Source organism: Ascaphus truei, chromosome 4, assembly GCF_040206685.1.
Source record: "Ascaphus truei isolate aAscTru1 chromosome 4, aAscTru1.hap1, whole genome shotgun sequence".
Taxonomy (NCBI): Eukaryota; Metazoa; Chordata; class Amphibia; order Anura; family Ascaphidae; genus Ascaphus; species Ascaphus truei.
In genome coordinates, this window is record NC_134486.1 from 97,800,621 (window position 1) to 97,944,799 (window position 144,179).

The following is a 144,179-nucleotide window of genomic DNA, read 5'->3' on the forward strand; positions in this document are numbered from 1 at the left end:
ACTTCATTCAATTTTCTGCATCAAAAAATAACAATCTTTGCTCTTAAAAGCATGAGAAATGTTATTGTTGGTCCAAAAAAAGGTATAAAAACCTGGGAAATATACCCCATCCTTGTAACGTACAATGCACCATTATAAATGTGCTTTCATGTTCTACAAATAGCATTGGGCTATGCTTCCTAAAATCTGTATTTTATGGTATAATGCATTATTAAGCATATTGAAAAAGGCAACATTATAGTAAGGCAATAGAATATGCTAGATAAACAAGCTATGCAGGAAGCCCCAGCCATAAACATTATCACTGTAGCCTGCACAGAAGGCTATGAGCCATGCAGTACTTTTTTGCCTACAGTCTCATAATTTTCAAAGCTATTGGCAACCTGGGATATTTTCTTCCTTATCACTGTGGCTCAGCTAACTTCACTAAAACTAATCAGAGCTGGAATCATTCATTCAAGGATTGCATGATCATGTTTTTCTTTAGCAGTGACAGCTGCCTGAGTCACATTAGCAATGCAGATGAGTCAGCCTAATAGGTTAATGCAGAACACGCGAAAATTAGGTTTAATCCCCAGTGAAATAATCTAACATTTTCACATTTCTTGATGTTGGGATAGAGACATTGCTGGTGACTCAATTAGGTATAATGTAGATCAAAGCAAATTTACCTTCTGGCTGAACCTTTTCGGTGGTTTAGATAGGAGAATAGAAAGGTGCCTGATTAAATGTGAATAGCTGATGGTAAAAATAGTCTCAGAAGCATGTGTGTATTGTGAAATGCAAACACTGCTAATATTTCAATGACAGCGATATTATTCTTTGAATCATTTTAGCATTCTTCACATAAAAGTAAAAAATAAATATGTAAGCATACTACTTTGTGATTTTATATCTATACTGTACATATATTTATAGTTACATTTAACACAGGTAGAACTCGACAGACGTGTCTTTTTTCAGCTTCATCTACTATGTAAGTATGTGTGTGTATGTACGTGTATAAATATATATATAATATAAAAAAAAATATATATATTATTTAAAATATATATATATATTTATATATATATATAATATAAATATTATAATATAAATGAGGAAGGTCCCACGAGGACCGAAACGTTGGTCATGTTTGTGCTATGTTTATTTTTTAATACAATTTTTCTTACTTACTTTTGAGTGCTGTCTTGTGTCTGCTCCTGCTGGAGTGGATTACTTTTCTCTTACTATTGGTATAGGACATGCACCGCTAAATATTTATGGTATTGGGAGTGCCGGCTGCCCCATTTTGTTTTTTAATATATATATATATATATATATATATATATATATATATATATATATATATATATATATATACATATGTATATATATACATATGTATATATGTATATATGCAATGTTCTGACTGGAAATACTCAAAGAGACGTATGGAAACCGTCTGGGTGCACAGCTGACGTAAGATCATAGGAAGCAGGAAGAGCCTGCACTCCAGAGGTCTTTTTCAAAATGCGATCGGCATTTTATTGTGAGATCACCGTTTCAGTTCTTATTTGGACCTTTCGTCAAGATATATATTTATACACATACACAGAAGTAAAACGACTCACTGTCTCCGGGACCGCGGCCGAAAAATCAAAAAGCTGCGGCTTCCGAGACAGTGCCTGCCTCCGCGGGGGGTCAATGCTTTCCGTTCGGACCCTCCATAGGGATAATCCTGTGGCGCTGATTCAAACAGATTGCACCCAGTGGGAGAAACAGTAAGGCTGGCTACAACTGTATATCTATATATCTTTACCATCACGTTTTAAGTTATGGTGGGTGACAACCAACTTCACACTGATGATACCCATTAAGGTTGAAACATGTATGTGAATGGTTTCTCTGGCTTTGCATCTGATTCCCATGCTGTGCTTTAAAGCTGTGTTAACAGCGAGCATTAGCTTATATGGGCTCCATGTAACAATGGTTTTTCAGACAAAAGGTGACACATTGTGTGCTCATTTGCATGTCATTTCCCAGAATCTCTTCCTGCAGTGGAAGCACTGTATGCTGGGGATAATGGTGATAGGCACTTTTTTGTATATAGGAGTGCCTCTCCCTTTTTCTTTTGTTTTGTGCATGCCCTGTTTATGTTATGATATATATATATATATATATATATATATATATATATATTTAGATTATAAGCTCCTCGGAGCAGGGACTCCTCTTCCTAAATGTTATGTTTGTCTTTAGCACTTATTCCCATGATGTGTTATTTCTATTATATTATTTGTTATTTATATGATTACCACGTGTATTACTACGGTGAAGCGCTATGTACATTAATGGCGCTATACAAATAAAGACATACAATACAATATATATATAGTGTGTATGTGTGTGTTTTTGTGTATATGTAATATTAGTATCTGCATTGCTATTATTATTGTGTTAGAGCAAAGGAAAACAAACCTTTAGCGACCGATAGGAACGCCTGCGTTTCCCTGCAATGTGTTGGGACCCTCCCCCACTGTAGGGACAAAAATTGCCCATGTTATTATTTGCTTGCGTTTTAAGATGCGAAAAATAAAGAATATTGCAACAGTGCCTATGCAATTAATTGAATTCTCAGTGAATAACAAATCAAACATCCATCTCCATCAGTCACAAAGGGACGTGAGCAAAATCGCATGCCCTCAGTTGCCAATTTTTTATTTATTTTTCTCCCCTGTTCTGACATCTTAATTCTAAATCCTTGTGTGTGGTCAAATCAGTTTACTATAGACAACCAATCAAGCAATTATTCCCAAATTATATTTGCCCAACTCACATTGATTGGTTATTCTTTTCTTGTTGGGTAAGCTCATTAATTCTGAGCAGCTTGCTTACTATGCCTTCCACATCAGTTTCTTTCAGAGCCTATCTACCCACAGCAGCCTGCTGATGTTTCAAGATGCCATGCAGAAAAAGGGGCCCAGTGATCTATTGCATTGTCTCTCCCAGCAATTACAATTCACATTGCTGATTAACTTTGATGTGAAAACTAATGAGATAAGGCGTGTTATCAAGGCCGACCCGATCGTCATCTCATTTATACAGCCTTTGCCATCAGCGAATGACAACAAGTAATGAAGACATATCTGACAGCGGGACGAGTCTACTGCAAAATGCAGTGTCTTGTCAGCGAGTGCTCTCCTTCCCAGTCATCACTCTGTGTGAAACATGGCAAAATTAGCTTAATAATGAAAAACACTTCATCCCAATGAACAAATGTTTACATTAAAATAACTACATGATGAATGGATGTTAAAAGATTTGATGCCTTGTTGAGTCTAAACAGTGCACTCATTGCTAAAAAAAAAAAAAAAATATGGGTCTAATTCTGCAGTCCTTGAAATCACCTGTGTGTGGTTGGTACATTTCATAAGATGCCGTCTCTTTGTGTTAGGAATTTGGCTGCGGCAAAGATATGCGCTGCTTCAATAAAATGACAGCATGCATAAAGTAGGCTGATAATTGCTGAATGAAAAGCTACAGGCAAAGCTATTATAAGGTAACCAGGTTTTTTAGTTTATTTTTATTTTAATGTGTTTTTCAGCTGTTTGTTTAAAAAAAAAAAGTCAAAATGCTAAAACTATACTGGAATATATAGAAACATATTTCTAAAGTTACCGAAAAGGTCATTTATTTCCCCCGGGTACAAAACTGGGGCAGAAAAACAGCACCAGGTTAATGAACGAAAACATTCCCATTGAAAACAATTGGATTTTTTCCGTTGATAAATCTGGTGTGGTGTTTTTTCATCCAGTGTTCCCAGGTTTTGCAGCAGGAAGACTGATACGTGACGTCCTAAGTATCCCAGTTTATTCAGGAGGGTTCTGGTTTGCACAGGCCTGCAGAAAAATACAATGAGGGCACGATTAACTGCAGACAGCATACATGTCTTGTAAATACAAATAAACAATAAAGCTATTGTTTCTTTGCAATAAAGTATTGCAGGGTGTGTTTTAGACCCTTTCTCTATCTTCAGTATATCGTTGACTAAGTTAAACCTGCCCCAGTTGAGCCTTCCAGAAATGTGATAGCTTTAATTACATTAAATATATTACAACCTACTCTAAATTTAAAAAATAAATAAATGAAGTAAACTTGGGTCATGTTCTAGCCTTAGAGTTAAAGAAATCTATTGTTTCTTGTATACATTTTTCAGGGTTCTGCTGGATTTGAGATGGTTCGATTTTTCATCCTGAAATCCTAAATGAAAGCAAATATGCCCTCTTTTTAGATCACCAAGCCAAGTAGCAGTCCGTAAAATGGATTTCAATATCCTATCTTGACATGTAAATCAAATGTGCCTCATATGTGTTAACATTTATTTTAATTATTGCTATCACCAAATCTGCAACAAACACGCCATTTTGGTCATCGGTATATAATTCAAAAGCTGATCATGCGCATGGGTCATGTGAAAATGCCATAAAATGGTGTAAATGCCGACATTTCTGCAACTTTGTTGACTTTTCCCAAACGCAGTTTACTTATGGTTTTCCTGCCAAATTCACATATTCCTACCAAAATTTCAACCAAAACCAACATACCTTAATGAAAAACCGTAAGCCCCAAAACAGGTTTGAGGCAAACCTAAAACATCAGGACCAGTTCCCATCTCTATCCAAAATGCTTCCATTTTTAGTTCACTTTATTTTCTACTAAGAACACTTTCTATATATTTCGATATTCGGCACCGTAACCCATGGTATTATAAAATAGTTTGACAAAATGATTATTTTTATTTCCTTTTTCTTCAAATATAAAGTTACTAGGTTAAAGATGTGTCTAAATTGGCATATTTCTACAGATTTCATATAGAAAGCAAAAATTAGGTTTTTAGTGTCCGGGATGTACACCATGCCAACATCAAAGCTTCATTGCAACACGTTGTATAACAGAACATGCTCAAAAGCTACATAACCTGAGGTGGATAATAGTATGTTCTATGTAAAACTCGAAATAATTCTATGTTATTGACAAACAAAAGAAATAACTCAACGCTCAACCTATTACAATGAAAAAGTATGCACTAGGGTGCAATGGGTAATGAACATACATAGCACCACAAGTTAACTCAAGGTTAACACGAAGAAACCCATATATCTGAACTCAAAGAAATTAAACAGCTGTAGTAGCCTGGGATGTCAATTGTCCCACTAGGTGGAGTATAATTACTCCTGCATAATGACACACTAGAGTGAGTAAAAGCTCACAAAACCAAAATAAAGAAATGTTATTAATGTAACCTCGACAACTTAAAATGAATACATAACAAACAATTGAATAAAATCCCCTAGGGGGTGGTTCATGAGAAACCCAGACTGGGAAATACCAAATATGAAGTCACCTGTTAGATAGTACTCTATTAATACACCAGATAATATAGTATAATGTCACTGGTTAGTACTATCAAATAGGATACAGATAGAATAATCAATGGCTAAACATATGTGACTCACATCAATCCCAGTCAGGAAGACGCAGAACGCAGTGTGTGTTAAGAGCTCAATATGCATATGACCTGTATAAGTTTAAGGTGAGTAAACACACTAGATATGATACATAATATAATTGTCATAAACCAATCATCAGCTTTATATACATGATATATTAACACAGTAATGCCCAGTGAGGCTGTTGATGCTGAATGTGAAGTAACCGCACAGTTAATCACCCATATAGTAGCTGGGATGATGATACTTCATACAATGTTGAGCATATGGGCTGAGGTTAGCATCAATGAAATAACATCACATTGCCCCATTCAATATCTGCATGAGCATATGAGCTGAGGTTAGCATCTATAAAATAATATCACATTGACACATTCAGTCTCTACATGAGCATATCTGTAGTAGATTACTACAGTCTGGGTGTGGAGACCCTGTGTATGTGTTGCAGCAGGCTAAATGAAACAGCCTTTGATGTCCCAGTGTGGATACTACATTACCAGCCTCCTGTACACACAACCCGCATCGCACGAACCACCTCCCTCAGAGACGCCACGTATGTTATTGACAATCATTTCTCATCAATTGTATGAGAATGATTATATACTGTATTAGGCCCACTGAATCCCAGCACTCCCCCATAGCACTTCCTCATAAGTCCCTCACCAAAATCCCAAATAACGTCATAGGTGGGAACCAACGACATGGATGAAGAGAGACCATATAATGTATTAGCACGTTTCTAATACATCAAACATCCATTACAGCTAATCATATCCATGTGTCTATATTAATAATGTTAGCCACAGGCCTATTGGTTTACTGGGCACTGACACAACATAAGGTTTCCTCAAGGCCACGTCATCAAACTAAAGGGATTGTTTCTACCTCCCCAATGATAAATCAGTGCATAAATAACCATATTTGTATTCTCAACTAGATCTGGGAAGGACACATGGAAAACGTGCCCTATTCCAAGCCAGTCAGCAAAGATCCAGCAGTAACCCAGCCCAGCTGTACAACGTTGTCTAATAACAGCAAATTCATATTTGCCCAATAAACTTCAGCAGAGTCTCAGAATTGGCGCTCCCACTTCAGAGATGATTACTTGGCCACTTTAACTCTCTTTTTTTTGCACGCCCTTTAAACACATAAATACTTCAAATTAATTGGTGTCCCATGTCCAGTGCCCAATGTTCTAGGGACATTGGGAGTTATCAACATAACTTTTAACTTGAACAAAAGTGCACCCTTTCTTTTGTCACAGAAGATATTAACAATTTAATTGTCATATTTAAAATCCACCAATAATTTCTTTTACTATGGTAAGTGCTCATTAAATTCATTTTTTAAAGGCACTTGGGTGTGGAATATATTATTTACTTGGCAAATTGAGCACAAACAACTATGGGATAACCTTTTTCTTATTGCATATTTGGCTTAAACCTGTTTCTACCTTTTTCTATTTTGACATCTTATTTCTATAAACACAGCGGCTCATGATCAAATGTGAAAACATGGCTCAAATGCAAACAAATAATAATAGGGCAGCCTAGTGCCCCTGGCTATGTGTTTCCCAGCCCTGGCATGTAAGTGCTGGTAATTGCAGGCAGTATCAGGGTTAAATCCCTTTCACATGGCTAGGATGTGAGGCCGTTAGCACACTGGCAAGATTGTTGCTATAGCCAGATGCAGGCTGGATGGCAGTTGGGAGCATCATGCCTGGGGGGGGGGGGGGGGAGTGTAAGGGATCACATGTAGTATGTGTGACACCGAGACCTCATCTAATACCTGCCCAGTTTGGAGCAGGGTCACTAACCCCTCCCCAGGTATATAAGAGGCTCCTAACCCAAATTTCGAGGAGAGCGATTCCAAGATGTAGCCTGCTCCCCAGTGAGTGAGGCGGGTTCTGCCTTACCCCATCAGGGGGTAAGGGGGTGGCGATTAGCCGCAAGGGCCTCAAGCCCTTGGGGGGCCTGGTCAGGGAATGACGGTGATGCAAGATGCAAGGGAAGATATAATATGATGGTCGTGTACGAAGTACCTCTCTGGCAAGATATGGAGTTGGGCCCTGGCCTGCCAAATAAACAGTGAACGGTTCTATGTCTCTGTGTCCATTACTGGAAAAAGGGGTTCCTGCAGGGATATTATCTGCTTCCGGCAGCTACCCCACAGGATGGAGGCGCTGCACCAAAGAAGTACCGATATGTCACGTTGTTATTCCCACTAACATCACAGAGATTTAGGCTTTCTGGACTACAGCAGGTGAGCTACACAGCACCAGACTACACTTAACATAAAGGGGGGAAGGGTGTTACAATAGCAAACTGCTTGACATATTCACATAGTCTTTCCATAGGGTATCAATGCAGGGGCTGGCTGGTAAATTTTAGCCCAGGGGGCAAGGCCAACCAACTGACCCAAGAATCAGCCTGCCCACACACTTGACACAGACACATACACACCAGATACACACACCGTATATGCACCATACAATAAATATACATATCCAAACACACAATAAACGTGCTCACCAGATACACGATGAAGGGCTGCACGTGCGAAACGCGTTGTGTTTTGCTGCCTCGTTAGGGGTCTTTTGTATGGCCTAATATAGTCTAATATATTTTTGAGTGAGCCCCCTCTGGATCTTTTTTCGCTTTGTGGACAGTGCTCCGTTTTTCTCTCTACTTATCTCACCAGATACAGTACACACAACATATTCACCCAAAGTGCCACTGAGATTGCAAGATTTTGGTGGAGGGATTTATTTTCCTATAAGCAGTGTTTACATGTAATGCACTTACAGTATTATACTTCCCTATATTCGTGTTTGTTGGGTACAGTACTGTACACTGTATATATATATACATTTTGCTGACATTTTCCCAACTAAAAGTCTGTATTATTTATAATTTACTAAAGTTTTTCCAGTCATAATTTAAGACCACATTTTGTGTATATATACAGTGTACAGTACTTTACACAACAAACAAACGAATATAGGGAAGTATAATACTATATGTGCATTACATGTAAACACTGCTTATAGGAAAAGAAATCCCTCACCCGAAATCTTGCAATCTCAATGGCACATTGGGAGAATATGTTGGGAATTGAAAGTGTTCCACGGACTTTGAGACAGGGTAATAGAGACCTTATTTTTACTAAAAAGAGAACAACATTGTATCTATACCTTTCACTTTCCTTAGATAAAATATGCTATCTGCTTTTCTGACAATAGAATATGTATTTTGTATCTTTTTAGATGTTATTATCCCCCTATATTTGGTTTGTTTTTATGTGCTATTTGTGTTTATATGTACTTGGTGCTGTTTATTTGATGGTACAAGTATTATTAATGTATTACACGATCGGAGGTTAATCTGTATTGTCTAAAGTTTATCGGACACAGGTCTTGCACAAGTAGTCTTATTGGCTTATGGAGCTATAATACGCACATGGGTGACCTCTAACGTGACCTCTAAGGTCAAAAAATAACAGTATAGAATTTTGAAATATGCATATAACATTGGGGTGAGGGGGAATTGAGGGATACAAAGCGAAAAAGGGAGGGTGGTGAGGGGAGGTAAGGGGGAGGGTTGATAGGGACATGGCACAACAGTTACATGGTTACAATTTATTCAGTTCAATACTTGTTTATTTTCCAATAGTATTATCCAATACAACACTATTTTACTCGGTTCCTCCAAAACAGCATCACAAAACCATCGGGGCTGCTACACTCATTACAACACACAGAAACCCGATAACCATCCGGGGGCTGCCAGCCACAAATCAACATAGTCTAGAGTTCCAGGTCTTGTCCTACAAACCCTTGTTCTGCCATTCTGTCTAGCCAAGGTCCCCAAATATTTCTACATTTGTCCATGGAGTCTGTTAAATATGCTATAATTCTTTTGTAGCAAAGTGTTAGCCAGATGCTGTTGATTATTTTGGTTACATTTGGCATATGACCCTTCCAGGAGGCAGCTATAGCGCATCTAGTTTCTCACAGAATATGTAGAATGAGTTTACACTCAGAATATGGTATGTTTACTGGGGGCTCATTTAGCAGGGCTGTCCATGGACTGGTTGTATTGTTATATTTAAAACTCTATTGAAAAGGCCAGCGATCTCTGACCAGAGGCAAGCTTTCAATGGGCAGTTCCACTAGATATGCACCATGGTTCCTCTCTGACCACAGCCCCAAAAACAATCTGGGAGATGTTCCCATAATTTCTGTGTAATCTGTCTGGGGTCAAATACCAGCGGTATAACACTTTATACGTGTTTTCTTTTATATTAGTATTTATAGATATAGAGGAAGTCGCTTCCCATATATCCTCCCAAGTGGAGGGGTCCTGGGGTTCCCCCAAATCCTCAACCCACGGTCTGATATAAACTTTATCCTGGTCTAGTAGAGGTGGGATAATTGCTTGACAGAATATGGTTATCTGGCCTTTTGCAAATGGGTTTGAGAGACAGATCTCCCCAAATTTATTTCTGTGGATGGACACATTTTTATTTGCTTGTTGCATGACAACATGTCTCAACTGCATATACCTGAATCGTTCTGAGTTGGGCATCAGATGTTTCTCCTGCATCTTGGTGAGGGTCATAACCTTATCTTTCGCCAGAAAATCTCCAACTCTACTCAGACCCTGTTCTATCCACCAATAATGACTCAGAGAATCACGCCTGGCCCAAACATTGGATTATTAAATAGAGGTAACATCATGGAGTTGGAGGTTTGTCAAATTAAATTTGAAACTTATTGTGTTCCACACCTGTAAAGAGTGTATGGTTGTAGGAAGGACGGTATCACCCACTACTCTATGAGCCTTGGGTATCCACAGGAGAGATCCCAACTGCACCAACCCGGAACAAGAGTCCTCTATATCTACCGATCTCATTTTGATTTACAATTAATAAAAGTTTCAATTTTGCTTTTTGCATGGATAATACTCTGTGCAATAATGCCTCGCAGTGCCACCACCATGGAGTGAGCCGGGACAGTTGTTCCAGGACCGGCGGTATCGGGAGGCACAGCCAGCTGGCACTGGAAGTTCGACCCAGCCAGAGGTCGGGCCCAACGTCCGCAACTGGCTGCCGGGCCCAACATCCGTGTCCAGATGCCGAGCCCCAGCTCCCTCCCCTCTGCAGCGGGCGACTCTCTCCTTCCCCGCAGCGGACCCGGCCTCCGGTGTAAGCCGTGCCTCCGTGCGTGAGAAGTTGGGCTCAACTTCCGAATCGACGCTGCACCGGAATCCTCCCTCCTTAAGGTAAGGGGGATGCGTGTGTTTGTGTTATTGTGTTTCTGTGTGTCTTATGGGGGAGTTATTGTGTTATAGGGGTTTTTTGTGTTATGGGGAGGATTATTATGTATATGTGAGGAGGGGCGATAGAGAGAGAGAGGAGGGGGGATTGAGAGGGAGCGAGAGGTGGCGACGAGACAGAGGGAGAGAGAGGTTGAGGCGAGAGAGGTGGGGGCGGGAGGAGGGGGGGCAGTACAAACTCTAGTCCTGGGCCCCAGGAAAGCTGTCTGTGACCCTGATGCCCCAATCAGAACTATCACAGTTTAAAGAAACCCAATTAATATCAGTTGGCAGCTACAGGCAGAAACATTCTGATTAACTGTTACAGTACATCCAATCTATGCCGGGTCACTAGTTTAGTGATGTGCTCCTTGCCACTAAGACAATGTTGACAGGAAGCAACAGACTGAAGCCCCTTAGGCCGCGTTTATAGTGCCGGCGAAGGCGACGGCAACGCGACCAATGACGTCATCCGTCGCCACTGGCGAAAGTTAAACTTTAGTTTTAAGCGACGTCGCTGGCGACAAGGCCAGTGACGTCACCAAGGAGGAGGGCAGCGCTCTGTGATTGGTTTAGAGAATCACATGTGGCGACTGTCTGTAAAAAAATCAAATTTAACACGCTTCAAAATTTTTGGTCACTCCGTCGTTCCGTAGCTCCGTCGCTCCATCAATCCGTCGTTCTGTCGATCCGTCGATCCGTCGCCCTTACTATAAGCGCATGCGACGGATTCAATTGATTTTTTTTGGAGCGACATCGCGTTGCCGTCGCCATCGCTAAGCACTATAAGTGCAGCCTTAGTTTGCCCTGCACCTAAGAGAGAAATCTGATTGCTAACCTTTGACCTGCAATATGATTGAAGGTCTCTAAATATGATTGTCCCTCTAAATATTTTTTGTTTTACATTTTAGAGCTACCACCACTTCAGGTTTGATCCGAAGTCTCTGGGTTTAAGCATGCCATCTTCGGGCTCCGGGTTTCATTATGATTTCTCTGGGCAGGGCCGCCAACAGTTGGTATTGGACCTCCATATCCTGGGCCCCACCAGTCTGCACTGCGTTGAGTAGTGACTCATGAAGCTGCAGTCTCGGTTTAGGCCACCGCTAAGTGTCCCGAACAGTTGCATACATTTGTATTCATGCAACCGTCTCTCTTTTCGTGTTGTTAGATTACCTTTGAGTATGGCCACCTTCAGATCGTTCATCTTATGGCCAGAGTCAGAGAAATGTTCGCTGACAGGACTGTCTCTTGTTCTGCGTGTGATGCTGTGGCGATGCAGATTAATTCTCTTGTTTAGCACCTGTCCCATCTCAGCTATGTAGTAGCAGCCCCATGAGCATGTCATGCACATGATGTGGTACACGACATTGCTGGAGGAACAGGTGAACCTTCCTCTGGTTTTGTAGACCAAATTCCTGTGTGGTATTTGTATTGTAGAAGATAGTAGGTGTAGATGAAGCACAGCCGAGGAAATCCTTCTTCGGGTATCCAGAGAGGGAAAAAAGGCCAGGCCACTCCAAAGCTGACAAAGGGGGTAATTTATTGCAAGCTAAACATACAGTGAAAAAAGGACTGGATGAACGCACCTATGCGTTTCGTACACAGAGTACTTTATCAAGGTGACAAGGTAAAACAAATGCTGCCTATTTATACTTACCTGAATTGTCCATCGTGCTATCGGGTGTGACATCATCAACCAGCGTCTGCATAGAGTCGCGGTGACGCAACGTGCATAGCCATAGGCTGGTCAAGTCAGGTGGTGTGTCTACTCTCACAAGAGCTGTCCGTTGTACCATAAAAATGACGTCATCAGCGTGCATCCAGAGACGTTGTCGCGCTGACGTCACGTTCATTCCTATGGGCCAGGCAGGTCAGGTGATAAACAATTTTTTTCTTCAACAAACTTTATTCAAAACGCATCAATATAAACACAGTACTTAGTTAAAAAAACACAATACATAATTAAGAAAACAAAACAAATAACTTGTTGCTTAGATCGCAGCATCCCTGAGATACTGTGCTGTGTTAGAGATCTGAAGAAATAATAATAATAAATGCAATAGTTGATAACAATATAATTAATCATATCATCTGCACAAGAACCATATAATTATAAATATCTGAGTCTGAACTACAACACAGTATATCAGTATATCATATCCCCTGAGGAAGTGTGCGCAAGCGCACGAAACGCGTAGGGTTTTTTCTTATACTGTTTGGACGATCTGAGGAGAGGAAGGTCAAGTGCTGAGTGCTGTGCTCTTGGAGCAGAAAGAGGAAAGATCTCCGCCCGATATCCCCGTCGAAAGTCCCGCCTACCTGTGACGATACATCCGGTGACGTCACTACCGGTTTCGGAGAGCACGGGACACAGAGGAGCACGCCGGTGACGTCACTTCCGGTTCCGGGAACCGCGGGACACGGAGGAACACGCCAGTGGATCACATTTCCAGCTTGTGGAGGACAGACCTCATCTTCCTGCGTGGCGCTTACTGCCTTTACCCATCTGCCGTCCTGTGAGTAGCGCTTCAGCTTTACTCCACCGGATCGGCATATCCTGAGTTTATCGCCCAGACATTTTATATTTTATAGTTGTATTAAACTAACTTTTTATTTTCAACTTTGCTTCTGTGTGTGTTTTGTTAGTCTTGTTTGTGTTGTTTTGTAAGTCATTGTGAGTCTATGTCCACATGAATTATCATTAGCTGTGTTGCACTAAATTCTGTTTTTTTCTTTTCATGTTCCACTCCATACGAATTAAGCTCCATCTGGTCACCCGAGACTGAGAAATTGCTAATCATCATTCTGGAACTTGAATCATTCCAATTGGAATTCCAGGACTTTCACCTAATTTTACTTATTAGGCGCCAGTATTTCTTTCTGTTTTTTCCATTTCTCTGATTGTACTATCAGTATTCCACCAGGCTGCCCAGCACCCCATAAGGGCTCACCCTCATATAGGGTCAATTGATTGTTATCACCAGATCATTAGCGCTAATTCTACATCACCTTTTTTTCCATTTGTATTGTGCCCGCTGTGTGGAGCATTGCGCAGGTTTTGCATCTTGCATCCTGGCATGGTCTTTTCCCGCATTCAGTTGTACTGTTGAACACATTACTCCTCACCATCATTTTCTTGAGATTATGAGGTTGTCTGTATGATAATAAATGTGTTTCAGGGAAGACACGTTGCAGTCTTGTATCTTCCTGGAGAATGGGTTGTAGTTCCCTGGTGATCTTGTGTACGGCTTCTAGGTGTGGGTTATATGTGACCACCAAAGGTACCTTGTCGCTTCTCTCTTCCAGTCTGTCTTCATGGAGATCACTTCTTGGTATTCTGGTGGCTTTGTGGATTTGCTGGCCTACAATTCTGTGGTTATATCCATGGTTTATGAAATACGATCTCAAGGATGTAATCTGCTGTCCTCTGTCTGCTGTGTCAGAGCATATCCGTTGTATCATATGGCTTGACTGTAGATGGTTGCATGCTTAGTGTGGGGTGGAAGCTGTTGTCCCTCAAATAACTGGCTCTGTCTGCAGGTTTGCAGTTGGTTGTTTTGTATAGTACTGGTGATGTCTAGGAAATATACTTCATCCGAAGAATGGGTGAGTTTGAGGTTGATGGTCGGGTGGAACTTATTGAAGTTCTTATGGAACTGTATGAGGTCCTGTTCACCAGAGGTCCAAATCAGGAGGATGTCATCGATGTACCGAAGGTATGTAATGGGTTTCAAGTGACAGGTCAAATGAAAACAAAGAAAAGACGCATGTTCTCCATACTGCCGTATAAACATGATTTAAGAAATTGGTTTAAATGCGTGGTATGATATGCACTCACAAAGGAAGGTAAGTTAAAAGCACTGAGAAAATAATACTCTGGTCACCACAACGGAGCAGTCATCTGGGACATCTTTGACTGTAACGCTGGGTGTAAAGATGAAAAGGGGCAGGTAAAGCTGGATACCAGGATTGTAGAAGGTAATGTTCAGGAGCAGTATCAATCACCAGCCTGCCAATGCAATCGAGTACAGCAAACAAACGGACTAGTGTTGCAGCAGGTAACAACAGCAAATGCCAGTATTCATAGTATTAACCGCTTTCTCTGCACCTCTTCACTTGCTCCGATATTCTGCAGGTGATGTCACGAGTGCACCTTACGCATTTCGTCATGGGAATGCGACTTCATCAGAGGCAGAGCTGTCGTTGTAGAGGAAGCCATTGTGGGACAAAGAAGCTGCAAACACGAGCCTATGGCTGAGAGAATTTTGGTCACGGTGTCAGGAAGGTCTCTCCCCACACAACACATATCACCCACGGCAAAGAATTAAAAAAAGGGGGGCACATGGGACAACAAGACAGATGAAGTGGAGGAGGCGGGTTCACATGGGGCATAGAGATAAAAGCGGAAATGGGAATAGAAAGAGGTCTACGGTTCTCCCATGTCTTTAGCCTTCCATGCCTGCTTACCCCATTCCCTCTCCCCACAGAAAAAATGGGCCATTACATTTTGAAGCAGGCTTCTAAAAATGTTAATCCTAACGCAAAGCATGGTTATTGTGGTTACGTGCATTCTCTGACAAATCTGGTGCTGCGTTTTGCTCTTGTTTTGCTTCAGTTTTGATCATGTAAATAGAGGTAGTAGGTAAATGCAGAGCATACAGGACACCTACAAGCTCATATTGAACCCCCAAAATAACCACAACATATATATAAGCATATGTGTCACAGAGGAGTGCTACTGAGCCTGGCAATATATATTTAAAATCAGAGACAGAACATGAAACACAGTTAGAGCTCAGTGCACATCCAGTGAAATGTATACATGGTACAGTGCCTAAATATATATGTATATATATCTATTAAATAAAATGGTCTTTTAGTTTAACATTTTGGCCAAAGTGTTGTAAGCCCTTGAGCCACTACACGGCAGACCACATCTCAAGGGTACTTAACACTAATATAAATTCTTAATAACCTGTGCATTACCAGGAAGTATGATTTATAATAAATCTGTCAAAATTAGTTGCATAGTTCTAAGTCTGATTGAAGCCAGGAAAAGCACTCTGTATTAGATTTGTCACAATCAAACTGCAAGCAAGCAAGTTCCCCTGAGAGTGGGAGATGCAATGGAGTGAGCTTTTAACCATTTAAATGTGGGAGGGGGTGAGCTTCAATTAGGTAGGAGGAGCCACCCTCCAATCAGCTAGGACCAGCTGAACAAGAATTGTAAAACATACAGGACACCTACAAGCTCATATTGAACCCCCAAATCACCACAACATATATATAAGCATATAAGTGTCACAGAGGAGTGCTACTGAGCATGGCAATATATATTCAAATGCAGAGCACAGCCTAAAGTAGATAAAAACAGGAAATCCAGTGCAACTCAAAAATATGTATCAATTTATTTCAAGCTCAACAGCATAGAGACAAGATGAAACACACCTACGCGTTTCGTGCGTGAGCCTTGATAAAGTGCTTCATCTTGTCAAAAGTGTTTCATCTTGTCTCTTTGCTGTTGAGCTTGAAATAAATTGATACATATTTTTGAGTTGCCCTGGGTTTCCTGTTTTTAGCTACTTTTGGCTGTGCTCTGCATTTACTTACTACCTCTGGATTTCCTGCATTACGGACTGCACGCCCTGGATTATCTGGACTGTCCTGTAACTCATCTGACAGGTAATGAGCTATAGTTCCCTATACTACCTTGTTACACAAGTTAATATCTTATCTATATACCGGATTGGGAATAAAATAGTGTGCCCTTGTTAGGATTGCCCGTCGGCCCCACCCCGTGATGCACCCTGTGATGGGATGGGTGGCGTGCGCTGCACTACCAGGCTGGGGGACACTGCACGTCTCATGCTTAGGCCCCGCCCCGTGATGTTACCCGTGATGAAGAGGCTGACGTGCGCCACTCTACCGGGCTGGGGGACACCGCACTGATCTCGCTCAGGCGTCGCCCCCATGACGTCACGGGTGAGGCGCACCACACACAAGCTATGCGCGCTACCATGGGCACCAGAGGGGTTAACTCAATTAGAAATTATTCCACACCTGCACTCCTCCCCGCCCCTGCCTTCCAGTGGACTGAATATGTCTGGGGGCGGTTCTCGTTCATTAATCTGCAGCTGTGTGATCTCCTATCATTGGCTGCCTGTCCTTTAAATACTCAGCCAGCCCTGCTGCAAACTTTCTGAGCATAAACTCTGTTCATGTACTTGTGCTTGCCTCCAGTATCCTGCTGCCCTGCCTTTGCCTTGTCTTGCATCTTGTATTTTTGACCTCAGCTTGTACCCGACTCTTGCCTTCTCTGACCCCTTGACTCCTGGACCCTGGCACCGCGTAATGACTATCCGATTTCTCCAATCCTATATCACGGCGAGTATTACGAGCAATCTGCCCTTCCCTACCCTGACCCAGCTACACGACTACCACTCTGCACTGCGGACGAGCTTGCACGGTTGTAGGTCAGTGGCTATCAACATCCCCACCTCAGCCCTGCGGTCCTGTCTAGTTTGTGGTGAGCACTCGTTACCGCCCTATGTTGTGGTTGTCAGGTGGACACCACAAGACACATATCTATCTCTGGTTACATTATATACGGAATTTGTCACGCTGGACATTCATTACAGCATCCGGACACTTATGGACATTTATATTCAGATACTTTATTGATAGAGTCACATGTGATTGCTGAGCACCCTCTCCTACACAAAATCACTTGACCATGTATAAATCATGAATTTCAAATATATGGTAATTTCATTGTCTTTGAAGCAGATGAACCTGGTTGGAATGCTCGTGTTAGAGCAAAAAAGAAGTTCTTCTGCAGGAACTTATTGGAACTTACTGCAGGAACTTATTGGAACATACTGCTGGAACTTACTGCAGGAACTTATTGGAACATACTGCTGGAACTTACTGCAGGAACTTATTGGAACTTACTGCAGGAACTTATTGGAACTTACTGCAGGAACTTATTGGAACTTACTGCAGGAACTTATTGGAACTTACTGCAGGAAATTATTGGAACTTACTGCAGGAACTTATTGCACCTGCAATATTCCGTATGCAGCTGCTGCTGCGCACTCAGTCAGCGCTATATAGGAAAACATTCCTACTATTATTTTGCAAGGCAAACTCTTAAAGTACACTTAATCGACCTAGACATATACAAGCTATAACCAAAAAAAAGTCCGGATATATGATAGGGAATTTTGAAATACCTCAAAAGCATAAATAAGTTACACTAAGGCTGGGTCCATGGTGACCGATGCGCCCCCGTCCGTACGCGTGACGTCACCCGCTTTTAAGCTCCGGTGATTTGTGGCCAGGGTAACGCTACGGGGAGGCGTGTCGGGGGGCGTGGCTGTTACGTCACGGAGCTGGTTCGCCCTCATTGGGTGAACCGCTCACATGACCTGGTCGTCGCGCCGTGGAATCAAATTGAACTGATTCCTTGTACACTGCTCGTCCCCTGGCGCTGTCGCATGCATAGTCTATGGCTGCGATCATTGCCTTAAAGCTTTGTCATCGCGCCGCGTACGCACGCCTCCGCACCGTCTCCCTGACCATGGCCGCCGCCTAAGGCAGCATGTTGCATGAAAGTAGTAGTGAATACAGGGAAAATCCTCCCAGCAGAGGCACTGAGGGCAAAGACTGTAAACAAATTCTTAGCAGTAAACATGTGTCCTAAAAGCAGAATGTTTCATATACAATAATTACATTACCTTTTGATTTAGCGTTTAAAGTAAATAATATTTAGACATCTGAAACATACTCAAGACAAATGAGAAGCCTCTAGATGCTTTTGTATGAGATGCTTAAGAGCTCTACAAACTTGAAAGCGCAACCTCAATTAGGCCCATCTTCATCTGGGAAAAGAAATAGCAAGTGAAAGCTGAATATATTAGATAATGCAGGAGAGCATTCTCTTACTGAAAGAAGAATTATAGATAACAAACCGAAAGCTGGCCTAAGAGTTCCTTGCTGCTAATTTTATTTGAAAATGTTTAACTAACTGCGAATAGATATCCATATTTAACAAAGACACAATTAACGCCAGCCCTTTCCCGTTCTCCTGCTCAGAAGACATCAGAACGAGCAGCGCAAGTACAACAAGATTTATTTTTTTAGAGGAACTAATTTAAGGACAAAGGGTTGACCTCTGGCATTTCATTAAATAAACCAGCCGCATAAGAAGAAGCCTGACAGTATTCATCCTAGCGCAATTCACTAAGCCAATTTTCGAATGCAAATCAGAATCTGCAGATGTTGAGGCTGATATTTTAAATATATATGTATATCATTTGTTCAGTCTGACAACATCAGGCATTTGAAATTTTAATGGAATAAGAAAATCAAACACATTTTTGTTGGATTCCTTTTTAAGCAGATGCTGAATGAAATCTCTCAATGGAGTAGTCCGCGGGTGAACTGTTTTCTCCCTTTCCTTCAAGTGTTTAAAACTATTATTTTCTGTTTTTTAATCCATCTTATATATTCATTGCAAGGCTTTAAAAAAAAAAAAAAAAAAAAAAAAGACGCAGTTCAATTAAGATAATAAGCTTGAAAATATATATAAAAGCCAAGCGAAGATTGAAAAGCAATCTGTACGTAAAATGCCATATATATTAGGGATGTACCAGGTCTACCATAAATGGTCACAATACAATAAGTCTCACAAATAAGCACCTAGGTATAATGCAAAGCTACGACTGACCATAGAACTAAACTGAGGGGAACCGAAGGAAGCCACAAGTGAACAGGCAGGTTACCGTTTGCAGGCACTGGTGTTTAGTCCGGACTGCACCCGCATAGGGTGACGTCTCCACTGCCCGAGCTCCTCTGCTTCCCTACTCCAGCCAGTGAGTAAGCGCTTCAGGTGTCCTCTCGTGACCTCAACGTGTTTCGGAGCAGCGTCCTTCATCAGGAGTTCGCGTTAGAGGTCACCCACGCGCGAATTATAGCTCCAGCAGCCAATAAGACTACTCATGCGTGACCTGGTGTCCAATAAGCTTTAGACAGATGTGGTTTTTAGAAAGGCTCAAAATTTAAAGGGCATATGGCCCCCAGTCAAGTTGCCACAATAAAAAAGGCACTTAGTGACATTAGGACCCGATTGGGTATTGTTGGCAACTATAAATGCGGAAAATGCAAGGCATGCAATCATGTGAATATTGATAAGCAGGTAGTGTCTTCGGTAATAAATAAAACATATAAGGTTCAAATTTGTATTCACTGTTTGACTACCCATGTAGTGTATTTACTACAATGGCAATGTAATTTACAGTATATCGGAAAAAGGGCATTTAAACTAAGAATGTTGGAACACTTAAGGAATGTTAGAATATTCCTAAGATTCTAGAAAAGGGATAGCCACTAACTCCCTTATTAAAACATTTCAAAGAAGTGCATAATTGTGATCCCAGTTCCATTAGATTTCTGGGAATTTAAAGTGTTCCACGGACTTTGAGACAGGGTAATAGAGACCTTTTTATACTAAAAAGAGAACAACATTGGATCTATACCGTTGATTCAAAGTACCCTAAAGGTTTCAACTAATTAATAGAATTAACACCTTTCCTTAGATAAAATATGCTTTCTGCTTTCTGCCAATAGAATATGTACTTTATATCTTTTTAGATGTTATTATCCCCCTATTTTAGGTTTGTTTTTATGTGCTATTTGTGTTTATATGTACTTGGTGCTGTTTATTTGATGGTACAAGTATTTTTTAATGTTTTACACGATCGGAGATTAATCTGTATTGTCTAAAGCTAATTGAACACCAGGAGTCGCATAAGTTGTCTTATTGGCTGCTGGAGCTATAATACGCGCGTGGGTGACCTCTAACGTGACTCCTGATGAAGGATGCTGCTCTGAAACGTGTTGAGGTTACGAGAAGATACCTGACGCGCTTAGTCACTGGCTGGAGCAGGGAAGCAGAGGAGCTCGGGCAGAGGAGACATCGCCGTATGCGGGTGCAATCCGGACTAAACACCAGTGCCTGCAAACGGTAACCTGCCCGTTCACTTATGGCTTCCTTCGGTTCCCCTCAGTGTAGTTCTATGGTCATTCGTAGCTTTGCATTATACCTAAGTGCTTATTTGTGAGACCGATTGTATTGTGACCATTTATGTCTGTGCATATGTACTTTTTTGAGCTGTAGAGGGGATTTATGAAAGTTTTTCACATTCTTTAAAAAATAAAAATAAATAAAGATAATGGCACACTGTATGCATGTATGTATATCTTTATTTAGATAGCGCCATTAATGTACATAGCTCTACACAGCAGTTATACACGTGACAATCATATAAATAACAAGTAATACCAATAATACATAAAGGGAAGAAGTGCCTCAGACATAAAAGTAACATTGAGGAAAAGGAGTCCCTGCCCTGAAGAGCTTATAGTCTAATTGGTAGTTAGGAGAAACGTACAGAGACAGTAAGTGGGCAAGGGGCCAAGGTTTATCTATGAGGTGTATAGTATCAGCCACGGAGCTACTCATATGCTTCGTTAAGGAGTTGTATTTCAAGATGAGTTTTAAAGGTGGATAGAGAGGGTGCTAGTCGGGTATTGAGGGGAAGGGCATTCCAGAGGTGTGGGGCAGTCAGTGAGAAAGGTTTGAGGCGGGAGAGGGCTTTGGACACATATATCTGTATATGTTAGATACATTGTAAAAGTCACAGAAAAGTATGTAAAATGAAAAATAGGATCTAAGCTCTGCTTCACTTGTCCTATTTTTTATTTTCCTAAGGACATAAAGGATTTGAGAAGATCGAGTGTCTATATTATTAGTAAACTGCTCAGATTAACAAATGACATGGTAAAATATTGAAAAATAATAATTGCATCTATATGTTAGTAATGTGCCATTTAAGGTCTTATGTCCTTTTCTTAAAAAAAAAAAAAATGACACAGATAAAGCATAGAATATAAGTGGCTATTTATAATACCTATTAACTTGCTCTAAATTATGATGCAAAATTAAAAACTGCATGTTACATGGACATGCATATTAAACAATTAAACAATTCTCTTGGCTGGTGTGGGATAATAAATCTTAAATTAATTCATCATGTTAAGTGGACACTTAAGCAAACACAAAAAAGAATTATATTATTTTAGAGATGGAGTGGGGTGGTAATGTAAAAAGATGGAAAGGCATTCTTGCCTGTGTGTGTGTGTTTGTGATTTGTATTTGTGTGTAGGCACTGCAAGAGATCTACGGAAATTGTTGTGGCTGCAATGACAAGTGAAATACCAGGAAACTAGCCTATACTAAGAAATCAATAGGTGCCTCTTTACATTAGTGTTTAAAGATAGTGTTCTCGCAAACAATACATAGCTTTAGGAATACCAAACGTGCTTTATAGCATTTTCATTCTAGCTGGGTGCCCTGAAAGCAACATAAACAAACAGGCCCTGCAGATGTCTGCCGGACAAAATAAATGACTTCCGGACGTGTGGAAAATAACAGAATGCATTCATGCAAAAGTGAAGGGGCCATTGTTTTCCCCTATACTGCACTGTTTCTTAAAAGCTACCAGTGTACAACCAAACCATTCTGCCTTGACACTAAGAAGCTAAAAAGGGAGAGGGGCACAAATCAATTTCTTATTTCCATATGTCACAGAAAAACAATTCTACCCAATGTATTTCAGTATTCAGCATTCAGTGTACAAAATGTTCTGAATCCCCAATGCTGGGGTGATATACATATATATAGTGGCAAGAAAAGGTTTGTGAACCCCAATGCTAATGACAGAAAATGCCGTAGTTTTTCCATGGTAACATTCTTGAATCAAACCTGTCTTTTCTTAAATATCTAACAGGGTTTATATTAACCAATTCCATGTCTTTTGAAACAAATTTATGTTGGAAATTATACAAACAATGAGTAATTAAGAGTCGAGGTATGTGCAAACGTAAGTGAAATTCTGGTTTTATCAGCGAAATTAAAGGTCAAAATTAGAATCAGGTGTTTAAATAAATAGGTAGATCTTCAGGGGTGAGTTTGGGAGGCCCCACCCTATATAAAGATCAGAAACTTTGTGAGCTTGGTCTTCACCATACAGATGTGTGGAAACACGTCATGCCACAATCAAAAGAAATCTCTAAGGACCTCAGAAAAGCAGTTATTGAAGCTCATCAAGCAAGAATATTCCACTGGCGCAAAGAAAAAACTTGATTTTTATTTTTCCTGTGCCAATGGTTTATGCTTGCTTTTTGTACTTTCTTCTTTTTGGGTGAGTGACATACTGGGGGCTGCAGGGAAAGTTTAGAGTGTTCACAGTTTCTATTATTCAACTGTTGATTTAGGTTCAGCAGTTCTATTTTATATATTTTATATTTATGCATATCAGTATAGAAAGGGTTACAAAACCATGTCTAAGGATTTGGGGCTCCACCAATCCACTGTCAGACAAATGGAGAAAGTTCAAGACCACAGTCACTCCAACCAGGAGTGGTAATCTTACCAAAATCTCCCCAGGAACAAACTGACAAATTATCCAAAGAACCCCAGAGTAACATCTAAGGATCCGCAGGCCACTCTCGTCTTGGCTAACGTGTGTTCATGACTCAACTATCAGAAAAAATCTGAACAGGAATGGTGTTCATGGAATGTCAGGCCATCAGTCCATGAGCTGAAGTGAAAGTGGATCATGCAGCAAGACAATGATCAGACACTTAAAAGCAGATCTACAAAAGAATGGCTGCAGAAAAAGAAATTCCCCAATTTAGAATGGCCTAGTCAAACCCCATAAAAAGTTGTGACAGAACCTGAAGTGAGCTGTCCATGCAAGGAAGCTATCAAATATCACTGAGTTGAAGCAGTTCTGTTTGAAGGAATGGACCAAAATTTCTCAAAACCGATATGACAGACTGACCAGCAGTTACAGGAATTGCTAAGTTGAAGTCATTGCCGCTCAACGGGGTGCCACCAGGTACTGAATCTAAAGGTTCACATACTTTTAATTTCTGGATAAATAAATGGAAAATATCATGTTTTTGTGTAATTTGTTTGATCAGGTTATCTTTATCTATTATTAGGAATTAGATTAAGATCTAATAACATTTTAGGTTTGAAATATGTAAAATATGTGAGGGGTTCATAAACGTTTTCTCACCACTGTATACAAAAAAACATCATCAGCCCTTGTTAATCCACTGAAGGATATAAGTAGTATGGTTGCAAGCCTCTTCTCCACATTGCTTGACCAATTTTAATAATTTCATTCTCCATCTTAGTTTTGGTCATCATTCTGGTCTTTTGATACTCCTTGGAATACAATTCAGTACCACCTTTATCCAACATTCGTAATCTCTTCTTGCAATTTGTCCAGCTCACTGCCAAATTATAATTTCTTGCCTGTTGTGATCATGTCACAGACTTTTGTTCACTTCCAAACTCATTCATTATTTTTCCTGTCTCTGGGTAATACTCAGCATACATTTCCATATACTTTTTTGAGTTGTCTGAAGCTTTTGAAATATCTTCATATTTTGGGTCCAAATTTCACAACCATACGTGCACCTGACAAATACCCTGGTCAAACACTTTCCTCTTAAGAAGGCACAGTAAAAAGTTCCCTTGAAATATGTATTCAAAATTTGCAAATGCGCTCCATCCCATCTTCATTCTCCTATTGATTTAATTAGAAAGGTTCCCATGCATTGATACTTTCTGGCCAAGTTAGACATAGTTTTCAACTATTCCTAGTTCTGTTCCATTTTTCCCGAAGTTTGTAGACTTGATATATTTGTTGGACATTACTTTGGTCTTGCTGAGATTCATATGGAGGCCCACCTTCTTACTTTCTTCAGCAAGTTCTCTGATGTGTTGCTGGAGGTCTTCTGGACTTGTAGTGAAAAAAAACCAATGCCATCTGCAAACCGTAGATGACTGAAGTATTCACTGTTGATTTTTGATTCCTTTTGTTTCCCAATTCTTCTAGTATTGTTGTGGAAAGCTTTCGTGACATTGTCTCCCTGCCGCACTCCCTTGCTGATCTTTATCTCGCTAATATCTTCATGTACTGTAGTCCAACTGTTTTATGTAGGATTTTTGTAAATGAATTGTATTCATTACTTCAGCAAAATACTTCTTGTACGACTTGGATTTCGGCCATTGTGTTGTATCCACTGCAAAATACGACTTGTTCTCTAGGCTTAACAAATTCCAAAGTCTGCTGCAGCCGATTTTTTATTTATTTATTTTTAATTATAAAAATGTTTTACCAGGAAGTAATACATTGAGAGTTACCTCTCATTTTCAAGTATGTCCTGGGCAAGTGAGTATCTTCATAAAAATGATGTAAGTGATTGGAAGTAGACGGATTAGTATTCTGTAGTTCTTACATTTTTAGCCATTCTGGGCCAAAACTAGTACAGCAATGTTACACCATATTTATTAAACTAGAAAACCCCTTGATAAATCTGTAGCTGTATTTGTTGGATCTGTGTTACAGAAGGGAGACTCCAATAGATAAACCCCTTTAACTTCCACAATTTAACATCTATATTTCTTTGACACTGAAAGCTCTTACATGATTAGAGAGTATGTGATTAGGTTAAATAAAAACATAAATAAAGGGCATTTTCTCATGTTCTAAGTCACATAGTCTACCAAGAAAGGTAAATTGTGATAAATATTTTGTTTTCAAGTATGTCATGTGTTCCATTATATAGACAATATAAAATACACACTGCACTTAGCAGTAGGAATAGGAATTGCTAAGGAAACCGAAAAAAAAAAAATTATCCAAGATTGCTGATTTTGGAACACATTTTAATTTGGGTCATAGTTCATGGCTCTTTACATAACACATTAGTAAATTGTCTTTAAATCCCTGTAATAATACAGTTATAGGACCTTCTATTATCTATATGTCAAAACTGTAATTATCAATAATATTTTATGGCATTGTGTCATGTAGCAGTTAAAGGGCACACAAAACTCTTCAGGGAATACACACAATAGAAGAAGCAGGGAGAAAACGCGAAAAGCATTTAATTCATTCAAGCACAGGGAGTTACTGTCCCTGGGAGTTTACCAGCCACATTTTATAGCTGCGCTACCAATTGGCTTTTGTGTGACATTTCTTACCTTCTAGGGGATTAACATAAAACTGCATTGCTACGTAAAGAGGAATGAACTCCATGAACTTGCTGCCTTTTTTCAGTGATATTAACTATGATCGTTTGTCACCAAAATGAGTTTCCTGACATTCCCCTCCATGACAGCCACAGTGGAATGCATTTATTCACAACTTTGCACTAAAGTAAAAATGGCATTTTATGATGTTGTATTACACTATTCTCAGAGAAGCCAATGCTACATTTATTTCATCACGCTACCATTTTTTGCTTAATTGAGCGTCATTGGATTGAACATAGCATTTTTGTACTGATAACCAATGTGTTAACCTTTGTAAGTGTTGTCTTGAGAATTGAACGATCTCTTCACAACTCACTGTACTGTTATACAATTACAGAAAGGTCTCTGGCTCAACATCGTTAAATGTAATATTCTTGTTCCAGTGCAATGTTATAATTGAGAAAGTGGAATATTTTGCAAGCAAGAATTGAAATATGTTACACCACATGTATTCTAATGTAGGTCTCGCTTTATGTTAAAGGGAATGGTTGTATGTGAAGTTCCTCTTGCATTTTTATTTTTTTAAAGATTTAGGGCCTCATGCAGAGAGCAGCGCTATTTAGAAATGGAGAGGGGGAAAATTTTTAGCTTTTTTGGAGAGTTTTTTTCTCCATATGCAGAAAGGGCAGAAAACTGCATTTACAAGCCTTTCTGCATATGGAGAGTTTCAACCAGCGCTATAAGCGCTGTTGAAACTACTGGGGAAAAATTCGCGTTTTTTTTTTTCCCCCTCCACCGGCCGCGGAGCGCCAGCTGCTTGGTGAAGAGGAAAAATGTTGAAAATCGCACCATTTTTTTGGCGCGAACAGCCACTAGATGGCGTTCGCGGCTCTCTGCATACGGCAGAAAAAAAAACTGGAGAGATTAGAAACTCTCCAGCCGCGCGGCGAATTTCAAGCAACAAAAAAAAAATGGCGCTTTTTTTTAAACTTGCCTTTTCCGCCGGTTTAAAGCTCCGTTTTCGCCGGCAAATGGCGAGATTCCTTTTTGCGCTGCTCTCTGCATGAGGCCCTTAATCACCAAACTACAGGGAATAAAGTGTGCTGTCTGTTAAAATAGTTTTTTCTCCAATCAGTAGTTTTTTTTAAACTGTGTCATTTATTCCTAAAGAAAACCAAGCCTAAAACCTAAATTAACATAACAGCAAACTATTCTCACTTAGTAGAGCTCAAAGAATCTTATCAGAGGCAAATAAGACAAGGCAGTTTTCTGATGACTCAATGATGTAGTCTGCATGGAAAACAGCTCTGTGCTGCATGGTGGCGTGGAGTACGTGGGAATAAACAGCAGGAGTTGCCATGTGAACAATACACAGCAGGTTTTGGGGCCTGCTTGTATACAAATTAAAAAAAACATCAAAAACAGTAAGGAAAACAAAAATAAATATGAGGTTTGTAATTTGCTATTATGGGCCCTGTATTTCAATATAGACCATATTAAGGGGAACTGCACCTGTTAATGGTCACATCATCAAAATTATCTCCCACTTAAAAATACACAAATATGTCCCAGATCATATATTTGTCAAAATCATTTTTTTTCGACGTGATCAAATATTGAACATAAAATAAAAACATCACACAACAACATTGTTGAGTTGGGTATTTAATTAAAAAAATTGTATAACGAAGATTTTGCTTGCAGGATCCCTGCATTGTGTGTGTGTGTGTGTGTGTGTATATATGTGTGTGTGTGTGTGTGTGTGTGTGTGTGTGTGTGTGTGTGTGTGTGTGTGTGTGTGTGTGTGTGTGTGTGTGTGTGTGTGTGTGTGTGTGTGTGTATATATACATACATACATACACACTTATTTTGAGATATATATATTTAACAAAAAGCCTTAACTCCTCTACTATACAGTATACCACCTCTGTGAGCTTAGTGCATTTGCAGCTGCTGACTTTAAGGGCTCCCAGAAAGCTGCATGATGGTTCATATCAGGCGGAAATAACCTAACATTTCTTAAGGCAGCTAACTGGTAATAATTGTGAGTTGGACGTGTGCTAGGCTTCCAGCTACTATGCAGCCGCACCAAGCAGTGCAGCCGTCCCTAACTGCTTCTTTAAACCCATGTCACACTTATCTGACAACTGCTCCTCAGTGCTTGTTTGAGCTGTCCCTCCCAATTAGTGGGTTATATTAGTAACTGTGTAAAGATGAGCAAACAGTACATTCATTAGCCCTCTGAGCTGCTGTCACTACCCTATACCCCCTACGGGCCAATCAGTCTTACAAAATCCCTGCAGTACAGCTTGGCTGTAACGTGCACACACACAAAATCTACACCGATGTTGATAAAAAGCCCAAATTAATGACAAGCTATTTGAAGAATTTACTTGAAATTATTGTGCTCTGTCATACAGAATTGATTATGTTATGTGTGATCAAATGGTTGCAATCAATACAATAATGCAAAGAGCAACATAAAGGCATGTCCTGAAGCAAATTTATCTCATTCACTTGCTTGGGGAGGGGGGAAATGGCACATCATTTAGACGCTAGGTACTGCTAATGTTTTCAGAGCGAGACCTAATGACGAGTTCTGGGAAGCCTGTGCGTTCATCCATCTCCCTGGTGAATTGTAGGTTGCTGCATTCTCCAATCACTATTTCAGCAGTGGTGAAGACGTGTAGGTCCCCAATGGCATGACCTCCAATAGTCTTCCCATCCTTGTCAGACAGAGATATGTGCAGGTGAGCATCTTCATTCAATGTCCCCACCAAGGAAACAATTTCAAAATTCTCATTTAGATAGATAATCTGAAAAAAAAAAAGTAGAATAAATAACACTGATGAAACGATGCAGCAAACCCTTGCGGGTACAAGACTCCTCAATCTTAACTCTTTAAGTGTTGCAGAAGTCTGCTAAGAAGTAACACTATGATCAGGATATTTCATAGTGAGTAGTAAATTGTTTATTGTTAAAAAGTGCAAGAAGTTATAATTTTCCAAAAGCCCCGATATGAATATTTCTTTAAAGTATTTTTATTTGATCTTTTTACTGTAAATTCGTTCCTAGACTTGATTATTACTGAGGTATAGTTTATTCTATGTACAGCTTTTATGCACAAAACACTGAGACTTCAAAACAATACTACATAATGATATGTGTATATTATATAGTACTGACAATATAAGCAGTGCTGTTCATGTTCATGCAGGGACAATGCATCTCTTCCCTATCGTCTAATGTTGATGCTTGAGGTACTGGTGGATAAAGTGATTTGCCCAGGATCACAAAGAGAGATAATACAAGGATTTGGATCGGGTTCCCCTCTAAAGACAGCAAAATTACCACAGAGCAACTCCTTCAAACATAAAGTTACATAGTAGATGAGGTTGAAAAAAAGACATATGTCCATCAAGTTCAAACTAGGTTAAATTTAGACGATGGAGATACTCATCCTATATTTGTGTTTACAGTATATTGATCCAGAGAAAGGTACAAGAAAAACATTATCCAATGATGTCTCATAAGGGAAAAATAAATGTATACCTGACTCCAATAATGGCAATCAGATTTCTAACTTTCCTTTCTAAAAATATGTCCAACATTTTTCTTAAAGATATCTATTATATCTGCCATTACAGTCTCCATGGGTAAGGAATTCCACGTTTTAACTTTCTTATGTTGCAAGTGAAATCTCCTTTCCTCCAATCTTAAGGGATGACCCTGTGATGTCTGTACTGTGCTTAGGATGAATACTTTAGTTCTCTTTAAAGTCCCTTGTATTGACCCTGAATATAGTTGTACTGTACAAACGTATCAAATCTCTCTTATATGCATTTTTTCTAATATAAACTAATCTAATTTAGCTAGCCTTTCCTCATAAGTCAGACCTCCTCCTTCTCTTTATTCATTTGGTTGCTCTTCTCTGCACATTTTCCAGTTCCATAATGTCTTTTTTTTATGGAGTGGTGCCCAAAAGGGTACTCGATATTGAAGGTGTGGTTTTAGTAATGATTTAAACAGTGGCAAAATGATGCTGTCTTCCCTTCTTCTCCCATTTTATGCAAGATAATATCCTATTAGCCTTTGAAGCTACTGCCTGACATTGAGCACATTGCAGAACTTGCTGTCTACAAGCACTCCTAAATCCTTCTCCATCAAGGATTTGTCTAATGTTGTCTCATTTAGTTTGTATCTAGCCTATTTATTATTCCAAAATGCACAAGCTTCCATTTACTGTATCTATATTAAACCTCACCTGCCATTTACCTGCCCAAGTTTTCAGATTATCCAAGTCCTTTTGTAGAGAAATTACATCCGGTCCATTTTTTGTTTAACTACCTTACATAATTTTTAGTCATCAGCCAAGATGGAGTGTTTGCACTCTATGCCAACCTCAAGGTCATTAATAAACAAGTTAAAAAGCAGTAGCCCTAGTAAAAAAAAAAACTTTATGTACTCCTCTTACAACTTTAGACCAACCTGAAAAGGTTTAATTTATGACAACTTTCTGCTGTTTAACCTTCAACCAGTTTTCAATCCAGGAGCAAATATTTTCACTCAGACTATGTTCCTTTACTTTGTACACTAACTTCTTGTGTGACACCATATCAAAAACCTTTGCCAAATCTAAGTAGGCGACATCAACTGCATTGCACTGGTCTAAATTCCTAGTTACCTCCTCAAAGAAACTAACAAGGCTAGTTTGGCATGTATCCCTCATAAATTCATGCTGATCATTACTAATAATGTTGTTATCCATTAGGTATTGCTGAATATTATCCCATCCTAACCTTCAAGTAGCTTCCCCACTATTGATGTCAGGCTTACAGGTTTGCAATTCCCTGGTAGTGATCTAGCTCCCTTTTGAAATATACAATAGGCACCACGTCTGCTTTATGCAATTATCTGCAATCTTGTGGTAGTAATCCAGTTGAAATTAAGTAATTGAAAAATAAATATAACGGTCTGACTATTACAGAACTTAGCTCCTTAAGAACCCATGGGTGCATGCCAAAAGGGGCAGGATACATTTATGAAGCTACCTTTGCACATTTTCCTCTGTTAACCAAATGTTAGTTAATGTTGAGATTTTGACTTCCTCTTGTTGCAATAATGTTGCATCCTCATACTCATTTTTGAACTATACATTAAATTAAATTACACACCATTTACACTTAAAGGGCATTAATGCAGCCACGTCAAGGGTGTAATCTTCCTGCTGCTCATAGGTATGTAAGCCCATGAAGCAGGGGAGAAAATAAAAATGTTATTACCCAATTATTGATGAGTTACCGAGCCACAGGGAGATACAGTGATTTGTTCATAATCAAACAGAGTGTCAGTAGCAGTGGGCGTTATATATTCAGCCAACAGTTTATTACTCAGTGTACTATTATCTAATAAACATAATGTTCTACTGACTATAAACACATAACTATATATCTACATTTATATAATATTATATTAGATATTATATTATATATAATTGCGCCTCAGCTTAAACTGGGCGTATAATAATAATTTCAAAAGAAATCTTATTTTTTTGTACAATTATCTAGTTGAATAAAAAAAACCACAGTAATGATCTGAAAAACACAAAAAAAACGCCCACTTTTGTACATAAATGTGATTATTGTGCCTTTTGGTATCAGAATTCTATTTGACACGCTGAACTTGACAGAAGAATCTTTCCTTGTTTTTGTTTTATGTGCCTGTTAATGTATGCTGTGCCGAGAGAGGTATTTCCTATGTGACATAAGAAAGATCCTACGTATTTTACAAATTCAGCATCGGCAATGTGCTTAATTAAAGATTATATCAAATTAAAGATGACAGGATATCTTCAGGGGAAATGCATTTCATTCTCTGCATTTGCTGTGACAGACAGAAAGAACAGATTTTAGGAACAGCTTGTAGTTTGGTACCTAAGCCTTATAATTACATAATTAGGAACAGTACACTTCTCTTGAAACACTCCATGGCCATCCTTCTACATCTATGCATGACTTCCACTGAGCCAGTACATCAGCATCCCTGTCAGGTACCTCATTGGTATTCAAAGCGTTGAAATTAGCCAGTCTAAGTGTTGCTTTGTTGACACTGCCCACACAAGTGATAACAAACGGAGCTTTTAGCTTCTTCTCCTGCACAAATTTAAACAATGATGTGACTATTTCTTCTCCGGGTCCCAAACGCAGGGCGTAAACCGAAAGCGAACTCGGTCCTCCCTGAGTGAAAAAAAAAAAAGAAAGATAATCGTGGCTACTGTCAACATATATTTAATAGATCAGTTCACTATCTGCACATCATCTGAGTTAATTAGGTTTTACTACATTGGTATATTTGCGAGCACAGTTCCATTCGGAAACAAACCCTGTTGTACCCGACACAGTTTTGAACACTTCCTTTTACTTCTATCCTGAAGCTTCAGGATACTGATGTGACACGTAGACACAATATACCACACATATTCCATCATTTGTAATGGTAATGTTCACAGTAAATATTACAACACATAATGACACTGGTGACAGAAGGGGGAGCAAGCAGGGGGATTAGTAATAAATAAAACCACAAACCGAGATTGCTGCCGCCACACATACAATAACTGCTGGATTTCAACTATGTTCTGTTAAATATGTCGAGGCTTGGAAAGGGTGGAGTCGGAATTTAACACAATACAGTGAATGACGGGCGAAGGGATTTAGAAGATTTACTTATAATGCATATTAAAGGAAACCTTGCATTGAATTTTGGTGCACAGAGGTTACTGTTGGGTTAAAAAAAAAAACAATGCTGCATGTTGAATTTCTACGCAGCTAACAAGTGCAGAATAATTCAATGCAGAAGTAAAAGTTCTACGTGCCAATGAACATTCTCATATTACAACTTTAGGGGAAGAAAACACGGTAATAATGATATTGTATGCATCCCAGCATTCCCAAAGGCAATAGTTTTCCCCTATGGGGTTTATGTGAATCCCATTACCGTTATCATTACTATAATAATGTAGGAGCAAGCACACATTGGCTTTTCTCGCTCTCGGAATGAATGAGGTGCATTACAAAAATGACGTAATGACATTGTACTTGAGCGTTCCCAATTACAAGAAGAAATATCATGTGTGCCATATCAACTATTACAAACCAGTGACATCACAGTATGTTTCCATTCTATGTCACACGATCTGATAGAACCAGGAATGGCCAACTCCAGTCCTTCAGGGCCATCAAAAAGTCAGGATATCCCTGCTTCAGCACAGGCGGTGCAGTCATAATGACTGAGCCATGGATTGAGCCACCCGTGCTGAAGCGGGGATATCCCCAATACCTGGTGGCCCTTGAGTACTGGGGTTGGCGACTCCTGTGCTTCTAGGAAATTTTCACCTCATTTAGTAATTAGTTATACAAATTAACAAGGATCAATATATTCTTTTTATGAAAGGCTACAGAGGCTTCCTAATGCATATCTAATTTTTCTATTTACTCTGTATTTTCTCACGAACCCAAACTTGAGGATCTCAAAACACATTAAGTAGGAGAGGCGACAGAGTAGCAGTGTCAGTTGACTAGTGTCCTAGTAAGTCAAGGTTTATCTGGTGTAGTAGATAAACCTTTTCGGTGACAGTACAAGGAGCTTTCAAAAGAACTATTCATCCAAAGGGAAGTACAAAGGACTGTTGTCTAAATTTAGTATAGGTTGAACTTGATGGACACATATCTTTTTTCAACCTCGTCTATTATGTAAGTGTGGTATGAATGGGCAGTCTGGCAGGTTCTCCTATTTATACAGAAGCAGTTCAACACAAGCCTTGGAATTAATATACGTTCCAGTTGAGTGCCATCTATGCTGGTTTACCAACTAGGATACCACACCCAGTACCCTCCCTACAATCACGATTACATCCCAGACCTCACACAGGATTTACCATCATTATTTCATTACTATGACTGTATACGGTTCTTAGCACCACGCATTATACTCCCATTTCTAAAAACAGACTTGTTTTTGATTTCTTTGCTTGGGTATACCACTGCTGGTTCTCAGGGCCAATTTCAAAAAGACAAAAGTATTTCCATTTGTTTGTATTTTTCGGTCTATGGTTTCCCCTGCAATTTTGATATTTCTATCACTTATGCTAAGGTATCAAATTTAAAATCAGCTCTCCTACCTTTTTGTCTCCTTGTTTATGTCTATTTCTTTTGTTCATACCTATGCTTCGCTTTAAAGACACATTTCTTCTTTACTGGTTTTCTTGGGAAGTTTGGGTTCCCTTTGTCTGAAGCCATGGCTCCCACTTTGAAAACAGTCTTGAGCAATAAATGTGAACACAGTACCACTGATTCTTCAGAGTTTCTCAAGGCAAAGAGAAATAAAAAGAAGAGTGGCTGTTCAATTATAGTGGAAACTGCAGAAGGAATTAAGGATGACCCTTTAACCTCTGGAAAGCCTGCATTAGAAGGGAACAGAGATATGCTGCAGCCTAAGGCAACTCACAGAATTGTTCCAGGGGTAGTGGAAAAGAAAAATTATGCCTTTAACCAAGGTAAAGATGCCTTAACTCAGGCACTTCAATCTGCATGGAATGAGATTGATTGCCTCTATGGACAACTTGATAAAGAGCAAGAGGCCAAGGCTGCACTACAAAAGTGTCTGTCCACAGCAATTGCTAAGTGTGTACTCCAGGAGAAAGAAAAGGATCAGTAGGAGAGTGACAGGGTGATCTTGTCAAGTAAGCTGGTGAAGGCATTTGCTGATTCTGCCCAGGACCAAAGTTTCATTGATCAAGTTGGCACAGTGCTGGAAACCTCTCATAAGGAAGCTCACAGACTTAGTACAGAGCTGGAAGCCTCTAAGGAGAGGAGGTGCCACTTCAACAAAGAACTACGTTCAATGAGAGAGATCTTCGAAGGGTTAAATAGTGGTTTTAAAACTGTAACCCAAGAGTGCAAGAATCTCTATGTCCGAGTCAGTGAAGGAGATAAAAGTCTCCATGAATTAGAAGAGAAGAAACAATTGGCCCAGGAAAATTTAGACGTATAGGCAGCACTGCAGAATGCAGAGAGATTGCTGCAAGATTATGTTTCACTGGAGCAGCACACACAAGTAGAGAACATGCTGCAGAGCCAGCTGCAAGAACTGTGTGCGAGTCTGCAGGACACAAAGGAGAGACAGGTGAATGCTGAGGAGAAGCAGCGAGTTCTGCAGGAAGAAAGTATCCAGACTGCTAGCGAAGTAAAAATGCTGCAGGAACATTTAAGTACCAGTGTGTCCCCAGAGAGCAGCATGAGGAGCTGAAGGCCACACTGAGCATAACCAGAGCCTTGCTGGAGGAGGAGCTTAGAGCCCAGGTAACTCTGTACGAGAGGGAGCACGAAGTGGTCCAGAAACTGAAGCAAGAGCTAGAGGAGCACAGACACTGTTCCATCCCCAACAGTCAGTACACCCAGGAGAAAGAAACCTGGAATAGGCAAGCCGCTGGGACCCTAGTGAACGAATTGGCAGAGCTCCAAAACATAATGAAGATGTGTGGAAGCAAGCTCAGAGCGAGCACAGTGAAGAGATGGGGCCCTGAGAAGAGAATTGCAGGATGCATTCAAGAAATAGGGGTCTCTCGCTGAGGAGTGGAACTTGCAGCAAAGCCTAGAAGTGGAAGAGCTAAAGCTGGCAGCTGATCACACATCCCAGCAACTCACCGCTCTGCAGGTGAAGATCGCTGAGCTCAAGATACAGCTCGCCAAAAAGGAAGAAAGAGAGGAGGTATCCGTCCGTCAAGTGGCCGGCCTGACACTGCGCTATATGGCCATACTGGCTGATGCCTGCAAATTGCTGGAAAATACATCCAATGAGAGGGCCCGGATGCAGCTGGAGTTGGACAAGGTACGGGATGAGCATTGGGATGAGCACCGGCAGCTGCAGGTCAGAAATAAAGAAAAGGAAACAGATTTAAGCCTTGCTCTGAGTCAGCTGGGAGATGTGGAATCGGGCCCCTTATATACCCTCTGCGCCAATATCTGGGCAGGCCTAACTAACATCAAGGCCTCACACCATAGTCAACCACTCCCTCCCCTCCCCCCAGTTACATATGTGACTCTAACTGCCACTAGGCCTGCACCTGCATATTGCAACTTAGTGTCTCTCTTAGTCGACAGCTCACATGCAGGCCATATGTAAGAGGGTTTAACCCTAGCACTGCTGGAAGATACTAAACAGACAGCACCTAGGGCAAGGGATTGTAATAGCCAGGGGCTATACTGCTGCGGCACAGTTTATTCGAGCATTTGCCCGTTCTGTGCCGCAGCAGTAGCCTGGCGCGCGCCCGAGTGTGACGGGCGCACGCCGAAGCAGCGGAAGAGCGCCCTCCGATCGGGGCGCTCTCCCTACCGCTGCCGGGTCCGCCGGGTCCCCCGGAACCCCCTGCCGCTGTCCCGCGATCGCGGGACACCAGGGCTCCCTCGGGGAGCCCCTGGACACGCGTGCAGCGGGCGCACGCTCCCGATGACGCGTGACCGCGCGTCTATGACGCGCGGCACGCCGAGGGGCGGCCACTAGCAAGCCGGGAGATTTCCCGGCTTGCGGTACCGACCACACTTCAATAAAGTGTGTCGGTAGTGTATGGCTACAGTAGTTAAATAACTTTTTAGGATTTATCTTTCAATTGCAATCCTTTGTGCATGAACCAAGGTGCCACGGTCTCTACCATGTGGGCTACTTGATCTTCCTGTTCCATCCCATCCATGGGCACACTGTCCATTAATTTCATTGTGGAGCTTCCCCCTCCAGGGGCATGACCGTAATCCTATTCGTGGTTGACTGATTCTCTGTTGATAGTGGAGAGAGAGAAGCCCTAAGTGATGCACACTACTCTACTGACTGATTCTCCAAGCAGACAAATTTCATTATTCTGAAAAAGCTTATTTCTGCTCCAGAGCTAGCGGATATTTGAATCAGGGAGGTATTCTGTCTGCATGGCTTACTTACGCAGATGGGGGCTCTAAATTCATCGAGAGTTTCTGGAAGGCTTTTTGTCATTATTTGGTGATTGATCTCCATTTTTCCTTCGCCTACCACCCGCAGTCCATGTGCCAGATGGAGAAAACCAATCAAACGGTGGAGCAGTTCCTCCAGTGCTATGTCTCTCAGTAGCAAGACGATTGGGTGGACCTCCGGCCTCTGGCAGAATTTGCCATGAACACCCTGTCCCAAAAGTCCCTGAAATGCTCTCCCTTTTTCGTGGCACTAGGTTATAACCCGACTACCTTTCCCCGTGACTCCTCGGCAGTAGGTATCCCTGCAGCTGATATCAGGGCTGGCGACCTGCAGGATCTCTTTTAGTGCATACAGACAACTCTTCGCATGGCGGCGGAGACACAGAAGAGAAGCGCAGATAAACATAGAAGGCCTTCACCCGAATACCAAGTCGGCGATAAGGTCTGGCTCTCCACACGTAATATCCATCTATGTCAGCTCTCCACGAAATTGGGACCTCGCTTTATCGGTCCTTACAGGATTTCCCGGAGGGTGAATGAAGAGGCCCTCCAACTGGAACTTCCCCCATCGCTGAAGATTCCCTCCACCTTCCATGTCTCCTTGTTTAAACCAGCCACATGGAACAATTTTTCCAGGACTCTACCGCCTCCCGCACCAATTTCCGTGGATGGCACACCAGAGTATGTCATCCAGAAGATCATGGACTCCCATATCTCTAGAGGATCACTCCAGTACCTGGTCGACTGGAAGTGGTACGGCCCTTAAGAGAGGCGTTTGTCAGGATCGTGGCTGAACCCCGCCCCCTGGACGCATCACACACCAACACCAGGGACTCGCGCACACGCTGCAGTAATAGGCAGATTTGGCAATCTCGCGTCCGTGACGTTACCACGGCAAACAAATCCGTTGGCGACGCAGTCGCCACACGTTGCGCTCCCCCTGCATGTGCACGCTGTGTGGCAGGTAATGTCAGGACTGAAATCAGCTGTCTCTCACCTGATGCCCATTTAGCTTCCCCAAATTGCCTCTCAGCTTACGTGTGGTGTCATTGATCCTGCTGCCTTCCTATTGTTCTTGTTCCTTTTTATTCCCAGTCAGCCCTCTATTGTTGATGAGCATAAACTATTGTTTATGTACCGTGCTTGCTGCATTATGAGTAAAAGAGCGTGCTTCGGTTTTGTGTGTTTTGTTAATTTATTTTCAGCTGTCTCAGCTGTTGGAGGTTAGTGGCTCCTCCTTCCCAGGTTTAAAGCCCGCCCCTCCCCACTTCCCAGGTGAGTAGGTCCTTTCATTCTACTGGATACAGATCCAATGGTGGTCTTTCTCCCTCCTAATAGAGGTAAATGAGAATTTTAATCCTAAGAGATATATTAGTATTTTATCTGGTGTTAGGACTTGCGAACAGGTGTTTGCCTTGTCGTGGCTCGCAAGCTTACAACGCTTTGGCCAAACTAAATGACCCTTTTTCAAGAGAATATATAAGTATTTTATTGTGTATTTTTGTCATATTGGATGTAGCTTTGGGCTTCTCTGTCATTTGTTGTATACATATGCCACGCTCAATAGCTCTCCTTTATGACACATATATACATATATATTTTGTGGGGGCTCAGGGAGGGGTTCCCAAAAAGAGCTTGCTGGGGTTTTGTGTGTTTTGTGCATTCTGAGTATTGCTTGTTGCTGTGCCTTGCCTGATCTTTGTTGTGATCCCTGCTCGTACCTGGACTTCTCTCTTCTGTATCCCTGGACCTCGGCTAGCTTCTGGACTCCCGCTCTCTCATCTCCTAGACCATGGCTATGGATTATGACTACCCTTCTCTCTCCAACCCTGGACTACGGCAAGTACCACGACCAACCCAAATTCTTTGACCCTGACCCGGCTACGCGACCCTGACTCTGCAATCCGGACCTGGCCCTGTGGTTGTAGGGCGGCAGTTATACACATCCCCACCTCAGCCCCGCGGTCTAGTCCAGTTTGGGGTGAGCACATGTTACAGAGTTGAGTCAAGCATCCGACGTCCATGCCCCTGCCTTGGTCTAGAACTTCCATCAGGCTTTTCCTGCCAAACCTGCCCCTAGGGGTGTGGCGTGTGGCTCTAATAGGGGGGATACTATAAGCCAGGGGTTAGCAATAAGGGGGGGGTGAGATTTTTTTGGATGGGTGCCGTGGTTACAGAGGCCCCGTGCTCTTCCCCAGGCATTTAAATGCTGGGGGACCACGCGAGCCCTCTGTAACTCACTTACCATGATTCAGCCAGCTTCGAGGGCGGCGTGTCGCCATGGCAACACGGCACCAAAAGACACCGGGGGACATTTGATGTCAGCACACAGGTAAGGGGGGGGCGTGAGCACTGGGGGAGAGCAGTCTTGGGGGTGCAGCACCAGAAGTTTGCAAACCCCTGCTATAGGGATCTCCAACATGAATGCCCCCTGACTTTGCTGCTTCTACAAACATGGCTGCAGATGCAGGAAGTCAATCAGTGAGCTGGATTTCTCCCACCTTCTTTCTCACTTTATGTTATGCCGGTGCTGCCCGCAGACCAGACCCGTCTCTTGTACTGAGGTTGGACTTATGTATGCACGCACCCGCAGCAAAAGGAGCGTGTCCGGAGTGTGGTATTCTGGTGTTGCCAGGCCAGGTGGATATAACTTGAGTTATACTTGCCGGTACCGGATATAGAAGAGACGTGGTAGTTGTCGTTAGCCAAGGTCAGGGAGTGGAGAGGTCTGGATAGTCGAGATGCAAGCTGTGATCGAGGAACGTGAGAGACCGCGTCGTCAGGAGGGAGCCGGGGTCGAGAGCCAGAAAGAACAGTGCGCCAAGCCGCGTCGTAACATGAGTAGCAGAGAGAAGAGGAAACCAGAGTAGACATCCACAAGTGCAGACTATGTCGAGCAATGTGAAAGAGGTAAGACAGGTACTATATAATTTGGCTGACCAATAGGGAGCGGAGGCAGGCCTGGAGAAGCACGAGGAGCTGTCCTGGATTGGTTCCTATTATAGGCAGCCAGGTGGGCAGCTTTAGGGTTACGTTGTGGCCAGCGCGTGGGTTGGGGGCGTGGTTTCGCTGCTAGTGCAGTGAATAAATTAGCCTCGCCCGGCGCGCGCTCTATAATGTCGGAGAGCGCGCGCGCGGGACTAATGGAAGCCACCAGAGTGCTGGATGCCCACGGGGCGGTGATGGTCCGTCTGGGATGATGGGGGCGCCCCACATAGTGGGAGTCGGGTGTGAAAGGTGAGGGTGACGTCTCACGGCAGCGGGGGCATTCAGAGGTAAGGAGGGGTCGCGCTGTGAGCGCCACGAGCCCCGAATCCTTACACTTTATAAGGTTTCCATTCCCCTCTCTCCTTGCCTGTGCAATATACTCCCTACCTTGTCGCCTTTTGGACGCCCTGGTACTGTTTCACCTGTCTCAGACCCCTGCCTGCAGCCATACTTCTCTGCCTCTCTCCTGCCCTGAACCCGGAACTATTCTACTGATTCAGGATTTAGATCTCAGGTACGGGTTGATCTACACTCTCCACCTCTACCTAGTGGGTCTGTCTCCTGGACAGTACAAAGCAATGCACACAAATATACCACCCTCCCTCTCATACCTCCATTTCTTCCCCTCCCTCTTTTACACCCCCACCTCTCCCCACCTTCTCTTACACCCAACCTCTCCCCCTCCCTCTCTTACTCCCCCACGTCTCAAACTCCCTCCTCTCATACTCTCTCTTCACATGTATTTCTCTCTCCCCCTCTCTCACTATCCCCTCCCTTTCTTACACCCCCATGTCTCTCACTCCTCCCTCTCATCCATTTCTCCCCCCCCCCCCTGTATTTCTCTCGCCCTTCACTCTCCCCTCACTCAATAACCCCCCTTCCCCGCCTCACACTCAATAACCCCACCAATACACATACAATAATCCCACCTCCCCAATACACATACAATAACCCTCCAACATACACATTACCTTGGCGGGAGGCATCCAGTGCTGCACCGAGTCGTGGGTGAATGTGGAAATTTGGCCCAACTTCCAGATGGGCCCAACTTCTGCTGCACATGGGGTGTGTCTTCCAGTTAAGGCCGGGCTGCAGCTGGGGACTGGCAGCCAACAAAGGCCCATCACCAGCTTGCTGGGCCCCCTATAGCCACAAGGCCCAGGACAGTTGTCCCAGCTCTCCCCTTGTCGGCGGCCTTGGCCTCTTCCATTTCATTTCCTCCCCTAGCTGTTTATTTAGCCACATATATTTAATATTTATTTTCCAGAGGTATCTAACAATGTTTTAAAGACTGCCCATTTTTCGTCAATATTTTTTCCGGCAAAATTGTCATCCCAATTTATTTCTTGCAGATTATTCCTCACTTTTAATAAAATCTGCCTTTTAAAAATGTCAAGTCTTTGTTGAACCCAAATAATATAGTTTTTGATCATTTATTTCAAATGTTATGATCACTGTTTCCCAAATGTTCCCCCAAGTTGAATATTTGTTATTACTCCTACATTGTTTGATATTACCAAATCCAGTAATGCCCCATCCCTGGTGGGTTCCTCTATAATTTAGGTCGTATAATGGTCTTTTAGCACACCATTTTCCTTTAGCTGTAATGCTAATCACATTTCTCCAGTCTATGAAAAAGGGTAACCAAAACTCTGTGCCATAAATGCATTTTTTTTTTTTACAAAGTTGTGTTACTTTTTTTCTTACGTAACATATTAGTTATAAATATCAGATCACTTTTTTTTTTTTAGATACTAACTATCCGTGATTTACATCTGGAGAAAATGGGCCTTTAAAAACAACAGTGTCCTAATCCAGCGGTAAAAGATTGAAATCCATTCCACAAGATGAAGAATAAAGAAAACATTAAAAAAAAAAAAAAAAACAGGCAACTGTGGAAGAGCAAGCTGCATCTAACAGATAACTATAATATCTTGTTAGAAATGGCAGCCAGGGAAACAAGTAGGTTAGTACATAATTACACATGCGATTAGAATCAATATGAATCTATAAGAACAGTAAGAAAAAAACATTATGCAGATAAGCTAAGCTTTTTAGCATTATGTTCTACAACTATAATACTAATACTGCTGACTGCTCCCAGCCCCGCTTGTGAGCTGTCCCACTGAGCAACTGTGAGTATTGACTCATCTTTCCCCTACTGTGACTTTGTGTTTTACCATCTTAATTTCTCCGGATGCTGCTACTTTTGTTTCTCTGCAGAACCCAGTGTTGCTCTTCAGTTGCTACCCTTTGTGCAGAAAACTCAAACTTGACAGAGACAGGGAAGGCTGTGGTGAGGTCCTTGTTGTCCAGTGTCCACTGCCTACCATGCAGCTGCCTGCAACTGAGACATATTTATGGAGGTTTTCATCATTATTCTAATGTTTTAAAGCGTCAGTGTCCATTTGAGCTGAAGCTACCACTTGACTGTGTGACAGGTTTAGCCAGTCCAGTTTTTATGTCTCTTTTGAAACTTGAATAAAAGGGAAACCACAGTATGTCTAGGATGCTTTGAGGAAGAAGTAAAAAAAAAAAAAAGCAGGACTAAAACAAGCTATCCCTCTTTCAGGGGTTTAGTTGACAATCCTATTTAGACAGAACATGTAGCGCCCCTTCAATGTCATGTTGCTTTGTATTGAAGGTTTAAGGCCATGGCATAAAAAAATGGTATAAGGCCCTTTAATTTGTGTATAATTATATATACAGTAGCCCTATACAGACTAAGGCTCATATTTACTAAGTGATGCTATGTCATAAGCCCCGTGCTGAAAGACACATTATAGCCATTTTCTTGAATGGGCCAGAAAGTGTCCTCCGGCTCTGGAAAGTGTCTTATGGCATAGCACTGCTTAGTAATATAGCCCAACATGTTTTGTAGCACAAGGTATACTTTGTCCTGTTGGATTTTACTTTCCACCTATCCAATATTCCAAAGCCTCTACCAGTTTCATTATGTTTCCATACTCACTTACTTCCTAGTATCTGATGGCAGTCATGTACTCGTCTAAATAGTGCCTGGATCCTGAGCCATATCAAGAAGTTTCCCTAGATTATCTTTTTCCAAGTCATTTTAGCTACAAGTTGACGGCTGTCAGTTTAGCCCCCAGTTTAAGAGTCTCTTTCTGTTCATGAAGAGTTTGACATTTTCCTTCATATGTATTCCCCACCAAATTTGTATCAGACTTGTATTATTATCGCCTTTCACGCGTGGCCCACAAATCCCACTGGCTTCTGGAAACACTGTTTAGGACAAATTAACTTCTGGAAAACAAGCCTTTTTGGGCATTTAGCATCAGACCAAGTATTACGAGTTGGAAACTGGTACATCAAGATTTTGTCAAGGACTATAGTTATAAGGAAATGGGTAATTGGCTGGGAAAAGAAGCCATTTGAATTGTTAGGACAGGCTATCATCCTATTAAACTTGAATATACCAATGTTTTTTAGATAGAGTGCACCTATCAAATAATTATTATTGGAAGGGGGTTTTAGATCTCACATCAAATGTTAATCTCTGAATGAGTTGATTTTGTGTGCGCCTATGGGACAAATCGATGGAAACGAGATGGGACAGAAAAGATTTATTGAATTGCATTTTAATTTTTATGGCATGGGAAATAGGCCCACACTTGGAATCACAATAAAGAAAAAGGTAGAGGGGCAGGAAGTGGAGACAATAAACCTGCCTGGCTGAGATCAGAGATCGGCATTGTAATACTGTATATGATACACAGAGAACAGGAATTCCCTATGTGGTGAGAGCACTCATGGCAATGGAGGAGAACTAATGATAAAGTATGGGCTAGTGGGACCTCAGTAGGAACTAGTGAGAAAACAATGGTATGGTTGTAACATTAAAATAATATCTTTATTAAAGAGTCTTGTCTCCAATACTGTATATATGCAGTGGTTGGGGAGAAGGCCACAGCTGCCCCCGAAATCCGAAGCTTTAGCTCTATAATTATTTGCTGGATGTAATCATGCATTTTCCCACACTCATTCCTCCTGTTATTCACACTTAGAAACATACTTTTGTGAATGCATGAAGCCTTGTAAATTGTTGCTCTTCTTTATGCCACATAGGGGATATTTACTAAATTCTGTAAACTGCTAAACTGGGGCAAAAGAGGGTAAAATAGTTGTAGTAGGTTTATTTGCAGAGCAAAATACTATGTAAGTGAGCATAAAGCCAATGGGGTTACTGCAGATATTGTCCGTAAATCTGCAATTTGAGGTCATTCGAGAATTTGGGAGCTTATTCAATACCTGCCAAATCCTCTGATCAATCAATTTACAACTAAAATTTCCCATTGGAGTAAATGGAGATATTTGTCCGAAAACGTCCAATTCGACGAAAATGGCTTAATGGTCCTTAGATCCTATGTTTGGTACCATAATTAAGGTGGTAAGGGCAGCAGCGGATATCAAGATCCGCCGCCCAAAGGCCCTTACATGTGGCAGCCACCTCCTTGCCACCCTCCTCTTTACGAATCGCAGCGTCACCAACGTGACGTCACACGGCGTCACGTTGCCATGGTACCATGACGTCATTTGACGCCGTGTCACATCACATTGGCGATGTCCATGGCATCATTTCACGCTGCAATTCGGAAGAAGATGGAGGGCGGCAGCAAGGAGGCGACCGCCGCATGTAAGTGCCTTCCGATCAGGCCCGATAAGCCTCAGAGCGCGGCAAATGTATATGGGGCGGACCTTTTTGCCGCCCAAAAATTCTGCTGGCTGGGCCTAATGGAAGATCCGCCACTGGGTAAGGGGAACTGTTATCTTCTATCTGCATTCACAGGCTTAACTTAAATCAACAATACAACATTTTGCTCATGTTCTCCCAGTGGAGATCTGCAAGATTCATTTCATGGAAAAGTTCAGTTGATTATTGTAAATCTGTATTTATTGTTTCAGAATTTTTTAAGAATGCAAACCGAAAATATGTCATAAGAAGTTATGTATTTAAGCACTGAATAAACACGCTATCAAAGTCTCTTAGATACAAAACTAAGGACAAACTCCACCATATTATATACCAAAGACCCCACTTGTCTCAATGGGATTCATCTTCTTTGATAAGTGTTGTGCATGTGTTTTTGCCCCCGTTTTACAGTAGAGAGACTTGGATAAATAGACACCTAAGTGTTTCACATGTCTAAACACATTACCTAGTCATTAAAATACAATGCAATTATGTTCTACTTAGTATGCCCATAGGTTTTTCCAACTCCTGAGGGTCCCCTTAAAAGAACATTTTTCATGACATGAGGTTGGTAAGGTGGATCAAATATGTATAAAAGTAATTAGTATGTTTATAAGGAAATGATGGGAAAGGTTGTAGGTTTGTCACGGAGGGGCTGATAAACACTTTTAAGAGGACAGCATATACTAATGTTTGCAGGCAATTAATAATGTTACCAGAATATTGTGTGTGTGTTGGGGGGCAAACATTTTTTCTCTGTTTGATCTACCTTTCCGATAGATAGATAGATAGATAGATAGATAGATAGATAGATAGATAGATAGATAGATAGATAGATAGAATACAAATCATAATAAACACAAGTGTATTGGTAGTACATGTATTAGTTTAATTATTCCTGTAGCCCTGAATGACATGTGCTCCCTCTTATACAAAGATGATTTGCATAAGACACAAAAGGTATGGAAGGTTTTGAGCTAAGCTCTCCTATGAAGAATGTAGGTAAACATAAATTAAATGGGTTTTCAGTAGGACCTGGATTCTTTGTCTGATCTGGGGTATGCACTTAGGGTGTGTGTGTGTGTGTGTGTGTGTGTGTGTGTGTGTGTGTGTGTGTGTGTGTGTGTGTGTGTGTGTGTGTGTGTGTGTGTGTGTGTGTGTGTGTGTGTGTGTGTGTGTGTGTGTGTGTGTGTGTGTGTGTGTGTGTGTCCCAATCTGCCCATGTAAATATTGAGCAAAAATGTGTTGACATGTTTTAAAATGCTCCCATTTTATAGTTGTTAGCCAAAGGGAACTCCCTGTTTCCTACTCTCCTACATTGCAAGCTAAGACAGAGGTGCATAGTCAAAAAAAAACAGTTAAGTTTGATCATTCCTGATTGTTAAACACAAAACAGTTGATGTTTTCCGGAGTTATTAACATAAGATCTCCTACAAATCTTGCAATATTTGTTCTTTAAAAGAAAATCTTATTGTTCTGGACTTCCTAAACATTAAACTACCGGTAATGTAAACTCTCTCTATCGTATCTCATTTTTTCGCAGCTTCACATTTACTCATTTCTTGTTTTCCATTTTTATTTTCCTTGTGCACCCTAAATTTACCACCAATTAATTTATACGGTATCTATTCATCTAGCAAAGAGATCAAAGCTCATTTAATTGCAGGGGAATAGCTAATTTTGAGATGAGAGTTAATTGACATGTTTTTCTTTTAATATTGATAATTATGTTGCAGAGACATTTAACAATATAATTGAGAATTACTGGGTAATTGGTTTGTATGTCCAATGATATTGGATTTAATCAGTCCCCAACATTTCTATCCGCCTGTTCGCCATTGTCAACCAAGACCTTTTGCCTGGAAAGGCCCCTGTGCTATCATGCTGAAACAGAGTTTGCAGAGTCGTATAGCTGGTAGTTTCTCAGGAAGCCCTGGCAGAGCAGGCAGGCAATACCCAGCATGCTTTGTGTTACTCATTGCACAGCATCATGGGCACGACTTTCACAACCAAGTTAGACTGCTGGTAGTGGAAAGGCAGAATGTACAAAACCTTCAGCAAGCAACGTACTGTATCTCAAGGCAAGGTAGTGGTTTGAATAGGTTAAATAGGGAAACATGTAGACAGAGGCCGGGAATGGATTCACTAAGCTCCAATAATGGGTATCACAACTCTAACCTGCTGTAACTAATGGTGGGCACTTTCACTGATGTGCTGGTTTGCTTTGGGTTTTTAAAAAAAATGGTGTTTTGATTTTACTGAAACTCAATTGGTTTTGTTTTGGGGTTTTTTTTCCCCTTACATATTGAAAATAAAACTCAAAATAAGCAAGGAAAACAATTACAATTTTTGTAACATTTTCAAATGCCAAAATTTTGGGATGAAGTTTGCAGTTTTTTTTAATTTACAAACTCAAAAGTTTGTTCTTTTGTGTTATCATTTTTTCATAAACGTAACAATCTGAAGATAAGCCACTTGGCTTAAATTTAAGTTTGTGCATTGTTATTGATTTGGATGGTAGTTAATGCAGTATTGAGCTCTGGTACCTCTTATAGGAGCTCAGTGAATCTCCCCTAAAGAGAATTAATAGAACTGAGAAGTGAAAGTGTGTGTGGGTGAGAGGAATAGAGAAATTAAAGCATTTAAGGACCAAAGACATTATCATATTCAATTGCGCACACAATATAATTTTTTATTTAGATATTTTTAGTCTATCAGGATTTCTGGCAAAGTATGCCGATAATAATTTTTTGTTGACTAGTGCCACTGGACCTGAAATCTAATGCCCTGATGGTTTTGTTATCATTGGATATTGGATGTTAAAGCCTTTACTGGAGTCTTGTGAATATGGACTATAAATTGCTATTTATTACGCAGATTTGTGCCACACTATTATAATGCCATGAAACCAGTCAATAATGTAATGCTACTGTTGCAGTAAGGCTGCTAAGATACGTGGATTGTCTGAGTATAGGCTTTTATTTGGCCTTAAGACATGGAACACATATAACTTACTTGCAGCATAAACCAAAGCAAAACGTTCCAAACAGTGCCCTGTTTCCAAGGCTTTTTCTACCCTCATAGAGCTCCGGGGAGTTCAAGTCCAGCATGGTCTTACAGAGTTCCAGGGTGGATACATCCCTGGATCGGAGAAAGACCAGGCTGCTGTGAGATCCAGGCTTTTAACCCTTCCTAATGAGCCAGCTGAGTCCTGGCTAATAACTTCAGCCTGCTCTCAGGCTGAGATTAAACAGATCCCCGCTGGACTCAGCAGCTATACATATTTTCCCTGCATAGCTATTAGACAGGGAATCTACCCTTTTACAGTTACCTTCATCAATAAGTGTAATATATTTAATAGCAAATTATTTCCACTACTTTTTAAATAAAGATATCAACAGGTCAGACATAGCAGTTTAAAGGGCCAATCCCACCTAGCATGACAGTGAAATATAGACAGTGATATGCTTTATAAGTTCAATAATGCTGTTAGACTCCTGTCTTTAAAAATCAAATAATTATAAGTATTTAAAAAAAAAAACGTTTGAATTTCCATGGCAAACAAATGCTTTTGGGGGGAGTTACCGTGTTTATTATATTTATTTTGGTGATAAGATTGTTTGTCCTCAAAGCAACTAGAAATCATTCTTTACTTTGCTCTTTCTTTGTAATTACAGTGCCATCATTAGTCAAACAGGTACACCTAACTAGCTGCTATGCTTCAATTTAGTAGACCAAGAGAAAAGCAAAACATATGCATTTTCATATGATACAAATAGGTAGTAACCGTTGTTTAAAAAATATATCGTTTTTGACTCGCTGTATGGGATTGCCATTTTAAAGAACAAAATAAGATGCAGAATAGAACAATGAATATACCTCAATGTAACGTGTCAATGGTCACCTCCCATATTGTCACATATAGCCACATTCCCATATTACCTAGTGACGCAAGTGTTACTACAGAACAATAAAGCTAATGCAAATAGAAACAGAGGCCAAGGTTTCCCATAACATATTGCAACGCCGAACAGTAAACAAAAGGCTGATTTTATTGGAAGGAGACTCTAGGAGACTAGAAAATTATATCTTACTTTTTTTTATAACTACTTTGCTTTGGTCCTTGCTCGTGTTTTTTTTGTTTTTTTTCTGTGATGTTATCGCTTGAACCATGGTCTGCTTTGTGTTCAATTTGAGTAAGTTGTCAGCAAACGGGCTGTCCTGGAACAGGATTGTTTATTTCTCTGTATTGTTCCTGCTCTCAGGCTGCCAGCCCTCCCCAGCTAAAGTTACATGTTTTTCCCTGCTCTGAAGCAGCCAGAGCTGTGTATATATTGCAACATAGTTGTTACAAGAAATCCCCTTTAACACAGCCCCTACTCAGTTGCCCTGGCAACCTGCCAATACTCACAGTTGAGATTGGTTTAGTCCTCTCCCCCTGCTTTATCTGCATATTGTTATGCCCCTTTGTGTGTTCCTGTTTGACAGGAAAGTGTGCTCCTTCCTTTCCAACAAGCAGCCAAAGTGAGTAGACACTTCTTCACTGCTCCCTCAGAAAGGGAAATCCTTTTTACCTTCCACTCAGAGAAGCACTTCCCCATAGCAGGACACCTTCCTCCTATAGGTTATTCTCCTGACAAGAGAAATCTGCTAGCACAATCCACATATAGAACTTTTATGTTTCTGTTAACTCCCCTCAATAAAGGCGAAGAAAATAGAAGGACTTTGTGTGCTTTAAAAAGGGACGAGTTAAGCTACATGGACTTACTCACATGCTATATATGAGCCTGGGTCCAGAATACGGACTTTAGGCTAGTTGCCCAGTGTCAGCTGCAGCGCGCGCTATGGCGTGCGCTGCGGGAACAAGATCCACCCCTCAATGGGGCCTGGCCCAGTACCTGCCTACGTGCGCATTTGGAGATCGCGATGCACGACCAAATTTCGTAAAGATAAGTATTTTGTCTTTGCTTGTGGCGACGGAGCGCTGGCCACGTCATGGTGGCGGTTCAGCCAATGAGGGCGAACCAGCCGCGTGACGTCATGGCCTCGCCCCTATCACGATCTTGTCTTTCCCCACACTGACCACAGATCGCGACTTGACAAGGTGCACACGCCGCCAGGCGCTCCGACCCCATCGTGTGCGGTGTGACTGGTGCAATAGCCTTACTCTTTTATTCCGATACTATAAAGTGACACTTTCTCCAGAGATTTAAAAAGGTATTTTGCAATCACGGAGCTAACATCAAATTTCAAGAGAATCATATAAAGAATAATCACCTGCCGCTAGCCATCTAGGAGGAGATATAGTGTCAATGAATATATGAAAAGCTACAGTATACTAATCTGGTATTAACACATTTAAGTAAATACATTCAAAATGTTACTAGCTGTCTTGCTCTGTATTAAACATTTAAAAATCATAAATAAACCATGGTAAGTCTGTCCTAGACATTAAACATTGTATGAAAAACCAGTCGTTTTGACTATTTAATTTTCCATGAAGCTTCCATTATTTTGCACCTGTCTGGCAGAAAGTGTCAAGTTCCTAACTTAAACCCTCAGGGGATACGTTGGAAATAAAATAGGACTGGTTCTATTTCATTTATTGCCCTTTTCACTGCACTAGGTACTTTGTATTCACAAAAAATGGTAATCTGGAAGAGAGATTGTCTCAATGATTTCTGTGAATATTTTAAACACACAACAAAAGTGAAATAATTGGAATTAACAGCAAATAATTATTACCTAGCAGCAATGTTATTACGATTGATGACATTGTTCATAGAAAACTTTTACAGAAGACTCTGTGACAATGCGGGACATGCAAAGGATCAGAGTATTTTACTACCAAACATTTGGCTACACATGCGTTCTATGTAAATCATAAAGGGTACTGTAGATAGAATATGAATATGAGGCTAAAGCTTGAGAAGTCAATTAGTGATATCTGGAAGTGCAGATGAGTTGATAAAGCTGAATTAATGCCCCGTCAGCTGCACAGAAAGGCATAATGTACCTGATGTACTGTATCTGGTACATCACAAGGGCCCCTGGAGTGCCGTCTCGTGTGACGCACGTACAGTAGCAGGTAAGTCAATAGGGCATTCCAAAGGTTAAATAAGATTTGCCCCCCAAGTGCGTTTTCTGTATGTGATAATGAATTGTAAAGCCAACATGGATATCCAAAAATGTAGACAGAGGGTAAAGGCTTGAAGCTTTCTAAAACATTTAAAGGCAACAAATGAATTAGCAGATACTGTACCTATTACATAGTCCAGGCACATTTCTGCCCTGAAGAGTTGCATAGAGACATAAAATATGACGGCAGATAAGGATTACTAGGCCTACTTAGTCTGCCCATTTCCCTAGGTATTGGAAAACCACAGTCTCTATGTGATCGATGGATTTCTTTCATGATTAGGAAGGACAGCCTTATGTCTATAACAGGCCTTTTTAATTCACTTATTGTTAAGTGTTGGCACTTGTTCTGGTGTTGTGGTTTATTTATTTTTTTCAATTCTGCATGTTGGTTTTAGACATAGTTTCGGTTCTAAAAATGTTTCGGAGGTTAGTTTTGGTTTTGCCAAAACACGATTTTGTTTGCTTTTTCTTTTGTATTTTTTTGAAACAATTTCACAAAATCAAAATAAGGAGGTTAATGATAACAAAAACACAATAAATCATGAAAAAAGGCTTTAAGTAAGTTTATTCCATCCCCTCAACAAATTCTTCATCTATACTGTTGGCTCGTACATTTTTGTCATAATGAGTTATGGGCTATTTGCTGTACTGTCTATATCCTTTTTTTATGATTTCTCTCATTTGCCAAAATCTCGTGTTTTGCTCTTTTACCCATTTTGCATGGCAATCATTCTTTTCCACTGTTGTATCCAGAAGTTCCTCTTTAGGTCATCTTTCTTGCCGACCAAGGGCTTGTTATGGTTTTGTGGTTGCCATTATTTATTTATTTATTTATTTATTTATTTATATATATTTATTTCTAAAATAATTTACCAGGAAGTAATACATTGAGAGTTACCTCTCGTTTTCAAGTATGTCCTGGGCACAGAGTTAAGACAAATAATACATGTTTACAAATACAGTTACATAATGAGCAGGGTATACATTATATACAAGACATTGCGTGCACAGTTAAAGATAATTTGTATTATGGGCGTACAGTATGAAACAGTTACAGACCACATTAAAATGTGTGACAGCCTTAGATTTGAAAGAACTTAAACTGGTGGTGGATGTAAGAGTCTCTGGTAGGTTGTTCCAGTTTTGGGGTGCACGGTAAGAGAAGGAGGAGCGGCTGGATACTGTGTTGAGCCTTGGGACCATGAACAGTCTTTTGGAGTCTGATCTCAGGTGATAGGTGCTGCATGTGGTAGGGGTGAGGAGCTTGTTCAGGTAGCTGGATAGCTTGCCCATAAAGAATTTGAAGGCAAGACAGGAAAGGTGAACTTTGCGCCTAGACTCGAGTGATGACCAATCTAGTTCTTTGAGCATTTCGCAGTGATTTGTGTTATAGTTGCATTGGAGAACAAAACGACAAATTGAGTTGTAGAGGGTGGGTTTGAGGTGCTGAGCCATATACTATGTCTCCATAGTCAATAATTGGCATTAGCATCTGCTGTGCGATACGTTTTCTGACCAGGAGACTTAGGGAGGATTTGTTCCTGTAAAGTACCCCTAGTTTGGCATAGGTCTTGGTTGTCAGGGTATCAATGTGCATCCCGAATGTTAAGTGGGAGTCAAACCATATGCCCAGGTATTTAAAACTAGTAACAGGAGTTAGGGTGGTGTTAGTGTTGGTTCTAATCTGGAGCTCAGTCGCTGGAAGCTTTAAAAATTTAGTCTTGGTCCCAAACACCATTGTTACAGTCTTGGCAGTGTTTAAAAACAGTTTGTTTTGGGAAATCCAGTTTTCGAATCTCAAAAGGTCAGACTGAAGTATGTGTTGAAGGTCAGAGAGGCTATGGCTGTGTGCATATAGGATTGTGTCATCTGCATACATGTGTATTGAGGCTTCCTGACAAGCTCTGGGAAGATCAATGATGAACACTGAGAAGAGTAGGGGCCCCAGAACAGAGCCTTGGGGGACGCCACAGGTGATATCCAGGGGGTTAGAGTTAGAGCCAGAGATGGACACATGTTGGGATCTACCTGATAGGTAGGACTGAAACCAGTTTAAAGCATGCTTCCCTATTCCAGAGCTCTGGAGTTTGTTGAGCATTAGTATGATCAACAGTATCAAAAGTCTTTGCAAAATCTAGGAATACTGCACCAGTGAGTTGACCCCGTTCCACTCCACACTGGATTGCATTGCAAACTTTTAGCAGGGTAGTTATGGTAGAGTGTTTGGGGCGAAAACCAGATTGGAATTGGCTAGGGAAATGTGTCTTGTTATAGTAATCGCTTAATTGGGAGTGGACACATTTTACATGACTTTGGATAGGATTGGGAGAAGGGAGATTGGTCTGTAGTTTGAGACAGTGTTTTTGTCCCCACTTTTGAAGATTGGGACAACTCTGGCAGCTTTCCAGGTCTTAGGGATATGGCCAGCAGACAGGATAGAGTTGACTATGGAAGCAATTGGTTTGGCAATTGCTGGGGCACCAAGTCTTAGGAACCTAGATTGTAGTAAGTCAGGTCCACATTGGCTGCTTAGTTTTAATTTGAGAAGCGCTTGTGTAATCTCCTCTTCAGATACTGGGCCAAATTGAAAATTGTGGGCAATGTTGGGAGGGGGTGGGGCTATAGGGGTACTCCCAGGATGAGATTCAAGTTTGTGGTTTGGGTTGCGTTTTGCTAATAAGTTAGTAGCACACCCCACAAAGTAATCATTGAATGCATTTGCAATGTCGGTGGGGTTTGTCAGAGTAATATCGCCCTTAGTGATATTACTTGGATGTTGATGGTTAGAAGGCTGGAATATGTTGTTGATAACCTTCCAGAAGTTAGCTGGGTTTAATGTGTTCTGGAGGAGATTGTCAGAGTAATATTGTGCTTTTGCATGCCTTGTTTGCCTTGTGCACATGTTCCGCAGGCATCTGTAGTGATTGAGATCCTTGGTAGTGCCAGGTCATTGGTGAGCAGACAGTATTTAAATTACTGTAGCAGAGGCTAGAGGAGATCTACAGCCCTGATGAAGAGGATCAATCCTTGAAACGCGTAGGGGTAACTCTCTTTAGCAATTTTAATAAGGGCAGCATGTGTACGAGGAATGGAACAGCCTAGGAGTGAGGTATGTCTGTCATAACGTAACTACGTGGTGTGGAAGGACTGGGGATTCCCTAACAGATGGAGGACACCAATGAACACTGTGAACGCTACTCGTGTTTTCTCCTGCACACGCTGACTCTTCACATTCATTTTGTGAGTTTGTTTAATTTTAACTTTCCTATATTTTTAATTGTATACTAAACTATGGATATTTTGCTTTCTTTGTCTCTTTTTCTATAGCCCACCGTGAGCAAGCTCTGAAGTGAGCTTGGAATACTTTTATTTTTTATTTATAAAATGTTTTACCAAGAAATAATAGATTGAGAGTTACCTCTCATTTTCAAGTATTTCCTGGGCATAGACTTTTAATGACAATACATCGTTACACATTATATTTACAGACATTTCATGAACAATTAGGGACAATATATGCTACAGGAGTATTTAACAGACAATTAACAGTTACAGAAAAGATTAAAATGTGAGACAGCTGAAGTCTAGAAAGAACTTAAACTGGAGGTGGCTTTGAGAGTCACTTGTAGGCTGTTCCAGTCATGTGATGCAAGGTAACAGAAGGAGGAGCGACCGGATTCTTTGTGGAACCTTGTGACTGTGAACAGTCTTTTGGAGTCAGATCTCAGGAGATAAGTGCTTTGTGTGGTAGGAGTGAGGAGCTTGTTCAGAACTGGGCCAGGCGGATAACTGACCCTCCCCCCCCCCCCTAGTAAAGAAGAGGTTAGGCTCCCTGTTTATTGTGTTTTAGTTAGGGACAATACCTTAACAGTTAGGATCCCTATAACATGGACAACAGATATATGCAGGTCCTGGAGAGGGAATGCAGACATGTCACAGAGCTGCATGATAGGGCTCAAGGATGTAAGGATCAGCCCAACAAGTGGTTCTCCAAATTCAGAGTGTACAGCCCCTGAGAAAGTAGCAGAAACCTGTCTGGAAAGGAGGGTATGTATTTATTTAGAAAATGTGTTACCAGGAAGTAATATATTGAGAGTTACCTCTCGTTTTCAAGTATGTCCTGAGCACATTTCAGATTGTGTAATCTGCATACATGTGCATTGAAGTGGTCTTACAAGCTGTAGGTAGATCATTAATGAAGACTAGAAAGAGTACAGGGCCCCAGAAGCCTTGAGGGACCCACGGCTTTAAAAACGGTAGCCATGTGAAAACCGCGTTATAACCGATTTCGCGGTATAACGGGGCGCGCTATTACGGGGTTTACCTGTATATACATATATACATACATACACCTATATACACATACATATATATTTATATCTATACAGACACACACACACATATATATATAACTATATATCAATTTATATATATAGGCATTTAGACACATATAAACACATTGACATCATTATATCAGTACATATTCAACGTACAACTTACCGCAAAGTCAACATCAATCTCTCCTCGGAACGAATGATGTGGCAAAAATTTGTTTGGACTGGTGTAATCATTCCCTCGACATTTTGCAATATATAGTCGAAAGTTCTTATAGACATTCTCATGTACTCAAAAAATTTATTTTCATGCAAACGAAGCAAGGTGGCAAATTCGCCTAGTGTCTCACGCTGGCGATTCATCTCATGGACACTTGTTGTCCTCCCGCCCAAAAGTTCAGTTTTCAGGTACACATTTTCCAATAAAAAAAACATGCAGAGCTCTTTTAACATTGACATAATCAAATAATAATATAATATAATAATAATAATATATAAAGACACTAGTAGTACATGTATATGTATATATTTTGAACTACTTTTGTACTTCAAGGTTGTGCTTGTACTTTACTGTATATATAAATATATATAAATATTTGATATATTTCTATAGTTAATATATTTATATATCTATCTATATATTTCTCAAACCGTTGTATTCCTGTCTGTCTGTCCTGTCCCTAGGGGCAATCACATTGGACCTTTAGCCCGTCACTCCGCCTCAGGCCAATGAGATGGCTCCCTTGGCCCGCCCGCCCCCGCACACCTCTCATTGGCCTGAGGCGGAGTGACGGGCCAAAGGAGACACACACACACACACACACACACACAAACACACGCCGCCCTGCACCGGCTCCCGGACGGAGGGGAAGCGCGGCGGGGCCCTCCTGCCCAGCTGCCAATGCTCCCTTACCTCCCCGGCGCTACCTCCCCGGCGCTCTCTTACCTCCCTGGCGCTACCTCCCCAGTGCTCCCTTACCTCCCCGGTGCTCCCTTACCTCCCCGGCACTACCTCCCCGGCACTCCCTTACCTCCCCGGCGCTACCTCCGCGGCACTCCCATACCTCCCCGGCGCTCCCTTACCTCCCCGGCGCTACCTCCCCATCCGCTGGGGGGCCAAGCACCCTCCTCGGATTTGCGCCAGTCCCACTCTCCACCACCTCTCACTCCCGTCGCGTGTGTGTGGGGAGAGGGACATTTTACTCCTGCCAACAATTTGTGCCTCACTTTCACCCCTACCCCTGCCCTTCACCCCCCCCCACCCCTGCCCTTCACCCCCCTGCCCTTCACCCCCCCCTACTCCTGCCCTTCACCCCCTCCTACCCCTACCCTTCACCCCTACCCCTGCCCTTCACCCCCCTACCCCTGCCCTTCACCCCGCACCCCCTACCCCTGCCCTTCACCTCCTGACCTTCACCCCCTACCCCCTACTCCTGCCCTTCACCCCCTACCCCTGTACTTCACCCCCTGCCATTCGCCTCCCACCCCCTACTCCTGCCCTTCACCCCCTACCCCTGCCCTTCACCCCGCACCCCCTACCCCTGCCCTTCACCTCCTGCCCTTCACCCCCTACCCCCTACTCCTGCCCTTCACCCCCTTTTGGCGGGGGTGTCTTTTGGCGCCGGCGACATACAATGACGTTGCCGTCGCCGGTGTGATGTTTACCTTTGCGCAGTGACGTCGACGGCGTGATGCGCGAGGTGCGGGGCATGTAGATCGCAAGCCACGCCTACGGCCCGCCCACAAGGTTCGTTCGATGCCTCACCTGCAAGGACAGGTAAAAGCACCCGCTTGAGCAGGCGAGGCTGAGCAGAAGTGCTGTACAGCACGGCCCGAGGCACCATGCCCGCAGCCAGTAAGATCAGCCAGAAATTGTTGTGGGTTAAAATTTCTAAATGTTCTAGTGAGTAGAACTTTCGGGCTTGATTTGGGTGGTTTGATTTTTCTTACTCAGTACACGTTTGGATAGTCACTGAAAATGTCGGATACCAGAGTGTTGGATTGTGTAGGGACTAGCGGATAGGATCCAATCCGTGTGGATTGGAAAATTCTTAGGGTTAAATTTAATTACTTGAATTGTGTCCAGATTTGATTGTTTTTAGGGTCAAGCCAATTGAGGTTAAAATCACCTAGAACTAACAGCTTATTATTCACATTCAGAGAGGTAATTGTGCCAATAAAGTGAGTGATATCAGTCAGGGACTGTAGTGGGGCTTTTGGGGGGGCAGTACATGCCAGCAATACAAATAGGCTTGGAGAAGGGAAGACAGCAAATGTTAACATCTAGGATTTGCTTGGGGGGCAATTTAGCAGCGTAAATTGTAAAGAGTCTTCAAGATAAAATAACACCTCTCATCCCCTCTTTGACCTATCTTTCCTGAAAATTGAGTATCCCTGAATGGAGACACATTAGATGCATCAAGTATTTTAGCAGTTACCATGTTTCAGTGAGAATTATGGCTTTAGGCTTATGCAAAAGGCACTATGCCCTTAGTTCATCCAGTAGGGGCAGCAGGCTTTGACTATTTATATGGAAAAAACAGTCTCCAGGGCACTCCTAAGCCAAACAGGATCCCAACTGAATAAATAATAAACGCTGGTCTCAAAAAATTGAATAAAGTGAAAAAAGAATTTATTGCAACATATGTGAACAATAAAAGTACCTCCTATGCGTTTCAACCAACTAGTGGTCTTTGTCAAGGAGTGGCCCCTTCTCCAATTGTGGGACCTCACATTACATATATCTTTTTCCTATACCCTGGAGTGCATGGCAATTTTTTCTTTTCATTTTGAATATTTATATGAGCGACAGATATCCTTTTTTGTAATTTAATGTGGGCTTTATCAGGGGTATGGGACACAGTTGAGAAAGGAGGGCCTGGGTTGAGTTCAATAACCCCTGCTAAGGAGAGTAGCAGTATAAATAGAATTTGGGGTAATTGTTTGCAGACTGCAAAGTTTCAATGTTTGCCATGAGTGGTGCTACTGTAGGTGTGCTGGTTTTCAGAGCTCTCCACCAACATTCCGTAGATAATGCAAGGCTTTTGAGTAGTCCTAGGTGTATGATTACATTGGGTATGGGCCAGGAGGGAGACGTTTGTAGTGGATAAAGACAGTAACATTTACATGAGACCCCAGTAAAGAACAGAATTGCGGTAAGTAGCAGGTTTATTATCAGAAAGGTATATAAAAAAAACAAGGCTGTGTAACTTACTTTAGAGGGTTTGGCTCTGGTACAGTTTAGAGGGTTTCAAGGCAGTCAGTAGAATTGCCAAGTTGATGTCAATTGTTCAGTAAATAATAAATATGTACTATATGTTGTGTCATTTTGTATGTTGCGCTGGCCTTTCTGTTTTTGTTAGTAAATAATACAGGATCATTCCCCTTCCAATCTCCTGCATAACTCTTAGGCTCAGATTATAGTAGAGGCGTGCGCATGTGCGACCGAGCGCATGATGTCACGCGTGATACCGATTTTGGTGAAGATCCAAGGACTCTGTGCTTTTTCTGTGCCCGTGGGTCAGCAGCGCTCTGCTCCTATCCGGCTATTTTGGATCCATACCGCGGACGCACCTCCTAACCTACCTCTTTCGCCCAGTTTAATGCTGTGCTATTTGTTAAAAGTTTGTGAATTGAAATGTTGAAACTGATGGGCCTCGGAGTCCATGTAGCAAATGCTAGTCAATATGGAATGCAACCTGGGAGTGTGTACATTGTATGTGTTACCCAGCACACATATTATTGTCGGAGATTTGTGTCTATGGGCCATATTCAATGAAGCTATCTTTCCTGTACTGGTGAAGGTTTTAGTCCCATTTGGATGGAGCTGAACTCTTCTCCAGCACACGAAATAAGTTTTAAGTAGGGGTCTACGCTGCACCAGTAACACCTGACACCTTAAAAAGCAAAATTCTCAGCAACTGGAGGGTCCCAAAGCTGAAAATTGTCTGATTCTGATTACGCTAACATACCAATAAAGTGGGGGATTGCTGCTTTAAATGCTTGTATATTGCATAACAGTCCTTACTGTTTACATAAGTATAAGCAAGATCATGTAAGCCCCATAATACTCTGGGTCATGATCAGAGACATTATCATACAGTATGCAAATACATGCATTTTATCTTGGTCACAACAATCAGCATTGAGAGAAGTCTGGTTGGAAGTACATGGGGTCCTGACATCTGTATACTAAATAGGGAAGCTGTACAGCCTTGTATTTGTTTGTTAACTGAAACTGCAGTAATTCGAAGGAAAAAACAAACAAACGGAGAGTATGTATTGTAAGATCCTAACTGATTACGAGCAGAGATGCTTCTTTCCCTGCCAACTGTGGACATTTTTCATTTGTTAAAACTATCAACATGCTCCACCGTGGGCAATAAAAACGTATGTAAAGCATCACCTCGTTTGCAATCTCTTTAACCATTGCACGTACAAGTGCCATTTGTTTCCAAATGTTTAAATAAATAGATCGCTCCTGTCTCCTCCATCTCGTAGTGTGTCCTTTATTGCAACTCATCCTGTCTCAAGCAAGCAGTTGGCAATCTATAACTAAATTAGATACAGTGAATGTGTCTGTAATGGGATTTCTTCTAATTGGAAGCTCTAACACTACAGCCTTTTGTGACATTTAGTATTATACAGGGAGCCTCATAAGGAAGCCTTAATTGGTTTTCCCTGACAACATACACAAGCAGGATGAATGGGCCCCTTTTTTTCTTATGCTTAACATATTATAAAGTGGCAAGCCAATACAAAAAAGAGGATTTTTTTTTTCATTTACAGCAGCCGAGCTGAAGTGGTGGTGTCGTCTAAAACAATTTACCCTGCTATGGGACGGCGAGGTTGTAAAGTCAGAAAGAAACAGAGATTTTTGATTTAAAAAATGAAAAGTAATAGTGACAATGGAAAGGAAAGTTTGCTTGTTCTCGTAATTTTACAGTTTGTTAAAACAGCAATCCTGTCTAAAATGTTTTTTTTTTTTTTTAAACAGAATTGGAACTAGGGGGTCCACTGAGCTGCTCGGGGAACCGCCTGGTTCCCGATATATTTTCAGGTGTAGTTACCGGCATTTAAGATGGGCATCCAATAGGAAGCTGCCACAGATGACTTGAAGTATTCCTATTGGTTCGCAGCGAGTGAGATTTTCACAGCGAGTCAGCCCAATGAAATTTGGCGGCCATATTAAACTCCAGCAAATATCAATGAAATCAGGGGGTCGCCAGATATAAAGCAGAAAATAGCCGTGTTAGTCCAGCTGCGATAGTGCAGAATAAATGAGTTCTTCAGTATTAGGTGATACCTTTTTTATTGGACTAACAATTTATGTCATAGGACAAGCTTTCGAGAGTTCTCCTCTCTTCTTCAGGTCAAGCAATACTGATATACAAAGGATTCAATGGCTAAAACAGTGTAGAGGAAGGGGGAAAAAAACAACAGATATGTACTGTAGATAAGGTAGGGTGTTAAAAGTGTTTGAAGCCAGGGGACAGTGACAAAGAAAGGTGGGGAGGGGGAGGGATGCTGGGGGGGAGAGAAAGTGTGGATAAGAATTGAGGCAAGCAGGATAATTACAAACAATTTTGATAGGGTGTGAGAAAACCCATGTCCGCATTAAGTCCTTTGGTTTTGGTGTCAAAGAGTCTTATCATTCTGAGTTCAAATGTTTTCCGTACTTGGGTGCTTTTAAACATTCCATTGAGGATTTTGATTTTTAAATCATTTAGTGACTGAACCAGAATGTGTAATATATATATATATATATATATATATATATATATATATATATATATATTTATATATATATATATATATATATATATATATATATTACCAGATTGGAGTCCAGCAAAATGGAGACAGCACACCAGGAGTATATTCCAAATAGTATATTGTATTGTAAAAAATACAGGCACCTCAACCAACGTTTCGGTCTGCAGAGAGCGACCTTCCTCAGGGTTGTATACATATTCTTTTAAATCGCTCATTTAAACATTCTGTTGTAAGGGATCAGGGAACACCTCTCTCAAAGAGGTTTCCCCCCTTACCTCCCCCGCCGTTCCGGTCCCTGTGGCACGCCGCCGAGGACGTCCCTCTCTCTCCTCTTCTGTTCCCGCTCCCGTTGCGGCAAGCGCGCACACGCAGGTGGCTTCCCGGATCCTCGCAGAGTGAGGCTCCATCCCCCGCTTGAATCGCGCACTCTCCTCACGCGCGGTGCACATGCGTGACGCAATCTCTACCTTCACAGAGGTCGTGCCTCCGTCCTGCCCCGCAACCCTATTTGTCCAGCCTTACTATTTAACTCCTGCTCGCTCTTCCACACTTTGCTGAGCATAGTTCCTTGGTTACCCTTGTGTTCTCACTACTCTGCCTTGCCTTGTGCTTTAACCTCTCGTTGCCTTCTCTCCTGTGTACCGACCTGGCTTAACCTTAGGACCCTTCTCTGGAATTCGACCCCGGCTGCCTCCTGACCTTCCGCTGCTCTCCAACCCTCGACCTCGGCTTTCGGACACTGACCATTCTCCTGGCTCCAACCCTGGACCTCGGCACTCGGACTCATACCTCTCTTCTGGCTCCATCCCATGACCCGGCAAGTATTCCACTACCCACCTTCTCCAGTCCATATCCGGCATTACAGACTATCCACCTACCGCCCGTTGCTGTGCGTGCGTGCGTGGCAGGGTCAAGGCAGAGAGAAAATAGAAATTTTTTACCTCAATTATTTGACATCGATTTCAGTGATTCCGTATAGTGGTACAGTAGTCGACCAATCTCATTTTAAGATACTTTCAAAGTGAAAAGCCCAAATTCTATGTGTGTGTATAAGTGATTTCCATGATTAGAGATAGAGTGCCAACTGAGATATCAATTTGACTCATCCTGTCCATTCCAGATTAAGTGGTAAACTGACATGATGCAATTCATCAATGCAATTATTCTGAGCTGACTTTAAGATGATGTACTTGCTTGGAGTGCACCGTGGCTGTCAGCATCTCTGAACATGGCTGGGGAAAATTGCAGCAATGTTGTCAAAATTGGAATTGACAACTCATACACTTGAGCCTATTTCACCTTGTTTGTAATTACACAAACTTATAAAATGCAGGACTGGGCATTGGAGCTTATTGTTCTTTCAGTCAAACTGTGTAAGTCTTCCCTGTAGCTTGAATATATAACCAGATATTTTGATGTTTTTATTTTATTTTACTACAGCTAAACCCCGTTATAACGCGGGTCTCGGGGTCCACCCCGAGACCACCGCGTTACTAAAAAAAATGGCCGCCGCGCTTTAGCGCATATTCATCCCGCGGGACAGGAGATGGGAGCGGGCATGTCCCTCCGCTCCCCGCTTCCCCCTGTCACCGTGGGACAGCCCGCGGGGCAGGAGATGGGAGCGGGGATGTCCCTCCTGTCCCCGCTTCCCCCTGTCACCGCGGGACAGGCCGCGGGGCAGGAGATGGGAGCGGGGATGTCCCTCCTGTCCCCGCTTCCCCCTGTCACAGCGGGACAGGCCGCGGGGCAGGAGATGGGAGCGGGCATGTCCCTCAGGTCGCCGCTTACCTCAGATCCCTCCACGTGCCCCGTGCTCCCGCTGCCTGCATGGAGATGGTAGCGGGGGGGTTTCTTCTCCCCACCGCTGTCCCCGGTGCTCCCGCTGCCTGCGCGGGAGGAGGGGGGGGAGCGGGTGGTGGTGCAGGTCGCGGCCTTTCCTCTGCTCCGACCCCACCCCCGTCTGTGTAGAGTGAGAGAGTGTGTGTGTGTATGTATATATGGGAGAGAAAGTGTGTGTGTATATGGGTGTGTGTATGTGGGTGTGAGTGTGTGTAAGTGTCTGTGAGTGTGTGTAAGTGTCTGAGTGTGTGTGTAAGTGTGTGTAAGTGTGTGTGAGTGTCTGTGAGTGTCTAAGTGTGTCTAAGTGTGTGTAAGTGTGTGTGAGTGTGTGTGAGTGTGTGTGGGTGTGCGTGAGTGTGCGTGAGTGTGCGTGAGTGTGCGTAAGTGTGCGTAAGTGTGTGTGGGTGTGTGTGAGTGTGTGTGAGTGTGTGTGAGTGTGTGTGAGTGTGTGTGAGTGTGCGTGAGTGTGCGTAAGTGTGTGTGAGTGTCTGTAAATGTCTGTAAGTGTGTGTGAGTGTGTGTGAGTGTCTGTGAGTGTGTGTGAGTGTGTGTGAGTGTGTGTGAGTGTCTGTGAGTGTCTGTAAGTGTGTGTGAGTGTGTGTGAGTGTCTGTGAGTGTGTGTAAGTGTGTGTGAGTGTCTGTGAGTGTAAGTGTGTGTGAGTGTGTGTGTGAGTGTGTGTGAGTGTCTGTAAGTGTGTGTGAGTGTCTGTGAGTGTGTGTGAGTGTGTGTGAGTGTCTGTGAGTGTCTAAGTGTGTGTAAGTGTGTGTGAGTGTGTGTGAGTGTCTGTGAGTGTCTGTGAGTGTGTGTGAGTGTGTGTGAGTGTCTGTGAGTGTGTGTGAGTGTGTGTGAGTGTGTGTAAGTGTGTGTGAGTGTCTGTGAGTGTGTAAGTGTGTGTGAGTGTGTGTGAGTGTGCGTGAGTGTGCAGTGTGTGTGCAGTGTGGCAGTGTGAGCAATGAGCAGTGTGTGTGCAGTGAGTGTGTGCAGTGTGTGCAGTGTGCAAAAAAAAAATTTAAAAAAAAAAAAATTTCAATTTTTTTTTTTTTTTTTTTTTTAAACGGGAGCCACGGGAAAACCGCGTTATAACCGAATCGCGGTATAACGAGGCGCGTTATAACGGGGTTTAGCTGTATATAGGTTTCAGAAAAATGACACAAAAAATAACTGAGAAAATATGCAAATAATAGAGATGCAAAAACATTTGCAGAAATGGACAATTTACCAAAGTATCCTTCAGGTGCCATAAAAATGATGGAGAGAACAGAATCAAAAAATTAGCTCTGAAGTGGGTTGCTTTATTTTTTTTCTTAATAGTTTTTTCCAGGTTAAAAAATACGATGGAAGTTTTCAATAGTGAAAGAACATTAGTAAATGTTTCCATTTGCGATATGTCACTCAGAAATCCTTTTTGATCTCTCATATTGAAAAATTAGATTTCAACCTACCAGTCTATTTAACTCCACCAATTGTATTCAACCACACAATGTTGAAGAAAGATAGAGATAGGAGAAAGGAAAGTTTCAGCAGCATCAAGCCCTCAATGTATCGGTTCACTGTTCCAGGTTCCTTTCTGTCAACCCTGTGACAAGTACTGTAATTAATCACAGAGCCGGCCCCAAGGCCCATAACCACCATCAGTGCTTTCCAACTCCAGTCCTCAAGAACCAAGGGGGTCAGGTTTTAAAGATATCTGCTTCATTGGCTCAGTCATTTTGACTGAACTACCTGTGCTGCACCAGGGATATCCTTAAAACCTGGCCTATTGGGGGTTCTTGAGGTCTTGAGTTGGGAACCACTGACGTACATCATATTAATACTTTCTACACACCCAGCTTTTATGAGCTCATCATACCACAGATCTATTGGTTTAAAAACTCCAAGCATCAAGTATCTGTTGCATTTACTCAAAAAAGACAGTTCTAATGGAACATGTATCATCTTTATTTGCGTAAATTGATAATCCCACAACATTTTGTGGGACTAGCGTCTTTGTCAGGTGAGAGTTTTAGAGATTAATACAGGTACATATCAATCCCAAATATAGTCTCTGTTTATTCAAACACACCCACACATTCCACACCACCAGTATCTGATATAATCAGAATGAGCATATTGTTGAGAGGTAACAGTAAATATGGAGGGAAAATGGGGGTAACAGCGCACAGCCACAGAGAGTCAGGGTCAAAATACTGAACAGTAAATATGGAGGGAAAATGGGGGTAACAGCGCACAGCCACAGAGAGTCAGGGTCAAAATACTGAACAGTAAATATGGAGGGAAAATGGGGGTAACAGCGCACAGCCACAGAGAGTCAGGGTCAAAATACTGAACAGTAAATATGGAGGGAAAATGGGGGTAACAGCTCACAGACACAGAGAGTCAGGGTCAAAATACTGAACAGTAAATATGGAGGGAAAATGGGGGTAACAGCGCACAGCCACAGAGAGTCAGGGTCAAAATACTGAACAGTAAATATGGAGGGAAAATGGGGGTAACAGCGCACAGCCACAGAGAGTCAGGGTCAAAATACTGAACAGTAAATATGGAGGGAAAATGGGGGTAACAGCGCACAGCCACAGAGAGTCAGGGTCAAAATACTGAACAGTAAATATGGAAACTGGATACATCAAGTGAGATACTTATCACACGTTATAATTCAAAAATAAAGTATTTGATAGTTTGCATACAATTAAAGTGACATTCAATGTACTGTATATACAGGAAAATGGTGTAAAAACAGTAAGTAACAAAGTGGACTATACCAGTAATAAAACAGTATCCTAAAGAGCACTAAACCTTGTAGCTGGAATGAAGTGTCAGTAAGGAACAGGAAGCACCTGTATATGGTAATTTCAGTCAAGGATGAAGGAATCCACAATAGGGATTGGTGCAATCTTCCTCATGGAGGTGTTTCCAAACCTCCTGTAGTCCAAATAGGTACCATATTCTACTCCCTTGTTATAAAGTGGACTGTACGCAGAGAAAGAATTCCAATATATTAGCAACATACAAAACAGTAATCATAGTAAGAATATCACAGTATAGTCAAGTATATGAATACATCACATAGTAGCTGCAATAAAGCTAGCTACAGGTATATGAGAAGGTATGTTTAGGGGAAAATAGATAGAATTTATGCATTATACTAATTCCTGGCTTAAATCACTAGCTTGATTAATTAAAGGAGCAGTTCCTCCCCATTTTTGTGAAAACAATGGAAATTAGTGCGCAGCTAATACCTAGTACTTAACAAAAAGTGACCTGTGCACCGTGATTAGGAAACAATATTGTAAACCTTATGTGAGGGTGACACTTGGCGTGGGTCTGCAGCCTCTCTTGGGGGTGGCTCGACAGGAAGTAAGCCTCTCTTTGACTTTCTCTCTGCTATTAGTCTTTTGCTACCAGCCCTGGTGCCTGCTAGTACTCATCGCATACCTGCCTGGACCTCCTTGGGACCTCCTTGGGACCTTTACTTATCTCCTGTGGATTCCGGAACACTGGGACAGTCACTCTTATACTACTGAGGTCTGAATCTCAGAAGCGCCTCCAAGACGGTGAACGGTGAGCACTGGAGCCCGCAGCAGACGAGACGCTTGCTGATACATCCCCTGCTGGAGTTCCCGCAGCTGTGAAGTAAGAAGCAGACGAGACGCTTGCTAATACACCCCCTGCTGGTACTTACCAAGGGTGCTACCTCCGGTCATCACATGGTGTGGTAAACCTAATAACCAACCGCTTGTAATCATTATCTTGATGTACGCAGATATATTTATTTTTAATCATAAAGTCACGTTTTATACTCTATTACACTATGTGCGTTGTGCGCCTTGTTTTTCTGTTTTATGTCTCCCTCCCCATTTTTACAGGGTGGGAATCGGGGGTCTTCCTGAGCCAAACGCCACTATGTTCAGCTCCGGGGACCCCCCAGCTTCTGAGATACTTACCAGTGAAGTTACCAGCTGTATAGTTCCCTCAGAGAAACAAAATGGCTGCCAAATCTCAGGCCAATAGGAATCTGCCACATCATCATTTGTGGCTTCCTATTGGATGGCAATTTCAATCTCCTTTAAAACCATGAAGTAATACCAGCAGAGAATTGTGGGGCCCTGGGCTATTGTAAACTGGGGGCCCCACCCACAAAGGTCACATTTAAATGCAAATACTGTATGTTTTTATTGAACAACATTAAAAAATGTTATTGAAATTCTGCAAATATTACTACAAACACAAACATTTTACTTATCTATGTGTCTCTGTTTTTTATTTGCAAGCTCACTAATAACATAATCAAATTCGACTTGTTGATGCAGCAACTGCGGAATCTCATTCTTAATAAGTTTCATCTTTGAAAAAGATCTTTCGCCTTTGCAGTTTGTGGCCATTATTGACATGAAAATGTGTCAAGCAATTTCAATGTTAGGAAATGTTGACGCCAGTCAAAGACTGAGCCACTGATTGAGCCACCTGTGCTGAAGCAGGGACATCTATAAAAGCTGGCCTGTTGGTGGTTGAGGACTGAATTGAGGACTGAATTTGAGACCTCTGGCATAGCCAGTACAACCAGCCTCACACTGATGGCACCCAAAAGGTTGAGTAAGCTATCTGTGAGTAGGGTTACTGGCCATGCACTTTTTAACCCAGGCTGTGCTGAAAAGCTGTGTAATGCGGCTGGCATAGGCTAATAGGGGCCCATGTTAAAATGGGGGGAAAGCAAAAAGTGACAAACTGTGAGTGCTCATTTGCATGTTATTGCCCAGAATCCTTAGCTGCAGTTGAAGCATTGTTTGCAAATGGGTAATGGGGAGCTGGCTAAGACATGTAAATGTGTTCCCACGTGATAGTTGTATTTGCTGTACTCTGTTGAATAAACAAACCCATTAATCAATGCTGAATGGATATGGCATCGAGTAAGATTTACTTAACTAAAACATTGGCTGCTTATCTAAAAATGTATCTATATATTAAAATAAAGGAGTTGTTGCTCACACAAATAACCACAACACAATACACAACCATGTCAGAGACATATGGAAGGCAAAAAAAAAAGCACCTAGATTTTTTCTCTCTATTAGTTGCTACGTTCTGAAAAGCAGCCCCATAAACACATAAAGAGGGCTGTCAAAAACAGTCTTCAAAGCAAAGTGAAGCTGTCAATCATGCTTACTGGAAGAGAAGTGAGACAACAAACAAACAGAACTAAAAATCTGTGAGATGACATTGTATATCAGCCTTACAAGAACCCATGACCTTCTTTTCCTTGTTCCCTGTCACCTTCAAGCCCTTAAGTCTATGTGAGTTGTTCCCCTGCCTTGCTGCCATCTGGTGAAGGAACCTGCCACATCATATAGCATATACTCCCATATTTACCAAGCAGTGCTCTGCCATAAGACACCGTCTGGCTCATTCACTTGCAGGTGTCTTACGGTGTGGTCCCGCATTGTAAATCTGGGTCATAGCATATTCTGTCTTTTTCGTTTGCAACCTTGTTTTTTACAGTGTGAAAAACCATGTATTTATTTATTTTTTTACTTTTAGGGCCATATTCTATACCCTCTATATATTCTATATACTTCACTGCACTTCCCTCCCAAAAAATACTAATGGCAGATTTTGACTAATTCTATATAAAACATTTTTGGGAAGAGCATAGGGGTAAGTAGAAAAAAAATCGAAGCCAAAATCCAGTTAAAATCCCAAATTGCTCTGCATGGCTTTCGACTTCATTTTTTTAAATTTAAACTGAAATTACCAGATACAGGCATACCCCGCATTAACATACGCAATGGGACCGGAGCATGTATGTAAAGCGAAAATGTACTTAAAGTGAAGCACTACCTTTTTCCCACTTATCGATGCATGTACTGTACTGCAATCGTTATATACGTGCATAACTGCTGTAAATAACGCATGTGTAACAGGCTCTATAGTCTCCCCGCTTGCGCACAGCTTCGGTGCAGGTAGGGAGCTGGTATTGCTGTTCAGGACGTGCTGACAGGCGCATGCGTGAGCTGCCGTTTGCTTATTGGGCGACATGTACTTACTCGCGAGTGTACTTAAAGTGAGTGTCCTTAAAGCGGGGTATGCCTGTATATATTGAAAAACGATATATACCTGGCATATTCCAAAAATATATAATGAATGAACCTCTTAGTAGCCATATTGGCCATGAAGGCATGCACCATGCATATCTTCAAGACCGTTAAAGTATCCAAGGGGTTAAGACACTCAACTAATACCAATTGTATATCATAACCACTCCCTCCCCCTCCCCCCCCCCCCCCAGAACTCGCTGGGGGAACCTAAATTCTATTTAAAGTTGCCTTAGGGGCTGTTTCGGATATCTCTTCCCCCTAAATGAAATGTCTGCATTCCCTCTCTGGGTCCTGCACATATCTATTGTCCATGTTATAGGGATCCTAACTGTTAAGGTACTATCCCTAACTAAAACACAATAAACAGGGAGCCCAATCTCTTCTTTACGGGGGGGGGGGTGGGCGGGTAGGCTTTCCATCAGCCTCTACTCCCCGAGGCTCCTACTCTCCACTCCTTCTGGAACCTAACCTTCCAGAATATCCCCTCTGAGTCTTATACCCCCTACAATGTAGTTCCATGTGTCATCACAGGGTGGAGCCTATCATCCACTGCTTACTATTAACTCCTTAGATTACATAAGTAACCAACACCAGAAGCGGGGACGGGGGTGGAGAGGGGTTACATATAAACCCATTTACAGCTACATATGTTTGACAAGTAGTCAAGTATTATATGACCGTTTTGTGCTTCAGTCAGGTAGTCAGATAATGCATACATTGTAGAAAGGAACACTTTTATTGTAACGCCAAGATACGACCACCACACATATAAATCAGCTAAAATGACTAGAATAGTTATTAACCCCTTCACTGTCCGTGATGCATTGCAGAGCCCTGGCAAAGTGTTGTTAATGATAAAATAAATTATTGAGAGTGGAAGCTTAAAAAAGTGGATGTCATTGCCCACCCCATTAGGTTTTTCATTTGAAATCTCTGACAATGCACCACTTATTATTTTAAGGGTGCATAAATCATGTTGCCCGCAAGGCAGCAAATGTTACATTTAAACAAAAGACTTCAGGGCTGGGGCTATTCTTCTTTTTTTTTTTTCCATACAATGCACTGTGGCCGGGTCAATACCATGAACTTGAAACTTTTTTTGTGTGTTAAGTGTACACTAACCTATGCAGCTACTCTTATTTTCCCTATTGAAGTGAAAGTTCATCTAAATTCAAGAAGAAAGTATTCATATTTCTCCTTGTATGTCAAGGATTACTACTATTGAACGTGTTTTCTATTATCAGCTTGTCACTTTCTTTGCTTCGTAATCTCTTTCTTTCTACTGCTCAATGGCTTCCCATTGGGTTTTTTTTTCCCACTGCAAGTGTAGTCTTTTTTTCTCCTTCCATTTTTTTTTTTAAGACGCACAAAGTTAAAAGGACCAGCTCAGCCTGACCACCTGGACATAGCAATGGAGCTTTCTCCCAGGACTGGCTCCCTGCCAGTTGCCAGCTGTGTCATTGTATGCATCCATCTTAGTTAATTCCATGCGCTTGGATTGTACTGGTTCTGTTTACAACAACCTCCTGCCCCTTCTGTGTCCAATTCCAATTGTCCTCAACTTTCCTTGTTTAATACTGTTTTGCAAATTATTAAGCACTGGAAGTCCATTAATCACAGTTCATGTCCTGTGTAAGCCCACACAACGAAGGGAAAGAAGGGGGAAGGGGAGGCACGCTCATATCCCTGAAAGGGCTTGGACGGTGGTCCATTCAGATCCCTAACGAGATCATTACAGCTAACTAAATACAAACCTGACCTTCTGACCCTCTGGGAAATTACGTGGGCCCAGTGCAAGACATTAATATGTATCCCAACTCTCCCACTCCCTTGATAGGCTGAAAACTAAACCTGCGATCAAAAGAACTCTAATCACTGCTCTGATTGTAGTAAACCAAGCCTGACACAGAATTCCCTGAGACCTCAATAGCTACATTAGTGCCACCCCCACAGCATGCACCCCTTTGCCAGGCTCTACAGCAGCCAGCGAACTGCAAAGAGTCCCAGCCTTTCAGTTTACTTGACACACTGTGTCTACTTTCAGGGACCACCTGGTAGGCTAATTTTAGCACGACACTGGTTTAGCACTCCCACTTCGTGCTTAATTCTCCCACAGCCAAAATAAAAACTGAATAAAATTCCTCACTAGAAAGCATACAATGCCATCTGCCTAAAGTAACTACTGGTATGTGATTTTGCTCATCTTATGGCATGTTGAATGGAAAAATGGAACACAAAGGAATAATAATAATCCTGGCAATTTGGTTTTGTTTGAAGTTTTGTTGGGAAACCTGAAGCATTGATTATTGGGAGTAAATAAAAACGTCCTCGCTGATCCAATTAACTACAGTGACAATGTAATAATATTATATTTATATATAAGTATGAAAACCTCTAAATTGTACAGTGCGATTTTGTGCACAGCAGTCACAGGAAGACATGACGAACCCTGCCATGGTTACACGAGATGTCTGCGACCATGATCTTCCACTTCAGAGGTCAGTCTTGAACACAAGGATAATCCTCTGCACCAAACATATATCAAGTGTTCCATAAAAACTCAAGAAGGTTATGCAGAATCAATTTGACAGTTTCTACTCTGTCAAAAGTAATAGTCTCCTCTCTCCACTTGTAGGTGTTTCGAGCACTACCAATGTGGACAAAAAAAAACTCAAGACATTGCAAAAGCATTGATTGTTATTATTTTTTTGTGTGTAGACTACTTACAATGAACCCTTATTCCAATGGAATACCTGCTGGAAAATAGGTATTTACATAGACAGCTTTGTCCACAGAACAGTGGTAGCTGTAACAAATTAATTTCACCTATTGAAGTGAATGGGGTTACCATTTGCTCAGACATAATGTCGAACAGATTGTCATTTTTAGTTAAATATAATAAAGGAGTTACATTTGACAAAAATGATGTGTAACTGTCTTGAAAATACAATTTCTTCATGAAATGATTGTAGTCCAAGATACAATCAAATTGATCCAAATGACCAAGAAAATGGGGGGGGGGGAAGGGGGAGGGGGGAGATAACTCCATTGTAATCCTTTATTTATTCTTATTCTGTCAATAAAATAATGCAGGAAATATCTCTACATATGCTGCCCCAGGTGAGCCAAAGGTAACATATTCCCAGATCTCAGGAGTACTACAATGTCTTTTAAGAGCATGTTTTAAAGCAAATCAGTGGGATAGAGTTTAATACATGCCATCCTAGAGATTAAGAAAAGAGAGATTTGCATAAGCAATGGCCTATTTCTTACCACCCTAATGGGATTTTTCCTATGCAAATTTTTGACTAGAGATTTGCATATGACAAACTGACCAACCAGAAGCATGGCTTTGTACCCTGTTATTTTGGCCTATTTTTCTGCATGTAACAAAAGGGAAAGACACAATAGCTTAGAGAATGGAAACAAAAGAAAACAGCGCACAACGCCAAATAGTGAAGCAAATTCAACAATATATCATAGAATTAAAAAGGGGGTAATATATCTGCGTACATGAAAAAAGTTGGTAAAAGGCATGTAGTGTGTATCACACTGTTTACCACTCGGCAGCTGTTAACTGTAGAATCGGGTGCTTGCTTCCCTCTGCTGATGCAGCTCAGTTGATTCTGGGGCAGGGCGTCAGTCTTTCACTCCCAAGGGGATTTCCCTTCATGCAGCCAGGTTCAGCAGCTGGTACTGGGGCTCGGTGAAATCGCTCCTGCTTCCTGGCCGATATGAAGCTGCTCCTGTACCTCGGCAGGTGTATCCTCTGCACAGAGGTTAAAACGCAGCTTGCTGGGGTGCCCTCAGCGTGCCACGATGCCGCTCCGTCGCGGGACGCTGTGTAATGACGTCACTGTCTACACAGCAGTGGTGGATTCAATAGGGAAGTTTGAACAGTCTTACAAAGTCTCTCACAAGTGTCCAAAACAGCACACAGGATGAAATAAAAACAGGACAGGCCAATACATAGACAAAGGCCAATGTAAGCAGATATAAGGCAATAGAATGTTACATCCAACTAGTTTCGTAGAATTAACTACTTCTCTGTTTCCATTCTCTTAGTGTGTGTGGGGTGCTGAGCCACCCCTGCGTTTACAGCTGCAGACGCCATTATCCCCAACACGGTTATGTGGCACTTATTATTTAATGTATAATTATCTCACTGTGGGAGTTGTGGTTTAATTTATCACTAAATTGATGGTATAGTCACTGCACTGTATATATTCATACATTTAAACTTTATAGGTAGTTAGGTAGTAGCGCACAGTTTTGTTTTTTGTTTTTACAATAGCTTAGAGCAGTGGTGCAAGCTTTGCTACACATTTTCGCGGGCCAAAGAAAAAAAATCTTTTTATAATTTTGATATATTTATATATTTTATAAATGAATGAATAAGTTTTATTTGGATCTTTTGGGGGGTAATCAGCATGATATGATTCAGAACAAAAGAGAAATGTGACAATTGCAAAGAACGGATGCCGTGCTTACACTGGGAAATTATATATAATGAGCAAAAATATATATATATTTCAAGTTGCTGCGGGCCGGATAAAATCTTGTGGGGGGCCTGATGTGGAGTTTGGAGACCCCTGGCTTAGAGGAACCAATGTATCTGATAGGGATAACTTCATGCACCATCCTTATAACATTTACCGTAGTAGGAAAAATAAATGTCCATGTAAATAAAATGGGAACTCGAATTCTAATTCTTGTCTTAAAAATGTTATTCTTTATAATGAAGCATGATTTTAGCCCGGACAATGAGCTTAATATTTAGGAGCAATAAAACAAAACAGGAAATAACTCAAATATTTAGTACTTTGAAGAACATAACACATTGTAATAATGTGTAGAGATATGGTTTAAAAGTATATATATATATATATATATATATATATATATATATGTATTTTATTTAAGGATTTGTAATAGCACAATCATGCATATTTATAGTTTGTATTGTAATAACTAACTTATTATAAAGAACAAACATTTTCCACTATACTGTAAGTTAATATATACTGATAAAGGATAATTGTGCTAAGAGTAATATAACGCTTGTGATTGGACCCCTGTCCATTCAGTGTACAACTGACAAGCAGTAAACATTTGTCGCCCATATTTCTGACTAGAATGATGGTGACATAGTGAACCAGTCAATAGACATAATTACTTGTTCCCACTCTTTTATAAGATCTTCAGCTGGGATGAAGACAGGATGTATTTAATGAAAGGCTGGGACATCTGTCATCATTATTTTCCGCGCAAGAAGACAAACTTCCCTTTTCTTTTTAAAGTCCACATTTTTAGTGGGTTTAGACAAATCAGACATCCTTATTATGATTGCAACACGGTTTCTTGTTCCAGCGATTAAAATTAACAATCTTTAGCCTTTCGGTCTCCTTGGCAACCGATTAAAGTGCAACTCCATGCCTTGGCTACCACAATGAGGTCTTTTAAATATTCCACAGAGTACTTATTATCTATTTGCTTGCTCTCACCTCAATCTCACCTTTACGTTAAGCACAGAATGCAACTCAATCCACTACAACTAAAGACCAGTCTGAGAGTCTCATTAAAATTATCCCTGTTTGCCCTGACCTCTTTTCTCTGCAGGTGAGAGTGTTCCCCATTCACAAGCTAAATGAAGCAGAAATGATGGAGTGTTTGTTTTCCTTGACTTTCCCTCAGCCGGCTAGTAAATTTACAGCCACGAATATGAAGTGTTAATTTAATGTTCCCACTGAGCATCTCGTTGTCAACAAAGGCTTCAAACCTTAAGAGAGGAAAAGGTTAGCTCATGCAGAAAATGACCCTTATGCTTTGATTGTCTTCTGGCATAGGCTAGCAGCAAGCAGAAAGCGGAGGGCTTTGACTTTCCAGCTTAATGGATTTGATAGGACCTAATGGAAGCCCCATACCTCATTGCCAAGAAAGAATCACCTGTAATGCTCACTTATTTATCTTTGCAGCAATCTGCACAAAAACAAATAAGGAAAAGGGTCTCTATTTTTCACTCAGATGACTTGTTTGACGGGAGTGAAAACTTAAACCTTCCATTATCCCAAACTTCAACAAAAGCATCCAGTGCTCCAAAGATTACAAGAGAGAATTAATGATGGAATGGACCATGAAATTGTTTTTCTTTTTCACCTGGTGCTTCGTCAGTAGGATTTTGTTTTTCCTCTTCATCAGTAGGAGTCTGGGGTTTGTCAGGAGACTGGCAACTGCACACAACTTGTATCATCCCATAATTAGCCGGACATGTGTTTGTTTTTATGACGGGGTTGCGAATGTACATTAAAGGCACAACTGTTTTGAGCCCATACAGACATTTTCTAGCCATTCCTTTTTAGAAGAAAACCGTTTTTTTAAAGTCAATGCACGTAAAAATAATCGGTGTCAGCGAGAGTTTCTTTATCCCGTTTGCCAACATGGTATACAGCAAATAATAATAATAATATCACTTGTGAGCACATTCACATGTCTCGGACAGGTCTGCAACAATGCTTTTCAGCATTATCTCTTAGCATGATTCCACTGCAGCCAGGGATTCTGGGTAATACCATGCAAATGAGTCACCTTTTGCTTCTTATCCATTTTAACAAGGACCCTATAAACCTAATCCTGCTGTATAACACCTATTCCACACAGCCTGGGTTAAAGAAGTGCATAGCCAGTAAACCTACCCACCGACAGCTGTTGCAACCTTTTTGGTTTCTTCAATTTGAAGCTAGAACATGGTATACAGACTGGTACGTAATGTTAAATAGTACATGTTTATGTTCTTTGAATTGTTTCTTAACGTTCTTTTTATGCTGTAGCACTCAGGAGATATCTGTGTTTATCCTTTAGGTTTTATAAGCATGAAAAAGGTCTGTCTAATAAAAACCCAATGGTTATCTTTAAATGTGGACGAGTACAGAAGAATTGCGCCCTTCACTAGAAAATGAATTCATAAGACATGGTTAATCATCAGAAGTTTTTAAAAACACTATCTTACTATTATTATAACAGGCTTATCTTTTCAAATAACACTGGCAAAGTAAGCATGAAGTATAAGATGAGGGTGGAGATGAAAAAGTCAAAACAAGTTCTAAAAAAAAAAAAAAATAGAAAATAGTATGACAAACAATTGAAAATGTTATATGATTTAAAGCTCCAGTCCCTATGACACATTTAAAAAAATGTATATTTTAGACATGTTTCCTTTATCCTTCTTCAACCTATTCATGTACTTTACTGTCAAATCACTTGTCAGTTTTCAGATCACATTTCTGTAGGCAGGCCCGTTCCTAGGCTTTAAGCAGGTAAGGCCTTGACCCCGCTGCCTACTACAGCGTCCGCTGTGGCGGACGCTGCACGGACGAGACCCCTCCCCTCAATGGCGCCGGGCCCGCTGCGAGGGGGGGCCGCAGCGCTGGGGCGAGAGCTGCTCCTGCTCTCAATAGAATTGAGAGCAGGACTCGCGTCGAGCGATACGGCATGCCCCCCGGCGGTTCAGCCAGTGAGGGCGAACCTGCCGGGTGATGTCATGGCCACGCCCCCGTCACTCCCCTGCCACGCCCCCCTGATCTCTCTTCCTGCAGTGAGCTGCAGACCAGGTAATCGGCTGCACGTGCCGCCAATCTCGCGGGCGCGCGTTGCAGCGGAGATACCGGGGCCTTAGCCTAAGGCACCACCTGGGGGCGGAAGGTATCAGGGTGCGGCAAGAGGGAGAGAGTAACAACACTGCTGTTTTCCTTTTTATTTGATATATATGTAGCCCCTTTACCCCCACCCTAAGTGAGATTTTGTTCTGCTACTAGTGTTTTTGGGGTAGAATAGTGCATACCTGTGAGGTAACAGGAGGGCTGAGCACGTCCGCGGTGGTGTGGGGAATCATCAGGACAGGATTTACAGGGTTCCTTTAATCATTGGTTGCAGCACCTCCAGTCAGCGTGGATTCTCTTGATAGTAGGATGGTCCAGGCTTACACCTTTCTTTAGCTCAAGACAGTGAATCACACTGGTATATGGTTCCATAGTATTTATTGCAGTGTTTAGGATCTTACACAGCAGGTATTCACTTTCCTTGCTTCTCCTAAGAAGGTCACTTCAAGGCTTGAATCGTGGTCTGGGGTTGGAGAGATCAGAATAGTAGATGTCCGTATAGCCGTGGTCTGGGTTGGAGAGATCCGCAGAGTCGAGGGTAAGCCGGGATCAATAGCCAGAGAGATTCCAAGGACAAGCCGGGTCGGTACACGAAGTGTTAACTGCAAGAAAACACAGAGCAGGGGTGCGCGCACGCGCTGGTGCCAGAGCGGAGGTCTGAGATATGACAGGTAAGGAGGGAACACGTCGCAAAGGACGTGTTTCCCGATTCCTTACACACACACTTTTGGGAGAGAGACAGTATTTATACCCTGGGGTTGGGCTTGTAACCCTGCCCCATAACAACAGGTCTGATACTGATAGGTCATCACAATCCAGCATGACACCGAGCCAGTACCTCTCCAGGATGACACTCTCTAGCTGTTGCTAGGTCCGCCCTTAGATGCAGCTACTGGCTAAGGCTGAAATAGCAAACAAGGCCTTATGGAAGAATTAACCCATCCATTACCTGTACCTAACAGGGCTTACACTGTAGGGCCTAGGGAAATAAGTAGCGGCCGGAGGCTAGGCTACATATATATATACATATATATACTAGCTGATATACCCGGCGTTGCCCGGGATTGCAGGGGCGGGGTGCGTGAAGGGTGGGGTGGGTGCGGGGGTGCGTGAAAGGCGGGGTGGGTGTGGGGGGTGAAAGGTGGGGAGGTGGCGGGGTGAAGGGCGGGGAGGGGGTGGGGGGTGAAGGGCGGGGTGCAAAGGGCGAGGAGGGGGTGGGGGGCAAAGGGCGGGGAGGGGTGGGGGGCAAAGGGTGGGGAGGGGGTGGGGGGCAAAGGGTGGGGAGGAGGTGGGGGCAAAGGGCAGGGGAGGAGATGGGGGCAAAGGGCAGGGGGAAGGGGTGGGGGGCGAAGGTCAGGGGGAGGGGGTGGGGGGCGAAGGGCAGGGGGTGGGGGCGAAGGGCAGGGGGTGGGGGGCGAAGGGCAGAGGAGGGTGGGGGCGAAGGGCAGGGGTAGGGGGGGTGAAGGACAGGGGGGGTGAAGGGCAGGGGCAGGGGGGTGAAGGGCATGGGGCGTGAAGGGCAGGGGGGGTGAAGGGCAGGGGGGTGAAGGGCAGGGGCAGGGTTAGGGGGGGTGAAGGGCAGGGGTGGGGGGGTGAAGGGCAGGGGTGGGGGGTGAAGGGATGGGGTGGGGGTGAAGGGCAGTGGTGGGGGTGAAGGGCAGGGGTGGGGGGGTGAAGGGCAGGGGTGGGGGGGTGAAGGGCAGGGGTGGGGTGGTGAAGGGTGTGGGGGGGTGAAGGGTGGGGGGGTGAAGGGCAGGGGTGGGGGGGTGAAGGGCAGGGGTGGGGGGGTGAAGGGCAGGGGTAGGGTGGGTGAAGGGCAGGGGTAGGGGGGGTGAAGGGCAGGGGGAGGGCAGGGATAGGGGGGGTAAAGGGCAGGCGTAGGGGGGTGAAGGGCAGGGAGTGGGGGGGTGAAGGGCAGGGGTTGGGGGGGTGAAGGGCTGGGGGTGGGGGGTGAAGGGCAGGGGTGGGGGGGTGAAGGGCAGGGGTAGGGTGGGTGAAGGGCAGGGGTACGGGGTGAAGTTCAGGGGTAGGGGGGGAGGGCAGGGATAGGGGGGGTGAAGGGCAGGGGTAGGGAGGGTAGGGGGGGAGGGCAGGGATAGGGGGGGTGAAGGGCAGGCATAGGGGGGTGAAGGGCAGGGGTTGGGGGGGTGAAGGGCTGGGGGTGGGGGTGAAGGGCTGGGGGTGGGGGGTGAAGGGCAGGGGGAGGGGGGGTGAAGGACATGGGGAGGGGGGGTGAAGGGCAGGGGGTTGGGGGGTGAAGGGCTGGGGGTGGGGGGTGAAGGGCAGGGGGAGGGGGGGTGAAGGGCAGGGGGAGGGGGGGTGAAGGACATGGGGAGGGGGGGTGAAGGGCAGGGGGTTGGGGGGTGAAGGGCTGGGGGTGGGGGGGTGTGAAGGGCAGGGGTAGGGGGGGTGAAGGGCAGGGGTAGGGGGGTGAAGGGCAGGGGTAGGTGGGGTGAAGGGCAGGGGTAGGGGGGGCAGGGGTAGGTGAAGGGCAGGGGTAGGGGAGGGGTGAAGGGCAGGAGTATGGGGGGTGAAGGGCAGGGTTAGGGAGGGATGAAGGGCAGGGGTTGGGGGGGTGAAGGGCAGGGGGTGAAGTGCAGGGGGTGGGGGGTGAAGGGCAGGGGGTGGGGGTGAAGGGCAGGGGGTGGGGGTGAAGGGCTGGGGGTGGGGGGTGAAGGGCAGGGGGAGGGGGGGTGAAGGACAGGGGGAGGGGGGGTGAAGGGCAGGGGGTTGGGGGGTGAAGGGCTGGGGGTGGGGGTGTTTGAAGGGCAGGGGTAGGGGGTGAAGGGCAGGGGTAGGGGGGTGAAGGGCAGGGGTAGGTGGGGTGAAGGGCAGGGGTAGGGGGGGCAGGGGTAGGTGAAGGGCAGGGGTAGGGGAGGGGTGAAGGGCAGGAGTATGGGGGGTGAAGGGCAGGGTTAGGGAGGGATGAAGGGCAGGGGTTGGGGGGGTGAAGGGCAGGGGGTGAAGTGCAGGGGGTGGGGGGTGAAGGGCAGGGGGTGGGGGTGAAGGGCAGGGGGTGGGGGTGAAGGGCTGGGGGTGGGGGGTGAAGGGCAGGGGGAGGGGGGGTGAAGGACAGGGGGAGGGGGGGTGAAGGGCAGGGGGTTGGGGGGTGAAGGGCTGGGGGTGGGGATGTTTGAAGGGCAGGGGTAGGGGGAGAAGGGCAGGGGTAGGGGGGTGAAGGGCAGGGGTAGGGGGGGTGAAGGGCAGGGGTAGGGGGGGCAGGGGTAGGTGAAGGGCAGGGGTAGGGGTGGGGTGAAGGGCAGGGGTAGGGGGGTGAAGGGCAGGGTTAGGGAGGGATGAAGGGCAGGGGAAGGGGGGTGAAGGGCAGGGGTAAGGGGTGGGGATGGGCAGGGGTGGGGGGGTGAAGGGCAGGGATAGGGGGGGTGAAGGGCAGAGGTGGGGGGTGAGGGGCAAGGGTGGGGGGGTGAAGGGCAGGGGTAGGGGGGGTGAAGGTCAGGGGTAGGGGGGGTGAAGGGCAGGGGTAGGGGTGAAAGTGAGGCACAAATTGTTGGCAGGAGTAAAATGTCCCTCTCCATACACACACACGACGGGAGTGAGAGGTGGTGGAGAGTGGGACTGGCACAGATCCGAGGAGGCTGCTTGGGCCCCCAGCGGCCGGGGAGGTAGTGCCGGGGAGGTAAGGGAGCACCGGGGAGGTAAGGGAGCACCGGGGAGATAAGGGAGCGCCGGGGAGGTAAGTGAGCGTTGGCGGCTTGTCTAGGAGGGCCATGCCGCCCTTCCCCTCCGTCCGGGAGCTGGTTGAGAGCGAGGGGGGAGGTGCCTGAAGTTGGCTTCAGGGGCAAGAGGGCCGCGCCGCGCTTCCCCTCCGTCCCGGAGCCGGTGCAGGGCGGCGCACGTGATGGGGGGGGAGGGAGGGACAGAGGGAGTGTGTGTGTGTGTGTCTCCCCTTTGGCCCGTCACTCCGCCTCAGGCCAATGAGAGGTGTGCGGGGGCGGGCAGGCCAAGGGAGCCATCTCATTGGCCTGAGGCAGAGTGATGGGCCAAAGGTCCAATGTGATTGCCCCCAGGGACAGGACAGACAGGCAAACACACATACGACGGTTTGAGAAATATATATATAGATATATCTTTTAATACATGTAGGGTTGAAGTAGGGGGTCTCCGGAGCTGAACCACATTCATTTGAGCTCCGGGAACCCCTTGTTCCTGAGATACTTAGCTCTTTAGGAGGTAAGGGTTTCTCAGCTCAGGTTTAAAGCCCCCTGTCACATGAGCCAATAAGAAGCGGCATATGACATCACGGTTTCATATTGGCCCATGTGATAGGACATCTAAACCTGAGCTGAGATACTGGCACCCTCTAAGGAGGTAAGTATCTCAGGAAGAAGGGGGTTCCCAGACCTGAAATTAATGGGGTTCTCTGCAGACCCCTTGCTTCTTACCTAGCGGAGGGGAGGGGGGTGGTGGCTGGGAAAACATTTCTGTGGTGTTTTTGTTTTTGATGGGGGGTCCTTAATATTGCTTGCTTAAGGGAAGCACCTGCCTCTAAGAGTGGGTCTCTTAATTGATTAATTACTTAGAAGTAACTCCTGAATTAAATCGACTTTGGATTCACAGGGGCATTCGGACCTGGTGTCGGTACGGTTAATCAAATATCCCTCAGAAAGCAGCACGTATTTACTGTACCTCTTCCATAGACTTTGTTACTGCTGCGACACACTTTATTCGAGCAAATACCCAGTATGTACCTGGCAGATACCTGGAATGCGCCGCTCCTCACCTCTGACAAGCCCCGTTGCGTTTGCCTTCCCAGCCTGGGTTCATGCCTGGCTGACGGGCGGCTGATCTGTTAAATGATAATGATTAGGATTTAATAGGCTGCAATGCTTCGCGTGTCTACCAGATGGCATAAATTCATGAATTGTAATGCAGTATATATATATATATACTGTGCAATATTGCAGCCAGCGGGAATAAAATGCTTCAATCCCTGCCTGGAAAATAACGCAATGCACTCGGGCAGAAAACAGTCACAAACCTCAATACACCCGAGTATACCCGAATTCGTGGTACTAGCCGAGCTCGAATAAAGTGTGTCGCCAGTGTATGTGGTTTTGTTATGTGGTTTTGTTATGTGGTTTTGTTATGTGGTTTTGTTATGTGGTTTTGTTATGTGGTTAGCCTTCTGGATCTCAATTTGAAAAGCTATTAAACATATCTTGAACTATGCAACAGCCACTGTCAAACTTCAACACTGTGTAACATGCCCGAGTGTTTTCACTTTATATTTTTGCGTAATTTAACCCCTTCTCAGCAAAAGGAAACTTCAAAATAATGACATCCCAACAACAAATAAGGCATGTGCAACTAGTTGATAGACGCATTTCCTCTATTTAGACTAGTTGCCGGTGCCTTATTTGTTGTTGGGATGTCATTCTTTTGCTGTTTCTTATTGCAGTGAAGGGGTTAAATTACACAACAAGAGTTGTAACTCAGGGTGGACAAAGTCTGCGGGGCTTAGTATGGGTTCTAAAAAAATAATAATCATGTTTTGAATTAGTACAAATGATGGAAAACTAAAGTGCCCATCCTTAATCTTATTATATATTTGTGAAAGCACTGTATGCCTGTCTGCATCTTCCTGTGTCCCCACACCTCTCATTGGCCTGAGGCGGAGTGACGACACACACACACACACATACACACTCTGTTGCTTGGCCTCACTCTCCCCTGTCAGTTGGACCGCAGCTCACCTTCCACACCCCCACCCCTCCTCTCCTGGTGCCCCTCACTCTCTCCCCCCTCCCCACCTCACCCAAATACCCACGCTCCGCAACATCCCCAGCTGCACCATCACCCTCACCGTGCGCCGCTCCCGGAGAGGGGAAGCGCGGCCCTCCTGCGCAGCAGCAAACTCCAGGCTCCTCCCCCCTCACATACAATGAGGAAAAGCGCGGCCTGGGCCACCTGCACTCCCCCTCACATGCGCCGGCTCCCGGAGAGGGGAAGCGCAGCCCTCCTGCTCAGCAGCAAACTCCAGGCTCCTCCCCCCTCGCTCACAACGAGGAACGGAGGGGAAGCGCGGCCCGGGCCTCCTGCACTCCCCCTCACGTGCGCCGGCTCCCGGAGAGGGGAAGCGCGGCCCTCCTGCTCAGCAGCAAACTCCAGGCTCCTTCCCCCTCGCTCACAACGAGGAATGGAGGGGAAGCGCGGCGCGGCCCGGGCCTCCTGCACTCCCCCTCACGTGCGCCGGCTCCCGGACAGAAGGGAAGCGCGGCTCGAGCCTCCTTCTCACGTGCACCGGCTCCCAGACGGAGGGTAAGCGCGGCGCGGGCCTCCTGCCACTCTTGCCCCTCCCCCCGCCAGCTTCCCGAACTCACCTCCTGCCCCAGCCAGATGCCACGGGGTCAAGGTAAGTCACCCACCGTCTCCCACCCACGCACTGTCACCCAGTCACCCACACAGTCACCCAGTCACCCACACAGTCACCCAGTCACTTTCACCCAGTCACCCACTTTCACCCAGTCACCCACTCACTCACCCACCCACTCAGTCACCCACACACCCACCCACTCTATCACCCACCCAGTCAGTCACCCACCCACTCAGTCACCCACCCACTCACTCAGTCACCCACGCACTCACTTAGTCACCCACCCACTCACTTAGTCATCCACCCACTCACTTAGTCACCCACTCACTTAGTCACCCACCCACTCACTCAGTCACCCACCCACTCACTCAGTCACCCATACACCCACCCATCCAGTCACCCACACACCCACCCACCCAGTCACCCACCCACACACCCACCCAGTCACCCAGTCACTTTCACCCAGTCACCCACTTTCACCCAGTCACCCACTCACTCAGTCACCCACTCACTCAGTCACCCACTCACTCAGTCACCCACCCACTCAGTCACCCACCCACTCAGTCACCCACCCACTCACTCAGTCACCCACCCACTCACTCAGTCACCCACCCACTCAGTCATCCACTCAGTCACCCACCCACTTAGTCACCCAGTCACCCACCCATTCAGTCACCCAGTCACCCACCCATTCAGTCAGTAACCCAGTCACCCGGGGGAAGCCCAACCCTGTCGTCTGCCCCCCCAAAATTACATCCCGGGCAACGCCGGGTCTCTCAGCTAGTGTATCAATAAATAAATATAAATATGGGGAGTGGGACATGTGAGGGGGCAAATATTGGTGATGGCGCCAAGAGAGTGGCTGACATGAGGGAGGGAGTGATTGGGTGATGAGAGGAGAGTGTGACTTGGGGGAGTTTGTGACATTGGGGGTGGTAATATGGTGAGGGAGTAGGTAACAGCGAGGAATGGGTGACGTGAGGAGGGAGGGGGGTAAAATGGCGAGTAGTTGACATGAGGGGGAATGGGTGACATGGAACGGGAGAGTGGGTTACATGTAGAGATGAAGACAGGAACAATGGAAAAAACAGAGCACTAGTCATTGGAACAAAAAGTGATTGAAAAAAACAGAGAATGTGTAATCCATAAAAAAATAATATAATTTATTGGTCATATAGACAAGCAAGCGAAGGTGTCGTCCTACCAATGCGTTTCACGCCTAAGCGCTTTATCAAATTGGTTTCATTTTTACATGTAGAGATGGGTGACTGTTTTTTGTAGATTTAGATCCGCCTCGGATTGGCTAGTTCCTTTAGTCTGCGGATTTCCGCGAACCAGTCTCAACAAATGCGACTCGTCTTTTCCTGATTTTTTTTATCACTGACAATCCACATGGAGGATTCAGCAAACCGCTGGCGGATTTTAAAGAATCCAATCCACGGATTCTGAAAGATTTGCAAAATCTGCCAATGGATTTGCAGAATCCACGGATTGGATTCTTAAAAATAGAAATGGATTGTAGCCAATGGCGGTTGTGGATAAATCCGCATGGATTGAAACTGTAACAATCTGTCTACAGATTTTACACAGCAAAACAGATTTTGAATGGAAAGCCCGGAAATTCCGCAAAACGGATTTTGACAGTTTCGCCCACCTCTAGTTACATGGGGGTTTGGGTGATACAGTAAGGAGTCCTAACTCCTCCAGTGCAGTTGTAGGGTATTCTGTGGTTAACTGAAGAGCAGAGCCTACCTGTCTCCTGCTGCTCCCCGTCTCCTGATGGTTGGATCCCCAGTGTCAGAGGAGGCAGGGCCAGCAGAACACAGAGGAAACTGCTAGATTTACAGTTAACCCCCAGCTGCACCAGGGAAAGTAGGGACTAACCGGGTGAGTGGCGGATGTTGTGGTGGCCCTTTTTGAAGGAGAGGATCCCTCCTCATACCCCTGTTCATCACTGACCTCCAATCCCCCTCCAAGCCACAAATGGGTATGGTCAGAGATGGGAGCAGGGGACCCAAACCAAAATCAGGGGCAGAGACAAGGTTTTTGGTTCTTTTCCTTCTCATATTCGGGCCTATTGATCGGAGCTGCGGTAAACGTCCTGAACTATCAGATTCAGGGAATATGACCAACCTTCCAAGGCACGCGAATCACCATCCTTAGTTTTGACTTGTAAAATGTCAGCCTTAATAATGACTGAGCCTCTGATTGAACCACCTGCGCTGAAGCCGGGATATCCTGAAAACCTGACCTGTTGGTGCACCTTGAGGACTGGAGTTGGCCACCCCTGGTTCACTGTATGTATTATCTATTACAGATTCTAACACATTCATAGCATTAAAGTATAACACTACTGTCAGCATTGATGTCAGCCTTAATCTATTTAATTCCTCTAAATAAGTGTATATTACTGAAAGTGTAGCTTGCAAACATTTGCCAAATTATGATGTACATCAGCGGTGCCATGTTGGTACAAAGGTTATGTAATGATATGTTTCAGCTCGGATTTCACTGATAAGATAAACATATATAGGGGAAACTATTGTTTTCATGTTGCAAACAATGTTTCCATCCTGACTTTACCATTCATTAGCCAATCAAATTGCCATTTAATACTTAGTATTCTGAAAGCATTTTTACACTTCTAAATGCCCTTTTTTTTTTGGAGAAGATTTACCCTACAATTTACATGATGGGAAAATTACAACCTCTGTGCATTAAGTAACATAAATATTATTACAATTAAAGGGGATCAACATTTTTTTAATTGTATCTATTTTTTGGCTTGTTGTTATTTTACAAATGCAAAACACATTTAAATAGCAACTCTTAAACCACATTTTGTTGACATTTTTGAAAATGTTTAAGTTAAAAGTGATAAACCATCATTTCTAACGCTCTGCACCAGAACCACTAACGGTAATATGAATTACTATACAGAACTCTGGTGTTCTAAAGTAACACAGGGCTTGGCAGACAAATCTAGATGGACAGAAGCTTCACAATTGTAGTTAGGAAGTTAGCAGCACAAAAACAAACATGTAATTCACATTAGTTACTGGAGGTGTAGTAGAGTGTAAATCAACAGCTACAGTAAATGAGTGGACTATGGAAGAGTTGCTACTTCATGCAACCTGAATTAAAGTTTATTAGTACTATCACGCCATAAGTAATTATTTATTCATTCATCATCTTATTTATGCTGCACTAATGTCCAAAGACCATTTTTGGGGCAAGAAATGAGCCTTGTATTTTCCACCTATGTGCAGAGTACACTATCATTATCATAAAATAGGAAAATAGGAAATATGACTATGTTCTTGAGTTCATCTCTTGCTAATGCAATAGTGACCGCCTGTGATTATTGTTTTGGTATCAGCACACGTCTGTTTGCCACTAAACTAAACTCATGGGCCAGATGCCTCTTGACTGGCTTTCAAATGCTAAAGACTCTCTGTCATTATGACCCGTGACCCAGAGGTGAACATCTCTGCATCCCTGTCACAATTCCCTGTATTGTCCAATCCCTACAATTAGCCATCTAATTATGCAGAATATTGTAGTGTGTGTTTTCCTTATTGCGGAGCAGAGAGTTGGGTGGAAATACAGCAATTAGAGGTAAAGGATAAAGCCTAATTTCCACGTCAGGGAAAACCTCCAGTCTATTAAAAATATTGCTTGTCAATCAAACCTTTCTGAGGAAGACATTTGTCAGAGTTTTCCTCCGGGACAAAAACAACACCAAATGCATCAATGTTATATCCAATTATTTTTAATTGAAAACTGGCGTGCAAAGCCAGAATCATTTTTTGTTTACTAGAGAGCACCTTATATAGGTGAATTCATCCCATTTTTTATTTATTTTTAACAAGCACACTTCCTACTTTAAAAATAATCACCTAAAGAATACATTGAACATACAAGTTAAAGATGTAGTGGCTGACGGCATTGAAGACCACTTAGTCCACCAAGTCTTTTTAAATTGAAGAATAGTGGGGTGATAGAAGAAAACAAAAGAAATCGGTTCTGTGTTAAATCCAATTATTCCTTCGAGTGATAACAATTAGTCCTTGTGAAAATTCTGTCGGGAGAAACAAATCAGTTTGTACTGAGTAAAAATCTAATCTATAAAACAATTGCATCTTAAAAAGGTAAGGAAGGAGAACCGTGCCAATGGAGGTTTTAAAAAAGGTTCTTTTGGTGAAACCCTTCAGGGTTGGTAGACCTAATAACCAAATAGCATATTAAATTACAATGTAATGATGTGAGTACAAAACGATGCCAAATTCGGTTGCAACATTTGTTGTTTTTTTCCCCAAAATGGGATTCCTTGCTAAATGTTTAGCCAAGCCTCAAAGGGCCAAATTAAAACGCTTTCAGCAAAATATCACCAGACAGTGATACAAGCATGAAATGTTGTAGTCTCAACGTTACGCTAATTTGAAGAATTTTGCATGCAAATTTCGCAATTTTAAAATATTTTGCAAATTAAGTAAAATTGCAACGCACAGTGACTGAATGTTTGGTGAATAACTACGGTAGGAAAATCACCATGACACGCGTTGGTGGGGGTTTGCATACCCCGTGACGTAGCTGTCTTTGGATGATCCATTAAATACCGTCAATTTTATGGGTACACGCTTTCTTGAACATCATTTATTCACTTGTTTCCTGGGTATCAGTGCCTATTTTTTCTCACCACTCTGTATTACATGCTTCGAAAAAACGGAAGCACACCCCCTGCTGTGTAAGAAGGATTGAAGATCCAGAAGGATATCACCAACCCTAACGTGAGTCTATCATTCTTTTTCACATTGCTACTGCACCGACACACTTTATTCGAGCAAATACCCAGTATGTACCTGGCAGATACCTGGAATGCGCCGCTCCTCACCTCTGACAAGCCCCGTTGCGTTTGCCTTCCCAGCCTGGGTTCATGCCTGGCTGACGGGCGGCTGATCTGTTAAATGATAATGATTAGGATTTAATAGGCTGCAATGCTTCGTGTGTCTACCAGATGGCATAAATTCATGAATTGTAATGCAGTATATATATATATACTGTGCAGTATTGCAGCCAGAGGGAATAAAATGCTTCAATCCCTGCCTGGAAAATAACTCAATGCACTCGGGCAGAAAACAGTCACAAACCTCAATACACCCGGGTATACCCGAATTCGTGGGACTAGCCGAGCTCGAATAAAGTGTGTCGCCAGTGTAAATCCTCCATTCCGATATTACATGTTTGGACACTTTATTGTGAGGTCTCTTACTGCATTGTGTGTGGGGACCATGGCCAACTAGTCGGATTACAATGGAGGAGTGATTATTACCACGTGTTTATGGATTGGTAAAACCCTAATTCATTATTCAGGGGTGTTATACCAAAGGAACTTTTCTTGAACTACACATGTGTTTATATCATTGATTGGCCTTTTTTTTTAGAGCACCACAAATTATTTCTTTTCTACCGCTAAGGTAAGGAAGCTGCTTTTATGTAATTTTTTTTATAGTGTGCGGGAGCAGGGGGTCTCCTGAGCTAAACCGCTTTGATTTCTGGCTCAGGGACCCCTGCTTCCAGAGTTACAGGCCCTGGTATGGGGCATCAGATGCCAGTGTCGCCACCATTTTTAAAGCGTTCACGTGACGTGTAAATAATGGAGGAGATACCGGCACCCCATATCTGGTCCTGTAACTCGGAAAGCAGGGGGTCTGCCTGCTTTGCATACAAAATGTGCATATTGTAGGAAATTGCAAAGAAACAACTTGTGTTCTAAAAACCCATTTTTGCTTAATATATTAATAAACTTTTGTTCAAGGTTCAGTCATTCTGCAACCTCGTTTTAAACCATCCGCACCTGTCTGGCGTTCTTTTCAAATAAAGTCTAAGGGGGTAAAACTAGATTCCTGAATAAGCTTCACATGAATTAAGATACAAGTTTAGCAACAATCACTTTTATGATGACAAATGTGCCTTCATTCCATTAAAATTATGTCAAATGTAAAATTATGATTAACATTATTTTTCTTGGATCCTACTTTCTGAGCGTTTAATGTTTTATCACTTACAATACTAACTAGTTTGAATTTAAAACAAAGTAACATGTATGTTCTGACTCATGTACACTGTGGCTAGTGAGTAGAGTCAGACAGCTCACCTCAATCCCTATTCCATACAAAGGGAGGCCTCTTGTTTTCTGGAATGTTTATTGGGGGAAACAAAACAGAAATAAAAAGGGAAAAAGTACTCAGGAAATATACACTAGGGGATGGGAACATGTGATAGAGATAGGTAAAAACACAAAGGCTTCTCACAGGGAACAAGTGGAAGAACAGTGCTGCAGAGAGGTAAACTCTAAAAGCAGCAGCATGAAACCAGGATGTGCTGGAACAGGCAAGAGACAGAGCACTCCCTGTCTAGTATTATTAAATACCACTGTACACAACTTATGTGGAACATATGAAAAGAAGTCCATAGTTCATGTTAAAGCCGTGGTACCGGCCGGTACCACAGGGGCTCCAAAGACCTTTTGTTGACATGAGTGCAACGGCAGATGCACCAGTCCAGATAGCTTGGTGTTCCTCAATGTCTCTTTAGGAGCCATACAATGGGTGGGACCCACAAATGGTAATAGGGACACCTAGGAGTTGGTATTCCAAGTCTTTACAGTCCCGGTCCTCCCTAGATCAAAGGCCCCAATGTTCTGATTTCCTGGAGCTCAGGTGAGACACCATGAGACACCAGTAGGATGTCTCTGTAATTGTCCGGATAAAGGTTATGGCGTTGACAATTGTTGAGACTGCAACCATAAACGTTGTCAAGGTTCATGGGGGTCGAATTGAGCCTTCCTCCTGGATTATAGAGTCTTGTTCATCGAGCGATTCCAATCGTGTGTTCCCCCCAGCACAATTGGGAATTGGTAAGACGACCCCCTATCCTAATAAGGTCGTTCTTGTTGATTGTAGGATTCAATTTCCAGAGGGAACTCCCTTTAGAGATATCCTTTTTTCCGCTGATGCAGCTGATCTCCTCTGCATGCGTTTCTTCCTGGATGCAACTGGGGACAATCTTCTTTACCTCTGTTATTTCAGTGCCGGTGCTAAATCTCTTGCAGAGATGCCAACTGCGACATCTGTCTAATTTACCACCAAGTGTGTGGCAGAAAGAAATTGTTACATGCTTGAGACGCGCAAACACTCGCATTTTGAGAAACGATGGGATTTGAGCATATACATAGATCTCACATTTGTGACCAGAGCACAGACTTGAGGGTGGATCTCTGTGTATACTTTGGGAATTATTAGTTCAAATTTGTCTGCTGGAACCGATAGCATCTCATCAGCTTGTGTCAGAGACTTTGGTTCTGTTACAGATGACGTGCTCTGCAGGTGAGCTGCGGACACTGACCCAGTAGCATGGTCTGCAGAGTTCTGTTCTGTAGCCACACAGTGCCACTGATCTGGTTGTGTAGATTTCCTGATTCCTTCCACTCTGTTTAGGAGATATCTACTGTGTGAAGGGAATAGAGGCGGAGCCACCAAACTGTTTGATTTGTCTATAACGAGTTCCTTGTCAAACTGTTTGATTTGTCTAAACGAGTTCCTTGTCTGAAGAAATCGTTTGGTTCCTTTGACGAAGGTGGTTCATCATCTTTTGTCATCCGGACTGCTGTACATCCTAGGCCATTGCAACACTTCTCTACCCTTCGGCATCAACATTTTCAGATTTGTACACTTTGCCAATGCATTCGTTACCCACTACTTCCCATACCAGGTCAAGTCTTTGGGCATATGGGGCGGTATGGGGTCCGCTGCTCTGTTCGCAGATTTTGTGTACCCTCAGCATGTTCCTGCCTAGCAGTAATAAAATCTGGGCGTCTTTTTCTAATGGTGGGATGTGATTGGCTATTCCCCTAAGGTGTGGGTGATGACGTGCCATATCTGGTGTGGGAAGCTCGCTTCTGTTCTCTGCCATCTGATTAAATTCTATAAACGTAGGGAGTGGTATCTTTATTCTACCATCTATTGAACACATGATGTAGTCTTTTGCTCTCCTCCCTGTTGTTTCCATCCTTCCAGCGCATGTTCTGAGTGTGTAGGGGGAGGTGTTTTCTCTGACCTGACTAATGATCGGTTGATTTGATCATTGATGATGGCGTACATTCTTGTAGCCCACTCAGGTTGTCCCACGGGATGTACTTCGACAAGACATATTTTGGAGCAGGATCTCTCATCAGCTTCTTCTCCACAAACCTCGGTGCATTTGGAATGTGACAGATGGTGATAATGTTTTCTCTTCTCCTTTCTCCCCCCTCCCCGCCATGCTTTGTCATGGGGTTAGGGGCATTGAATTGGTCAGGTATAAATGTATCTGGATGTAAAGCTATGTAAGGGAGTGTAGGGGGTTAAACTCTCTTTACAGGGCAGGAGACTGAAGTAGGTGTTATGTTTCCTGCAGGTAATATATAAAACTCCTGAGTGAACAGGGGATAAAAGGCAAGAAATTAGAACCTGTCACAGTTCCTGTTGGAGTCTGTTGGAAGAACACATACAACCGAGCTCCCTCCCACAGGGATCCAGGCTTGTTGACCAGAGAATTTTGCCTGGCAACAGTGGGGAAGCAAAAGCCCCACATAGCAGAGAAGCCTGCATGGATATGGCAAAAGACATACTGGGAGCAGCAGGATTTCACCACCGGCATCTTAAAGTGCCTAGGGAAATCGGAGACGCCGAACCAGAACACACAGACAAGACATTCTATATTGTTCCCTGGTCTTGGTACTGTTTTATATGTTTTGGGGGTTGGTAACCAGCTTACATGGAGGCCCAGTTAGAAAGGGCCAGAGTAATGTTTATTTAGTTTCCCTAAAGGGAACAGGTGTTTGTTTTATGATTTATATTTTGCCTTAAAGGGACAGTATTCCCAATGGTTTAGTTGTTTTTGTGGAGAATAAAACCACTCATTATTATGGTTTACCCAGAAATGCAAGTGTAGACTCGTATCTGACCTCGCCTACTATGAGGATCAGGCGCAGGCATCGCCCCGAGATGGAAGCATCAGCAGCAGAGGAAGTAGAATACATTCTACGAAACGCATAGGGTGGGTGTTATCTATCACCCTTGTGTCTGAATAGAGGTTTGCTTGATTAGCTGGTCGCAGTAACACTGTTAGATCCATGCACCTTAAGCACACGGGCACACGCACGCGTCTACAGTCGGGCGGAGAGGAGGAGCAGAAGGAGGGGGATTAGCTACACGCGTTTCCAGTGTGGGTGCCCCAGAGAGACTGCTTCCCCCACCAACACATCCCCGTGTGTGGCAGAAGGGAGATCCGGGTGAGTGAGCAGGCACTGCAGAGTGGAAACTCTATTCTGACATCATCCCCTGGACAGTGACACTGTACCACCACCGCTTGATATTACCCTGCTTCTCGTTAGTAGGGTTTTGATTTTACATCTCCGGATGATCAGCTGTTCAGTAACCCCTTGCAGCCAATATTAATGGCATAGTTGATTATATATTTTAATAAATAAGTTTTAGCTTTATCACTAGGAGTTTGTTTAATGTTTAATGTTCTATGAATAGCATAGATTGTCATTACCCAGCAGTCTTACGTTATTATTTGTTCTGTTTGTCTTTTTTCTCGTTCCATGGCTTGAAAGCATCCGTGCAGTTTTACTGAGGATTACAGGACTTGCCATATTGGACATTTATTTGGCGCCAGGTTTATTTTTGTTCATGATTTATATTTTGCCTTAAAGGGACAGTATTCCCAATGGTTTAGTTGTTTTTGTGGAGAATAAAACCACTCATTATTATGCAAGTGTGGACTCGTATCTGACCTCGCCTACTATGAGGATCAGACGCCGGCGTCGCCCCCGAGATGGCAGCATCAGCATCAGGCTCCAGAGTTTGACACTAACTGACTGCTGCTGTTCTTCGTCAGTGCCTGCTGTGCTGAGCTCACTCAGCAATGAATCAGGGGGCTGATTCTTGCAGCAGCTTCTGCTGCTGTACTCCTCAGCTATTGGCTACTCTCCCTTTATATGCTCAGCTATTGCTGCTGCAATTTGGCTGGGCATAGATATACTTGTGACGACATGCTGGTCCTGCCTTGCCTGCTTCGCTGTGTCTTTTCTTGCAGTTTCCTTACAACGATCCTGACTCTCTCCAACCCTCGACTACGGCTAGTGACCCCAATGATCATACCTTCTCCTATCTTCAACCACGGCAAGTTATACTATGATCCTCCCTTCTCCGACCCTGCCCCGGCTACCCACGACTACGACTGCATTCCGGACGCGATCTCACGGCCTCAGGTCAGTGTTTCTATATCCCCACCTCGGCCTTGCGGTGCAGTCCAGTTTATGGCGGGCACCTGTTACACCTACAGGCCGCTCCATCACAAGCTGCTACATGCTTGTCACTATCACACGCTGTGCATTTGATAGCTTCTTTACATTATCTAAACAAGTGACTTGTGAAAGCACAGCATTTGAAGCAAACTCCAAGTTCCTTGAGTAGGTTCCTCTATGGGCTTCATTCTAAACTCAATACACTTGTTAAGTGGGTGTGGTTTCTTGTGTATGGGACATTCACTAATTGGGTCCCTTATTTTCCCTCTTGTAGGTATCTTGTAGGTAGAAATCTGTCCTGTGGACCAAGATAGGTATTTTAGTGTTACCATATCTTGTCAATGGTCCTTCATTCTTTAAGTAGCTTGCCCTAGAAACGGTTTATGTACTTAGGGCGAAGCTAGGATCATTTCTTGTTTTTGCTGATTCAATAATGAAGTTTGAAAAGAATTAAAAGGGAGGGAAGGCGACTTACTTCTTCCTTTTTGTATCTTGGATCTTGTGAGATCCATTTTTCTTAAAGGTATTGAGGCTGTTTGTCCAGGATAGGTCTCACTCCACGAGCCGTGTCTGGGAAGTTGAGACCTAGTAGAAATGGTTCGTCCTTTGCAAACTCTAATTTCCGCAGCAGATCTCTAGGCTCTCACAACTTTATTTTGTTTTTGCCTGAGATTTTGAGAAAGTTATCAATTATTTTGAAAAGCGCATCTTCAATTACCTCAGGACTGCCATAGCACTCCTCTAATCTTTGCCATACTATGTTAAGACCCTCTTGAGGGCGGTTCACGTTGACTGATCTGAGTATCTTCACGTACTCTGAAGATTCTTTCCCCAACCATTTGGCTAGCAGGTCAAGTTCTTCACTTGCGATGATGACCAGACTCCTGATTACATTCTTGAATGTAGACTTCCATGCTCAGTAGTTTTCAGGATGGTTGTCGAAGTTGGGAAGTCCTGTGTTTACCAGTTCTCGTCAGACCAAGTACTTTGCTAAGTCTGACAAGACTGATGCTTCAGTTTGCGAGTATTGCGGAAGATCTTGGCTGTTGTGTTTGGATATATGGTTCTGTCCGCCACCTTGGTTCACAGCATTAAGCTGTACGGTAGAGTGGTGCTGATCGGTTGCCTTTGGTTTGTGTATAAGGCAGTGTTTCCCAACTCCAGTCCTCAGGGAACCCCAACAGGTCAGGTCTTAAGGATATCCCTGCTCCAGTACAGGTGGGTCAATCAGCGGCTCAGTCATTTTGACTGAGCCTCCTGTGCTGGAGCAGGGATATCCTTAAGACCTGACCTGTTGGGGTTCTCTGAGGACTGGAGTTGGGAAATACTGGTATAGGGTATGCGTTTTGTGCAATGGTGCTTGTTGGGGGGAATCTTGTAGTCACCTCTTTCTTGCGGTGGATGTGTAGTGGCTGCATGTAAGAATAGGGAAGTGTGTTTCTCTGTGCGAGCATACCTGGTTTGCAAGCCTGTTGTAGTGCATCCGTCTACATGCAAGCGTGTGGATCACTGTGGTAGCTGTAGCTATCCCAGGTAGTATACAGTATGCCTTTAGAGGAGCAGCATCTATCTCACGTTGATTCTCCATAGCTTCGACGTCTGTAACCTCATTGGTTAGAGATGATGAACTGGCATTTGTACTGGCGTGGCTTATTACATTGTTTCTGGTACGTGTGGCTGGATCTTCTGAAGCTTTCCGATTATACCGTTGCTCCCTGCCATCTTGTCTTGTGGCTGCTTCCAAGACCTCAGCTCCCGCGGCTTCCTTTTCTTCATGTAAGGCCTCTAAGTTCACTTCCAAATCGGCCTTCCTATGCGCAGAGGCTGTGGCGGCTGCAGCAGTATGAGCAGCGGCAGTTGCCGCATCAGCAGTGGCTGCAGGAGCGTCCCTCTGCTCCTTCTCTTCAATACGGGCTCTCTCAAATTTTCTGGCTACCTCTTTTTGACTGTAAGCGGCCCATGCCCGTGCTGCCTCTGCAATGGCCCGTTCCCCCCCAGCAAAATCACCCATGCTGTAGATCACCCTGAGTTTGCTGAGCTTATTGAATCAAAAGGATGTAACCAAAAGTCTCATTTGTCTTACAGACTTAGGTTTCACTATGTATATTTATTCCCCCATTTATTGTTAGCCCAGTTCTTAGTTTATTAACCTGCTCAGGGTATATTTCACAGAACATTTGTATGCATTTAGCATAGGGAGCTGCTACTGAGACTTATCTTGACGTTGGTTAGCAGGCCTGTCATTATTTGATCAAAGGATGTAACCAAAAGTCTCCTTTGTCCTACAGACTTAGATTTCACTATGTATATTTATTTCCCCATTTATTGTTTGCCCAATTGGAGAAGCGCAGGGATTCACTTTGTTTTTTAACCTTATTGAATGCCTGGACACACTGGAGCGCTTTGATGCAGTCTCCAGCAAGAGGTCCTTTCTCTGGCTTTCAGCTTCCATGATAGCGGTCTGCACAAGGCGCCGCCTTCTAGATCAACTGCTTTCGGCAGGTCACGTTCTTGCAAGCTTTCTTCTGAATTGGTCCGCGTCAGGTAGGTGAGATATGCCTTTGAAAGCAGCTGGTAATGCCTGTGGCATGACCTCAGTTGGGTTATAGTTGCTTAATGGGAGAAGGAGTGGCTCAGTGAGTAAAAGACACTGACTGGCACTGATTTTGAAGCAGGTTTCAATTCCCGGTGTCAGCTCCTTGTGACCTTGGGCAAGTCACTTTATCTCCCTGTGCCTCAGGCACCAAAAAATAGATTGTAAGCTCCACGAGGCAGGGACCTGTGCCTGCAAAATGTCTCTGTAAACCGCTATGTAAAAATAGCAGCGCTATACAAGAACATGTTATTATTATTAATCTGCTTGATACTTGATAGCTAATATTTGTAACATTACACATTTCAAGTTCAGTATTCACCCAGGCCTTCTCTAACTTGGCCCGGTGTGCGTCAGTGGCAGATTCATATTTGTCGCGGGCCTTCTGTGTAAGTGTGACTGTCCGCTTAGGCCTTACACTCTCTTGTGTCTGCTGCGGTTGTGTAGCGGTCTCAGCATCTGAGATGTCACTCTCATGCATGGTGCCTGGTGAGGGTCTGAGTTCTGCCATGCTGCAGATGTCTGTATGCCATTGCCAGTGTCAAGTGTGCGGTCTATTACCTGCATCAGCGATGGATGACTGCCTCAGATAGTGCCAGTTGGTGTCCGGCAATACTCAGCGTAGTGATAGCTGTACTTACAGGTGTCCTGTAAGGAATCCGTTCCTGGGTTTGGTGGAAACCCTTTCCTTACAGAACTGTGCTGCTTCCAAATAACCTCCCCTCACATCCACCTGTGCTGGCAATTACTGCAGTCCTGCCTCGGCGCTCTCTCATTGGAGGAATGACCTCTCTCCTGGGATTGGCCCGCTGGGATTGGCCCGCTCGCCTTCTTATACTGCTCTCTTACATTGCCTCAGTGCCGACCATTGTCCTTTCTCATAGGATGTAATTGTGTTTGCCAAAAGCTACCTGTTTGGCCGTCCTGTTCCCTGTTCCTGGTTCCTGGGGCCTGCTGTATATCTCCATTGCAGAGGCTGTGTTCTGGTTCCTGTGCTGAAGCGTTGGATCCCCAGCGCAATCCTTCAGCTCCCTGTTCCCATAGCAGAGGTCTGCCTTCTGAGTCCTGAGGTCTGCTGCTCTCGCTCTTTGCAGAGGTCTGTTCGGACTCCTGTGCTGAAGTGCTGGTTTGCCAGCGCTGCCCAGCGGTGTGCCTGTCCCGGTCTCCTTCTCCCTTTGCTGTGACCGTTACTATGGGCCATTCCCGCTCCTCACACAGAGGCCACTCCCACGCTGCTTCTGCTCCTACACTGAAGTGGAGCACACCTGACTTCCCGTTGCCGAACCCCTGCTTGGATATCGATGTTTCTACTGTCTCCAACCCAGACCCTGGCATGTCAAAGGATTACCCTGGCCTAAGGTCAGTGTATTCACATCCCCACCTCAGCCCCGCTGTCCGGTCCCGGTTTGTGGTCAGCATGTCCGTTACATGTCCATAGCTCTGACCCGTGTGCTGGCGGATGTCTATAGCATGGCCCTTGCGAGCCTAGCTGTGGAGACATAGCGCAGGGGTGGATGTGAGGGGCTTCTACCTCACTGTGCAGCTGTATAGGGCTACGCTTATAGTGCTGGCGACGCGACGGCGACATCAGGCTGCGGTCGCTGGAAAAATCAAATTGAGATGACTTCTAGCGATCGCGACCAAGCTGTCGCGTTGCGTTTTCTATAAGTACACGCGACAGTGGCAATGCATTTGTTTTGACGCAACGTCGCATCACTGTCGCCGACGCTATAAGCGCAGCCTAAAGCTGCAGCTGTTTGTCCCAGCCTGTCTCCAGTGGAGCAATTTTTTTTACTGTTCTGACTCATGCACACTGTGGCTAGTAAGTAGAGACAGACAGCTCATCTCAAACACTATTCCATACCAAGGGACGCCTATTGTATTCTGAAATGTTTATTGGGGGAAACAAAACAGAAATAAAAAGGGAAAAAGTACTCAGGAAATACACACTAGGGGATGAGAACATGTTATAGAGCTAGAGATAGGGATAGGTAAAAAAACAAAGTCTTCTCACAGGGAACAAGTGGAAGAACAGTGCTGCAGAGAGGTAAACTCTAAAAGGACAGGATATGACACAGTCAGAGAGGGAAAAGAGGTTAGGACTGAACCAAGAGACAAGGGGAGGAGGACCAGCCCAAGTAGAGAGGAAAAAAGGGGGTGGATTGCAGGGCAACAGCATGAAATAAGGAAGTGCTGGAATAGACAGGAGACAGAACAATGAGTTACTCCATTACTCCATGAGTAAAGTGTCTACCTTACATGCCCAAACTGTATATTCAAATGCATTGGTGTTAGCAGCATGTATTAAATATGCAATATAAATATGATCAATGTTTTTAACCACTAATCAACAGTAATGCCCTATTGGTCTCTGTTTTTTGGAGGTAGTCAATTTAATGAAGTGATATTATTGGCAATAGAAGAGATAGGAAGTAGAACATAGGATGCCTTATTTAACCCCTTTCTGCCATCATGAACATCATTCATTATATACACAGAACTTAAAAGAAGGTTTAACCCATTAAGTGCCAGGGGGTCCGACAAAGAGGACAAAAGTACAAGTTTAAAGCAACAATTCCCATCACAATGCATGTAGATGTATATTTATATTAGGCTATACGCTTGCTAAAGGAGTCCTGTCTTTAAAAAATATTAAATACTTCCCCCTAGGTGGGAAGCAGGGGGTCTCTCCAGAGCTGAACCAGGTTCATTTTAGCTCCAGGGGTGCCCTGACACCGAGAGACTTACATCTGAAGGTGATACCAGTATCTCAGTTCTGTTTAAAGGGTCAGTGTCACATGGGCCAATAGGATGCTGCAAGGTCGCTGCTTCCTATTGGACCGCAAGACCTTTAAACCAACATGTTCTGTGTCCCACCAGAGCTTTTACCGGCAGCCCCTTCAGATAAGTATCTCAGGAAGATGAGGGTCCCCGTAGCGGAAATAAGTGCATTTCAGCTCCAAGACCCCTGCTTAAAACCAAGTAAACAATAATAATTACCCCCCCCCACCCACCCACCCAAAGATGTAACGCCACTTTAACCAATTGCGAACCTCTTAAAAGAAAATTATTTCACATGCAATACATGGCTACAATACAGAACTGCTTATTTCAGGATACTGTGGCCCATTTTTACTAAGCATTGTTCACTAAGACACCAAGTAAATGATTGAATACATATATGGCATAGCATCGCTTAGTCTTACCTGATTCAATATACTCCGGAGCGAACGAACATCTCAGAGAATATTTCATTCCCCCCCTAAATCCTATCGCATTGCACCAATTAGGAAATATAGGTCTGTATCTGGGGGTTGGTAAATAGCTGGATATACCGAAAATACGGTTCACCATCGTGGGACCAGCCGTTTGAAAAGGTATCATGAAAAACATATATTTCTTAGTCTAGTGATGCAGATTGTTGCATTTAAATACACATGCAAAAAAAAAAGTTGACTTGATCCACGATTAATGTTTCAAAAGTTTATTTGGCGTTAAAATGTGGTGTTACCGGCCACCATAAAAGCAACAATTATTATCAATGGGATCCCCCGTGAATATGTGTGTCACTAAACACATTTTACTCCAAGGCATCCTACAGTACCTGTGGGTTTCACTCATTTTACTTTGCGTATAAGGTCTTTTGTGCATTACATTTCATACAGGGTTTTTTTTTTTTTTTTATGGAAATGTGTATTTGAAGAATCAATTTATTTTAGCAAGGTACACTGGACACACAGCGTGGAATAATTGCTCTGCTCCAGGCTGTAACTAAAATTCACAGATGTAGAAAAATGAGGATAAGAGCAACAATCTGTTAATGATCAAAAGTGTTGCGACTGAAGGTTCAGGATACCAACACTACACAAAAAAAGTGATTATTCAGCTATTCATGGGAACAGAACTATTGATTCAAAAATAACAAAGAAAGCTATATAAATCTCTGTGGCTGGGAAAATTGATTTTCTTCTTCCACTCTGCCTTGAAGTTCCTCTAGGCATTTAATCTTTCCTCGATTCAACTTTGTAATTATTCCCATGAATGCAAAAGTATGATATGTTCATAAATATATATATTTTTTTCTTTAGCATAACACAGGCAGCAGTAAGCGTCAGAGTTATAATTGAGAACATTCTGTTACCAGGTAGCAAAGGAGATGTCAACAGAAGACTTCTACACCTCCTGCTTTTCTAAAGAAGAATACACTTTCAAGGATGTTGCTCATTTTAAATGTTTCTGCAAATGAAACAAAGTGTTCCCACCAGTCTCATAATCTAAATTCTAAGCCAGGGGTGGCCAACCTTTTTTTCAGGCGTACCAATCAATGCGCACACATTTTTTGGCAGGCCACTGTCCTAATGCTCTCCAACCCCCTCCTCCCCCCTCACTCAATTTGCCCCTCCTCCTCTTCTCACTTCATTCCCACTCTTAATATGTCACACTCCCTCCAAGCATTTTACCTTGCGTGTGGCCCAATGTCTGGCACTGGCAGGGAGTGGGGGGAGGCCATTCCTGTCCTACTGCCTCCTCCCCTTTCCTCTCTCACTCAATTACCCCTCATCCTCCCTCACTTAATTTCCCCCACCATCACCAGCTCTCACTCAATTCCCCCTCCCCATCTAAATATTTTACCTTGGCGGCTGGGGGAGACCTCTGGTCCCAGATGAGTGGGAAGCTGGTGCCCTCCGGGCAGGTGCGGAAGTGGATTGTTCACTTGTTTACCCTCTTATGCTGTAACATTTTTCTTTTGACTCAAATCCATTCAGGGAACCAACTCCTTTGGACATTCATAATTTATGCTCAAGGCCAGTTTTGGAAATCCTGAATATCACAGCTCCCAAAGTGGTTAAATTCCCTGAAATAACCCCGGTGATACAATAATCGGCTTCAATCTGGGGCTTCTTAAGGCCTTTCCAGTACTCAATGTTTCAGATCCCATATGGACGCCTGGTGCATATGGGACCTGAAACATTGTTTCTCCTCTGTTCTTTGCTGTTACAATAAATGAAGAATTGCACCGTGAACTTGTGAGTAGAGCTCTACGTTGTGCCTCCTAGAGGAGACCTGCATTTTGAGGAATTTGTTTGTCTATGTTGTGTTGGCTGCACAAGTAGGATTCTCCTCGCCTGAAACTGTTCCCCTGCACGTTGGAACTGCACTTTCCAGTACTCTGCAATTCATGCCATTCCATTATAATGTATGTATGAGCAATGGTTTTGATCATTGCCTTTTTCAGTATAATATTAACCTTGATTTTACCTAAACTAGTACCTGCAGTCACAAAAATCCAATAAAGTGCCACTAAGCACGTGCAACAGAGATGCGTTTTTTTTTCACTTGCACATCACAAAAACAAAGCTATTTTCATTGATTGGCCATGAGAACTAAAAGGGGATTTCATGTACAGTATGAATGTGGAAAATTTGAGGCACGTGTTTCAGCTTTGACTTTTTTGACACCACAAATGCAAAAACGAAGTCGTGGGTTTGCGCCACCCCCAATGTGTCATATTTATGGCTCTCACAATCTAGTCATTCCAATTTTCCCAACATTTTTGCAAAACAAAAATCTGAGGCTAACCTTAAAATGGGGGCCAGTCCCATATTTTTGGTTTTCAACCTATTAGATTTTGAAAACGAAGTGTTAACATGAGGCACCCAGGCCTCTATTGCAGTCAAAGCCAGAAAACACACCTAATTACCATAAGCATTAGCACATCTGGCTACTCTAATGTATGTGCAAAATTACCCCCCTCCCCCAAACACGTCTTATTGTTGGGAATAAAGTGTTGAGGGGAAAAAAACTCGAATTTTCCTCGCAATCAAATAATACAAGATGTGATAGATCTATATAGTTGCAAACTAAATATGTTCAATAATTTAATGCGCAAAGTAGAAAGAAGGGCGGCGCTCCCATGGTCTTATCAATTAAAGGCAGGTTTATTGAGCAGTGATCGATGAAATGTTGATCACTGCTCAATAAACCTGCCTTTTATTGATAAGATCATGGGAGTGCCGCTCCTCTTTCTGCTTTGTGCCTTGGCATTTGGCGGTGTTCGTACCGAGCACCATGTGCTGTGACTGTGCACCCGTGGCAGTAGACTCTTATTCGTGAGTGCACCTTCACCTTGGCTCAATAATTTAATGTTACACATGGGCTCACAACAACTTTTGCACAAAGGAGACTTCAGCCCTGGCGAAGTTGCTTTGATAGGGACAAAACGCGTAGAGACTAGTGATGTACCGAGTACCCGGAATTACCCGGTAGCCAGCGTTACCCGGCAGATTTTCAGCTACCCGGAAATTATCCGGACCCGGCAACTGAGAAGTGGGCCCGGCGCCGGGTAATACCCGGTGCCGGGTAATGTCAAGGTAGCTGAAAAATACATAATTACTTACATGCTGTCAGCGACGGAAGGCGATGAAGACCCGTGAGGAAGCCCGCAGCGACATTTAGGCAGGTCAGCAGAGGTCCTGTGGCGGTGGCAGCATCAGCAGTCTGTGTTCAGCCGGCTGTCCAATAGGAACGCTTCTGCTCCTGCTTCGATCACATGGTTCCCCAGCTCACACTGCTATGGAATCCTGCAGCTCCCGCGCCGGCTGAACACAGACTGCTGATGCTGCCACCGCCACAGGACCTCTGCTGACCTGCCTAGATGTGGCCGCCATCTTCCTCCATCCCCAGGTAAGTGCCAACCGGGTAACCGGGTACCCAGACGGGTAGATCATTTGATTTTGGCCGGGTACCCGTTACCCGATTTTTTTAACATGTAGGACCCGTCCAACACTAGTAGGGACAGTTGGTTAGCTTGGTCTTCCAGATTTATGGCGACCTGCTGATACTACCACGCTGAGATAAAGCTACGAGTCAGCACAGCTACGGATATAGCTCCGGCTAAAAAATATTTATTCAGAAACTTCTTCTTGGTACAAACATTCCTTTGTACGCGCTGTGGATATCAGTGCAAACCCTGAGGGCTTTGATCTACTCCCGATACCTGCCAATATCCCTGTCACCTGCTATCACCTTATATGAGATAGATGTCCGGTAAAAATGACCTGCCATGTTTATTATACAATGCGAAATTAAGTTTTAAACCTTGTGTGTGAGCATTTGTCTACGTTTTATATTAAATAGCATATTTTTGTTACATTTTATACTATGGAGCATGCGCTACTCCTTTTTGTTTCATACATATATACATACAGTATACCTATTTTATATATTTCTAAGGTAGTATATGCAATAATATTTATTTTTTATATGCTGTAGATGTATTTTCATATTTTCTCATGTTTTCACATAAAAGGCCACTTTTTATATAATATTTACTATATAATATTTAGAGAATATGGAATTACCCAGTATACCGAGGCTGCTAACAGGTAGTGCACACACTTTATGGCAACTTGATTGAAGAGAGACCCAGCAATGATTAATGAAACAATAAGCCTCCGGTATTGAAAACAGGGAGTTGGGTAATAGTAAGCCGGATAGAGGTACAGGGGGACACTTCCCTAAGGGGCGCCCCCAAGTAAATCACAGCCCGGCACTAACCGCCTCAATAATCTCCCTGAAATACCGCGTGGAGGTTAGGAGTACTCACGAAAAAGCCGTCCCTGTTGGTGCAGGGAATTCTGCAGCGGCTGCCTCCTCTGGTGTAGCTGGCGTCAGCGTGCTCCTCCGGAAATGATGACACAGGAAGAAGGGGGTAAGATGGTCCGTGGTTCACAGCAACTTCAGCAGCCAACGCATGGATGTCTAAAAAAACTTTATTGATCGCTAGCAGCAAACATCAGGCAACCACTCTAACATGTTTCGTCCAGGCTATGGACTTTTTCAAAGACTTTGAAAAAGTCCATAGTCTGGACGAAACATGTTAGAGTGGTTGCCTGATGTTTGCTGCTAGCGATCAATAAAGTTTTTTTAGACATCCATGCGTTGGCTGCTGAAGTTGCTGTGAACCACGGACCATCTTACCCCCTTCTTCCTATATAATATTTAGACCTTCTTGAAAGGTCAAAAACATGAATCTATAAAAAAAGGTTGATGACTCATACAAATTAATTTAAATGCTTACCTGGAGATAGGCATACACACCAGATGCCAGAAGTAACACTCCAAGGTACTGCATTGGATGCTTAACATAAAAGATAAAAGCAGTCAATCCACTTCAAAATGACATGCAAAAACATTCATAAAAATACTACATTTATTTCCATTTTTCATTGTAGAATAATACAGTACAACTATTCTTTATAAAATGGTCTTTACAAAATTCTAAAACGTAGGGACTTCTAAATATTGTAAACCCTCATCACTTCTCTGTATCTGTATGTGCATGTTTGTGCTTATACTGTATGTATTTATATGTCATTCTGTTTATGTAATTATCAGATTTCAGTACCCCCATTGTACCGCGCGGCAGAATATGCTGGCGCTTTAGAAATAAACAATAAGAATAACATTTGCCATAGCAGCCAATTGGGTTGTTTTCAGCTGAGATTCGATATTGACTTCCATGGGGAATTTTGGCCGAATACCGTCCCGATTGGACGCTCGGGCACACACAGTATAGGATTAACCCCGTTACTATAGCATGATGTGGAAAACTGGGGCAAAACACAGCAGAAATATCAAAGAAAAGAATCAAATTGAAAAAAATAATAATTTTGGATTGGATAAATCTGGCATGTTTTCCACCAGATTTCAGTGACTTTAATAGGCCGACCTCGTCCTCTGCCAGAAAGTGCCACAATATTGTTCTCATCACAATTGGAGATGGACGAGTCTGGCCAAATCCGTGTCCCAGATTTTCGCTGATGTTACCCACAAAATCCGCAGTGGGAAATCCGCGAACAAATTTGGGCGCTTTCAATCCGCGGGGATTCATCAAAATCCGCCATTGGCTACAACCCGTGGACGGATTTGTGGGATCCAATCTGCGGATTCAGTAATGCGTTAGCGGATCCTTAAGAATCTGCTCGGATTGGATACTACAAATCCGTCCACGTGTTGCGGAATCTGCGGAGTGTATTGCTAACAATAATAACGCGAATTGCCCTTTCTGACATAGATCGGCTGAAATCCGTGGACCAAAGGAACCGGCCGATACACTGCGTTTCCAAATTCGCAAACAAAAAATTGCCCATCTCTAATTACAATGTAATGCCATATTAGTTAAGTTATGGTGGGTAAAAAAAAATTACAAAAACCCTCCACAGCAAAGCATATAGCAAATGGAAATATTACTGTGTGCTCATTTGCATGTCTTAGACAGGTCTGCAACCCTGACTTTCACCATTATCACCCAGCCCACAGCACTTCCACTGCAGCAAGGGATTCTGGGAAATGACATGCAAATGAGCACACAGTGCCAGCTTTTGCTTCAAACCCATAAACATGTAACGGTAATGGACAATGTTAGGGCATTTGGTATAGGTAGTGGATTCATAGCTGAGTGTCTCTAAATGTTAACATTTTTAAGGGAGACTGATCAGTTCCCATGAGGACTTTTTCATGAATTACAGGTTAATATTACAACACAAAAGGTAGCAGCAGTTCTTAACTTTTTTAAGAAACCCTATAATATTGTGAAATGCTGCAGAACCTCAACCCTCTCTAATAGCGTGTCTGAGATCAGATGCAATGTAAGGAACCCCAGCCCTCTCTAATAACGTGTCTGAGATCAGATGCAGTGTAAGGAACCCCAACCCTCTCTAATAGCGTGTCTGAGATCAAATGCATTGTAAGGAACCCCAACCCTCTCTAATAGCGTGTCTGAGATCAGATGCAGTGTAAGGAACCCCAACCCTCTCTAATAGCGTGTCTGAGATTAAATGCATTGTAAGGAACCCCAACCCTCTCTAATAGCGTGTCTGAGATCAGATGCAGTGTAAGGAACCATAACCCTCTCTAATAAAGCATCTGAGATCAGATGCAGTGTAAGGAACCCCAACCCTCTATAATAGCGCATCTGAGCTCAGATGCAGTGTAAGGAACCCCAACCCTCTCTAATAGCGCGTCTGAGCTCCGATGCAGTGTAAGGAACCCCAACCCTCTCTAATAGTGCGTCTGAGATAAGATGCAGTATAAGGAACCCCAACCCTCTCTAATAGCGTGTCTGAGATCAGATGCAGTGTAAGGAACCCCAACCTCTCTAATAGTGCGTCTGAGATAAGATGCAGTATAAGGAACCCCAACCCTCTCTAATAGCGTGTCTATGATCAGATGCAGTGTAAGGAAACCTGGGACCCCATTTAAAAAAACTCAGAGGTAGGGAGTCTGAATATAATACTGGAATGCTCGCAACAAATGCAAAACTCAAATTGTTGCTTTGTGCATTTTGTGGCATTGTATTGTTTTATGGAAGCTTCTCATAAGATCAAAAGTAATACTCCTTCTTTCCCCTACATACAGAATAGAAGAATCTCATTTGGAAATGGTTTCGCTAAGTATGCTAAAGTCATATTCTATTCTGATGATTATGACACAATTAGTTAACATTTCTGCAATATGCTGGGTTAACTAATAACCTGAAAAGTGTTGCGCCTAATTGATTGAGTTCAAAGAATGATTTAAATTGTTGTATTGTATGAAACTGACTCAGATGGCTAAAACACGTGGACTTATTCCCCTTCTACAAGACATACAACAATTAAACTCACCATAATTAAAGAACAGAAATCAGCGTTTACTTTGGTTTGACACACACTTGTTGCTGAGCTGTTGTCTCTTAAAAGGCTATTAGTCACGGGCTAAAGGTTACATGTGACGTGTGATCCTCAATCTCTGTGTCACATCGATTTCACTGAAACATCTAAGATTTTATTCGCCACCTGTTGGACAAAAAGAGACTGTTCATGCCCAAGGTTTGTTAAACAGCTTGCAACTATTTAAATAACTTTTTTTGGGGGGGGGGGGAGGGGGAGACACAAAAATATTACACCAAGTTTGTAATTGTGTTCATTGGAGAATAATATGCATTCCGATATCCTATATCTTACAAAAGCCCTGCTGGCACAAAGATGAATGAGTTGAAGATCCCATTATAGAAAATGCTGCACCCTTGGTCCTGAATCTCCTTCATGTAAAGTGATTTTTGTAGTACCCTTACCAACAGCAGTGTATATTCTTCTGAAAGCAAGGATTGTAACAAAGTAACACTGCTGTATTGATCTACTTAAAATCGAAATCCCACTCAACTGATCTAAGCCACTGCTTTCTATGTTTTATCCTGATCAGACTCTTCAACTAGTCTTCTAGTAGTTTTCTGTTTTGGAGACAGTTTGCAATAATCATTTTTATGGGCCTCTAAATTGAGGAGACAGACAATGGACCGTTCACATACGTGGTGCAGAATTGGGTCCAATGGGTACATCTGCCAATCATTAGGCGCAGAGCAGAAAGCAAGTTCAATGCCTGCTAATACCTTGTAGGTATAGTTGGAGAGTATGGTTTAAGCATACAGGGGAAATTATTTTCTCCTCCCCAGAAAATGTACATGCTCACTTAATAGCCCTGAGTATGTTTTAACTATTGCAGCGCTCCAAAGCTCCTGGTAACTAGAATAAATATTCCACAAATTAGCACCTTAAATTGTTGTAGGCCTGCATTTTGTGTTGCGTTCTCTGCTGCCTTGTAACGCACAGTAATGAGGGGTTTTTTTCCTGATGTTACTTTTCCAAGTATGGATGACAGGCTAAACCAGAACTGTTTTTTATTTATTTTTTTCCAGTAGGGTCACGGAGCTACAGATCCAAAAATGCTTAGAGAAAGAGGCGACATTATGTTTTTATTTTATGTTCAAAATGCTGTTTGTTTATATCCATTAGTGCCCCTACTTGCTGTTAACATGCCCTCCAACACCATATATTACCGCCAGCCAAAAACATGCATTTTAACTGTTACATTAATGCTGAGAGTTATCCGGGTATTTTGCCCAGCCTACATCAGTGAGTGATTCTGGAAATGGTTATACACAGTGATTCAAGAAGCTACAGAGGCGGTTTATTTCGCACATATTCTGGGATGCATAATGCTCTGGGCCTAATGCTGTTATTAATTCTTCTCTGAGGCACAGAAATCAGTAAACTCCCACATGGGGTACATCTAACTGGTCAATACATCTGTACATGGAACTAGCTTATAAAGTTTATGGTTTTATCGCACCCACATGCAGGAAACAATGGAAGCTTGGCTCTGTCTGAGTCTGATCTTGGCAAGTTGTATCATGTCCGGTCCCTATAATTACAGATAATAACTGTGGTACATTTATAAGTATAAATAAGAAGTTCACTGCGTTACACCACACTAATCAAACTTGTTAATGTGCTATATGAGTAATCTCAGCATTCAGAGAATCTGAAATGTGTCATACGCATTGCTATATGTATTTCTAAAATGTCAGTGTGTTTCTGTCAACAGACTATCTATTTGCACTGCCTGCAATCATTAACTAGCCAACGTTTTAAATACATTTTTGCAATAGATTTAGTTTAATATTTATTTCCTGGTCTATACTGCCATCACGTGGTTATCCTGGGTAAAGCACATAATTAGAAGAATTAATGAACATGGATTGATGTGTGATGTCAATATTGATTCAGAAGCAATAAGCAACATGCAAGGTTTCATAATTGCAGCAGCCTACCAGGTGTAAACAGATAATTATTCCGTGTAATCTCAGACCTAACTTAATTACTGCTAAGCAATATTGCTTTCTGTGCTGCAGTAAGAGTTATGAATTTACTGTATATCTCTACCTACAATTGATTCACTCCACTGTGTCACTGTTCATTGCAAGGCACATTAAAAGAATGAACACGTTTGCTGAGCAATTAATATAATTAGTGGATGGAGTGATGAGTTGATTACCGTGTAATTACAGCTATAGTAGGCAACAGTAGGTTTTATAGTGTATATGCATTTTACCCCACACTGTGCACAGCTGGTACAGCATATATAAATAATTATTCCCTAGCACAAACTATGTTAAAGTACTAGTACGGTTCTCTGGCAAGTGAAAATTGGCAGTTTTAGTTCAGTAATTGACACTGAAGGATGGGACGCGACCTTAATTCTATCTTTAACCTTCATTGTTATACTGATACAACAAAAAGCAAAAGGTATTGCTGTGCAGATGAGCGATTGATCAATGTTTTATTTAAAATCTAGTGCTTTTGTTACAGAGAGCATAAGTATTTGATGTACGGTGGCAAACTTATTTGGTAGCCATTTTGTAAATGATTTCTGCGTGATTTACCCTGCGAGGACAGAACGGGGGCTCAAATACAAATATTGAACACTTGCTGCCATTGGCAAAGCTAGATTTTTGAAGACCTTAAATAGAAACATTTCTGATATGTCACTAACCCCCTAGTACCCCACAGACCCCCCCTAGTGTCTCACCAATGCCCATAAATAAACTAAGTACTGGGCTGAAGGAGTTCCTCACTGAGTAAAGGCATGGACTGATAACAACACTTAGGCTGCGCTTATACAGCCGGCGACTGCGACGCGACCGATGACATCACCATCGCCATTGCGATAGTTGTAATTTGTTGTTTGGAGATATTGCAGCCAGCTACAAGGCCAGTGACGTATGCAAGGGGGAAGGCAGAGGGGCGGAGAAGCTCTCTGATTGGCTTATAGCCAGTCACATGTATAGACCGTCTCTTCAAAAATCAAAAACCACTGACTATCAGATTTATGGAAGCGCTGTCGCTCAATCGCGCCATCGCATCCAGTAGAAGCGCTGGCGACAATGCATTTGTTTTGACGCGACGTCGCGTCGCTGTCGCTGTCGCCGGCACTATAAGCGCTGCCTAAGTGTGCTGCAAGGGAGCCTGATCCAATCCTTGCATCAGCTCCTCGTTACCTGTGCCTCAGGCACAAAAATACACAGATTGTAAGCACATCTGGGACTATGTCTGTAATAATCCTATGTGCTGCGTACCGCGCGCTATGTTGTAATTGTGAAACGCTTTGAGTCCCAGTGGGGCTATAGTGCTATAAGCGCTATATTAAATAATGTTATTATTATTGTATTGTATGAAACTGACTCAGATGGCTAAAACATGTGCACTTATTCCTCTTCTATAAGACAAGGAGTACCACTTGTGCTGGTAAAATGTTTGGGTTGCAGTCAAAGTATAACAAATAATGAGTATGTCTAGATGACTAGCTTTGCGGTATTCGAGATTTACAGTCTTTATGTCCAGTACTGGTGAGAAGATTGAGATCCATCGATAAAAAAAAGACATGGCAGCTGAGTTAAGGGAGCAATAGACTCACCACTAGAAGTCACCAACTTATAATTATTCCACGACCATGTCCCATGTGACACTAGACACATTTCATACATGGAGCATAAGCATTGATGTTTTGGTCAACGTAGAATTTCTAGTAATTAGTATTGAAGTGGTATATCCTAGTTTTAGGCTCAGTTCAACGGACTAGTTACCAGTGAAAGGCACTGAGGCCTATGTATACAGTACTAAGCACTGGTATTCCATAAGACACTTTCCTAAACCATATGATCCCTCTGGCCCATTCACTTCAAGGAGCCCTTCTGTGCTATAAGATGTCTTATAGAATAGCACAGTTTAGAAAATTGTAAGCTATTTGGGGCAATGCTTCAATGTGCGTGCATGCGCTGTCAGTGCTATATCAAAATACCTAATAACATATTTAATATTGGGGATTACGGTTTTCAGTATACATTTTTTTGTAAAATCGCTGTTTATTTTTAGTATTTTTTCATTTACAATAAATTTGTGTTCTTTAGTGTTTAAATAATATATAACAACAAAAATTGCACAGGCCCCACACAGTATACTGTGTTTAGGGTACAGTACCAGGGGAGGAGGGATGGGTGTGCTGGGCGGAGGGGAGGTTGCAGTACCTGCTGCTGCTACCTCACTCTGCCTGGCTGCTGCAGTACTGTGCTGCTGCCTGCTCTCACACAGCCAATCATATTAATGCCGCACCAGTGCAGCCACATTTAAAAGGCGGAGGGAAGAGCGCCACCTAAGGATACTGATTAAAATCATCAGCTGCTAAATTGAATTGCTTCATTTTCCATGCTTTATCAATTTTAACCCATAAAGACGCAATGATTGGTTGGTTGAATATTATTGACTTATTATGGTTAAACAGGAATCCCTATGTAGGTTTTAGAAATGCCTATCAGTGAATTTAAAGATGTATTTAAGCTTCTTGTGCATGTTCATAATTAAATATACAAATAAAACTGAGCATGACTTATAATAATAATAGTAACAATAATAATAATCATAATTATAATACTTATATAAGTATTTTTCTAAATTCTTTGCATGTGTATCAATGTTTGCTGCATACCATACAGTAGGCATTATTTGAAGCTAACTATAATGTTAAAATTAATGTATCTTTTATGGGGTTTTTTAAAGCATTATCTATGTCATGGAACTTAAAGAGATCAGAAATGGCAAAATGCAGATTTGTGAGTTTCTGACCCATAACCCCATCCCCTTGGTGCTTTACTATTAAATCACAGATCAGATCACATGCACTGTTTGCAATCAGTCTGTGAATCCGGTATGATTGTAAGTTGTTTACAGACATGTTATTTGCAAGTAAGGTTAGATCACATTCAAAAAGTACTTGTTCCCATTCAGTGCTTAACAGCGTGAAGATACTCATTCCCTTCCATCCTTCACTTCGCAGTGATAACCATGCAATTTATTTGGCTCTACTTGATTGTAAAGGTGCCATTTTAGAGTAATGGAATATTTACGATGTACAGAGGAAACAAAATACACCGGGAACTCCAATCTGATTTCCTGCGAGAACAGGATAGGAAAGAGCCTTCTGTCTAACCTGAAAAGGTGTATCCTGCACATTCCAATATCGTAGCGATGATAATGTTGTTATTTGTAGTGTTTGCGTGTGGTGTGGACAGCTAGAAAAGCAAATAAGTGCAAATCGGGCCATACAGAGGTCAGTGGGCCTGCGAAGGAGCCTAATTAAAGCCATTTCCCAATATCTTCTGTAGACTCAGACAGCAAGCAGAAGAGATGAATGTTATCACTGCATCAAATACGAAATATGTGATTATCACTGATTTATTTCAGTTTTGTGAACCCGCTTGATTATCCTTAAAAGATGCTCAGCGTAACCGACAATGTACACGATCTAACCTCAGTGCATTGTATTGTATTGTATGTCTTTATTTATATAGCGCCAAAAGTGTACTCAGCGCTTCATAAAGAATACAGTAAAGGGAATTATAATTATACAATAAGTGCAGCAAAATCAGACAATAGGAAAGGAAATCCCTGCCCTGAAGAGCTTACAATCTAAGAGGTTTAATGGGAAACTTACAGATACAGTAGGTGAGGGAGTAAGTGCTGTAGATGGCAGTGCTTGGTCACAATGGGTGGTAGGAGTGACTAAGTGTGGGACAATAGCCATGAGTGCAGGCTATTGGGATGCTTGATTTGTGGGGTAAAATTTAAGGAAGGTCAGTGTTAAATGAAAAGGTTAACACCATTTACAGGAGAAGAGGTGGCAGGGAGGCATGAGTGAGATCAGGTGTGTATGTATGGCTTCAGGCTTAGGGGAGATCCCCAGCAGCAGGAAGGAGTAGATAGAGGGTGTGAATAGAGGATTTGTGTGGGTGTTTTTTATTGACGGGTAAAGAAGCAGTTGGGAGACAGGTGTATAAATAATTGTGCAGTGGGGAGTGGGGAAGTTGGATAGAACAGAGACGTTCACAAAGGATTAAGGAAACAGTAAACAGAAAAAGCAATAGGGAGGGCATAGTAAGATGCAGGAGGAGAGAGTTCCAATATACTGGAGGATAAAAGTGTACAAATTAATCACAGATGTTAAAAGTTGTCTCACACTGGCAAAGTTGTAATGCAGAGTCCAGATCGTCCTCCAATCTTCACCTCCAATTTCAACTCCAAAATTAACTCCTGTAGACACTGTTGATGTACACTTATGATGTGACGCTTTTGATGTTACACAGCCCATTGATACACAAATGTTATCTGTTTTAGAGTCAATTCCCAAAACAATATTCATCTGGTCTAGAATCGCGCTAATTTGGCACAAACTACTCCAGGATAACGCAAACCTCTGATAGAGATCTTTCTGCCAATGTAGCTAGTAATTCACCAAAGTTAATATGTTTGCAAATATCAAAATGAAACCCACTCTTTAGGATACTTTTTTCTCTTACTACAATGATGATTATAGAGTAAACACACACTTAGTAAAATGAAAGCATACTGTATGCACAACTTCTATAACATGGAAGTGCTATACATACTACAATTCAATAGGAAGGAACTTATTTTTTCCATTCATCTTGTATAAGGCATGAACATACATAGATCGGTATGTCTATTTAGCATTTAATTGGCTAAACCTCTTATATGAATAGTGCAGCTTTGTAAACAGGCAGAATGCTGCATCTGCAAAAAAATGTATAAGAAGCAATACAAGGCATTTGAGCAAGGGTTACTTGGCACATGCTAGTATGCTACTGTGTATTCATTTCTAGATTCCCCCTCGTTAGAATCATTTCTATCCTCTGAGCTGAAGCTCTAATAATATATTGTGTCACATGCATCAACTGTAAACACTTCACAGCACCAGTAGGGCTTGCAATTCTTTGCAGTATGTTTCCGCTTCTCCGTCAGCCAAGGATTTATACTTAAAAAACGAAAAATAACATTTGTTTCAATTGACTTGACTATCATGCGATTTACATTAGTCTGATAAATAATTAAGATGTGTTTCAAATATATACTAATAGCTATTACAGGTAAGAACAAAATATTTGTTAAATAATCCCCAAATAATGAAGATATTATATATAAAATCTTACCCAATATTCTTTGTAGATAATAGACAGTTTTATCCTCGAATTGTTTTGCTCCTTTTTGGCATCTGGTGGCCGGCGAAGAAACTGCAACACCCTTGCATCTACTTGTATGTATGTATTTCTTTATTTATATAGCGCCATTAATGCACATAGCGCTTCACAGTGACAATCATACAAATACCAAATAATACAAATAACATATCATGGGGATAAGTGCTTCAGACATAAAAGTAACATTTAGGAAAAGGAGTCCCTGCCCTGAAGAGCTTACAATCTAATTGGAAGGAGGAACATACAGAGACAGTAGGAGGGCGTTCTTGTAAGCGCGTCTGCAGGGGCCAAGCTTAATGTATCAGGTGTATAGTGTTAGCCACGGAGCTACTTATATGCTTCATTAAGCAGGTGTGTTTTAAGGTGGGTCTTAAAGGAGGATAGAGAGGATGCTAGTCGGATATTGAGGGGATGGGCATTCCATAGGTGTGGGGCAATCAGTGAGAAAGGTTGAAGGTGGGAGAGGGCTTTGGATACAAAGGGGGTAGGGAGAAGACATCCTTGAGCGGAACGCAAGCGTCAGGATGGTGCATAGCGAGAAATTAGGGCTGAGATGTAAGGTGGGGCAGAAGAGTGTAAAGCTTTAAAAGTGAGGAGGAGAATTGAATGTGTGATACAGGATTTCAAAAGAAGCCAGGAGAGGGATTTAAGGAGGGGAGGCGCTGAGACAGATCTAGGAATGAGTAGAGTGATTCTGGAAGCAGCGTTTAGGATAGATTGTAGGGGAGACAGGTGAGAGGCAGGAAGGCCGGACAGCAGGAGGTTACAGTACTCGAGACGGGAGAGAATGAGGGCCTGAGTCAAAGTTTTAGCAGTCGAGCAACAGAGGAAAGGGCGTATCTTTGTGATATTGAGGAGGAAAAAGCGACAGGTTTTAGATACGGTTTGAATGTGAGAGGAGAAATTGAGAGAGGAGTCGAGTGTGACCCCTAGGCATCGTGCTTGCTCTACTGGGTGTATGACAGAACTTCCAACAGTAATGTGGAAGGAGGTAGTGGGTCCAGGTTTGGGAGGAACTATGAGTAGTTCTGTACATTAGGAAATATTTAATGTGTGTATAGTACAGTATATATGAGATGTGAGCCCACTCATCACTGTCATGGGAATTTACATCCAGTTTCCTGCCTCATATATTAATCTGTTTTAACACATTATTCCTCTGTATTCTTTACCTCTCCAGTCCCTGACAACTGTTTACATTTCTGAAAAACCTACTCAAATAATGTTTAAAAAGTCAGCTGAGTCATAGGTACATGTATGTTTCTTTTTAACACATTCATTAGATACAATATTTTATTTTCAAAGTGCCAAACTACCACTAAGAAGATTGGCAACTCGTTTACATCAAGGTATGGTATGACGCATACACCAAATGATGGTATGAAATACAATGTGAACACATGATTACATAAGTTCTATGTAACAGAACAGGAAAGAAAAGTGCAGCCGACTACTCAAGAGTTTTCACAGCGTGGATCGATATGGTGAACAGTTGAGGCTAGTGACCAAATGCTTCACCGAAGAGTTGGGTCATGAGTCATTTCTTGAAAGTTGGGTAGATGGGAACTTTCCTGATGTCGATAGGGAGAATTTTTCCAGAGTCAGGGCCCTTCTGCCGAGATAGCTCTATATCCAATCTTGGTGGATTGAATCAAGGAACACTGATCAGTGCTTTGCTGGTTGATCTGAGTAGTCTGTTTAGCTGATATGGAGTGATGTGTTCAGAGAGGTGCTGCTAGACCATGTGTGGCCTTATAGATTTGCAGAGAGGACTTTGTACACAACTCGCTGTCTGATTGGTTGTCAGTGAAGCGTACTGCCACAAAACATTGTACTTTGTTTTTATCATTTCACTTTGTCAACCTATGTACATACCACTAAGAGATTATAATCAAACCTTGTTGCCCAACACTAATTAGTGTGCCCTATGGATCATAGTGATAATGTGCTTCTATTCAAAATGGGATTTGTGACACACGGATCGTTTACTGTATTGTGAAAAGCAAAGTGTGTGTGTGTGTACAGATTTAGCCGGTACAATTACAGCTGCTACATTATACACAATAATATATGTACGTGTGTATATATGATTGTGTTTAACATTAAGTATGCATGTTGTGTTCATGTTTGTATGTGCAAGTGTGTTTACTGTGAACATGCTTGTGTGTATGCATGCACGTGTGAAGCATGGCACTTATGCAGGGATATTTTAGGAGAGGATTTTAGTGTGCCCCACTGCCTACCGGCTGCCCTGGAGGATTGAGGGGTCCTGTGGAGGGGCCTGAAGTTCTGCCTGCTGGAAGGTGCCCACGGAGGTGCCTGTCAGGGGAACCTCCCTTCTACCAGCAGGCCACCTATGCGGATCAGGCCAGATTAGCTTTGCCGCCAGGGGGCCGGGGCCCCTTTACTCACCGGGCCCGGGACAGGAATCCCAGCTGTCCCCCCCTGTCGGCGGCCCTGTTTGTTTGTGTATGCAGGCTTGTGTGTAGCATTGCACTTGTGCACTCCCTCCATTTCTGAGCCTATATATGTGTGTGTGTGTGTGTGTGTGTGTGTGTGTGTGTGTGTGTGTGTGTGTGTGTGTGTGTGTGTGTGTGTGTGTGTGTGTGTGTGTGTGTGTGTGTGTGTGTGTGTGTGTGTGTGTGTGTGTGTATGTATATATGTATGGATGCTAGTGTGTAGTTTTCTATTTGTGCCCTCCCTCCATTCCATATGTTTGTGATGCGTGTTATTGTCCCCACAGCTGTGGTTTGCTGCCGTCCTGCTTCCCTGGCAACCCAGAATCCCGAGGATTTGTGGCAATGAAATAGCCCCAACTGCAACTATCTCAAAGCCGCTTCAAATTCTTTTTTTTAGGTCAGATACAGTGAAGTTTAAGGAAGCCGGGGAAAGCGGTGCACCGGGGAAAAAAGGAGGTAACCAAATGCAGCTCTAAGAACGGCTAATTTATTGAAAAAACGAACAAATTCACGTAGCTAGATAGCCTCTGACGCGTTTCATCCCGCTAGGGACTTTGTCAAAGTTTAGTCATGCAACATCTGTAAATTATGTTCATATTGTATCATTATAAATAAATATTGGTTTAGGCACTGGTATATAAATGTTTGTGTGCCACTAATTGTGCATGCATGTGTCTATACAGGAGTCAATGTGTCTATCAGACACACCAGGGGACGATTTGGGAGCCAACTTTTTAGTGCCTATTGCTCTATTGCTCCGGAAGAGGTCACTTAAAAGTGAAGACCATCCTACCACCAAAGCGAGCCAATGGTAGACATGTTTAACGAGTTTCAAATGTGGTGCTTTATTTATTTATTTTTTAAATAGAACAGATGTCAGATTTTTTTTAAGGTTATTTGTAAACACGGTACGGGTTTGTAAAAACCTGGGAGAGGTCTGCATGTCCCTTAGCTCTTCTCTTTTGTGTGATGTCATTGACTGATGAGCATGGAAACGTGCCATATCTCTCATTGGTCTTCTAGCAAGGATAGGATAAGGGTGAAATAAACTCTTCATTGACTTGCGTCTTGCTTTCCAGGGTTTATACTGACAAGACAACATTAATTTTATATCCAAACAAACTAGATGGATGAATGTTATGCTTTATGCTTTAAGGACGAACGTATTTCATTCAAGGATTCCAATTACATTCAATTGCAGACCAACTACCTTTTTGTGACTTTAGTATACATATAATCAGTGGTTGACAAATCACCAAAAAATCTACTCGCCACCTAGTACCAAACGTGTGCTGCTTGGGCCAATATTTACTCGCCCGGGGGTTAAATCCACTCGCCCGTGGCGAGCAAATGTATAGGTTTGTCGAACACTGCATATAATTATGGTCGATCATTAATGAGGTCCTCATCATTCAGCAAAATAGTGTGGTACAATTGGCATTCATACACTGCTACTTTCCCAAATAGACATTATAGCACACTAGAGGCATTTTTCTGTTACACACACACACACCGCCACTTACCACCGTCAACACTGATGAAGAACTTCAGAAAATCCTCTGCCTGGCTGATTTGGATCATATATATTACACAGTGGTGTGAAAAAGAAAGTACACCTACTGAATTCTATGGTTTTACATATCAGGACATAATAACAATCATCTGTTCCTTAGCAGGTCTTACAATTAGGTAAATACAAGCTCAGATGAACAACAACACATGACATATTACACCGTGTCATGATTTATTTAACAAAAATAAAGCCAAAATGGAGAAGCCATGTGTGAAAAACTAAGTCAGACCCGGAAGTACCAACGGAGCGTGGAGCTCGACTGAGTTCGGCGGAGCGGACGGAGTTCGGCGGTGTGGACGGAGTTCGGCGGTGCGGGAGGAGTCCAGCAATGGAGTGCAGTCCATTAGGTATCCTACGAAGAGAAACTGCCGGACACAAACTAATCACCACTTCAAAGACTTCAAGTGACTTTATGTGGACATTTACATCAGCGAAATTTGCATAAGACGCGACGGAGTCCGACATCCAGATCTAGTAAAGAGCCTGTGTCGCTTCGCACCTACGGCGGCAGTGTTCCTCCACACAGTGAGACGTGCACCGACAGAAGCGACAGAACCCTAGAAGAAACCATCTGAGAGAGAAGGGGTCTGATTTCCTTGTCTGGCCTGAACTGATGTGACGGGATGCAGTAGCTGATGTGGTAACATGTCTCAAACATGTCATGCTAATATATAAATTGATTGATGTATGTGCAATACTCACCTGCTGATATATATCAATACACTTTTTATATACTACACTATGAGGTTTTTCGCTGTTTTCTCTTTTTGTTTTTTGCTATAGTTCAACGGTTTGTGGAGCCATTCCATGAGCACAGTAGCAACCTCCCTATAATCATTTGATTGTTTAACAGGTTTTACAAAAATCTATTATTTGTCACACCAACACAGCGCTTCTAATTGTGTATAACACTCACTATCACTAATAATTGATGTATGTATTTTCACTATAATTTGCACAATGTTGGGCTTCTGGTATTTAGATCACAGAATTCTGAGCGCAGATCACATTTCTATCAAGATTTAAACTGAACTGAATTTAAATCATCCCAGAATGATTAGGATGCACCTGATATCTCAGGTACACTCAGGATACTGGCCAAATCTCCCATGGCCGTCTGTCTGCGGCGTAGATTCAGTCTTCTCTGCACCGGTGTGTGTATGTATGGCTGATGTGCCTGTATTTTCTACAATACATATTGCCTTGAATATACCCCTGGTGTGCTGTCTCCTTATTGCTGGACTTCAATCTGGTAATATCTTTTCTATTTGAATATCTATGGGATAAGCATCTGGATACCTTGTGATATGTGAGTGCTGGTTGCTGCAATTATCTATATGTATGTATATATATATATATATATATCAGTGTATGATGTATGAGTATATGTATCTATCAGTGTATGGTGTATGAGTATATCTATCAGTATATGATGTATGAGTATATGTATCTATCAGTGTATGATGTATGAGTATATGTATCTATCAGTGTATGATGTATGAGTGTATATATATATATTTTTTTTAATATATATATATATATATATATATATATATATATATATATTTATAAATATCAGTGTGATGTATGAGTATATGTATATATCAGTGTATGATATATGAGTATATTTATCTATCAGTGTATGATATATGATGTATGAGTATATCTATCTATCAGTGTATGATGTATGAGTATATGTATCTATCAGTGTATGATGTATGATGTATGAGTATATATTTCTATCAGTGTATGCATGTATGATGTATGAGTATATGTTTCTATCAGTGTATGCATGTATGATGTATGAGTATATGTATCTATCAGTGTATGATGTATGATGTATGAGTATATGTATCTATCAGTGTATGATGTATGATGTCTGAGTATATGTATCTATCAGTGTATGATGTATGATGTATGAGTATATGTTTCTATCAGTGTATGCATGTATGATGTATGAGTATATGTATCTATCAGTGTATGATGTATGATGTATGAGTATATGTATCTATCAATGTATGATGTATGATGTATGAATATATGTATATATCAGTGTGTGCATGTATGATGTATGAGTATATGTATTGTGACATAGTCCCAGGATATTAGGCAGCTTTCTGCCCGATTTTAGGTCAAAAAGTGCAGGAATAGTGCAAAATGATCCATTCCACAGCTTCACATTTACTCAGGCTGGTGGATGGAAAATCCAGACCACAGATTACATTGTGTCTAGTTCTCCCTCACCTGCTCTCCTAATCACTAGCACAGGTATTTAGAGCAGAGAGGTTTGCTTTTTCACTCTCTCTCCTAGAGCTGGAGGCTGGGGGTATCACTGCTTCCATGCATCCAGTTCAGGGAGGACGCCCCCTTCAAGAAACGCAGTACCCAGAAGATTTACCTGGACTCACTTGGGACCGAGTTCCCACCACGAAAAGTTAAGACTTAAACTAATGTATATTACTGTGTCTAAAGACTGTGGTCATTATGCTGTATCTAGTGACCCTAAATGAAAGGGCATTATTTAAGCTGGGGAACCAGGTTAGTTGGCCCAGCAACAGTTAGAGTGGCTGATTTTTGCTGTGTAGTTAGATCCCTGAAAGGGATAGGATTTCTTTTTATGATTTCTTTTGTTTATTAAAGTGTGTGTGAAATATTGTGTCACTGACAAGTGAGTAAACCGCTGAAGGTTAATGACTGAGTGCATCCTACTTATACCTGCTAAAGCTGCAGTCCCCTAGTGGGATGAAAATAAAGCAGGTAGAAGCCTGAGTTACGCAACGTAATGCTTTGTATTATCCTGTTATTTCTCTCATTAACCCTAAAAGACTGTGTTGTGAAGAGCACAGACTGATGTCTGCGATACAAAAGAGGGGTGTTTGTAACAGTATATATTAGTGTATGCATGTATAATGTATCAGTATATTTATCTCTCAATGTATGCATGTATGATGTATGAGTAAATGTATCTATCAGTGTATGATGTATGAGTTTACTGTATGTATCTATCAGTATATGCATGTATGATGTATGAGTCTACTGTATGTATCTATCAGTGTATGCATGTATGATATATGAGTATATTTATCTATCAGTGTATGATGTATGAGTATATGTATCTATCAGTGTATGATGTATGAATATATGTATCTATCAGTGTATGCATGTATAATGTATCAGTATATTTACCTCAATGTATACATGTATGATGTATGAGTAAATGTATCTATCAGTGTATGATGTATGAGTATACTGTATGTATCTATCAGTATATGCATGTATGATGTATGAGTATACTGTATGTATCTATCAGTGTATGCATGTATGATGTATGAGTATATGTATCTATCAGTGTATGTTGTATGAATATATGTATCAGTGTATATTGTATGAGTATATGTATATATCAGTGTATGTTGTATGAGTATATGTATCTATTAGTGTATGTTGTATGAGTATATGTATCTATCAGTGTATGATGTATCTATTAGTGTATGTTGTATGAGTATATGTATCTATCAGTGTATGATGTTTAAGTATATGTATATATCAGTGTATGCATGTGTGATGTGTGAGTATATGTATATATCAGTGTATGATGTATGAGTATACTGTATGTATCTATCAGTGTATGCATGTATGATGTATGAGTATACAGTATGTATCTATCAGTGTATGCATGCACGGTGTATGAGTATATGTATCAATCAGTGTATGCATGCATGGTGTATGAGTATATGTATCTATCAGTGTATGATGTAGGAGTATATGTATCTATCAGTGTATGCATGCACGGTGTATGAGTATATGTATATATCAGTGTATGCATGCATGGTGTATGAGTATATGTATCAATCAGTGTATGCATGCATGGTGTATGAGTATACTGTATGTATCTATCAGTGTATGCATGTATGATGTATGAGTATACAGTATGTATCTATCAGTGTATGCATGCACGGTGTATGAGTATATGTATCAATCAGTGTATGCATGCATGGTGTATGAGTATATGTATCTATCAGTGTATGATGTAGGAGTATATTTATCTATCAGTGTATGCATGCACGGTGTATGAGTATATGTATATATCAGTGTATGCATGCATGGTGTATGAGTACATGTATCTATCAGTGTATGCATGTATGTAGGAAAATTGTGCAAAAATGCACGCAGCAGCGCACTGCCCAAAAAAGGGACACAGGTGATAAAATAAAGAATTTATTGCCCAATCAAAATGACAAAAAAGCAGGTGTGGACCCCCCTACGCGTTTCACACAATAGTGCTTTATCAAGGAGTATACTCCACGGCAGCTGGACACGCCACCAAGAAAATTTCATTGGCTCAAGGAGTGGGTTAGATATAAAGAAGATCTACTGATTGATACAATACTGGCTACATATTTTGGTGAATTATTCTGAGGACTTTATTATATTGTTGTCTCCAATGAGGTACAGTGGAGGGGGTTCATCTTCATTTCACCGTCACCTTCAGGAGATATAAAGAAGGCAAACTGATTTATTTCTCGCCTAGTAGCACACCCACTCCTAATAGAAGCCCTTTTTCCTTCATGATATGTGTTATGGATTTATAGTCACTTTGTTTCCGGGATTATTGGAGCACCCATTCTTCTGGACTATGCATGTATGTGTATATGTATCTATCAGTGTATGATGCTTGAGTATATGTATCTATCAGTGTATGATGTATGAGTATATCCATCTGTCAGTGTATGATGTATGAGTATATGTATCTATCAGTGTATGATGTATGAGTATATCCATCTGTCAGTGTATGATGTATGAGTATATGTATCTATCAGTGCATGCATGCATGATGTATGCGTATATGTATATATCAGTGTATGTATGTATGTGAGTATATGTATCTATCAGTGTATGATGTATGAATGTATGCATGTATGAGTATATGTATATATCAGTGTATGTATGCATGTATGTATGTATGAGTATATGTATCTATCATTGTATGTTTTATGAGTATCTGTACAGTTAGGTCCAGAAATAATTGGACACTGACACAATTTTCATAATTTTGGCTCTGTACGCCACCACAATGGATTTGAAATTAAAAAAACGAGATGCAATAGAAGTGCAGACTTCCAGCTTTAATTCAAGGGGTTGAAAAAAATATCGTATGAAACGTTTAGGAATTGCAACCATTTTCATACACAGTCCCCTTATTTCAAGGGCTCAAATGTAATTGGACAAATTAACACAATCATAAATAAAATGTTCATTTTTAATACTTTGTCGAGAATCCTTTGCAGGCAATGACTGCTTGAAGTCTGGAATGCATTGACATCACCAAACGCTGAGTTTCCTCCTTTGTGATGCTTTGCCAGGCCTTTAATGCACCTGTCTTCAGTTGTTGTTTGTTCATGAGTCTTTCTGTCTTAAGTTTTGTCTTCAGCAAGTGAAATGCATGCTCGATCGGGTTGAGATCAGGTGATTGACTCGGCCATTGCAGAATATTCCACTTCTTTGCCTTAAAAAACTCCTGGTTTGCTTTCGCAGTATGTTTTGGGTCATTGTCCATCTGTAAAGTGAAGCGCCATCCAATCACCTTCGCTGAATTTGGCAGAATCTGAGCAGACAATATATCCCTATACACTTCAGAATTCATCCGGCTGCTTCTGTCTTCTGTCACATCATCAATAAACACTAGTGACCCAGTGCCATTGGAAGCCCATGCCTTCACACTGCCTCCACCGTGTTTTACAGGTGATGTGGTATGCTTCGGATCATGAGCCGTTCCAAGCCTTCTCCATACTTTTTCTTAACATCATTCTGGTACAAGTTGATCTTAGTTTCATCTGTCCAAAGAATGTTGTTCCAGAACTGGGCTGGCTTTTTAGATATTGTTTGGCAAAGTCTAATCTTGCTTCTATTCTTGAGGCTTATGAATGGTTTGCACCTTGTGGTGAACCCTCTGTATTTGCTCTTGTGAAGTCGTCTCTTTATGGTAGACTTGGATAATGATATGCCTACCTCCTGGAGAGTGTTCTTCACTTGGCTGGATGTTGTGAAGGGGTTTTTCTTTACATGGAAAGGATCCTACGATCATCCACTACTGTTGTCTTCCGTGGACGTCCAAGCCTCTTTGTGTTGCAGAGCTCACCAGTGCGTTCTTTTTTTCTCAGAATGTACCAAACTGTTGATTTGGCCACTCCTACTGTTCCTGCTATCTCTCTGATGGATTTCTTTTTTTTTTGCAGGCTAAGGATGCCCTGTTTGACTTGCATTGAGGGCTCCTTTGAACGCATGTTGTGGGTACACAGCAACAGCTTCCAAATGCGAATTCCACACCTGGAATCAACTCCAGACCTTTTACCTGCTTAATTGATGATGAAATAACGAAGGAATAGCCCACACCTGTCCATGAAACAGCTTTTGAGTCAATTGTCCAATTATTTTTGGTCCCTTGAAAAAGAGGAGGCCACATATTAAAAAGATGTCATTCAAACCCTTCCTCCAATTTGGATGTGAATACTCTCAAATTAAAGCTGATATACTGCACTTTAAGCCCATATTCATTATTTGACTGTAACTTGAATTTATTTTGGTACACAGCCGAAATAACAAAACTTGTATCAGTGTCCAATTATTTCCGGACCTAACTGTATCTATCCGTGTATGTATGATGTATCAGTATATGTATCTCTCAGTGTATGCATGTATGATGTATAAGTATATGTATCTATCAGTGTAGGATGTATGAGTATATGTATCTATCAGTGTATGCATGCATGGTGTATGAGAATCTATCAGTGTGTGCATGGATTAGTGTATATGTATCTATCAGTGTGTGCATGGATTAGTGTATATGTATGTATGTAAAAGTGAATATTTGCCCTGAGGGCCCTCAATATCCCAGTCTGATGCTGATCTCTGGCACCAAGAGGTTACGACACAACTACATTCCTACAACTAAACATTGCTCTGCAAATGAAAAACCTATATATACCCTACACAGTTGCATCACTAACACTCATTTGTACAAGTTATTATTTATTTGTATCACTATGACTGTTTAACGCTGAGTAAATACCCTTTGTATGTACGCAAATGAGATGAATATTGCTACTCATTAATAAATTATTCTTAGTGAATACATATTGCATATTGCCAACATTTAACACCGCTATTTCGCCATTACTGAATTTGGTCCATAGGCTTAAATAATACTTTTATATTAAAATGCCTTTTTTTTTTTTTTTTTTTTTTTTAGCTTTCCTCACATTTTTACTGATTTCAGCTCTTGTCGTTTGACATTTCGGCTTTGTGTAAATTCAACTGAGACACTACTGGTATTGAATGGCAGTAATTAATTGACATGTTGTTCACTTATATTCCAGAAGAGGGCAGCAAATCTACTTTACTGAACAAAATACATACTGTATGTATAATACATGGGCCCAAAGTAATCCAAGTCAGTTAAAACGGAGTTAATATCACACCCATGGGGGAAAAAAAGACTGGGTCGTATTATCACAATTTTATGACCTAAGTCCATGCATATTGCGGCATTATTTTACGGTATGCAATATTTTTAGACTAATTGTGGTGCGATAATTAACTGAAACAACAATTAATCGGTAATACAAGTGTTAATGGGGGAGGGTAATGTCATATTTCCACCAGAGGTTTATGTAATATAAACTATTCCATAACCCCATAGTACAAATTACATCCAGGATGGGTTACCAAATTTTATTACAGTAGTACTGCTGACCAACGGCTCACTAGACTAGCTGGTGTATTCAAATGCTGTACTGTAGCTGTGTTGACTGCCAACTCCTGAACCAAATTTGTAGTATATTTTATTAGGTGTTCCTGTGGCCTTTGCTACATGAGCAAAACACCTTGAATGTTCAAAGAACGGATTCATTTACACAGAACGGCTATATGAAAAGCATTGACCAGTCCACCTGACTGTGAAGTTTAAGTTCTAACCTGTAGCGAGACATTGCCGTGAAAGAGGTCACTCTTCGGCAACATTCCGCTGCCTGACGAGCACCCCTGTGCCTAGACCCAGGCAACGAGGGGACAGAAATACGCTTCTGCAATTATAGGCACGTTTGATCTTTATTCTTAATACTTTGACTCCAAGAGGACTCAATGAGGAATTAAAACTCTCCAGTTTTCTCTAACCTTGTGCTCATATGAGCTGCGATGGATTTGACTATATTGCGTGCATTTTATTGCTTCCAGCTGCTACTGTATGAAGATTTCTACACCTACTTGTTGGACTTCTTCTGATTATCGGCAACATCATTATCATTTACCAGGGAATGATTTCAGTCTCCTTGGTTTTCTGATATATACTTTGGGATCTGTTTATCTTTGTTTGATTTATTACACTCCATACAGATATGATTGTAGTAGTGTCTGAAAAATCAAGGGATTTGAAGATCCAACATAGGAGACTGACAGGTTCTTCCTGACATTCTGGTCTGCAGTACCCATGCACCTCCACCGGGAGTGCTGCTGAATCCTGTCCTTGCTGGGATCCCCCTTTGCTGTCCCTCGCGCTCTGAAATCTGATTCTCTCTGGCTGCCTTTATAAACTGTTCCAGCAGCCAGATGCTTGTTTATACTGGTTCCTTCTGCACCTGCTACAGTTCCTGCTTTTGCGGTTCCTTGTGTCTGTATCCCTTGTGCCAGTCATGTTCCCGTACCTCAATCCTATTCCCTTGTCCCAGTCCTGTTTCCATGCCCCTGTCCTGTTCCCGTGCCCCAATCCTGTCCCTGTATTCCCGTCCTGTTCCTGCCGGGCTCTGACCTCTGCCTGTGACCCTGACGACGCCTCTCTGCTACCCATCTCCGATGATGCCTTTCTGCTTCCCGACCCAAACCTCTGCCTGTGACCCCGACAATGCCATTGCATACTCCTCATGGTTCCGGCCACTGGGATTCACTCATGCCGTAGATCTCCCCTTGACAGAATAAACAGACCCTATCATGGATCCCGCCGGAACAGACCTGACCCTGACCCAGGAGATTGTTTTCATGCAACATATCCTATCTGGCTTCCAAGAACAAGTAGGACATGTGTTCACCAATCTTGTCCTTGTGGAAAATCAGATACAGGGTCCAAACGCCAGTCCCTCTACCTCCACTATACTTCAAGATCAGTTGGAGAACCAGCACCATCACATCATCACAGCAGAAAATCAACTACATGAACTAAACACCACTCACCTCGCTGTGCCTGTTCAAACCACTCAAAGTGTACCCCTTTCAGAAAAATGCAAGGGGAAACGAGAACAATTCTGTGGTTTTCTCAATCAATGTAGACTCCTATTTCAACTACAGCCCACCGTCTATAATACTGATGAAGCCAAGGTTGGACTAATCATCATTCCTAGAAATGGAAACCGCGCTCGTCCGGAATCTTCACGGGGAATCTTCAGAAAGGGCCTTTTCTCCCGCTGCTCCTTCTCCCTCTGGTGATCAGCCGGCCACAGTCAATCCAAAATACAAAAAAGGGGGAGGTGAAGCGCAGAGAAAAAGAGAGATGCCAAGGTAAGATAAGGTCAATTTATAAAAAACAACACTGCACAGTATTACTTACAATTGGATAAAACCGCATGCACGTAGAGGCTCCCCCAAAAGTCTGTAAACAGCGTTAGTCAAAATCCCCCTGCCCAGACCGCGATCCACTGCTGCAGATTCTCACAAAGTCCCTGACCCGGAACCGGAAGTGCAACAACACAAGAGTGGTAGGCGGGCTCTCGTCAGCTAGGTCAAAAGCTATGGCAATAGCTGCAAACGCTAGCGAGATTACGGGAGAGGTAACAACGGCTACTTAAGGGGAGAATCAAACGTGCTAAAACTGCACTCCTACCCAGGAGTGCAACTCAAGAGTAATGAGCATAACCCTCAACGCGTTTCGCGCATTACAGCGCTTCGTCAGGAGGTATTAGGGCATTACAGGAGGTGGTCTTATATAGGTCATCACCACCTGATTGCCCAACACAGTAAACATGTGTAAAACATGCTGCAAATTACTTCCTAATGGTAAATGTGACTGTAGGTATACAAACATACATATATAGAGACACAAAACATACACATATTACCTAAGAATAAAATAAATATTTATATATATATTAATAACTAATGCTATATCTAATAATTCATGTCTACGTACACTTACAAAAATGATTCAAATATATAGCTGCCCAAATAAAGCTCCTAATGTTAAAAATACTCATATTATATATTATTAAAAATATATATATGTATATATATATATCTTCCCTTACAAAGTGATCAACTTCATTGGACTCCCTAAAAACCCAAAAAACCTATTTCATATTGTTTACATCAAAAAATTGACACATTCATAAAAACTTACTTATCACTTGTATATGATTTTCCATATTACTACAATTGGACCCTAAAAACATCTACTTCCTATTTTTAAAAACAATATTTAAATTGAAACTAAAAATATCCATACCTAAAATTATTTACCTATTACAAAGAATCCACATCAATGATTATAATAAAAAGGAGTATTTCTATTTCTCATCTTAGGAAAGGATTTAATTCTATCATCTCGTTAAGGCCACCACTCCAACGAGAACAATATTGGATCTACACTTTAAAAAGTAAAATCCCAGGTGACCTTAACGAGATGATAGAATTAAATCCTTTCCTAAGATGAGAAATAGAAATACTCCTTTTTATTATAATCATTGATGTGGATTCTTTGTAATAGGTAAATAATTTTAGGTATGGATTATTTTAGTTTCAATTTAAATTTTGTTTTTAAAAATAGGAAGTAGATGTTTTTAGGGTCCAATTGTAGTAATATGGAAAATCATATACAAGTGATAAGTAAGTTTTTATGAATGTGTCAATTTTTTGATGTAAACAATATGAAATAGGTTTTTTGGGTTTTTAGGGAGTCCAATGAAGTTGATCACTTTGTAAGGGAAGATATATATATATACATATATATATATTTTAATAATATATAATATGAGTATTTTTAACATTAGGAGTTTTATTTGGGCAGCTATATATTTGAATCATTTTTGTAAGTGTACATAGACATGAATTATTAGATATAGCAGCAGTTATTAATATATATATAAATATTTATTTTATTCTTAGGTAATATGTGTATGTTTTGTGTCTCTATATTTGTATGTTTGTATACCTACAGTCACATTTACCATTAGGAAGTAATTTGCAGCATGTTTTACACATGTTTACAGTGTTGGGCAATCAGGTGGTGATGACCTATATAAGACCACCTCCTGTAATGCCCTAATATCTCCTGACGAAGCGCTGTAATGCGCGAAACGCGTTGAGGGTTATGCTCATTACTCTTGAGTTGCACTCCTGGGTAGGAGTGCAGTTTTAGCACGTTTGATTCTCCCCTTACAGTAGCCGTTGTTACCTCCCCCGTAATCTCGCTAGCGTTTGCAGCTATTGCCATAGCTTTTGACCTAGCTGACGAGAGCCCGCCTACCACTCTTGTGTTGTTGCACTTCCGGTTCCGGGTCAGGGACTTTGTGAGAATCTGCAGCAGTGGATCGCGGTCTGGGCAGGGGGATTTTGACTAACGCTGTTTACAGACTTTTGGGGGAGCCTCTACGTGCATGCGGTTTTATCCAATTGTAAGTAATACTGGGCAGTGTTGTTTTAATAAATTGACCTTATCTTACCTTGGCATCTCTCTTTTTCTCTGCGCTCCACCTCCCCCTTTTTTGTATTTTGGACTAATCATCACCCTGCTCCAGAATGAGGCCCTTGCTTGGGTCTCCCCTATGATGGAAAAGAATAGCCTACTATTAAGGGACCTGCAAGGATTCATAGAAGCCAGGAGCCTGATTTGTGATGACCCAAACCATCATGTGACCGCTCAGGCAACTCTGGCCAACCTTTGTCAAGGAAGACGCCGGCTGCAGAGTACGCCACTGAGTTCCGCAGATTGGTTACTGACACTAACTGAAAGGATGCCTCTCTGAGCAAAAATAAAGACTAACGTGTATGGGTGGTGTCTCCAGGGGGGGGTTTGAGGACATTCTCCGTTTATGCATTCAATAGATCGAAGGCTTACTAAAAGGAGATTGGAAAGACAGTGGTTCATGCCCAACAACGCCGGGGTTAAAAATTCTAACACCGCAAGACTATCCAGGGAAACTAAGTTTGAGCCGACACAAGTAAACACGTTGCAAGGACCTATTTCTCTTAAAGAAAGGAATAGACGCTGTTCAGAAGATCTCTGGCGGGAATTCAGGACACTATCTCGCCGATTGCCCAAATAAGTTCAGGTGACTCTCTTCCCAGAGTCCCAGGAGAAATTAGCTGCACGCCCTTTCCAAGACTGTTTTTTCTGCCTCTCAAGGTAAAGATGACGCTTCTCCTATACATCCACACGCCCTCGAGGAAGGAACACTGTGTTTTTTAACCACAGTAATGATCGACTCTGGGGCGGGAGGAAATTTCATGGACATTGAATTCGCCAAGAGCTATTTGGTAACTTTTCTACCCAGAGTCCCCCAAAAAGATGGAAGTCATTGATGGTTCTCCCTTGAGCTCAGGACCTGTCACCCATGAAACCAGAAATGTAACCTTAATCATAGATCCCAATCATCAGGAGATTTCTTTTAGTCTTATCCCTTCACCCTAGTTTCCAGTGATTCTGGGGATTCCATGGCTCATGATCCATAATCCACTTATTGACTGGAAGACCAGGGTACTTGTTTTTCCCTTCGAGCACTGCCAGATAGCAGGTCTCCCTAGAGTTCCTACACCACAGTGTGTGAATACACAATATTTCTTCTGAGGAAAGTCTGCTCTCTACTCAATACTCAGAGTTCTTGGATGTTTGTGACAGGAAAAATGCGGATACACTTCCCTCGCATCGTTTCTAAGACTTCCCCTTTGATCTACGACCGGGTACTGCCATTCCCTTGGGAGAATCTACTCCCTCTCCGAACCATAATTGAAGGTACCATATGACCTCCAGGAGAATCTGTCTAAGGGTTTCATCCGATCATCTACTTCCCCAGCAGGTGCTGCTCTTTTCTTCGTGGGAAAAAATGATGGCTCCCTACATTCCTATATTGACTATCGTGAACTAAATATGATCACAGTGAAGAACAGGTGTCTGTTACCTCTGATTCCTGAACTACTGGAAATAATCCAGTCAGCTAAGATCTTCACCAAGTTAGATCTCTGAGGAACGTTCAATTTGATCCACATCTGACCAGGTGACGAGTGGAAGACGGCTTTCCAAACCACTACGGGAACTACGAATGCCTGGTGATGACTTTCGGACTCTGCAATGCCCCTGATATCTTTATGCATCTAATTAACAACGTTCACCAAGTTACTGGACCAGTTCGTAGTGACATACCTGATTGATATCCTATCCTTTTCAGATAACATCTTGGATCCGTGTCCCAGTCCGGTTTCTATTTTCCTGTCCCTGTGTTCCCGCCTCCTCGCTGTTGGCCTCCGACCACTGCTAGTGACCATGATGATGCCTCTCTGCTGCCTACCTGAGGTAGAAACCTGTGATTCCCGACTATGCCTTCACTTTCTCCTCTCAGTTCTGGCCACTGGGATTCACTTCTGCTGTAAATATCCCCTTGACAGAGACACATTGTGACCCCCATCATTAACTGGATGCCAGGGGAGTATCTTAGACTCCCGGGACACATTATCTCCATTCAATGAGCTCTTTTGCAAAGATCAGAGGGGATAGAGGGCATTCCTGTCTCGTTCCACTAATTATTGTTAAGGGATCAGATAATTCTGTGTTCCCTTTTGTATTCAGTGCTTTAATCTAGTTCTTAAATACTGAGCCAACTCCTATGTGATCTAGAATACTCTGTATTGTTTATATAGCGCCATTAATGTACATAGCGCTTCACAGTAGTAATACATGTGGTAATCGAATAAATAACAGATAATATAAATAACAGATCATGGGAATAAGTGCTTTAGACAAACATAACATTAAGGAAGAGGAGTCCCTGCCCCGAGGAGCTTACAATCTAATTGGTAGGTAGGGAGAACGTACAGAGACAGGAGGAGGGAGTTCTGGTAAGTGCGTCTGCAGGGGGCCAAGCTTTATGTATCATGTGTTCAGAATGTTCACAGTGCTATTCGTATGCTTCTTTAAGCAAGTGTGTATTAAGGTGGGTCTTAAAGGTGGATAGAGAGGGTGCTAGTCGGGTACTGAGGGGAAGGGCATGCCAGAGGTGTGGGGCAGTCAGTGAAAAAGGTTTAAGGCGGGAGAGGGCTTTAGATAAAAAGGGGGTAGAAAGAAGACATCCTTGAGCAGAACGCAAGAGTCGGGATGGTGCATAGCGAGAAATTAGGGCTGAGATGTAAGGAGGGGCAGAAGAGTGTAAAGCTTTAAAAGTGAGGAGAAGAATGGAGTGTGAGATGCGGGATTTGATTGGAAGCCAGGAGAGGGATTTCAGGAGGGGAGATGCTGAGACAGATCTAGGAAAGAGTAGAGTGATTCTGGCAGCAGCATTTAGGATAGATTGTAGGGGAGACAGGTGAGAGGCAGGAAGGCCGGACAGCAGGAGGTTACAGTAATCAAGATGGGAGAGAATGAGGGCCTGAGTCAGAGTTTTAGCAGTCGAGCAACAGAGGAAAGGGCGTATCTTTGTTATATTGCGGAGGAAAAAGCGACAAGTTTTAGAAATGTTTTGAATGTGAGGGGCGAATGTGAGAGAGGAGTCGAGTGTGACCCCTAGGCAGCGTGCTTGGGCTACTGGGTGGATGATCGTAGTTCCAACAGTAATGTGGAAGGAGGTAGTAGGTCCAGGTTTGGGAGGAAGTATGAGGAGCTCTGTTTTAGCCATGTTGAGTTTAAGGCGACGGAGGGCCATCCAGGATGATATAGCAGAGAGACATTCAGAAACTTTGGTTTGTACAGCAGGTGTAAGGTCAGGTGTTGAAAAGTATATTTGTGTGTCGTCAGCATAGAGGTGATATTTAAACCCAAAAGATGTTATTAGGTCACCTAGAGAGAGTGTGTACAGAGAAAAGAGAAGAGGTCCCAGGACAGAGCCCTGGGGTACCCCCACAGAGAGATCAATAGAGGAGGAGGAGGTGTTAGCAGAAGAGACACTGAAAGTACGATGGGAGAGGCAGGATGAGATCCAGGATAGAGCTTTGTTCTGAATACCAAGAGTATGGAGAATGTGAAGGAGAAGAGGGTGGTCCACGGTGTCAAATGCTGCAGAGAGGTCGTATAATAAGGCGTTCAGAGTGTAATGACCTCTGTCTTTGGCAGCATGGAGGTCATCAGTTATTTTAGTGAGGGCTGTTTCCGTGGAGTGAGCAGTGTGGAAGCCAGATTGTAGAGGGTCTAGGAGAGAATAGGTGTTGAGAAAATGGAGCAAGCGAGAGAATACAAGACGTTCAAGGAGTTTAGAGGCAAAAGGCAGGAGGGAGACAGGTCGATAGTTAGAAAGACAGGTAGGGTCAAGCTTGCTGTTTTTGAGTAATGGTATGACTGTTGCATGTTTCAAGGAGGATGGAAAGGTTCCAGAGCAGAGGGAGGAGTTAAAAATGTGTGTGAGCGTAGGGATTATAGTAGGAGCAAGAGGTTTTAGGAGATGGGAGGGAATGGGGTCAAGAGGGCAAGTGGTAGAGGGAGAAGTGGCGATCAACAGCGACACATCCTCCTTTGAGACAGTGGAAAAAGAGTCAAGGAAGGCAGGAGGAGAGTTAGGAAGAGGTGTAGGATGGGAAGAAGAAACAGAGGGGATGTTCTGACGTATGGATTCCACCTTTTCCTTAAAATAGTCAGCAAAGTCCTGAGCGGAGATGGAGGAAGGAGAGGCAGCTGAGGGTGGTTTGAGTAGAGTATCAAAGACAGAGAACAGTCGGCGTGGGTTAGACTTGTGCATGTTGATTAGTGCAGAAAAGTAGGCTTGTTTAGCTTGCGAGAGGGCAGAGTTGAAACAGGATAGCATAAATTTGTAGTGAATGAAGTCTGCGAGAGTATGAGACTTCCTCCAGAGGCGTTCAGAGGAACGAGTGGAGGAACGCAGCATGTGTGTGTGGGAATTTAGCCAGGGTCTAGGGTTAGAAGGGCGAGTGCGGCAGAGAGAAAGTGGGGCATGTAGATCAAGAGAGGAGGACAAGACAGAGTTGTAGTTCCTGACCAGGTTGTCGGGGTCTGTAGCAGAGCTGAGAGAGGAGAGGGAGGAGCGTAAAGTGGACTCAAAGTCAGGTAAGTAAATAGAGCGCAGGTTTCTGCAGAACCGGAGTGTAGATGAAGGGGAGAAGCGAGATAGAGAGAATGAGATGAGATGATGGTCAGAGAGAGGAAAAGGGGAAATGGAGAAATCAGAGAGAGAGAAGTTCTTAGTGAAAACCAGGTCTAAGTAGTGGCCATCCTTGTGGGTGCTGGCTGCAGTCCACTGTTGAAGGCCAAAAGAAAGAAAGCGGGAAGCCCAAGGGAGAGAGGGGTCATCAATGTGGCAATTGAAGTCCCCAAGGAGAAGAACAGGGGAGTCTGAGGAGAGGAAGAAAGAGAGCCAGGATTCAAAGTGAGAGAGAAAGGCAGAAGGGGGATGAGTAGAGGTAGGTGGGCGATAGCTGACCGCCACATAAACAGGGAGAGGAGAGAAAATCTGGACAGTGTGAGCCTCAAAGGAGGGAAAAGCAAGAGAGGGAGGAATAGGAATAGGAAGGGTTCGGTAACGACAGAGAGAGGAGAGCAGGAGCCTCACGCCTCCACCCCTGCCATCAGTGCGCGGAGTGTGGGAGAAGGAAAGGCCACCGTAGGAGATGGCAGCTTCCAGAGCAAAGTCAGACTGAGTGAGCCAGGTCTCAGTTATAGCAAAGAGAAGCAGGGAGTGAGAGAGAAAGAAGTCATGCACAGAGAGGAACTTGTTAGAGAGGGAGCGAGCATTCCAAAGGGCACAGGAGAAAGGGAGAGAGGAGGGAGGGTGGCAGGGGATGGGTATGAGGTTGGAGGGGTTGACACCAGAAGGAGTAGAGGTTGCAGTTGGCAGGCGAGGACGAGAGCATGTAGGAATAAGACAGGGACCAGGATTGGGAGAGATATCCCCAGAAGCAAGGAGGAGAAGCATGTATTGTATATTATGGGTAAGAAGTACTTTTAAAGATTTAAAGAAAGAGAATGTGTGAGGAGGATTTGTAGGGGTGTGTTTTAGTGCAGGGGATATAGCTGTGTGGTGTCAGAGGACGCAGGTAAGAAAGGAGTTCATGTGAACAGAGAAGTGGTGAAGGAAGGAGAGATGGAGATATATGAATGGAGTTAGAGACATAGGGCCTCATGCAGAGAGCATAGAATTTTAAAAATGGCGAATTTCATAAAAAGTAGCTTTTTTGGAGAGTTTTATTCTCCATATGCAGAAAAGTGCGAATTCTGCTATGTTTAACATGGATGCGTGTGGCGAGTTTAAATTGGCGAGATGCGCGCTTCAGAAATGTGTAAAAACAAATTCGCGCCTTTTTTTCCCCTTTACTATAGGCGGCGAGCGCCATCTTGCCATATTTTCGTGGCGCGGCAAAAATGCGAGAATCGCGCCTTTTTTTGGCGCGAACAGCCGCTACTTGCCGTTCGCACCTCTCTGCATTCGGAGAGTTTTAAAAATGGCGCGATGGAGGTTCTCGCCAGCCGCGAGGCGAGTTTTAAACATAGAAATAAAAAAATGGCGCGTTTTTCGCAACTCGCCATTTTATGCCGTTTTCTGAAGGAAATTGAACAAAAAATGGCGAGTTTTGAAATAACGATGCTCTCTGCATGAGGCCCATAGTGAGGCTGGTAAAAAGAAGTGCATAATTTGAGCAGAAGTGAAGTCACAGCACATATAAATGGTAAAGGCAGCATCACAGCAGTAATGATGCAGTCTGGTATTGATGATATCCTCCTTTCCAGCGTAGATCAAATGCAGGAATCAGGGCCAGATGGGGTGTCCACTTCTTCCTCACTTCTTTGGAACTTCCTTTTAAACTTCAGTTGTTCAGTAGTCATGCCACTTATAATGGGCCACTTGGATATGGGCTGCAGGCAGACTAGCTGTTCTGACTGGGTTTATATAGGCCTAAAAAGTCACCTGACAGTGTTGTTCTGTCTGCTTAATTAGCACATCTGAGGCACATTCAAACAAATGGTTTTCTACACAGGGTGTTCCCTGCCTAGGTGGCAACACTTAATTTGATTAGGGGTAGACAGAAAACAGCATTCAGAGATGGTTTTTACCTAGCATTGGATCACTTGCATATACTATATAATACACACAGCAAAGGCTTCAATGATGATTTAGAGATGGTTTTTACCTAGCATTGGATCACTTGCATATACTATATAATACACACAACAAAGCCTTCAATGATGATTTAGAGATGGTTTTTACCTAGCATTGGATCACTTGCATATACTATATAATACACACAGCAAAGGCTTCAATGATGATTTAGAGATGGTTTTTACCTAGCATTGGATCACTTGCATATACTATATAATACACACAACAAAGCCTTCAATGATGATTTAGAGATGGTTTTTACCTAGCATTGGATCACTTGCATATACTATATAATACACACAGCAAAGGCTTCAATGATGATTTAGAGATGGTTTTTACCTAGCATTGGATCACTTGCATATACTATATAATACACACAACAAAGCCTTCAATGATGATTTAGAGATGGTTTTTACCTAGCATTGGATCACTTGCATATACTATATAATACACATACACTACCGACACACTTTATTCGAGTGTGGCCGGTACCGCAAGCCGGGAGATTTCCCGGCTTGCTAGTGGCCGCCCCTCGGCGTGCCGCGCGTCATAGACGCGCGGTCACGCGTCATCGGGAGCGTGCGCCCCCTGCACGCGTGTCCAGGGGCTCCCCGAGGGAGCCCTGGTGTCCCGCGATCGCGGGACAGCGGCAGGGGGTTCCGGGGGACCCGGCGGACCCGGCAGCGGTAGGGAGAGCGCCCCGATCGGAGGGCGCTCTTCCGCTGCTTCGGCGCGCGCCCGTCACACTCGGGCGCGCGCCAGGCTACTGCTGCGGCACAGAACGGGCAAATGCTCGAATAAACTGTGCCGCAGCAGTAGCAAAGGCTTCAATGATGATTTAGAGATGGTTTTTACCTAGCATTGGATCACTTGCATATACTATATAATACACACAGCAAAGGCTTCAATGATGATTTAGAGATGGTTTTTACCTAGCATTGGATCACTTGCATATACTATATAATACACACAACAAAGCCTTCAATGATGATTTAGAGATGGTTTTTACCTGAGGAGAGAAGAAGGACAAGATCCATTAGGGTAAGAGTTCCTTCCTTTTAAACTTCAGCTGTTCAGTAGTCATGCCACTTATAATGGGCCACTTGGATATGGGCTGCAAACTCTCCATGAAAGTCCAGCCAACTCTGTCGAAGGTTTTCTGAGCATCCATGGGAGAGGAACATTGTGGTGGACCTGTTTTTTCTGGATATAGTGTGTGATGTTTAACTTCCTCATATTATACTTCGCCCACTTGGCCTAGGTTAATCAGTTGTTGTAAGGGAACTTTCAATCTATTTGTCAGTATTTTGGCATATATATATACACTGGCGACACACTTTATCGCAGTGCGGCCAGATCCGCAAGCCGCGAGATTTCCCGGCTTGCTAGTGGCCGCCCCTCGGCGTGCCGCGCGTCATAGACGCGCGGTCACGCGTCTTCGGGAGCCTGCGCCCCCTGCACGCGCGTTCAGGGCTCCCCGAGGGAGCCCTGGTGTCCCGCGATCTGCGGGACGGCGGCAGGGGGTTCCGGGGGACCCGGCGGACCCGGCAGCGGGAGGGAGAGCGCCCCGATCGGAGGGCGCTCTTCCGCTGCTTCGGCGCGCGCCCGTCACACTCGGGCGCGCGCCAGGCTACTGCTGCGGCACAGAACGGGCAAATGCTCGAATAAACTGTGCCGCAGCAGTATATCCACATTCAGTAATGAGATAGTGCTGTAACTGACACATTGCAGCAGATACTTATACTGCTTGTGGATAGCCATGGCATGTGACTGTCACGGTAACTTATGACAAGATATAACAAACACCAAATATCTGGGTTGAACTGAACAAGGCATAGATATAATAAAATATATTTATTCCTTAAAAAGGTGAACACAGCAATATAGTACAATTAACAGGCAAGAAGGTAACACTTACTCAGGGTTGGGGAATGAAGAAGTATCAGCTAGCAATTCCCCAGCAATTCAGTGACATTCAAGATGAAATCAGAAGAACAAGAACTGTATGGTTGACACAGTTTATATACCTTTGTAACCCTTATTCTTAACATTGAATACAGACTATTGGTGAACAATTATCTGTATCCAATCCCTAACGGGGAAACACAGTTTTAACCCATACCCCCCACATCAAATCAGGGGCGCCGGCCAGTCTACCTGATGAAGTATCTGGCAGAATCTTCATTGTTTGTAAGTGTAAGATATAACACTTACAAACCACTCCAGTTTGATGTTTCTCCGCCCTCATGTAAACAATTAGAGTGGCGGAGTCTTTTGATCAGTACTTGGTTCCTAGACTTTGGGTCGCCCCCCTGACCATTTGCATTCCTTTGTGTGAAGGAATCTTCGCGGGTTTTTATCCCTGCTTTGGAATACAGTGTTAAAGTTAAAACACATACATATTAAAATATCCGGTTCCGTTAGGTCCAGCAGATCCAAACTTCCCAGACCTTACTGCCGGAACAGGGACACTATAGGGTCCAAGTTTCAGCCCGCTGTGACCTTCAGAACCAGAGATACAGAAATACCACTTAAACCGTTTCATACTTTAACACACAATTCTCCGCTGTAAAATAAATCACAGTTTCCACTAAATCCCCATTGAAAACAACGGGCTCCGCCGCCATAGACTTTCAATGGCGCCACTGGCGGCTATGGGAGTCTGCCGCCATAGACTTTCAACGGGGCATCGTCGTCGTTGAAGCCTATGGGGTTTCTCCACCTTAGCCAGTCAATGGGGCCCGGCCGCCATTGAAGTCTATGGGAAAAACTCCCGAACCTTTAGGGGGGTCCATACTCTGTCGGGTGGGTCAGAGAAGGTCAGGAATGGTTTTGCAGCCATGCCGGAACAGTGACTACAGGCACCCCAAACCATGGCCCTCTGGACCCTCCAGAACCGGAGATATGGGATATGATGTGTAGAGTTTCGGACTTAGCCGTTTTCTCGTGCTGCTTCTGCCGCCGCCATTGGAACCTATAGTGTGACCCGCTCTGCCAGCGCTACCCTTTCCGGGGGTCCTGGATTCTGGGACCCGGTGGTGGTCGAGTGAGGGGAGGCCTAGGAACTAGGGGCAAAAAGAATTTTATTTCTGGGTGCCCTAGAACCTAAGATTCCCACGCCACTTGACGTTGACCTTGACTAATCAGTGATGAAAGCTCTCTTTCAGACAATGTATCCGCTTTGCGGTTTCGCGGTTTGGACGGCTGCCAACTCGTTCCTGGAAAGCGCCGTCGAGGAATCTCCATTGAAGACAATGAGCCCATTGACTTACAATGGGAAACCGCCGCTCCTCCTCTCGGACGCCATCTGCTGGTCTTCAAGGGAAACAGGTCCAAAAAGCTAGATCATCCATTGAAAGGAATGGAGCTCCAATGGCGGCCTATGGGACCTGCAAAATGGTGCCTGAAAAGGCGGGAAAATTAAACAAAGGGCTTTAGTCACTATACAACTATTAACCCTTGCCCTCCTGGGTGGATCCCGGTGTGTGTGTGTGGTGCAGACACTGACATTATAATGAATCATGGGAACAGGGGAACATACATTTTCCTGACATGACAAGGTGTAAGCCACTTTCCTGGACCGCAGTCCAGTTAACCCCTTGCCTCCCTGGTGAGGTCAGGGGGTGGCCATATTGGGTGCAATAATAATAATACCGGGCCAACCCCCTCTCCCTCTACAGTGACTCTAGCATGTCCTGATTTAACATTGCTCGTGTGTGTTCATATAACGCAGTGCACACCACAAACAAGACGGGACTCCGGTACTGAGGTTTGAATGGGTATAAATGGCCACCCAAAGCCACGAGGGCACATCCGGAGAGTGGATGGTCAAGGTAGCCCGGTCGGGAGTGGAGAAGACAGAATAGTCTTGATACTTGCCGAGGTCAGAGGTTGGAGCCAGTAGAATGGTAGAAGTCCGAGTGTCGTGGTCAAGGGTTGGAGCCAGTAGAATGGTAGAGGTCTGAATGCCGAGGTCAGGGTTGGAGAGAAGTGGAAGGTCAGAGGCAAGCCGGGGTCAGTAATCCAGAAGAGCGGAGTCCAAGGGTCAAGGCGGGTCAGTACACAGGAAAACAATCTGCAAGGCAAGGCGAGGTAAGGCAAGACAAGGCTAAGAACCATGAAGTGGGAAGAACAATGCTACCGGGAACTATGCTCAGCCAAAGTGCCAGTGGCACAGCTGAGCATAAATAGGGGGGATCGACCAATGAGGCAGCAGAGAGGAATGAAGGTATGGCCTCAGCGGAGGCAAGGATAGGTTGGGATGCAGGAGACAGGTGGGAGTTAGGAGTGTTGATGTGCAGCTGGGGAGCGGTGCACACGCATCACGTGCCGTAACTGGGGGTCGGAGCCAGACTCCGCAATGTCAGCAAAGTTCCTCCATGAGCCCGTGCGCGCTGTGTGAACCGCGAGATTGTGCGAGGCAGCAGGTAAGGAGGGAGTGTGCCGCGGGGACGCGCTTCCCGATTCCTTACAGTTCAGTATGTCTAAGTACTCCTTGTAATATTTAAAGGAGAAGCCGTGCGGGCCCGGGCTTTTGGTTGTGCCAGTGAATCCGCTGCTATTTTATCTAATTTTATCATTTGTATTTTTTTTAGGTCGGCTGTGATCTTCTCTTGGTAGGTGTCACCTGTTTACGAAGGTAAATTGTACAATTTAGAGTAGAACTTACTGAATTCCACTTTTATCTGCTTTGAGTCAAATGCTTATGTTTCAGTTCTAATTCATGGATTTTTTTAAGTGGAACTTCTTTGCTTTCACCTACAGAGTTTTGATGGGGAAATATCATTGGTGGTAAGGAAAATGCATCATGGAAGTGACGTCCTGACGTCGGGAGAAGGGTCCTCGGGCCTTAGCGCATGTGCAGATAGATCCTCGGCCCAGCATGCCTGAACAGAGGTCTACGGCACACCTGAACAGAGGCCTCTGGCACTCGGCGAGCCTGCACAGTGACCTCCAGTGCTCGGTGCAGCACCAACACCACTCTGCAGACTGGGAGATGGAGACACCACAGAGACACACACAGAAATACACACGCACACACAGACACGGAGACACACACACAGAGAGACACAGAGACACACACAAGGAATTCATAGTTAGTATAAATATAGAAGTTCAAATAGCTCAAACGGGGAGGGGGGGTGCCGAGCATACGCATCCTAAATCAAACTTCTTTGCGCTTTGTCACTGAAATTGTTTATATATTTTTTTAAATTTTCATTTTTTATGAAAAACATCACCATCACAAATACAATTTCTGTGACAAAACAGTGACAAAGTACAAGACAGAAGTTTCACTTAAAATGCGCGTGTTCAGCAAACACACCATTTTTTTAATTATCGGATCTAGTTCCAAAGCTCTCTGCTTCTTGTGATATGAGGTAAATCTAATCAATTCCCTCCTTAATACACATTTTTGCACTGCCCAATTTATTGAGGCCAAAGTGTTTTTGGCTTGATTATTAAGGCAGAATTCCAGAAGGGAGTTCCTAATATTATCTGATAGGCCAGGGACCCTGAATAATGTTTCATTTAACATCGGTGTGCAATTATCTTTGGTAAACTCACTAATTTCCTGAGTCATCTCACTAGGGGCATGGTCAGACCATGTGATGGAACCTAGCTTCATATCTTTGACCCCTTCAAGGTATTTTTGTTCTATTAGAAAATAGTCCACTCCTGTATAAACCCTATGTGGTTTTGAATAGAACATCTCTCACTGTTGGATTTATTATTCTCCACACATCAATAGTTGACGGAGGTGTAAGACTTTATTTATGGATCTCACTTGTTGCTTAGGTTAGGTTAATGTTCCTGTGGAGCTATCTAGGCTCGGATTTGGGGGTCACATTAAAGTTGCCTCCCACCACAAGGCGCCCCTCCTCAAACTCGCCAACTATGTGCGTTCTAAAACAAAATAGCTGGTTTACGTTTGGTGCATATATATTAGCGAAGGTGTTGTCACAAGAGCTTGCGACAGGCTGTAATTGACACCAAAACTATATATATAAATATATATATACCTGGGTTTGAACTGGGACGAGACTTAGATATAATAAATAGAATTTATTCCTTGATAAAGGTGAACACAACAGATTATACAATAACAGCAAAATATAGACACTTACTTAAAGATTATGGCAAGACAGCCAGCAGGATTACAGACTGCCACTTCTCCCATTTCCCAGTTGACATCACAGCAAAACAGGCAGGACACATGCATGCATGAAGATCATTTGCATGAAGAACAATGAACAGCATGAACAACTTGGGTAAAGGGTGGCTTTGACTTATATATCATTTTAACCCTGGTACCCCAGTTTACGGCTCCGTGCCGTCTAGCAAACGTCCCTTTCAAGCTTTTGAAGCTCATTTTGGGACTTCCAGCTTGGGGTAGCCCCCCCCATCAATAAACCCTTTGAAGCAGGGAGGACATTTGTCATGTTCACTCCTGCAGGAAACCTTGGTGTGTAAATGTGAGTTACCACGTTTACAAAAACATCCTCTTCTCTGCTCATTATCATAGCAGGGGGGCTGCAGTTTCTCAGAACTTCAACCAAAATTTCATATTTACTGCAAATCATTGCATAACTTCCGTTCCGTAATACACACAGTCAGGTGAGATATATTAATACGGTCTGTGACACCTGACGGTCGTAGAGAGACCCATCATTACATTGTAATATGAAAATTAATAGAGATATTAATATCTGGCATTTAGCAGCAGGTACATATACAGTGTTTAGACTCCCAAAGATCGGCTGACTCCCGCCAATACACTTATGTAATTCTTAGCTGGTTCAGCCAAGGACATCTCATAATATTCTTATATTTATTAAAGTTACTCACTTTTGATATCCTGTTGGGGGTAGCCCCCCCCTGGCCCCATCAATAAAACCTTTTGAAGTGGGCTTTTGCTTCTTGCATAAACAATTCCCCTGGGAAGCCAGGCTCCAATCTGGCCAATTCACACCTCCCTTTTGATATGCACTGGGAGAGAGGAAGCGTGCATAGGCAAGTGACTAGACTCAGATGAGGCAAACCATTTGGTTTCTGGTACATTACAAAGGCAGGCATTTGGCCTTTACATTTTAAAAACCCTTCTGCTTTTCACCTTCCACTCCAATTAAGCCCTTTGAAGTCCAGGTTTCCTGAAAAGACACCATACAGTGGAATTTCCTTAAACTGTAGCTTATTAACCCCTGATGATCCAGTGTGTGTGTTATGCAAACACTGATTAACCCAGACATTACAATGGGACAGGGAAACAGGGGGAGAATACATTTACAGGTTATAACAAGGGTAAAATCACATTTCTGGGCCTCAGCCCAGTTAACCCCTTGCCTCCCCGGCGAGGTTAGAGGGGGCCCTTGGGGTGTAACCCCGTTAACCCCGGGCCAAACCCTCCCTACCATTACAGGTGTAAGGGACATTTCTTAGTGAACCTTTGAGCAGTATATACCTTCCCTCTGGGTCTGCCTTATGGTCTTTGACTTGGAAAGGCAGGTTTTTGCTGAGCAGTATGCAAACACCATTCCTCTTAATTGTAGCTGAGCTCAGGAACACCTGGTTATAATAATGGACAGAAAATCTTCTTGAAGTTTGTTTCTTGCACAAACATTATGTCACCCCACATTCTCCTAAAATCTGTCACGGCCGTTTTCCTCTTTTTAATCGAATTTACATTCAAGGATATTAACTTAAATGACATAACGAGTTATCAAAATATCGGCCAGGCTAACAGACGTATACCACTGAATTTTAATAATCACATATTTGGGGGAGGTTAAATGAGGGTCAGACAATTCGAGTCTCTGCGTTACCATATGGTGCCTTTTCCACAGGTCGTGCCAACATATCAAATATACACAATTGACATAAAGAACAAAAAATAACCACAAAAATAACGATTACATCGGTTATTACTCCCGTGGTGTTTTTTAATATAAAAATACGGTATACTATTCAGACTAATGTATTATTGAATGTACAGGAAGTACCGGCTAGAGCAGTGTTTTTCAACCTTTTAAGAAATGCATTTTAACCCTTTCAAAATGTATTGTGACCAGCAGCGTAACTACATTTTTTTGGCCCCACCGCAAAAAAAAAATGGCCCCCTAAATAAAAAAAAGCTGTGTGTGCTGTGCACGCGCATAGTAAGTGAAACTTCTTTGACTTTTGTCACAGAAATTGTG

At 42.8% G+C, this 144,179-nt stretch overlaps 1 protein-coding gene across 1 annotated transcript; it reads right to left on the reverse strand.

Moving 5' to 3' along the window:
• Positions 1-27,000: 27,000 nt before the first annotated feature.
• Positions 27,001-106,490, reverse strand: LOC142491969 (bifunctional protein GlmU-like). Its single transcript, XM_075594748.1, has 4 exons — positions 106,401-106,490; positions 103,814-103,873; positions 31,976-32,158; positions 27,001-28,738 (listed from the first exon to the last, which is right to left on the reverse strand). The coding sequence occupies exons 1-4, from the start codon at positions 106,401-106,403 to the stop codon at positions 28,478-28,480; spliced, it is 507 nt and encodes a 168-aa protein (XP_075450863.1). The 5' UTR covers positions 106,404-106,490; the 3' UTR covers positions 27,001-28,477.
• Between the last annotated feature and the right edge of the window lie 37,689 nt (positions 106,491-144,179).

Bases quoted from the DNA above. Each gene is read 5' to 3' on its own strand.
- LOC142491969 (XM_075594748.1), bottom strand. The intron at 32,159-103,813 runs GTAAGCATTTAA...TTTTTCACTCAG, and splicing joins GTGTGTATGCCTATCTCCAG to GGAGGACCGAGTTCGCTTTC. The intron at 28,739-31,975 runs GTACCTGACAGG...TTTTTTTTTCAG, and splicing joins ACGCTTTGAATACCAATGAG to ATTATCTATCTAAATGAGAA.